Here is a 144,179-nt window from a genome sequence, read left to right on the forward strand (position 1 = left end):
AAAGAAAAGAAAAAAAATAAAGGAAAAATAAAATAAAGAAATTAAAGGGGAGAGAATATAAGACTAATTTTTTGTGTGGGAAAAATTTTGGGGATGTATGGGGTATTTATATGAGAGAGAGTTGTAGGGTAAGTAGGAATATTAGGCCTCATAAAAATAATGGGCCAATTAAGTAAGTCAAGTAAGTTTGGCTTTGTTTGTTTGGACATGAATTATAGAATGAAGGTACATATAATAATTTGTATCAAAATAATTTTCGACCCAAATTAAAAAAATTTGAAGCTTTTGAAATTAAATTCCGGAAAAATACCAATAAACATTATAAATGAAATAAAATTTCATTTATAAATTATTTAAAAATATGGGGGATTACAATCTACCCCTCTTAAAAGAAGTTTCGTCCCGAAACTTAGCACAAGATCCCTTAAATTGCAAAACTTTTGCATAAAACCATTTCAAAAGTATTAATATTATGTTGCTGGAACTCCAATTGTGTCATAATATTGACACTAATACCTTATCACCATCCCAATTTACATAATTCACTAGATACGTTAATATTAAAATAGCTATGAAAAGCATAAAACACCACAAAATAGCATAAAATAAGGCAAAAAGCGCAAAATTATACGCATTCTACCCCCCTTAAAGAACAAGAGTTACGCCCTCGTAACTCACCTCATTAAATAACTCAGGATATCTCTTTCTCATATAATCCTTGGCCTCCCAAGGGGCTCATGTGTTTCCTCACTTTTCGAGAATACCAACATACCATCAATAAAAACAACCACAAACTTATCTAAATACTCATGGAATTTTCGATTCATCAAGTCCATAAAGATTGCAGGTGCATTGGTCAACCCAAAAAGGCATAACTGTAAACTCATAGTGCCCACATCTAGTCTTAAAAGTAGTCTTAGGCATATCCTTATCAGTCACTCTTAATTGATGATACTCGAACGTAAATCAATCTTGGAAAACACACTAGCTCCCTTCAATTGATAAAACAAATCATCGGGTAGTGGATATTTATTCTTTATTTCAGATTATTCAACTCCCTATAATCAATGCACGACCTCATGCTTCCATCTTTCTTCTTCACAAAATACATCCAAAAACTCATTCACAATTGGCACATCTTCCACTTTCACCTTATTACTCATTTTCAAGTCTTGCACACAACAAAAGAATAAAGGATACTCCATACTTACAAGTTTTGACAACTTGATTGCAGAAATAATTCCAATACCTTTTGGTTTCCCAAAACGTCTGTAAGACACAGTCTCCCCCAAAGGACTCCTTAAATAAACCTTCTGTACTTCACCATCAATCTTAGCTTTATAAGTAGCCAACCAGTCTATTCCTAAGATAACAACAAGGTCACCCAATTCAAATTCTATAAGATCAGATGGAAAATCAGTCTCTTTAATCCTCAAAGGTAAACCCTTATGTATCTTATTGCACCTCACAACCTCACCAGTAGGCAAACTAATAGGCAAGTCAATCGAATTTGGTTCATCTAGTCCTAATTGTTTCACAGCAGAATTAGAAATAAAGAATAGGTGGCTCCAGAATCAAACAAAGCTTTAACAGAGATAGATTGAATAGAAAAGTTACCAGTGACAACATTAGCAGACCTTTCAGCTTCCTTCTTGCTCATTACATACAAACGACCTGGAGTGGCATTCTTTCCTTGATTTCCGGAATTGTTGTTGCCAACATTTTCATTCTTTGAATTCCCATTATGACCATTTGAATTCCCTCCTTGATTGCTTGTTGTTGTAAACTTGTTCCCATTCCCTTGTTGCTTTAGTTTGGAGAAACACTCAAACTCCCTATGGCCCTTCTTGTTATAGAATCTACACACAACCAAGTTCCCATCACAATACTTTCCAGGATGATCCTTGCCACATCTCTTGTAGTTGTAATGCCTCTCAGCTTGGCCATTAGGTCTAGATGATCCTCCATTATTTTGAACATTCCTATTCTGAAAATTCTCGTTCCTTGGCTTCTTGAAGTTACCTTGGTCACTTGAATTCCCAAAATCCTTACGTTTTTCTCCAAGACTTGAACTCTCAGGTGCAATCCTGACATTCAGATTGTACAGGTGCGCTGCTCTCCCATAAACCTTATCAAGAGTCTTAAATGTCTTTCCAGCCAAGTCCTTCTGCAACTGTTTGGTCAAACCTTGCTCAAATCTTTGAGCCTTCAACTCCTCAGTAGGCACTACTTCAGGAGCAAACCTCGACAAGTTCATAAACTTGTTATAGTACTCAGTAATCGATATATTGTGCATTTGTAGATTGATAAACCCTTGAGCCTTTTGTTTCCTTAAGAATGGTGGATAGAATTTCTCCCTAAGTTTGGTTTTGAAAGTCTCCCAACCAAAATTAGCCTCAGCACGAAGCACATTTCCATTATCCCTCCACCAAATATCTGCCTCTTCCTTCAAATACATGGCAGCTTGATCCACTCTCATATTCTCAGGGGAATTCAAAGCAGCAAAGATCTATTGTAATTATTTTAACCCAAAAAATTTTAATATCCACCTTAAATCTAATTTTGATTCGTCATAGAGACAATAATTATTGATCTATAACATGGTAGATTAGGAATCACAAATGCAAAATTGATAGAAATCAGCAACTTTATAACATTCACGTATATATAAACCAAAAAAAAAAAAAAAAAAAAAAAAAAAAAAAAAAAAAGAGAATCAAACTCAAATTTACCTCAAGGTTCAGTGACGAAGATGATGATAATGGAGAAGGCTATAATGGTGACGAATTAGAGAATATCCGAAATAGTAGGACAAAGATGTGTAAAGATTAAAGAAAATGAACTAATAAGGAAATGAGAAAAAGAGGGGAGAGAAAATTTTGAATGGAGAAGAAAACAGAGGCGAGAGAAATTAATAGAGGTAAGAAAGAAGGAGAGACGAGTAAAGATAAAAGGAATGGAAAAAAATGTATGTTCATTTTTTAAGTGTTATATATGTTCATATATATTTCTATTGCAGCTGGATTAGTTGTACTAGTGTGTAGCTAAGGATTTGCGAATTGTTATACTATATGGAGTAAGTTTTTTTTTTTAAGACAATTATTATATTATATATACTAGCTTAGGACCCGTGCCATGCACGGTAAATAACAAAAAAAAATTCAATTTTTTTTTAAATATAAAACTATGACCGACATAGCATAACTATAACATAGGTTTTGTTTAGGTTCTTCTTATTTTGCAAATATAAAATATAAAACATGGAATATAGCAAAGAACGATTAGACCATGAGTACATTAAAATTATGTATTACACACAATGGGTAGGAACAATAATCTTGTTTTTATGATATTTGGTCAATTTTTTTCCCTAACAAAATATAATAATATGAAAATATTTAAGGAAAAAAATTCAAAAAGTGCATACATGGATTAGAATTTATAATAATGATAATGTTACGCTATATTGTGTACTCTCTTCATCCCATTATGTTGTTCGTATATATTATAATTAGGTGAGAAACCAATTAAAATATTAAAAAAAATCCCATTTTATATTAAAAAAGAGATTCTAATCAAGATATTAAGAACATAAAAATTGCACCGGAACTTAAACTATAATGCAGTTAATAGTGGTGGACCTAGGAATTTGACGGTGGGGGGACAATTTAGATAATTAATTTATAAAAAAAAATCGGGTACACAATTTTAAAAAGTCGAGTACATATTCAATCCAAAAAACCATATTATAAATACAATTCAGGTACATACTACTAAAAAATCCTTCGGGTCTTCATTCTTTGAAATCGATCTATGACATCTTCATCAGGAACTTGTAAAAACACTTTTTTTCTCAATGAAAGTCACCAATCATTCATTAATTGATCACCCATACTAATTCACCCTAATAATTCAATTCACAAATCAATTCACTAACAATTCATTTCACAAACTAATTAACCAAAATTTCGGGACTCGTGGCCGCGTGGGTGGTGGTTCGTGCCTTCATGGTTGGGAAATAGGAATAAGGGAATAGTCGAGTGGTTTGGTTGAAATAAAACTCCCACAAAAAAAAAAAAAAAAAAAAAAAGTAGTAGTGTTACAAGGGGGATTCGAACCCTCTGTAGGTGAATTTCATATTGGGCCCCTTGTCATATCATTTCTAGCCCACTACCAACTTAGCTAAGGCAAACTTCTTATTTACTTGTTACACTCAATTGTATAACTATTTTCCCATTTTTTTTTCTTTTATGAAATTTTTTTCCCAAAGTGGGGGACAATCGTCCCCCGTTGTTCCTTTGTGGGTCCGCCCATGGCAATTAATACACTTTGTAATAGTGGAAAACATAAATAAGCTAAGTGATGTATTTAATAAATAGCTGTAAATTAAAAAAAAAATAGAATAATGTTATTTTTGTCCAAGAAATAAATTAACAATGTTTGTCCAAGAAATACTTCGTAAAGTAGGAAGATTTCAAATAATAATAATAATAATAATAATAATAATAATAATAATAATAATAATAACAACAAAATAATAACAATAACAATAATAAAGTAGTAGATTTGGAAAATATATTACTACAAATAAAAAAAAGTATGTGAATAAAAAACACCAAAATTATAAGATTTGGTGAATATTATGTGTATAAATATAATATGTAACATTGGGTAGATTAAAAAAAAAAGTTAAAAAGGGAAGGGGGTTTTGGAGGGAAAAAACAGTACCAGGATGTGACACGTGTCACTCCCGGTGTCTGTTTAGTATTAAGTTATTGATTATGAATTTATGAGTGACTATCTGTCTTCCAAATGGATTAAAGTAATGTATAATTTGATTAAATTTTTTACTATTAATTATTTGGATCTAATTAGCATTGCAATTAATGGTTATGTTTCTATAATCATTCTCATATTAGGTAGGTAATAAGATACATATATAAATATTTTAAAGAAATTTTTTATGTCGTGCAATGCAGGGAGCTAATCTATCTATGTATATACTAAAAGACACACCAACAATCACACATGTAATCCCCTGAGGTATCTTTAGTGTTTTTCTAAATAACGAAATTAGAGATACAAATGTTATAGACATATTATGATTATCTTTTCTAAAAATATACTTCCTATTCCCTTAAAAATGATATGATATATCTTTTTTACAATATTTGTTTTCTAAGAAAATATTCTATGTATATACAGAGTTATCTTCATAATTTATGTATATACAATATTATACTTTGTAATATTTTATTAGTAATCCCGACCTAAACTAGTAAACAATAATTATGATTTTCATTTATTTTAAAAATAAACCTCATATTTCATACATAAAATTTAGAAACCAAATGCCCCTAGGGCATAATTAACAACCTTGTGTTTTAATTTATTTTCTTTTCTTGTTTTTTATTGCAAAGTAATTAAAATAGAAAATCCAAAACTTTCAACCATAACGATGGAGATGGATGTTTTTTTTAATATTAAAATTTTAAATTTAATTCATTAATAAAAAGTCATACAATATTTACAAAGATAATCGAATTCAACAAATATATAATTTGAATCAAATAAAAATTTCCTTATCCCTCCATTTTTCAACAATAAAGATGGGGATAGATGTTTTATTGTTCAAAACTTTTGCATGCCCCCGCTTTACAATAATTTTATTGTATATCGAACATTTTGCGAAAAGTGACCCTTTTTTCTTACAAAAGTGACCTTTTTTTTTTACAAAACTGACCCATATTTTCATAAAAAGTGACCCCTTTTTTCACAAAAATAACCCTTTATTTTCACAAAAGTGACCGTTTTCATACATAAACGTTACCCTTTCTATCCAAAAACGTAACCCTTTCATACATAAACATTAGCCTTTTTTACCCACAAAAGTTATCCTTTTCATTCATAAAAGTCACCCTTTCTATCTACAAAAGGGTGAAGTTACTCTTTAATGCACAAAAGTGACCAACCCCATAAAATCACATAAGTTACCCTATAACATACAAATAATACTTGTAATTTTTTTTTTTTGAGTAAAACACTGAAAAATTAATGAAACTAATTAAAAATATACGAATAAAAAGATTTTAAAAAAAATCAAATCTAAAATAAATTCAAACAATATAAGTTCAATTTCGTCGTTTAGATTAGTAGAATTGTCTTCTTCTTCATAAGCTTAACATTTACCATTTTAATCTAAAACTGAAGAAAAAAAAAAAACTCAAATTTAGTTCTAGAAAAATGCAAAAAATTGATATAACAAATTTGATGGAAGAAAAAGATTGCTTGAATCACCAAAGAAAATGGAAGTAAGAAGTACAGTATAAAAAATGAGTTACTCACAAACCCACACTTGCTTTATATGGTCCGATTTACAATGAATTTATTGTAAACCTGCTTTTTTTTTAAAAGTTTATGTTTATTGTTTTGATTGCTTGTTATTATAATATTTTTTTTACGGGGTTATTATAACAATATTAAGTAGCTTAGTGTAGAAAAAAGTAAACTTGTTACAATTCTACAACCATCTCAATGTAATCAGTGGTCACATTTTTAATTACCATCTGACCATCTCCAATCCAAAAAATCATTATCCAATTCCCTCCATCCACAAACTAACAAATAAAATTGATGCGTATTTTTGATGGTTTTTATTTGATGGAAGGAATTGAGTGATTTTAATGGTGAAAATTTGAAGGATAGTCTTAGAAGGCAACGTCTTCTAAGTTTGATCTTAGGAACAACGATCCCAAAACCCTAGTTAACAACTAGTTTGAACCTTAACAAAGTTCTCTTCAAGCAAAAGTTCAATAAACTCAACTTTTTATTAAAAAATATCCTACCAAAATAATTGACATACAACTAGTATATATAGGAAAAATAAATCTATCCTACTTGCTCCGCAAGCAAACTAGATAAAATTCCTAATAGTTAAATTAATGAACCAAGATAGACCACTAACTAATTAACACAAGTTTGGAAGCCCAAGGCCCCATAACTACTACTAAGAAAATAATAAAAATATTATTAAAAACTCACTTGTAAAACCCCCACTTTAAGAGTAAGGTAAAACCAAGAGAGTACCTAAATAAAGCAATAAAGATAGTTATAAGAAAGGGGACTCGATTCACATCATTCCCTCCCTCTTAAAAAAAACTTGCCCTCAAGTTTCGTTAGGAAGACAAGGCACCAAGTCACTAGCCTTCATAGTAGCACAAATTCCTGCTCCAAGAAGTACTTGAAAAGTATCATAATTCTCCCTATGCACAATCTTGAAAGATCCTTCCTCTAATGGTTTATTCTTACCTCTAGAATTATTAAAGATTTTTTGAGCATTCAAAGATAAGAAAACATAGTCACCAATCTCAAAAGGATGTTGGTTTCTCAATGACAACATATTATCCTTTCTTTCCTTTTTGTTAAGTTTAGGCATAATCAACAACTCTCTAGCAGGAGCTTGAATAGGTGGCGCCTTAGGGGGTAAAGGATGTAATTGGACTCTCTTGTCCCCAACCTTTACTGAATAAACATTAGTAATACCATTAAATAACACCCCTCGATCATATTGTCAAGGACAACCCAAAAGTATAGAGCAAGCAGTCATAGGTAAAATATCACACCGCACACTATCAGAATATGAACCCATGGAAAAGTTCACCAATGCTTGCCTTTTAACTTGTAGTCCATCTCCATTATGTAACCAATTAAGCTTGTAAGGAGTAGGATGGTCCCTCGTAGAAAGATCCATTGTGTCAACCAACTTAGTAGATGCAACATTGGTGCACGATCCCGTATCTATGATCAACGAGCAACTTCTATCACCTACTTTGCATATAGTATGAAACAAATTTTCCCTTTGCTCATGTGTAGAAGGAGGAACAAAATCAATATGCAAAACTCTCCTTAAGATACCAATATGGTGATGTTCAGGTTCAGGAGTAATCTTTTCTTGACCCTCAAACTCTTCAAAATCAAACTCTTCCTCTGTGTTAAGCAAACATGCACTCTCCTTCTCTTTCTCTTCTTGGTCAAGATAAGCCAACAACATTCTATGTTCCTTCTTGGATACCGTCACTTTGTTGCCACAATCTCTAGCAATGTGTCCTACACCTTGGCACTTGAAACAAACTTTTTTCGCCAATGCAGCTTGTTCGGGAGTAACAACAATCATCTTTCCTTCATTGTTCGAATTGTTAGAGTTAAGAGCACTGTTGTGATTCGAACCCTCACTATTAAAGAATGACTTCCTCTCCTTGAAATAAGAAGTTTTCTTTTCTTTCTCCTGCTTCTCAAATCTCTCTGCCAACCTTAAGACATCATCAAAGAACACATAATTTGATGTTTCCACCTTGTGAGAAATCGAAGGTGTCAACCCTTTTATGTATCGTCCGATCTTCATCTCCTCTTTTTCCTGCAAATCACAAAGCATGCACAATTTCTCAAACTCTTTAGTGTATTCGGCAACACTAAGACTTTTTTGTTCAAGATAATTCAACTTCAAGAATTGATCTTGGATAAATTCCCGTGGTAGGAACCGTTTCCTTAATTGTCTCTTCAACTCACTTCAAGTATTAATTCGTGGCTCATCTTCTCTCAATCTCTTGGCACGTAAATTCTCAAACCATAGAAAAGCATATTTCGTCAGTTTTAGGTTTGCAACCTTGTAGGCTTTTTGCTCATCAAACCCTTTGTAGTCAAAGACCTTTTCCATCTGACGAACCCAATCTAAAAAGTCTTCAGTATCTCCATCACCTGTAAATTCCGGAAGTTCCAACAACTTCAAATCTCGATCATTGTCAATGGAAAAATTTCTCATGACTCCCCTAGGTTGTTCATTGTTGATTATTCTTCCTTCCCCAACCACTTGAGTTGATAAAGTTTCGACCCTTTGATTGGTTTGAGCAATTTCTTGCGTACTTTTCTCAATTTTCTCATTCATTCGTTCAAGACTCGCATTAAAATTTTTCATCATATCAACAAGCATATTATCTAGATCTTCCTTTGTTAAAGTACTCATGATGTCGAAATAATATCCAGAAAATTAACAAGTCCCAAGTTCTCTCGTTAACGATTAAAACCAGTGTCCACAAATATTATGCTACCAAATAATCCAACCGCACGTCAACAAGTAACAACAATTTTAGCAATTGTACGATATAATTAATTGAATTCCCAAAGAGTGCTTCTAGCTTCACAAACTTGAAGACACGTATATAACAATGTAGTGTAATCTTTTGCAGCAAGGTAAATCAATGGTGACAAAACTTTTAATAAAATTAATTCAATAGTTTGGCAACAATTCCACTAACTCACCATGCAAATTAAGAACACAAACCAACAAATAAAATATGAGTTACGAGTACCTTTTGCACAGATACCAACCGATTTCTGCAATTTATCCGAACAATTTTTTTTTCTTGTCGATCGTGTAAGTCGGGAGGAAATACAAACCTGGCTCTTGATACCAATTTGATGCGTATTTTTGATGGTTTTTATTTGATGGAAGGAATTGAGTGATTTTAATGGTGAAAATTTGAAGGATAGTCTTAGAAGGCAACGTCTTCTAAGTTTGATTTTAGGAACAACGATCCCAAAACCCTAGTTAACAACTAGTTTGAACCTTAACAAAGTTCTCTTCAAGCAAAAGTTCAATAAACTCAACTTTTTATTAAAAAATATCCTACCAAAATAATTGACATACAACTAGTATATATAGGAAAAATAAATCTATCCTACTTGCTCCGCAAGCAAACTAGATAAAATTCCTAATAATTAATTAATGAACCAAGATAGACCACTAACTAATTAACACAACTTTGAAAGCCCAAGGCTCCATAACTACTACTAAGAAAATAATAAAAATATTATTAAAAACTCACTTGTAAAACCCCCACTTTAAAAGTAAGGTAAAACCAAGAGAGTAGCTAAATAAAGCAATAAAAATAGTTATAAAAAAGGAGACTCGATTCACATTAAAAATTCAACAATAATAATTAATATGGACGACTTTAGCTAAGCTTGGAGTCTTATACACATAACACATGAATGGACATAGTGCTTGATGTTTGCCAATTGCCATGGTCCGGCCCGTGGTTTACGTTTGATATAAACATATTTTTCCTTTAAATCGACATGGCGAAAACCTTAGCTTGTTGAATTTTCATGACCTTGACTTTTAAAATTATATAGCTCAATAAAGTCTTAACCAAACCTTCATTATTTCTGGCCTATTGGAAAATGAAAGCATAATGTTCTTGTCTCATGTTTGCTTGACCTGGTTGACATACAATAGTAGTTCTTACAGTAACTACCACTATAATTAATTTTTATTATTTTGATTTTTTCTATTTATATATTATTATTGGTCAAACTTATTAAAAACAACGTGTTTTGTATGTGGCTGATCACACCATATGATCACATTTAAAAAAAAAAAAAAGTAACTCCTATAACATAACCGAGTAATTCCTAAAACACTAATCAAGTAACACGTATAACATTGACGAAATAAACCCTGTAACATTGACTGAGTAACTCCAATAACACTAACAAAGTAACCTCCATGATAGATGATCACACGGTGTGCACAATATGACAAGTCACATAAAAAAATCTATAATATTATTAAAACTCAATGGAACAACATGCTATTGCCATGTATCACCGTTCCTTCCACATGACTTGGCTCCACATAAGCAATATGTGTCACTTTATGTGTCATCATTTATTATCCTAAAACTCTTCATATGTATAACCTTTGCACTTAATTTCCCCATAGAATGTAACTTCTAAATAATTGTACACTAAGACATTAATCACATACTAATGGTTGTTGATTCCTAGGATGCTACTAATTTTCTACATATTCAATACCGGATACAAACTACTCAGTAATTTTTACATAAATTATTAATTTATTTTTATTATTATACTTTAATTTTATTCACTTATAAATATAAAGATTGTTGAACACTAACCTTTTAAATTTAGTTTTTATCAAAAATACAAATTTATAATGACTCGGGGCATCGCCTGAGCCAATAACTAGTTTGTGTATTAAAAATGATTTAATAAAAAAAAACATTTGTTTTTTCAGAATTTAATTTTCAAAATCTTAAAGTAAACCGTGACTCTGCCACTACTTGCACAGTTTCACCAATTGCACAATCCAGCAATTTCTTGTTGGCTTTTTTGACATGGAAATTATATCAGTGTGTTTGTGTCTTTGTAAGTATGACCGATCAACGGAGTAAGAGTTGGTTTTGTCTATAATTCTATAAAAGTGTGATGAGAAGAGTTTTCATTTTGCATCTATCACTCTAAAACACTTCTCCACTTTACTTACTAGTAAATAATAAAACTTTGCCATATAAGTCACCAAAAATAAAATATGATAAAAATGAATTGTTTTCTTACAATTCTGTTGTTTATGAAAACTTTAATATTGTGTAATTGTAGTGGGTACTACTCCAACAACAGCCAGTTGGTGAAGTTGGGGTGTATACCTTCTGAAAGGGAGGCACTGCTCTAATTCAAGGACAGTGTTACCTTCCTTAACAAACAAGTTTCGTCTTCGTGGGAAGGCGAGGATTGCTGCAGCTGGCGTAGGGTCAAGTGTGATCCTACTACCGGCCATGTCGTCAAACTTCATCTCCATGGCACTTTCTCTGAGGAAGATGATGGATTTGACTCCATTGAGTATTTGTTTGCAGCTAGAAAGATGGAGTCATCTTTGATTTATTTGGTAAAATTGAATCATCTTAATCATTTGGATGTAAGCATCAACGATTTCAGTTATAGCAAGATCCCGAAATTCCTTGGTTACATGAGCCAACTCAGGTACCTTAATCTCTCATACGATAACATTCATGGAAAAGTTCCCCCTGAGCTTGGTAATCTCACTAACTTGCAAGTCCTCGATCTATCAATTTATAATCCTTATTTGCTAGTTGTGAACAGATTTAAAGACCCTGATTTATTTGTGCAAAATTTGAAATGGGTTTCTAGTCTTGAGCAATTGAGTCTACTTGGTTTAAGTGGTGTGAATCTAAGTCAGGCACATGATTGGATAGGTTCACTTATGGGGCCACTTCCTTTTTTGACTGCTTTGGATTTGTCTGGGTGTAGCTTAACAAACAGTCATCAGATTCATATTCCACCTTTTATTCAAAACCTAACTTCTTTTAAATACCTTGACCTTTCATATAATCACTTTGATTCTAAAATCCCGCTTTGGCTAGGTGAAATTAAAAGTCTAGAAGGGTTGGAATTAGGATTTAACACTTTCACTGGTATTGAAGGAGGAGATATTTGGAACCTTGTACGCAATTTATGCAACTTGAAATATCTAGATGTGAGTTATAATAAACTACAAGTGAAGTTGTTGGAGTTTCGTGAAAATATATCCTCCATTTGCACCCATTTTAACTTAGAGTGGCTGGACTTGTCCGACAATTCATTCATTAGTGGTAGTATACCGACTTGGTTAGGAGAGGAGTTCCAAAGCCTAAAGTACCTTTCTCTTAGGAATAACAGCATCTCAGGTAAAATTCCAACTTCTCTAGGCATGTTATCAGCCTTGGAAGTTTTAAGCATTTCCTATAATTCATTGGAAGCAGCAGTTTTGTCTGAAACTCACTTTGCTAATCTTTCAAGCTTGACTTATTTGAGTATGTATGAAAGCTTCTTAACGTTAAAGTTGCCTTCTAGTTGGGTGCCTCCCTTCCAACTTACAGATTTCCTTGCCAGCACCTGCAAGATCAATAGTCAACTACCTCAATGGCTCAAAACACAAAAGCATCTCTACAACTTGGATTTGTCTAATGCTGGAATCCAAGGGGTATTGCCAAAATGGTTTCATAATTTGCAATCTCTTTCTGATGTGGATATCTCTAATAACAATATCACTGGTTGTCCTAACTTTCCCATTAACTTTAATAAGTTAACTCTCTCCCATAACTCATTATCTTGCCTATTTATGCCCAGTGCAAGCCATAGAAATAAGGTGTATTAATTATCACGCTGATGCAATTGATCTGTCTTATAATTCCTCTCAGGGCAACTTCCAGAACATTTGTATCATATAATGCCTAGTTTGACTTCACTCGTCCTATCCAATAACTTGATGAATGGTTCAATCCCAAAGTCTATATGCCATTTTGCATCCTGCACAGCATTAGATCTTCAAAAGAATAGGCTTTCTGGGAAAATTCCTGGTTGTTTGGGTAATTTACGCTCATATCCTTGTATGACGAAAAAGCAAATGAGGTCATACAAGGATATGAGCGTGAATATACAACTAACTTAGGGTTGTTAGTGAACATCGACCTTTCTTACAATAAATTGGTTGGTAGCATTCCAATCGAGATCACAAATCTCTCAGGCTTGTTGAGTCTTAATCTATCTTACAACCACTTATCAGGACAAATCCCCGAGGACATAGGTGGTTTGAATGGGTTGGAATCTCTTGATTTATCAAGAAACCAACTCTGTGGATCAATCCCAACAAGCTTAGGTTCAATATTTCGCTTGGCATCCTTGGACTTATCTTACAACAATCTTTCGGGTCAAATTCCATCTGGATACCAGTTGCAAACCCTCAACGATCCCTCGATTTACAAGGGAAATCCTTACCTTTGTGGAGACCCACTTCCCAAGAAATGCAAGGACTCCCCAAATAATGGTTCAGGAGGTAAAGGAAGCCAAGATGAAGATAGCGAGGACAAGCGTGAGACGATGTGGTTCTACCTGGTGGTGATGTCGGGATTTGCAACTGGATTTTGGGGAGTAGTAGGTACTTTATTTCTGAAAAAGAGTTGGAGGCATGCATTCTTTAGGCGTGTTGAAGATGTGCATGACTGGATGTATGTGGCTATTGCAGTTAGGATGGCTAAGTTAAGGAATGATTAAGACGGTTAGTGTCTCATGTTCACCATATATAAGTGGCTATAGCATGGTAATAGTAAGTCCAAGTTGGTACGACAAATGCATCAGATGTGTTGTTGTATCAACTTGTAAATAAGATGGTAGTAGGATCTTTTTAACCAACTTGGTTTTCCTTTGCGGCTATTGTACACCAAGTATGGTACCTTTGTATTTTTAAATTTCTCTATTAATATAATTTACGGGATGCAGCACTCCGACATAAATTAGCTGCCAACTCTTTTCTTCAAGACTATAAGTTACAATTTCTCTGTTAGTAACTTAGTATGACGCTAAACAGAGCTACTGTTATTTTTTCTGCAGTTGTCGAATGTCATTGTGCATGCTTCAATAGCTTCACAAAGTTGTACCATATTTAAGTTTGTACCAGGGCATTAGAAATGTAAGATCGATGAAATAGTTGGAAAAAAAATGAAAGGATAAAATTTCTCTTTTGCCTTTGACCTTGGTGGAATTACTTAAAAATGTAATTTTAATGTTCTTTTCCTCTCCTCTGCAAAGAAAATCTGTTTATCCAATCTCGAAATATGCAGGGATCATTTTCAGACAATGGAATTATATCTGATGACTGCTTATTTAAACTAGAAGTATATTTTACCGAACATTCTTTTTTTTTTTTTTTTTATTTTTTATTTTTTTAATAGTTCTTTTAGTGTGATTCTCTTCAATCTTCAACTCATCCAAACAATCTAAACAATGTAGGCATTAAGGGCACTGTCTACTATGTTTTAATTCAGTACCCTGTTTGATGACAAATGAACTTAGCAATGATCCTGGGAATTGAGATGTACAAGTTGCTGAACTGTTGCTTTTATTTTCCTTTTCCCTTTTTTTTTTTTTTTTTCTAGGAACATTATATATTGTATTTAATCATCAATATATAGCTGGTTAATCAACTTCTGATTAAAATCTGCAGCTCAAAACCTCTCGATTGAGGACCAGAGTAAGTAAACAGTCGACAGTTTAAATTGCCCGGATTTTCATGGCTCTAAGTGTAATTACAGAATTTGACAAAGGACTTCACTAGAAATTAATTGATTTCATTCATTAGTTTATTCAGTTCCTAAAATTAAGAATTCTATAGGAAAATTCTTGAAATCTATATTTCTATAATAATCTACCTTTAATGTTATACTTGAGATTGAATGAGACGATATAAAATACTACGAAATTGATGATGTTGAAAATAAATATGAATTTGAATTAACACTGTGGTGAATTTGAAATTTACATACCAAATCAAGTTCGAGAGCAACTAAGTATTCGCCTCCGCCGCCGATGACTGAGCTGCCGCTTGCCGGTGGCAGTTCTAAGTTTTTGAGGATCGGAAAAATAGATAAAACAAAAACGACCTCCAAATTCAGTCTAGTATACAGGAAATTAAACTGGGTTATTGTTTATTTGCGCCTGGGTTTTATGCTTTTAACGATGGGCCAGTGAGGTATTTTTTCTCATTTATTGTTCACCTTTAATAATTAGGAAAAATGGTAATAAATAATCTAACCTTTGTGTGAGAAAATTAGGAATGACATCATACTAGTAATGCTAATGAAGATGTTAAAAAAAATAAAATAAAACGGGGATTAGCTAGAAATCTTCTTATCAATTTAATTAAACAAAAAAAAAGCCGAATAAAAACACATCGTCATCAGATTAGAGGTTTATATCCCTATAATATGTTATTGTAACAAACCGTTGATCCAATATTTTATTGTAACCCTTTGACATGTTATTTTTATATTTCGTTGCTTTATTTTAAAGTAATATCCATTTTTAATAACAAAATGATGATTTTAGGTATCAGGAGTAAAAAATAAAGGTGGAATACAAAACTATAGTAAGACTAAAATTGTCCAACTATTCAACATCTTCGAAAATATATCGATATGTATGTCTTTAGAAAGAGCATTATAAAAGAATTTTATTGGTATTTTTATAATAATTTTTTAAATTGTATTTTTTAATAAAATTGTAATTTAAGTAACATTATCAAATGATATATTATTCAATTCTTTAAAAAAACCTTTCTCTTCATTTATGACTCCAACTTGGACATTATAACTTCTAGTAACAAAATTTGTTTATTTAGTGTCATAATATAATTATTTAGTAACACGATAGTGGGATTAGTTAGTATGCATTAAATGCATGTTTGGCGCCTAACTTATATATCCGCTGTATCCAGTGGCGGGTCCACGTTGACGCCTGGGGGGGCACATGCTACCCCCCACAAAAATAAATAAATAAATAAAATTTGAAAAAATTTACGTTGATATTTATATAAAGTATAATCTGAATATAGGTTAACTATCTTTAGCATTAGTTCAGTTGTTAGGGAGAAGATCGGTGAAATGTGTTTGTTCTCAAGGTCATGGGTTCAAGACCCCTTAGTGTCTTTTTTTTTTCCTTTTAACTCAAATGAATTTCCACTTTCCTCCACTTTCATCAACACAAGGATAAGCTATTACCTATTACTATCTTCCGAAGATAAATTTCTTTTTTTCCATTTTCACACCTTTTATAAACAATCCTTATATTATGAAATACATATTCGATGACATTCTTCTCATTTTCATTACATAATATTTATTGAAATTATTTGGCCACTATTATATCTTGTTTATATTAGTGTGAAAAATTACACTAAAATGAATATAAAAAAAATATCATACTCAATGATGTCTCCATTTGTGTTTAAGTAAATGAAATGCTTTGACTTTTTACACAAGTAATCTAGTTCACTTTGACAAATGTTTGTGATTTATACATCAGAATAAATATAGCATGTGAGTACTTGTTGGAATCGTCTCAACAAAAAATTTATTAATATTCAATTGTTATAATTTTTATTATTAAAGATATTTTCAGTCAAAGTTTTACATTAGTATACGTACACAAGGAAAAATTTATGCCAAAGTTTTCCGTATAAATTCATATGCAACTTTGACTTAAAAAAATAAATAGGTGGAAAATTTATCATAGTATAATCGATATATAGAATATTATTTGTAAAAAAAAATAACATACCTTCAAAAAAAAAAAAACAATAATAACCTTGTCAATAAAAATGTTTGAATTTGATTGTTAATTATTATACGGTTACACAACGCATTAAATCCAAATTTAATGTACTTTGTTTGGCTGATTATATTACGTTATGTTACAACGCTGTTATATTGTTTTTTTTAATTGTCTAGTGCTACCCGGCCCCTAGTTAGGATTTCCGGATCCGCCACTGATTGTACCTTGCTTTGTGGCGCCAAAACCCAAATAGTTTTCCCCCCTAATTTTCCTCTCTTTTTTTTTGGCTTGTAATGATGTGGCGATTTCTCATTGGAAGTTTATACATACCCCACATAAACCAAGTTTATGTGTAGCATCTCTCATACAATGAAAGTAATTAGACATATATATATATATATATATATATATATATATATATATATATATATATATATATATATATATATATATATATATATATATTAAAACAGGGTACACTAGCTCCAAAGCTGACACGTGTCCCTGTTTTAGTTTTTTTTTTGTTTTTTTGGTAGACTATATAATTGTCAAAGATCTTATTATTAATTGTTTTTTTAAAAAAAATCTTATTATTTTATTATACACCAAGATAATATTCTTGACTTCTTAATATTATTTCTCAATCAATATTATTCACGGATATTCTGTCAAAAAAAATATATATTATTCACAGATATTCAACATATATTTAGTCCATTTTAGTTGACTTTAGATTGCTTAATTCAAAAAGAGTATATGCTCTTATTTTGTAGAGTTTATTTTTGCTTTTCTTATTATGTTTATGCTATAGGCTTTTTTTTTTTTTTTTTTTTTTTTTTTTTTTTTTTTTTTGTAGACTGTACAATTGTCAAATATCTTATTATTAAATATACTCCAAGATAATATCCTTGACTTCTTAATATTATTTTTCAACCAATATTATTCACGGATATTCAGCATATAATCTGTCCATATTAATTGACTTTAGATTGCTTAAATTCAAAGAGAGTATATATTCTTATTTAGTAGATTATATTTTTGCTATTCTTATTAGCACACGTATAACTATGTACTACCCCTGTTTCATATTAGTTGCAACTTTGGGGTATTAGTTGTGAGATATAAAATATTCCAAAGTTGTAACTAACATGAAACGGAGATAGAATATGCTTTAAACCTTTTTTTTTTTTTTTTGGTGGTGGTAGACTGTATAATTGTTAAATATCTTATTATTAAATATACTCCAAGATAATATCCTTGACTTCTTAATATTATTTTTCAACCAATATTATTCACGGATATCCAGCATATATTTAGTCTATATTAGTTGACTTTAATTGCTTAATTCAAAGAGAGTATATGCTCTTACTTTATAGAGTATTTTTTTGCTATTTTTATTAGCACACGTACAACTATTGAATATGCTCTAGACATTATTATTATTATTATTATTATTATTATTATTATTATTATTATTGTTATTATTATTATTATTGTTATTGTTATTGTTATTCTAAATGAGGCAACAAATAACCAAGAAAAGGAAAAATCAAACAATCAAAAACAAGAAAACTAAAAGAAAACAGAAATCTAAACACCTAATTACGGAGGAATAAAACCCTTTTATGGTACTAGAGTAGGTTAAATTCCTTCAAACTAATTTTTTTCCCCTCCCCACATTATTTCTATGGCCGCCAACATCATTTCTTAGAGCATATCCATTGGTTGTCCTTTTTGTAGTGGGCATGAGGAGAAAGAAGATGAAATAATTTTTAAAAAATAAAATTTCATCCATTTTGAAGAGAGAAATGTCATGACTTGGTCATGGCCATGACCTTTGGCAAAAGGTGGGCAAAGAATTAGAGTCCGCCACTTGTCATGATATAATTGGCTCATAGTATTTACTTTTTATTTTCTTATTTATTTATTTAGTACAAGTATAATTAAGTAAATATTTATGACCAAAGCAAGTACTGGGCAACCAATGAGAGTATATGGGCATAAGTGAGTATGAGGATTGAGCATAAATGAAATGGAAGAGAGATATATGAATTAAATATTTGATGACCACTATTGGCTTTGACAACCAATGGCTTTGCTCTTATGATGTTGAACCTTTATTTATTTATTTTTTGAAACCATGATGTTAAACCTAATTGTGCTCTCATTGTTGTCAGCCTCGCTAATATTATCAAACTCAATTCAACCAATTATTTATCCAATAAAAAAAAAATATATGTTAATTGTAACATGTTATCAAATGTTTTTTATCCTCTTTGAGTGAAAGAAAAATATGAGAAATAATATTTATATACATAATAAAAATATCAAATGTTTATAAAAAGATATGACTTTTATTCATGTTATCTGGTAATATCAAAAATCCTATTTTTAGAATTTTCATATTAAATTTCAAGTGTATTTAAAGGCTATAGAATTTGTGATATACGAAGTACAATATTATATATACAACGATCATGTTGTTATTATAATAGTAAATTTTCCAAATATATATGGAATTCACAAAGTTTCATAAGTGGCTAACCACATTATGTGGTTGAGATTACTTGGTAAAGGATTACTCGATCGGTCAAGGGTTACTTGGTTAAGAATTACTCAGTTGATCAAGGGTTACTTGGTCAAGGTACTCGATCGGTCAAGGGTCACTTAGTTAGTCTGGGTTACTCGGTTGTCAGGGGTTACTCATGCTTTAGTGTGTGTCAGCCGGCCACACAAAAAAGCGCTATATTGAGTTAGTGGACAAAGTTTTTAAAATGAGGTGGCTAGTGACTCAAGTAGAAATGAGAAAAAAAATGACTTAATGTAGGTATTGATTATTAGTTCATTGAGTTGAATTATATTTTAAAACTTTACATTCAGTTTAAGAATAAAAAAGTTATTTTAAAGCACAAACTTTTATATGTGGCTGGCTGCGGCCAGGGTTACTCGAGTTACACGGTCAGGCACCACTTGAGGGGTTCGGTCAGGAGTTATTTGAGGGGTTTGGTCAGGGGTTACTCAGTCGGATGTTATATACTTGAGGGGTTACTCAGTCAGAGGTTACCTGAGGGGTTACTCGGTCAGGGGTTGCTTGAGGGGTTACTCGGTCCTACTGAGGGTTTTCTCGGTCAGGGGTTACTCGATCAGGGGTTAATCGGTCCTACATTGTGGCCTGACCGAGTAACTCGAGTAACCCAGGCCACACGGTGTGGCTAACCACACAGACTAATCCGCCATTTTAAAGTAGTATATCATTATTTGGAAAGGTGAAAAATGTATGATTAAAACACCTATGTAAGTAAATTCATTATTACTCATTTAATTGTTTTATCTTAAAATATTGTTAAATGAATACAAGTAATAAGGTTTGTAAGCCGTGCATCGCACGAGTGCTATGCTAGTTTATAGGTAAAAGAGACTCTCAATGAAGGCTTAAGCATAGAGAAGTATAATGAATATAAAAAAAAATCATACTCCATGATGTCTCCATCCGTGTTTAAGTAAATGAAATGTTTTGACTTTTTACACAAGTAATCTAGTTCACTTTGACAAAATGTTTGTGATTTATGCATCAGAATAAATATAGCATGTGAGTACTTATTGGAATCGTCTCAACGAATTTTTTTTTAATATTCAATTGTTATAATTTTTATTATTAAAGATATTTTCAGTCAAACTTTTACATTTGCATACGTACACAAGGAAAAAATTATGCAAAAGTTTTCCGTATAAATTCATATGCAACTTTGACTTAAAAAAATAAAAAAAAAAATAAATAGGTGAAAAATTTGTCACAGTATAATGATATATAAAATATTATTTGTAAAAAAAAAAAAAGCCTTCAAGAAAAAAAAAATAATAACCTTGTCAATAAAAATGTTTGAATTTGATTGTTAATTATTATATGGCTACACATGCATTAAATCCAAATTTAACGTACTTTGTTTGGCTGATTATATTACGTTATGTTACAACGCTGTTATATTGTTTTTTTAATTGTCTAGTGCTACCCGGCCCCTAGTTAGGATTCCCGGATCCGCCACTGTTTGTACCTTGCTTTGTGGCGCCAAAACCCAAATAGTTCCCCCCCTCTTCTAATTTTCCCCCTCTTTTTTTTTGGCTTGCAATGATGTGGCGATTTCTCATTGGAAGTTTATACATACTCCACAAAACCAAGTTTATATGTAGCATCTCTCATACAATGAAAATGAAAGTAATTAGACATTTATAGGTAAAAGAGACTCCCAATGAAGGCTTAAGCAAAGAGAAGTGAGCCATGCATAATTGCATATAATCCGTAAAAGAAGGATAATTGTGTAAGAAAATATTTCCCACATCCTGTCAAAAAAGATATGCCGGCAGAGCAAGCATTTACGCTTTGTTTGGATAGCAAAGAAGGAAGGAAAGGAAGGGGAGGGAAAAAGGAGGAAGGGAAGGGAAAAGAAAGGGAGGGGGAGGTAAGCTTCATTTTCCCTCCAAATCTCTCCAAATTTGGAGGGATTATGCTTATTAAAGAGAAAGGGAAAATGGATCCCTCCCTCTCCCTCTCCTTCCCCTTCCTTCTTCCAATCTTTTACACAAACAAGAGAAATTGTCTCCCTCCCTTTCTCTTCTTTTCCTTCCATTTCTTTCTATCCAAACAAAGTGTTAATAAGAATGTACTCATTCTCTCTCTCTCGGTTTTTCTTCATTTTTCATCAAATACGTACTCCCCAGTCCACGCTTTTGGTTCCTTACATAAATTGCTAAACAACGCTATTGAGTATGGTTATACACCTAAATACATAAGTGGGCCCCGCTATTGCTTTTGCTGGGAAAACAAACCCTAGCAATTTGTTGGGTTTAGCTTTACCCGTTAGGCTACTGCTCTGGAGAATGGAAATTCATCTTCTTGTCACATGACCTGGCTGACTTCATAATTCAAATAATGTCCGTTTTATTCTGCATTAATATCAATTATTTTTGGTTAAATTATTAAATTGTACATTTAATGTATGTGTAGACGTTGAATTGTGGACTTGTGGTGAATATTTTAGTGTATTCTTGTTTACTCCCTCTGTCCAATAATACATTATACAGTCAAACATTACACACATGTTAATGTATTAGGTTGACTTTATATTTATATAATTAAATATTAATGAAAATTATTTTATGAAAATTTATATTAAAACCTATCTAACAACATATTTTAAGATAAAATATATTTATATTAAGTTGGTAAAAAATTATGGTCAAACCTAATGTATGATTCGTATGAATAGTGAAAAAAAAAATCCAACGTCTCATGTATTATGAGATGGAGGGAGTACAATTTAAGGTACAGAATTAAGGGCCTGTTCACTTCAGCTTAATTTCAATTCAGTTCAGCTTTAATTAGTTCAGTTCAGTTTCTAATTTCCTTCTCTCATAAAATATTCATTTCAGCTCTATTCAGTTAAGTTCTGTTCAGCTCCAATCAGTTCAGTTTAGTTCACTTCAGCTCATTTCATTAAATGTGAACAGGCCTTAAGAAGAAGAAAAACACCCAATTCATTATGCAATTTTATTATACAACCTGTTATAGTTAGAGTTAGGGCCTGTTCTGATTTATGAATTGAGTTGAACTGAACTGAACTTATTGGAGCTGAACTGAACTGAATATTTTATGAGAGAAGGAAATTACGAAACTGAATTGAACTGAAAAATAAGATGAAGAGCATAGACCCTTAGAGAAGTTTCATAGTGAAGTTGTACCTGGTTAACATGAAGGTTGTTAGTAAGAGTGATGCTCTAAAAGCGGTTTAGGCAACCAAGCATCAATAGCTATATACTTCGTATGAAAAGGCATACCAGTAATGACACATGTCATCTTCTGGCGTGTCTTTAAAGATTGTATGATTTTTTTTCTTGTTTTTTTTTTTTAATTATGTAATAGAAGTTAATACAAGAATGAAAAGTTGATTGATCCTACTTGTCCCATGTGTGGTAATGAGGTAGAAAGTGTTCTGCATTTGCTAGTTTAGTGTGATGAGGCAAAGCGAATCTGGTACTTATCTCCCCTGAGTCAAAAGGTGGAAAGCTATGAGGGTGATACCTTTGGTGAGTGGTGCGTTTCTATCAGGAAATATCACAAAGACTCCCATTGGTGGAACTTATTTTGTAGCATTCTATGGGGTTGGCTGTGGAGAAATGCTTGGGTGTTTAAAGGGAGGAGAAAGGATATTAGCGAGATCAATCATAAGGCTGTGGGATTGGTGGGTTGTTATGAAAATGCGCAGGATGACTCCATCTCATCCTCTAATTCCCAATAGCTTGAGTCACGATGGAAGCCGCCCTTGGAAGGAGTGATAAAAATCAATTCAGATGCTGCAATCTTTAGCACAAATCATGTGGGGATGGGTGGTGTTATGCGTGACAAAGTGGGTGATGTTGTGGTCTCGACATGCCTTCGACTGAGAGGGAAGTTTGATGCTGAAGTTGCTGAAGCATTGGCTATGAGACATGCTTTAACTATCTCCATGGAGTCGGGTTTCAATAAAGTGTGCGTGGAAACGAACTGCTTGAAACTTCATCACCATCTGCAGAAAAGAAACGCTCCTGCCACTGCCTTCGGCCTGATTGTTAATGATATTTTGAAGCTTGCTCTTGGAATGCTCGTTCTCCTTTGTGAAGAGGAGTGGTAATCGAGTTACACACGAGTTAGCTAAACTTAGTTCTATTTTTACTGAGCTTAGAGTATGGATGGAAGAGGTCCCTTTGGGCATCTCTGATTTTGTAATTTTTGATTTAAACTCTCAGATTGATTAATAAAGCTCATCTCGGTTTCCGTAAAAAAAAAATGAAATGTGAATATCAAATCAACAAATGATACTATTAATTGTTATTTATTTCCTTGAATAATTTATGATTAGAATTTCAATCAATTAATACTCTGGATATTTCAATAATACTTGCTAAGAACGACACATGTTGATTATTCTTATTGTGACTTTTTTCTGTCATTTTTGTTGTTTTTCAATATTCAATTGGTATGAATATAACATACGAAAGTAAAAAAAAAAAATAACATAACGTTAATTTTAAAATTAGTTATTGAAAATTATCGTGTATGACACAGAACTTAACATATTGTAAAATTAAAATAATGCTCAAATCAAATTATTTTCAACTATTCCTCTTAAAAGTTCGCCTACGGAGAAATTAAACAAATAATAAAAAGACGGAGGGAGCATAGGTACACACTAAAGGTGGGCATCGTGCCGTGCCGGGCCGCCGCGGGTCATGCCTGGCCGTGCTTGGGGGTGGCTCGTGTCGGGCCGTGCCTGCTTCCTGGCGGGCTGTGCCGTGCCGTGCCATGCCAATTTTTGGCACACCCCAGCCCACGGCACGGCACGGTCCACGTGCCTGGGGGCCGTCCCAATTTTTTATTTTTTTATTTTTAATATATATTTTTAAAAAATCAATATAAACTTTAAAATTGAGTTTATATAAATAATTTAAGTAATTTATGTTTATGTTTTTGTATTATTATATTACTCCGTATTATTTAGCAAAAAGCAACAATGCATATAATTAAAAAAATTTACGAGTGCGATAAGCCGATAACACAAAAATTGATGAATAACTTATTTTATTATATGCCGGTACGATAAATCGACAATAGAATAATTTATAATGATAATTAAAAATCGTACAACAATTTGGGAAGTAATTTGGTAAAAACTAGTCGTTAATGGCTGTTGCAAAGTAGTCGTTTATAGCTGTTGGAAAACGGTTATTAAACGGCTACTTGCACGGGCCGTGCCTGACGGGTCGCGTGCCGTGCTAGGCCGTGCCTATTTTTAAAAAGTTTGTTCATGGCACGGCCCACGCCCACACCTGAGCCGCCATGCTGGGCCATGCCGCCGCCCGTGTGCTGGCACGGTCTATGCCGACCTTTAGTCCACACCTTTCAAATACCAAATCAAACTATTGTCCGAAAACACCAGTTTTTCAGTCCCACCACCTGCAATCAAATCCCCACAACTGGAAATTTGACAAAACAAATGAAAAACATGTGGTTGTAATCCTCCATTGTCGTCTTCTCGAATTCCCTGCTCCTTTCGAACTTCTTCACGACTGTTCTTTCTTTCTCATACTTGCACGCAAACTCTTCTTTCTATCTCTTTCTCCATAATTCTCAACTCAATCTCCATTTTTCATAAATCTTAGAGAAACTTCATCTTCCATTACAGCTTAAACAACCCCAAGAATGGCATTTTCTCTCTCTACCACAACACCCACTCCATCTTCAACTTCTCTCACTAAATTCTCCCCTCTCCCCTTTCTCTCTCCTCACCATCGCAAATCCCAGATCATTTCTTCTTCTAGAAGGTTCTCGAATTTTCCAGTATTACGTGTTACCGCTCCTTCAATCAGCTCTCCTGAAGAAAAGCAAGGAGAAGAAGAAGTACCCATTGATTTAGATGACGTCGTTTCACCTGGAGCTGAAGAAACAGAGCAATCCTCCAAATTTACATGGCGAGATCATTGGTACCCTGTCTCTCTTATTGAAGATCTCGATTCTCGCGTTCCTACCCCTTTTCAGCTACTTGGACGCGACGTTGTTTTGTGGTTTGATAAGTTGAATAATCAATGGGTTGCTTTCGATGACAAATGCCCACATCGTCTTGCTCCTCTATCTGTAAGAATTTCGACAATTTTTTATTAAATTCATGTTTTTTGTTTGATTTAATGAAGTGGGTTTCTTGTATTTTTGATTGATTTGATGAATTGGATCCTTTTAAACTCCTCAATTTGGTTGATTTTGGTGGTATTGATTTGACATTTATAAATTATGTTGTGATGATTTGGATGATTTGTTAGGAAGGGAGGATAGATGAAAATGGGGATTTGCAATGCTCGTATCATGGTTGGTCTTTTAATGGTTGTGGGTCGTGTACTCGGATCCCCCAAGCCCGATCGGAGGGACCGGAAGCTCGGGCCGTGAAGTCACCTAGAGCCTGTGCCACAAGGTTTCCAACTATGGTGTCTCAAGGCTTGCTCTTTGTTTGGCCTGATGAGAATGGATGGGAGAGAGCCAGTGTAACTCAACCTCCTAGGTAACTTATCCTAAATTCTTAGAAATGTGAATTAGTTTGTAATTAAATAATGATTATGCTTTGGCAGTTTGGCTTTCATGTATTTTATATTGAATATATAGTTAATTAGTACTTGGTAGTTAGGTGTAAGATAATTGTTTATTACGTAGTAGCTAGTTATTATATTCATTTTTATTTAATGTTTGTGGTGTGTTATAAGTAGGACATTGTTTGGAATATTAATTGCTGATTTGGGGTTGTGTTGTTTATTGGCTAGGTTGCCAGATGACTTTGATAAGCCTGAATTTGCCACAGTATCGATCCAGCGTGATTTGTTTTATGGCTACGATACTTTGATGGAGAATGTCTCGGATCCTTCTCACATAGACTTTGCTCATCACAAGGTCTACTTCAATCTTGGACCATTGCGTTTTTAGTTGACCTTAATATGTATGTCAGTATGTGTGATGTGGTTTAGAGTTTAGACTAAGGTTTAGAAGTTTTGGTTGCCATTTGATCAAAGCAATTTGCCACTAAGCTTCTTCTCTTCAGGTTAATTTGATTTTGAACTAAAATGAGATTCTAAAAGTAAAACGTCAAAAGTACATTTTGAAATCTTTAAAATTCGTTAGTTTAAAAATTATCTCAATAAGACTCGAGCTTCTAAATTTCACAAAGTGACAATAAGTATTCTTTTTTACATTAGCCCTGCCAAGTGTTAAATTACCAATATCACTCACTAGGACTTAAAGACATACCCTAACAGTTTCCGAGTCAAGTCATTTCTCAAAGCTTCAAAGCCTAATAAAAGGCATAATGGATTTTTTTTTTTTTTTTTGGTAGCTGGCCATTTGAATGCGGACATGCTAATTGGGTGACTAGTGTAAACACTAAACACTCATCGTATGCAAGTACTGCAACACCTGTCATAACCTAGTGAATCCCTTCTTTGAAATGAAACTCTATGGCAGCTTTTATCAGTTGGATTCAATATAACACTAAAATTGCTTCTACTTACTGCATACCTTCCATAACTTATTCACTCAATCCTCATATAATAGCATGGCGTGCTGGAAGTTGATTTATCTTTTGCTTTGATTATTGGAGACTCTGTAAGACGTGTTATATTCATAGGCAACGTAGGCATTGAAGTTTCTGTGTATAAGGAACCTCATTTTAAAGATTGTCCTTAAGAGCTGAATACTCTTTGCTGTAGCTGACTCCATCCCTATATGCTTTTTTACAAATCCAGGTTACAGGAAGGAGGGACAGGGCCAAGCCTTTGCCATTCAAGGTTGAATCCAGTGGTCCTTGGGGCTTTGCTGGAGCCAATGATGACAACCCAAAAATAAGTGCTGAATTTATTGCACCTTGTTACTATATGAATAAGTAAGTCCGAGATTGTCTGCTATGTTTAAGCTATTATGCATAATAGTTGGGGTTTGTCGTATTGGAATTGGTTTGACCAATTTTGTTATTGTACTTCAATCTAGGATGCATTACAGTCATAATGAAGGAATTGTCAGTATGCCTTGTCTAGAGCCTGGCAGAAAATCCATTTCTAATGTTTGAGTGGATAGTTTCTGTTATTTTGGTTCTGTTTTCATTACAAATTTATGGGATGTTTTACTGTCTTGTAGCATGCTTCAAAAAGGGCTTTATTCAATTCCCTCCTCCTAAAGAATGATAATTTTTGTTGGACTATAAGATGATGGTGGAGGAAGATTTATGTCGATGACTACACGGAATAATCAAATTTGGTTCATGTAGCCTACCCCACTTATGGGATTAAGGCTTTGATTGATTGATTGATATAAGATGATTTATTGAACTAGTTGTTTCCACAAATGTGATGATTTTCTTTTTCTTGGCTCAGGATAGAGATAGATGCAAAGCTTCCTATTGTAGGTGACCAGAAGTGGACAATATGGATATGTTCCTTCAACATACCAATGGCACCTGGCAAGACACGTTCAATTGTTTGCAGTGCTCGTAACTTTTTCCAGTTGACAGTGCCGGGTCCTTCTTGGTGGCAGGTGAGAGCTTGAAATTCGCACTATTGAAAAGATGATGCCATCCTCTGTCATATACTTGAAAATATGCAAATTTTGTGTGTTTCTTTTCTTACTCTGCGGAGATAGATTTTATTGTCTGAACTTCTTTCCCTCTCTTGCTGCAATATTTAGACACACGCTATAACGGTTTGTTTGGATAACAAAGTAGAAGAGAAAGGGAGGGGAGGGAAAAAGAAGGAATGAAAGAGAGAGGGGGGGGGGGGGGGGGGGGAAGGTAAGGTCACATTTTCTCTCCAAATCTTTCGAACATTGGAAGGATTTGTTTTATTAAAGATGGAGGGAAAATGGGGCCTTCCATTTCCCTTCCTTTCCCTCCTACCCCAAAGAAGGGAGGATGAATCCCTTCTTTTCCCTTCTCTTCCTTTCCCTCCAATTCTCTCAATCCAAAAATGTGCAAATGATTCAGGATAGAGAAGGAAGGGTGAAGACATAATATATGCTAATTTGGAAGTACATATTGTCTCAGGATATTCTTTTAATAATAATTAGCTTATCTTTTCACCTTTCCCTTCTGTACAATTTAATCATTAAGGTTTCTGTTTCTTTTTCTCTTCTCTTAATCTACTAACTGATATAACAAGCTTTTTAACACGTATGAGTCCTTTCAAAAAAAAAAAAAAAAAAAAAGCATATGAGTGATGGACTATCTGCAAGAATCTTAAGCACTATCCTCGTGAAGGACTGGAGCTCAAGGAACATCATTTGTGCTTTATAATACATCTGTTCTTATTTGTTGTTGCTTCTGATTGTTTCAGGTGGTTCCAAGATGGCATGAACATTGGACGTCAAACAAAGTGTATGATGGAGATATGATTGTGCTTCAGGGTCAAGAAAAATATTTTCATTCTAAAACAACAGATGATTCTGAAGATATTAATTCACAATACACAAAAATTACTTTCACACCAACACAGTCAGATCGGTTTGTTTTGGCGTTTCGTAACTGGCTGAGACGGCATGGTGATGGGCAACCTGAATGGTTTGGTGATGTAAAGCAACAGCCTTTACCGTCAACAGTTTTGTCCAAACGTCAGGTAAGCGTTGTGCTTTAGCCTGTGATACTAAGCAAGGGGATGCTTTTGACTCTTTTGAGATGCTTATTTTCTTATTTCTTCTTTCCACGAAACCTCCAGACATGCAAATAGCCAAATAGTAAAAATGACAAACCAATTATAAATAGAAACTTTTAAAACTTATGATTATTGTCTGTGCAATAATTATCCTGGGTATTTGCACTTGGGGGGATTTGTGCTGTAGAATAGAGTGTTGGGCTAATGATTAGTAATCGCACTATCAATCAAATCTACTAGCCTGTCTGCAACCTCTTGCTGATATCCTGGGGGAGGGGGGGGGGGGGGGGGTTTCCGTGTCTCAGATGTTCAGAACCTTTCAATGGTTCCCCCTGCACTTGCAAAATGTCAATTTCTGTATGTTCAAAATTAATACTACCTCCGTTTCATCGATTAGACATTTTTCCTCTCTACTTTATGTCAAATCGTTGCAAATAATATGAAACAGAGGTAGTAGTTACATGGAACTCATTTCCTCCGGATGTAAAAGTCACATCCATATACTATTAAAAAAATGTTTGGACTAAGTTGTCACTTTCTAAAAATGTAATGGATAATCAATATTTCAATACGAAGTAAATGATTGGGAGAGGAATATAGGGTATATCTGTTACATCATGTTTGAACTTTGATTGTGAAATCTTCAAACAATGTGCCAACTAGTTCTGGATAGATGGAGTAGTTCATTCTAATTCATAAAGATATAGATTCTGTCCCCAGTTATGTTATATTACAGTATGTGGTGGTCTTATTGAATGAACCCACTTACCATTATAATTTGTGCACTGCAGTACCTCCCTAATCACAGGGCATTTCCATAATCTAGCCTTTTATAATTCATAATGTTTCTTGTAGTAGTTGGTGTGCCTAAAAGAATCGATTATGCCAAATAAAACATCTTATGCTGTGTAATATCTATTGTATGCAGATGCTGGATAGATTTGAGCAGCACACCCTGAAGTGTTCGTCATGTAAAGGAGCCTACGAGGGTTTTCAGATGTGGCAGAAATTACTGATAGGTGCAACAGTCATTTTTGCTGCTACAGCCGGCATTCCATCAGCATTGCAGTTACGGTTAATCTTAAGCGGACTTTCGATTGTTAGTGCTGCAATTGCTTATGTATTGTATGACCTTCAGAAGAACTTTGTGTTTGTTGATTATGTACACGCTGACATTGAATAGTACTGTGAAACCAGGAGAGAGTCACATGTGTATAGCCAAAAAGTCACAGTTAGGTTTATCAAAATATTCTTTGACATAGTTTACAGAATGTCAGATAATTTTGCCATTGTTATACTGTTAAATTTGCTTGAGAGGTAGAAGTCTCAAAATTTTGTGCTGAATTTCATTGGAACTCAACATGAAACAAACCAATATCATAAAAATAAACATAACAAAACAATAAATAAACATTGGATTTCATTGCAATCAAAAGTTCACACGCAAAGTTCATACAGCTAATTTGTGCCACAAGTTAATTCTATGCTCATATAGCTGCTCCCATCCAACAACACTTGACTCACGAATCCGAAACCAGAAGTCCGCAATAGGGGGAATAGGATGGTCACTTTCAAGCTCCAAATGAATAAAATGTGAGCCACCTACGATAGCAATCACGAACTCTGATTTGGGCGCAGTTGCTGTGTTAGGGGCTCACAACGGTAACACTGTGCAGCATGGGTAGACGTCGTTTCGAGCAAACCCGATACCACAAAAAAATCACCATTGCGTTGAAAAACGTAGCTATAGGAAACAAATCCTGAATGACTACCATCCAGTGAATTTCCTCACACGACCCGCCGTTCCATCTGATGCGCCAGAGTTCATAATCCAACCCGCACGGCTTACAGTAAATCTTGCTATACAACCAGGAATAAGCTGCAATCTCATTGGCAATTGTTTGTCGAATTAGTCTCCATTGTTCTTGATCACCCATGAAGAAGTCGGCCACACATCGAAAACCGCAGTTTGCATCACTAATAACGTCTTTCCACCCAACTATGTAAGGCAAAATAATTCCCGGAAGCAAGTGGACATATCTACAATCATTGATGCTGAAAAAATTAGTATGTACCTTACCAATAATGGATTGTGCTACGTATTTGGCTGTGAACTCAGGCATGTCAACACATGTACTGATGCTAAGAGTCTTCCAAAATGGATGAATTTGGTCTAAGTAGTACTTTGCCTTTGTAACAATCAAAGTATATATTCGACAAGCACATGGTATCCCATGGGTAACCCGGAGTGAACAACCACAACGTTGATGCACCCCTCCATTCAACTCCCTCATCCTCACCGTCTCAGCATCCACAATGGATAAACAATGGCTGGAAACATTTCCATTAAGGTGTTGTAACGGCACATGGTGTTTGTATTTTGAGATCATACCCGATTCTAATCTACATGCATACAAACTAAAACGAATCCCTGAGATATGAGCTGTAATCTGCTTATGTACCTCAGTCCATATCGTATCCAAATCTCCAGTAGCCGAGTCAAGAAAGTACTTTAACGGCAAATGTTGGCTCTCAACCCTACAATTATTGACATAACCAAAGTGCAGTACTTGGTCTGTCCAACACTTGACGAATTTCTCTTTATGCACTAGCCAAGTGCCCTCAAATCAATCACTTTCGGCCATCTTCCCCAAGTAGTTTTCAGTCTTTGGAGGGCTTGCTCATACTCCGCTTCGGATGAAGCATCCATGACATGTTTCCATCTATCTTTCGTAAAATTAAATCCCATTAACATGTTTTTGAAAAATGCAGTCACGTAAGCCTCCACTTCCTTGTTAATATGCCATCGACAAAACAAATGTGTTGTGTTGGGAAATACACTCCTTAGCGACGCACATAAGCCAAGCTCACCGTCGCTTAAAAATACTGATGGCTCTCTTTCGTTACCGATCAACACTCTCAATTTCTCCAACACCCATCGATAGCTCTCTTCGGTCTCTGATCGCATAAACACATAACCAACAAGAAAGTTTCGATTTGTTGGTGTAACCCCAACAATCTCAAAAAATGGCATGTCATATTCATTGGCCTTGTAAGTAGAATCCATACCAATCACGTAAGGATATGAGCGTAACAACTTCATTGTGTCCAGGTGTGCCATGAATGTTTGCATCATAACATTTCAGCATCAGACATAACCCAGGTAACGTATTTGCTCTCTCTAGCCAAATGAAGGACCTGCTGAACAAACTCTCTCCCCTAAAATCGCTCCATTCTGATGTCACTCCTATAGTTGTATACGTGCCTGATGTTCAGATGATCATTAGGATATTTTTCCTTAAGAGTTGCCATGATCCTACGAGGCGGCACATGTGCCTTCGTCATATCACGCACCACCTGTTTCGCACCTGAGACCACTGATTTGACGATAACCCTCCGGATATACAACGAAAGGATGATTGTGTGTGCCAGTAATATCATTTTTACAAAAGATCTTCCAACCATTTGTGATTTTCTCATACTCAATCTTTATGTAAAAGGGGCAACTATTTGCCTTGCCTTTTGTATTCTTGCGTATCGCGCTCTCCAAATTTCTTTCCTTTCTCTTCTTCCCACGATCACAAGCCAAATATCAAATTGGACGACCATCATGGGAGCTTCTGTAAGATGATTTCGTGAATAGAAATCCAATTGGTCGTGCAATTCCATTCGCCCATTCAACAGCATCATCAAAACTCGAAAATATCGTGTTTGTTTGAAAATGTCCACTATAGTTCACACCATCGCCACTGTCCTCCGGCTCCAATTCCTTTATATCAAAACAAAACATACTATATAAGAACCGACATAACAACATAAACAATACTACTACTGAACAATTAAGTTAAAGCATATTCCACACTAATTAAACTCAACTTTCAGCTATACTCTGATCTTAAAATGAATGAAGTATCAATTATTTGAGATATATATTTTACTTACAAATTCCACACTAATTTCTTAAAACATCATTTAAATCTATATTAGTATTAGAAACTATTAAACCTATAGTAACGATTTCTAAACATATTATCAATTGTAACCATGTATTAACAATTGCTAAACAATATTAACAATCATCAATTAAATCCATAAATGTTATAAACAATTGTAAACATAATAACACTTATAATCATATTAACAATCAAATGCACATTTGCACCCAAAAAAAAAAAAAAAAAAAAAAAAAAAAAAAAAAAAAAAAAAAAAAACAGAGTTTGAACCGACTGAAAATCAAATTAGGTGAATTATACTTTCAAATTGTGATTCTTTTTAATCCGTACCTCACAAATTGTTAGTAAAACTAGTAATAATAATAGGTAGTAATGAACTAATGATTAACTTATTAACAATTGACAGCGAATTTAAGTGATTTAAATCAATAACTAGTTTGGTCCTTATTTTTAATAGAGTTTCCAAGCAACCTAGATATTATGAGTTAAAATAAGACCCTATCCACCTCACTTTAATTTCAATTCAGTTTAGTTCATCTCTTAATTTTCTTTTCTCTTATAATATTCATTTCACCTCTATTTAGTTCAATTCAAGTCCAATCAGTTCAGTTCACCTCACTTCAGTAAATGTAAACTGAATAGAACTGAAAGGAATATTAAATGACTTTTATACCTATATAATTACTTGTACGTGCACTAATGAGTTTGCTTTTTCATGCTTACAAAAAAATAAAATAAAAAATAAAGGTTTGTTTTTCAATGGAGATACGAAATTTATAGGCGTTTCATGCAATAGTAATGAATTAAATAGGTTTTCAAAAAAGTAATAAATCAAATATATAATTGCTGCACTTACTTGTACTGGGGCAGTGGTATTATTCCCTGACATTACTTCGGTGGCGGAGTCGGCAGTAAGTCGTCGGTGGTGGTTGTGGTGGTGAAAGATCTTCGCGGTTACCGTGCCGGGAAATGAAGCAAGTGTTGGAGAGAGACGGTGGTGGATCTTTGGCAGAAGTGGCGGAATTACGGCGGTGGTTGGTTTGCGTCAGGGGACCACGGTGGTGGATTTTGAGAAGAGAGAGAAAGTAAGAGAGGAAGGGTGGTGGGGTACGGTAGAGAGGGAAGGGGTTGGGGGTTTTGTATAAGGGTATGAAGGTCAAATGTGGACAAAGGGCGTTAGTTAGCAAATTGGCTTTAAAAATGAGTAAATTCGTTTTCAAATCGACTCAGTTCAATGATTTTAATCTGGATTCATTATGACCTGAACCGATTACAATCTGATGAATCAGAAACCACTCCTAATAAAAACTGCAAATAAAATAAAAACAAAGCAAATCGATTCGATAACTTTTTAAAACCGACCCGCTAGTCATTTGAATTGTTATAAAACGAAACCGATAAACCCAACCAGAAACAACATCACCCTTGAGTAGTTGGGTGTATATAATGTGTTGACCTTTTTTGAATTGACATCCTAGTAGACTTTGACTAGATAAAATTGACTTAGATGTCTCATACAAAATTGTATTTATTAAAAACTTTCAAAAGAAGTGTATTTATTTTCCTGTAAAAAAAAAGGTGTATTTATTTTTATGTTTATAAGTTCGTTTAAACTTGTTACACCATTGGTGTGATTTAAATACCCTTGTTGGATTTTAGCATTTCATGTTCATATGACCTTAAAGTGTTCTAGATCAGATAATCACAGTAGTCAATAATCAGTCATGTTCCTGAAATGCCCAAGCTATTAAATCTATGACATGGGCTTTTATATGTTGTTATCTTTTTAATTAGATCAAATTCCATCTGTTGAGTCTAATTATGTAGCTAATAACCTTTTTTTATCTCAAAAAGAAATTGAGGCAATAGGCTTAAAAGAACAATACTAGATGAAAAAATCACAAAAAGAAAGAGAGGCAATAGGCAATAAGCAAATAAACTGTATTTTTATTATTTATTATTATTCATTATTTATAAAACTCTCCTTTACAATCGATGAAACCATCTACGAATAGCTAGTTTCTTTAAAAGCCAAACCTTGAATTACAATCATTATCTATGTCATAGAAGGTTTTACAATCAACAAATTGACTTGCATCACGATTTAGGCAAAAGTAGAGCTCCAATATAAACCTTCCTCTCCAATCACAATGAATAAATGGTTCTTTAATGTGATCCATTCCACTAAAAGCTGCTCTTACGCTCCTCGCAGTTAAACGCCTATCCCCCGGGTGAATTCCTGAAGTTAATCACCAATGTATACGTTAAAGCATAATGTTATTACTTATTAGACAAATTATGTGACGATTAACTTTTGAGTATTGTATGTAAGATATAAAAAATTCAAAAGTTGCACCTATTATGTAACAGAGGTAGTAATTTGATGAAATAGAGAGTAGGAATTAAGCCTTAATATTGTTTGTCTGCTAGTGCTGCAGGGCAGCTTTTCTTATTCTGTCTTTTATTGCATGAGCTGTAAGAGTGCTAGTGGTTTGTCACTAGGGTTGTGTAGTAGTGTGTCATATATAAGGCACAGAAATTCTTGTAGCAGTCATTCAGAAAAATTTACACAAAAATGCTCAATGAAAAGATCCTGCTCTTATCACATTTGCTGCTGCTGCTGTTATTCTGTTTTTGCTAAAAATCGTGCCTTTATGTTTCTCATCATGGTATCAGAGCAGAGGTAAGTAAATTAACAGCATTCATATAGAAAAGTTTAAAGATTTGTTCTTTAATATTTAAAACTGTAGATCTGTAGGAGAAACATATAAAGGTGACATCTTTATTGTTAAAATCTTACTATACTCCTGCTGTATTGAAACATGTCGACTGTAATAGAGACTACCAGTCCCCTATATTTGCACCCCTCTGATGGAAGCAACTCTATCAGCATAGAAAAACTAGAAGGGTCAAGTAATTACAGGTCTTGGAAAAGATCAATGGAAATCAGTTTAGGATCCAAAAGAAAGTATGGATTTGTGACTAGAACAGTAGGAAGAGATCTGAGTGATCGAGTGAAACAAGAAGCATGGGATACTTGTAATAATATGATAATAGCATGGATATTAGGAAATGTGTCAGATTCCATTAAGAAGTCTATTATGTTTATTAGCAACTGCTCTCAGATTTGGAAACAGCTTGAGCAAAGATATGCTATTGCAAATGGTTCAAGGAAGTATCAATTGAACAAAGAAATATATGAAACAAAGCAGTCAGGCAAAAGTGTGACTGACTACTACACAGATTTAAAGATCTTGTGGGAGGAACTAGAGAGCATGACAAGTTTACCTCCCATTACTACTACTAATGCAGAAATTACTGCATTTCTCACTGCCTTGAATCAGCATCAGAATGAGCAGAAGCTGTTTCAGTTTCTGAATGGGTTGGATGAAAGTTACAGTCAACAACGAAGTCATTTGCTCATGCAAACACCTTTGCCTAGTGTAGATTCAGCATGTAACACTCTACATCAAGAGGAGAATCAGAGAACAGTGCTGAAAAATGTGAAGGAAGAAGCAGAACCCTTGGCAATGTTTAGCAAAGGGAGCAATGAAGTAATGACAGGAGAAGTGTTTTGTACTCACTGTGGTAAGATTGGTCATCTCAGGGAGAAGTGCTGGTATCTAAAGGGATTTCCAAATGGACATCCAAGAGCTCAAAGAGAACCTAGAGTGAGCAACAACAGAGGTGGCTTCACTGGTGGATTTAGAGGTGGAAGAGGAAATAGAGGAGGTAGAGTAGGAAGAGGTGGAAGAACTGCTGCAAATGTGCATACAGAAACAGGTAGTACAAGCAGTAACTCTTCTGCTCTGCCCTTTAATGCAAGTCAACTAGAGCAGCTGGTAAAAATGTGGCCAACTGTAGGGAAATCTGGTGGAACAGGACAGGAAGAAGAAGATGATCTTGACTTTACATATGCTGGAATGGTGAGCTGTCATTTTGCCAATGCAGCTAATACACCTTGGATCATTGATTCAGGAGCATCAGATCATATGACAGGGAACTTGGAAGTGCTTGAAAATGCTGAGAAGTGCAGAAGTGAAGCAAAAATAAATCTTCCAACAGGTCACACATCTGGAATTACTCATAAAGGATGTGTGAGCCTAGAGAATGGGATAAAACTCAGAGAAGTCTTATATGTTCCTGTCTTCAAGCATAATCTGTTATCTGTACAGAAGTTGGTGGAGAATGAGTCATGCAAAGTGGACTTTCATGCTCATTATTGTGTGATACAAGACAAGAAGACTGGAGAGATCAGAGGGATAGGCAAGGCTGAGAATGGTCTGTACTATCTCATAAATGAGTCAATGAAGAATGTGATTAAGAAACTTGGTGAATTGAAGAGACTTGGTGAGAAAGTGGCCTTGAATTCAACAGTGACTCTTCCAGGAACTGTGAGAAATGTGAACAAGCTGAGTGAACCAACTCTTTGGCACCAGAGGTTAGGTCATGCACCCATGATAAAAATTAGAAAAATTGAAGATCTGAAAGGGATTGAGAAGAAATGTGAGGATGTGTGCCTGACATGTCCTGTTGCCAAGTTCACAAAGTTGCCCTATACATTGAGCAACTCTAGAGCAAAACAAGCTTTTGAGCTGATTCACATAGATATCTGGGGAGCTTATAAAGTGCCAACTAGATACAATCAAAGATATTTTCTGACAATAGTGGATGATTTCTCCAGGGTTACATGGATAAAATTGCTGAAAGAAAAATCTCAAGAATTCAATGCTATAGAGGAATTTGTTCATATGAGCAAAACTCAATATGGAAAGAAAGTGAAAAACATAAGATCTGACAATGCACTTGAATTTGATGATGAGAGTTGCAAGAAGTTGTTCTGGAAATTGGGAATTGTGCATCAGACAAGTTGTGTGGACAGACCACAACAAAATGGAAGAGTTGAGAGAAAGCATAGGAATATCTTGGAGATGGCAAGAGCTCTAAGGATACAAGCTGAAATTCCATTGCAATACTGGGGTGACAGTGTGCAGACAGCTGTGTACATCATCAACAGACTGCCCACACCACTCTTGAACCATAAGAGTCCATATGAGGTACTTACTAAAACTAAACCTGTTTACAGTCATATGAAAGTATTTGGATGTTTGGCCATGGCTAGTAATCCAAGTAGAAATGTAGACAAGTTTAGCATGAGGGGTGTACCATGTGTGTTTTTAGGGTATCCTCTAAATCAAAAGGGATACAGGCTGTTAAATTTGGCAGAAAACAAAATATTTGTGAGTAGAGATGTAAAATTTCATGAATCCATTTGTCCTTACAAACTATTTCACTCTCATAGTAAAACTCAGTTTGAAATTTATAGACAATACAGGAATTTGTATTGACAATAAGGGAATAGTGGATGATGAGAGGACTGCAATGGAGGGAGATGAGGAAATAGATCATGTAGAGGATGAAGAAACTGAGGAAGACATTGTTCAACCTGATAATGATCAGAATAATGATGAGGAAGGAATGAGAAGAAGCACTAGACCACATGTGCCTCCCAAATGGCACAAAGACTATGTGATAGGAAAAACCTCAACCAATTTTTCTGTTAAAACTGTCCCAGAAAAAATACAAACCATTGCTAATATCCCAACCAGCAATACCTTTTCTGTGTTGATGTCTAAAGTCATAAAAACCTCTGAGCCAAAATCTTTCAAACAAGCTGTGAAAAAACAAGAGCGGGTTGATGCAATGAATGAGGAATTAGAAGCCTTGGAAAGTAATAATACTTGGGAAATAACTGATCTTCCCGAGGGAAAAAGGGCTATAGTTTGTAAATGACTGTACAAAACCAAATACAAGCCTAATGGAGAGAAAGAGAGAGACAAGTCAAGACTTGTCATTCTAGGAAACAAGCAAGTGTATGGTGTTGACTATGACCAAACATTTGCACCTGTGGCAAAAATGACCACTGTAAGGTCTTTGCTTGCTGTTGCTGCCCTAGAAGAGTGGATTGTGCATCAAATGGATATTAAAAATGCTTTTTTGCATGGTGAATTGCAGGAAGATGTGTATATGAAGTTACCTCAATGGTATACAGGAATTGGAAGCAGAGTGAGTGTTCATGGAGAGGGGGAGCAAGCTGACCAGAAAACTGACAAAGTCTGCAAACTGAACAAATCTCTATATGGGCTTAAGCAAGCTCCTAGACAGTGGTTTGCAAAGTTGAGTGGAGCCCTAAAAAGCAATATGTTCCTGCAGTCAAAATCAGATTACTCCTTGTTTTGTAAGAAAAAAGGGAAAAGTTTGACAGTGATCCTAGTCTATGTTGATGATTTGATAGTTGCTAGAAATGACATGAAGGAAATCAATGAGGCAAAATTGTTTCTTGCATCTCAATTTAACATGAAAGACATGGGTGAGTTGAGATACTTTCTTGGAATTGAAGTAGACAGGAGTGAACAAGGGATGTTCTTGTCTCAAAGAAAGTATGTATATTACAGATATACTGGAAGAATATGACATGATGAATGTGAGACCTCTCAAGCTTCCCATGGATCCACATCTAAAACTAAAAGCTGATGGTGGAAATGTCATGGCTGACCCTGAACCATATCAAAGGCTAATAGGCAAACTCATCTACCTTACTATCACAAGACCTGACATCTCCTTTACAGTACATGTGCTAAGCAAATTTATGCACAAACCAACTGATGTTCACTATCAGTGTGCTATAAGAGTTCTCAGATATTTGTCAGGGTCAACTCAACAAGGAATTCTTTTAGCCTCAAAAGGAAGTGCTGAGCTCAAAGCCTACTGTGACAGTGACTGGGCAGGGTGCCAGAGCACTAGAAGATCAACATCAGGATTTTGCATTCTCCTTGGGAGATCTCCAATCTCTTGGAAATCAAAGACACAGTCTACAGTTGCAAGAAGTACTGCAGAAGCAGAATACAAATCAATGGCATTGACAGTATGTGAAGTGATGTGGGTCAAGGAATTGCTAAAGGATCTGGGAATGACTAAGCTAGGGACAACATCTATATTCTGTGATAATCAAGCTGCATTAGCCATTGCTGCAAATCCTGTGCATCATGAGAAAACAAAACATGTTGACATTGACTGTCATTTTATTCGAGACAAGTCAAGTGAAGGGGTCATTGCTCCTACTTATGTTCACAACTCTCAGCAACTTGCAGATATGTTTACCAAGATTCTATCAGTTGAACAAATGAATCAATTAATGACCAAGCTTGGAGTTCAGTCTCAGCCTTCACTCTCAGCTTGAGGGGGAGTGATGAAATAGAGAGTAGGAATTAAGCCTTAATATTGTTTGTCTGCTAGTGCTGCAGGGCAGCTTTTCTTATTCTGTCTTTTATTGCATGAGCTGTAAGACTGCTAGTGGTTTGTCACTAGGGTTGTGTAGTAGTGTGTCATATATAAGGCACAGAAATTCTTGTAGCAGTCATTCAGAAAAATTTACACAAAAATGCTCAATGAAAAGATCCTGCTCTTATCATATTTGCTGCTGCTGTTGTTATTCTGTTTTTGCTAAAAATCGTGCCTTTATGTTTCTCATCATAATTTAATTTGTACATATTGTAACATATATAGTATATATGATGCGTATCATGAACTCGAGTTTTGTTATCTAACCTGCATTCCTTAGCATTCCTACGATATCAAGACCATTAATAATATCCGCAGTGATAGTGAAGTATTGTGTTTGGTTGAACATGGGCTCGGTACACGTTCCATGCTTATCCCATTCATGTTTCCAAAAGAGAAGTATGTAGTTGGATCCATAGTGGTAAGATCAGGCTAAAAATGCTTTAGAATGTTGTAACGTGGTGCGATGGCATTCGGGTCAAATTGTGGCATAGGACTACATTCTATTGGAGACGAGTGCCCTGGAAGTCTATGTGCCCCCGGTGGGAACGCCTTTTGCAGCCATAAGCCATGAACCATGAAATAGTTCGGGAGAACCACACCCGGTGGCCTAGTGCATCTGGTTGTACGGCAAAAGTTGGTAGGCCATGGCAATGCTAAAATGAAGTGGTCGATACTCTCCCTTGGGCTACTTGGCGGCTCCAAATCCCCCAATGATACAACTATTAAGTACATACCCATAACAAAGAAATATAACCAAATTACTAACTCTTAATTACAACCAATAGGTATTATTTGTAAGACATAAAATATTTCTTTGTATAAAAATTAATGGAGGTAATTATATTATTTTGTGTTATTGTACGCATGCATATTGAGTATTAAATTAAGATTTAGTGGGTTTTTGTAAAAAGTTTGAAAATTAACATTCTTATTTATACATTGATGTGTTCATGAGTAAAATATTTTGACCTAAGTAGAAAAATCTCAAATTTATTTTACATATCATAAAAAGGGATAGTTTTCAAATGGCTACAATAAAATTGTAGTCATTATATTAGATTAAATCTCAACCATTCATTAATTATTGACTAATCCAACCCTTTAATTGGATGACTTTGTAGTTTAAAAAAACAGAAAGTAGTTTGACAAAATAAAATTAAAATAAAAAACTACGACACGTTCTCTTAGTTTCTTTCTACTTTGTACTTTGCTTTACTCCTTCTTAGCAATTGCATCTTTTTTCAAGATTTTCCCAGGAAAAAGAAATTAAGGCTAAGATCTAGTTCGCTGGATTTATCATTACATTCATTTGCAATTACTATCTTATGACATTTGAATTCGATGACAATATATTGCAGTTACTACGACATGGATGATGGGAGTTGGGTGATGATGATGAATTTTTTATTTGGGTGGGAAAAAATCCAATTATGCCTTATTAATTCTTAATTACATAATCATCCGTGTATATGCATTTTGATAGAGATATCTTTTAGTTTGGAGGTAGAGAAACCATTAACGGCAGAAAACCATATTTTTGAGTAAGAAATACGAACGTTTTTTTTTTTTAGTTAATTTTTTTATGTCAAACAATTACATGGACGGACTAGATTGATCCTTAAATTTTTAAGAGTCAAGACTAAAAATGGTTACAATGACTACAATTTTGTTGTAGCCATTGAAAAGTCATCCCATAAAAAAGCCATGATGACAAAAAAAAAAAAAAAAAAAAAACAACAACCAAATTCTAGAGATTGAGCTATCGTTGCTATGGAATTTGCTTCTTAGATGAATGATGATTTATTAGGCATGTTTAAATGTTTAGCTGTTCTTTCAAAAAAAAAAATTGTTTAGTTGTTGACTAATTTAGTAGGATGGTTTAATCATGCAACTACATAAAAATTCTATGGTAATCATCCTAAAATAATTACTATTATTTAAAATTTTTATTCGTTGAATTTTTTTATTTATTTTTTATATCAAAATTAATTATAACTGTTTTTCTTTTCATATTTTAAAACTTATTTTAATTTTAGTTATTTTTTAAATATTTTTAATTAATTTATGAATTATTTTTTAATTTCAGTAATTAAAATTTTTTTTTTAAAAAAAAAACTAAACTTGGAAAATTAGAAAAAATTAATAGATTTCAAAATTAATAACTGAATTATAAAAATTAGATAAATTATTTATAATTAACTTTGACAGTAAAAAAATAAATCAAAATCATCCAATAAAAAAATTAGTATAATAGTAGTTATTTTCACGATGATTACCCTAGAGTCATCCAGTGTTTCATTACACTGATTGTTTGATTTAGCTAGTAGTTATACTTGTTTATATAAATATTTGGTAAATTAGTAAAACTTGGTCATAGCATATAAAAGATTTACCTGGTGAAACGATTATTAAGATGGTCACCAAACTTGCTATAAGATAATTGATCTTCTCCATGTTAATGTTGTAAAATCTAAGGAAAAAACACCAAGTCAATAATACAATAGATTACTTCATTAATAGGTGGAGAGTCACAACAAAATATATTTCTGTAATTTTTTTAATCTACTTGGAATATCTCTACTATCAACTAGAATAAATGACATCTTCGTGGAAATAATAATGTGACATGACATTGATGACAAGAAAATATAGCCAATCTTTGTTTGTATTTAATTCACCATTTTTGTTTTTATGTTAAATTATCGTGTCTTTTGACAATAAATTTCTACTACATTATTATTTATGTCACTTTATTATATTTGTCTCGTATAATAGTAAATAAATTTTTTGAAATATAAAAAATTAGAAAATTCAAAAAAAAAAAAAAAAAAAAAAAAAAAAAAAGGCATAAAGTATAGTTTAGAGATTTTGTAAAACAAACCAATTGCAAAAACTTTTCCATTTTATAAAACACACAGTAAACCTTAGAGACTTAGAGTACAACCAAGTGAACCAACAAATTGCCAAGCTACTTATGTACTCTATAGACCAAGAATGTGATTATTAATCTTAAATGAAAATATTAACATGTAAACATAGTAGAAGTGAACTGCATTAAAAATAAAAAATAAAAAATAAAAAATAATGTGTATGGAGAGTACCTCTAGCTTCAATTCTAGCTGTAGTATCCAATAATAATCTATCATTTATTAAAGCTTAAACAATTTATAATGAGATTAGTCAAATAATCTGTCAATGATATCTCTTTATTAAGAAATTATCTTGGGGATATATAATCTGTGTACATATCTAATATTGATTTTCAACAGAATCAAACTAAATACTTTCCAATTTGAACTTACATTTGTGGGAATATAATATTTCAAGGATTCAAGGATCATAAAATCCATATAGATATTGGATGCAAGACAAAGTCTTGTGTACAACAGCTATACGTTATTTTATTGTAAAACGGGTTAAATTTATGATAAAAGTACTTAAATTACCCTTTATACTGCAAAAGGTATTATTTTCTATTAATAAATTTTATCTTATAAAAAAACTTATAATGTATTAGATTAATCATATTAGTCTTTATACTATTTAATCATGTATTTATAAGAAATTACACATTAAAATAAAATTTAAACCAACGACAAATTAAAAATTACTCTTTAAGTGGTTAAAGTTACAATAAGAATAGTTAAAATTATGTTCAAACGAACCGTTTTACGTAAAATTAATGTACACCCGTTGTACACAAAACTTTCTCTAGATGATCAACGTGATCTTAAAAAGTTTTTTTAGATCTTAAAAAGTTTGGATTTATCTTGAAAAAGCAATTCTAGTAAGGCCCTGTTCACTTTACCTTAAAAAAAAATATTCTGTAAAATAAATTTTAGTTAAGCAAAAATAATTTCATTTCAGTAAATTAATTTCAGTTCAGTAAAAATAATTTAAATTCAGCAAAAATAATTTCAGTTCAGCGAAAATAAGGTGAAGTGAACGGCGGTTAAGTAGTAACACCAATATAAGGTCAATATATAATGTTGAAACTGTGAAAAAAGGAGAGTATTTTATTGCAATTGCAATTTTGGAGACGGCGCTGCAAGAAGAACTGGATACTTAAAGGCGATTGCTTGTCTAAGTTATTGTTCTTTAAGGTCAAAAGTCGTCAGAAGAAGAATGAGATTAGTTCCTTACTTGATGGCCACGGAGAGCATGGACAGTCGGATGTTCAGCGTGTTGTTGTGCAATCTCTTAAGAAAACCTTCAAATGTGATTGCATGTCTCCTTATGATCTGGAAATTGACATTGTCCTTCATAAATTAGATCTTCCTCGATTCAATTCCTCTCAACTTGCTAATTTGGAACGTCCCTTCTCGACCTCCGAGATTCGAATTGCTCGCTTTAGGGAACTATAAGTCTCTAGGCCCTTACGGAATTACAGTCGAATTTTTCAAGTCTAACTAAGACATTGTGAGAGAGTCAATTGTTTCAGGTATTCAAAGTTTCTTTCAAACCAGGTTTCTCCTAATAGAATGGAATCATTCTTTCCTTATTTAATAAAGAATTTGATCATGTATTTTTCATTGCGTCCTCTCATTAGATGACACTATACCATATATATTAACAATATCATATAATACTATTTTACCTCACAAATAACAATGAGCTATATATATGAAGGCATCCATGTTATTTAACTATTACCTTATTCATCTTACTTAGGCCCTGTTCACTTCACCTTAAAAAATTAATATTAAGTAAAAATAATTTCAGTTCAGTAAAAATAAATTCAGTTCAGTAAAATTCAGTTTTCTTAAAGAAGAATTATAATAGAAAATTAGTAAAAATAATTTCAGTTCAGCAAAAATAATTTCAATTCTATAAAATTAATTTAAGTTCACTAAAAATAATTTAAGTTCAGCAAATATAATTTTGTTTCTAGTAAAAATAATTTCAGTTCAGCAAAAATAAGGTGAAGTAAACGGGGCCTTACTTAAAATTTTTTATTAAAAAAAAAGTTAAAAAAGATAAGGTGGCTTGTCACAAAGCACAACATACCATATTAGAGTAGGACACTGTCCGATACATATCGTCTTGTGTCCAATGAGTGTCGGTGTCTAACATGGTGACCGACACGGACACGACAGTTGGGTGAAGTGTCCATGCATTCTAAGATATAATCGCCATTGTTAGAGAATTTTTTTTTTTTTTTTTTTTTTTTTTTTTTTTTTTTTACTATTGTGTTGTTTGGTGCAATGCATTTTAAATTTCCTCTTGACAGGATTAACACTAAGGTGTATTCTATTAACCTAATTTTCATATATCTAAACTAATCAGAACTTAACTGAACGTATTATAGTTATAATTAAAACATGAATAACCGCAATGTAAAAGAAGTGAAGTGGAAGAGATAGGCGGTGGTGGGTCGGAAGACCACGACGGTGGGTAGTGGCTGATTTTGGGAAGAAGGGTAGTTGAGTGGTGGAAGAGAGAGAAAGTAAGGAAGAGTGATGAGAGAGTGAAGGGGATGACGGTTATAAATATTTTTTTTTTGGGTATAAAAAAGGGTCAAGTTAAACTACTACATTCTCCGTCTCATAATATTTGTGATATCAGACTTTTTTTCACTATTCAAGTATTAGCTTTGATCATAATTTTTTTTTACTAACATAATAAAAACCTATATTATCATAAAATATGTTGTTAGATAAGGTATTAATATAAAGTTTCGTAATAATAATTTTAAAATAATTTTCATTAGGGGATTTCTCCTGTGTGGCAGACCACACCGTGTGACCGAGGTTATTCGAGCTACTCAATCAGGGGTTACTTGAGTTATTCTTGATCGAGTAACCCCTGACCGAACCCTTTAATTAACCCCTGACCGAGTAACTCGAGTAACCCCTAACCGAACCCCTTAAGTAGTCCCTAACCGAGTAACTCAGGTAGCCCCTTCGACACGGTGTGGCCAACCACATATAAAAATTTGTTTTTTTTATTAATATTTAAATTAATTATATTAAAATAAAGTCAAATTAGTATATTGACAAGTGTATTAATTGTGTCAGATGTTCTAGGATAAAGAAAGTAATAATGTTGGTGTTTTGAAAGTCGATTCTAGTATATTCTAAAATTGGGAGAAAAGATTTAACCAACGGAGCTAGTAAGTAAATTGCGGGTGTGTGTAGACAGTGTAGTTATCATTATTCATTAATGCGAGAGGAGGGTGTTAGTGAGTAAAATGCGGGTGTTGTTTAGCTTTATAAAACCGAAGATAAGGTCTCTTAACTTTCAAAAGGGATAGAAGCTGAGGAATAGGAGGCAGTGTGGAGTAGTGGTAGACTGGTGGTGGGAATAACAAAAAAGTTTGCAACAATGGCATCAACAACCTCAAGTGTTTCTCTGTCATGGAGCAATTCTTTCCAGAGTTTTGCAGGAGCCATTAACGAACCTCAGAAATTCCCAGAAAATGGAAGAGTGATTCTCCCAATTGTGGCACAAAAGAAAACCAAGAAGATTCGCAAGGTGATTGAACTTCTTTTTCTATATTTCCATTTCAATTATTAGTTTTTTTAGTTGAATATATCATAGTTTTGATTTATGCGTATAATTTTTTTGTAAAAATTGAAATTGGGTGTGGATAATTTTGATAAATATGACTTTATTTTATGCGGGGTTTTGGGTGTAGATAATTTTGAAGGAAGATATACCAGATTTGGGGAAAAAGGGGCAGCTTTTGGATGTAAGAGCTGGTTTTTACAGGAATTTCTTGCTGCCTTTGGGAAAAGCTCAGGTTGTCACCTCATCGCTGATTAAGTAAGTGTTTTTACTCTGAATTTCTTACCATTTGAATTACTGGCATTTTGCTTCATTTTACTCCATCATTTGGATAAAATAAAAAATAAAAAATAAAAAAAATCCATGCTACCAATATACTATGCTCAATATTTTGCACCAAAAAAAAAATATACTATGTTCAATATTTAGATGATTTTGTTGTGCTACTATTTCGGGCCTCGAATGATGAGGTGTTTTTATGCATAGGGAGAAATAGCTCATCCTTGTATGTGTTGTTGATGAATTCTGGGAGCATTGGGCAGCTTGTTATGGTTATTGGGTTTAAATGTTAGTGTAATGCTCCTTGGGATTTTATCATCCTCAGTAGCTCTACATCTTTGTGGCCTTAGTAATCTGGTTTACATTTTTGGTTCTGTGAAATCTATTCTGTATTATGGAGTACAATATAAAGAGATTTTCATTGAGTCTGCTAAATTCTTGTTTGGGAAAATGTGGTGGTTCTAAATCCATCCTGTATTTGGGAGTCTGGTGTTATACTCGTGAATTCGTGATAACATGTTTGTCTACCACCTCTAATTTTTTTCTATTAAGTTCATCAACATACAAGTGACTAGTTACTACGGAGTAGTAAAATACAAGTGTGGCAAAATTAAGGAGATGAAAAATGAACTATGCAGGTCTATGACTTAAATTGATGACTATAAATCTTAGGAAATCTGTTTTTTTAATGAATTCTATGAAATTCTATTAACTCTCATGTTTTCTTTCAGGCTTCTTTTTTTGGTCTCTTATTCTATTCAGTTCTGTAACCAATGAAAATCAGTACATAGGTTTGCGTAGCCTAGTAAATGTAGAATCGCACTCTCTTAAACCAATAGAGGGCACTAATTATTCCTAAGTATGAAAACTTGGTGAGAAAATTTGATGTTTCTTATAATGACAGTTGTCATATAGGACAAAGCGAGTCGTAAGTTGGGTGCAGTAAGGTAGTTCTTGCATTTTTTTTTTTTGCTTTCTTGTCAGTTATGCACTGAATAGTCCCCTCTGGGAGTGGGGAAGAGGTTGTTGTGGTGCTGGAATTCAATCCTTCTTGTACATGGGAATGTAACACTTAGTTTGAGAAGGGCGCAAGAAGGAAACTACTTTTGTTAACATCTTCTCCTATGTTTATGGAGATTTTTAAAACAGTAAATTTGGTGGGTTCTATGATCTAGAGGACAACGTGAAGGGAGATATTAGGATCTCTGCATCAGTACTACATAAATCTTGATGCTTTGAGGAATATTCAGCTACATTTTCTTTTTTCATTTTAACATGTTACTAAAACATTACTTTTAGCCTACGATGGAACATATTTATACTGTTTGCTTTTGTTGCTGAAGGGAGATGAAGATGGAGGAGGAGAGAATTGAAGCTGAGAAGAGAAGGGTGAGTATAATTGTTCTTAGTAACATGTGTTATTGTTGTTATCAACTGTCTGCATTATAACGTCTGTGTAACAGACCTCTTCGTATCTTCGTTGCTTTCGTTTAAGGTGTACCTGGATTGTTCATTTTGATAATTGATTATTTACCACCCATAGAAGAATAGATATCAATGTTAGTAGATACAAACGCAGCTTCACTGTTCAATGTTCATGGTACCCAAAATGCTTTATAATGGCTTGTATTTGTTTGCTATTTGGAACTAATTGGCTGGCATTTCTCTGTTTGGAGGTTTTTGTTTTGGTTGCTCATTTTTGCTTTTCAAGTATCTGTTCTTGTTCTTTTTTAAACGGTTTGCTGGACTTTAGTGGACTACTATGTGCTATATCATCTGAACAAAGAGGGGCATTTGCATTAAGGCTTGATTTAAAAATTGCCTCTTCATGACAATAATTCAATAGTCTTATTTGAAAATCTTTGCTAGGTAAAAGAAGAAGCACAGCAGCTAGCTCGTTTGTTTGAAACTGTTGGAGCTTTCAAGGTTAAACGCAAAGGTGGTAAAGGAAAACAAATATTTGGAAGGTAACAGGAACCACATATAATGTTCTTGCCTTGCCTTGCCTTCTTTGCTCTGATCTGTCACTTATTTACGAATCTGATTTTTCTGTGGTTCTGGCAGTGTGACTGCTCAAGATCTTGTTGACATTATTAAGGCACAGCTTCAAAGGTAACATTACTGTCATAATTACCGACATCCTCGTCACTAATAAATTCTGTGATAATGAATATTGAAGCCAAAATTTACACTAACTGTCTTAGCAGACCATTCTAATGAAGTGTTTTTAACCATTTTCAAAGTAAGTAAACATCTAACTAGGTTGGGTTAACAGAATGACTTATTGAAGTTTAAATTTCTTCAATGTTGATCAAGCTAATCCTTATGTTGGTTTTATACGTGTGTGTCTCAACATTTTATATAAGCTTGATTCCTTGATCGTATTGGAGGAGTTTAAATCCCGATAATAAACAGATATGGTTAATTGTCCCCCACCCCCACCAAAACAAAAGAAGAAAAAGAAGGGAAGTAGAGCCTCAAGCTTGTAGTCATCTCGTGTGTTGTTCTAACTAAATGATAACCTTATGCAAAGGCGCTACCTGCATAAGCTTAGCTAGTTTTGTTGCTGGTGTGAGAAACCCAGCTTATTCTAGCATGGAATTGTGGAGAATAATGGACTTGTGAATGGGAAGCCTGAGGGCAGAATCAGTGAGGCGGGGTTTCGGGGAGAAAATGTGATTTGCCATTTTGCCAATGCAGTCCCATTCCCTAATTTTTTTTCCTGATGAAGAGGCTATAAGTGGGCCTTTAATAGAATCCTGACTCTGGACCTTAATGATGAAATGTTTAATCCCTCTCATTGATGTATGCATTAGAGAGTTTATACGTTCTCAGGATCTCAAACACACCCCCCCCCCCCCCCCCCCCTCCCCTCATGTAAAATACTTCGTATTGTTTTGAGGGTATCAATGGGGGTATGCTTAAATTTGGAACCTGGTGGTCAATGTATCTCACATTCAGTATTTATAGTGGTATGACCAGAATATTATGAGGTTTGTAGGTTTACGAAAACATTTAATTTTTTTTTTTTTTTTTTTTTTTTTTTTTTTTTTTTTTTTCAGGGATGTGGATAAAAAAATTGTTTTCCTCCCTGAGATCAGAGAAACTGGGGAGTATATAGCAGAATTGAAGCTGCACCCAGAAGTTACTGCTCAGATCCGTGTGACTGTGTTTGCCAACTAACATAAAGTTGCCTGCGGAGTATTGTATCAGACAACCTTGCGTTTTGATTTCATTCCAAGGTAAGCAAACCATCTGGATTTCTTATGAAGAAAAGGTTACTATATTTTAGCTGTTTAAAGTTCAGATGACTGCTATAAAGTGTTCTGTTTAGCAAACTTGATAAAACAGCATAAGCTTCTTTTATACAAAAAGCTTAATCAAATTATGACTGTACAGCTCAATAGTCAAGATTACTATCTGGAAGTACAAAACCAAAAATTCATCTTGCTTTTGCTGTAAAAGGCTTTTTCACGGGTCTATACCCATGCAGTGTGTCGTCTTTACATGGTTTTCATGTTTATCTTCAGATCATTTGCTCACATATGAATGTTTATATTTTGTTTGGTCATTTGCAGGAGGGATACAGCTGTTGTTTCAAACTGTAGATGCTCATATAATGCACCAAGCATTGTAACTTGTATGTGTTTAGATCCTTTAGCATAGTCAATTCTGTTGTTCTGTTACTCCTCTTTTTCCATAATAATATATTTTTCTTTTTCTGTATGTTCATGCTCTTTACTTACCATTTGCTGCAAAATTTTACATTCTATTGGCTTTTCAAAGATAAATTTTTTGAAACATGACATGTATTATTAGCTACAATTCCTACAAATATTTCTATAGAGCTAGTAACCCACTTTTAGGCTGTATTCAGAAGTCTATGGTGAAAGTCTTTTATTTGTAAAAGGATAATGCAAATACTCCCTCCGTTTCAAGTTACTCGCAACAAACATAGTGATTGCGGACTCTTAGGCAAAAGATTGTAAGTGGATTAATTAAAGAAAGGGGTATGTAATTAAAGAGTGAGAAAGTGGAGGGAGAGTTTGTGGTTCCAATTATTTTGGTGGAAACATGTGATTATTTTTTTGGTGGGTCTTCTACAAATCTGATTCATACACCCCTATTCATTCATAACTAGTTTTTGGGAATAGGGGGGGGGGGGGGGGGGAATTCGAAATCCACCATTAGTTACAAACCACAACCATCAAGTAATTGTTCCAAAAATTACAAAAACCATCATCAACACTAATTATCCTAATTCCTAATTGCTGAGTTAGTTGCAGTAGCTATTCTTTGTACAGAATTAGGCTCTACTTAAAGCTTTCAAAAAAAACCAGGCACCTCCACTTCATCACCTACCACTAGATGTGTTAAAAAAAAAAAAGGGACTCATGGAAGAAATCTTTGATGATTTTTTCGATATCAACCAAGTGTTGATGGAGCAAGACAGAGATATGGCAGCACAGAACAACACACAATCAGGGTCAGATTCAAACGAATCTACTTATCAGCAAAACAATGAAGGCAGTGATGTTGGGGACTCATAATTAGAATCAGAAGAAGAAAATCATAATGCAATCCATGGCATGCAAAGCAGAGAACTTTACATTGAAGAAAAAAGGCAGATTACTGTTTAATATGGAAGGGGACTCATTTCCAAGAGGCCTACTAACCTCATTAGCAATCAAGCACCATGTACACAAATCATTCAAAGAAATTAAAAAACAAATTCAGTTGGGGAATGTGGTTGATGTAAGGAGCAAGAAATTAGGCAAGACAGGACCCAAGCCCGAGGAATACTTAGATGAGTGGCTTATGTATGTCCCACTGTACAAGAGAACCACAAATAGGAGTTATGCTGCAGCACTGAAGGTTCCTCATGTTGTCATACATAAGTTAAAAAAAAGGGGGAGACTTAGGGCAGTTACAGCAACAAATCACCCTGCACTAAGTGATAATCACAAAGTGGCGAGGCTGAAATGGGTGCTTAATCATGTTAACCCTCTTCTTAGTGAGGGTGACCTTACTTTTATGGATTTGCAGCATTATATCCACATTGAGGTGAAGTGGTTCTATTTGAACCTAGAAAGAAGGACTTTTTACCTCACACCAAATGAAGAAACACCATATAGAGCACAGCAATCAAAGAGGTTTAAACTAAAGGCTATGTTTATGAGAATGATTGGGAAGCCACTGAATGATGAGCATGGTACAATGATTCACTCAAGGAATGTGAAGTATGAGATGGCCAAGAAGAAAAGCAAAAACAAAGATGAAGGCACTATGGAAACAAAAGCAATTCAAAGTGTGAACAGAGAACTATTAGAGACATGATATTACAGCACATCATTCCAACAATACATGCACAATGGCCAGCACAATTGTCAAAGAACATAATCATATAATGAGACAATGCTAGGCCTCATCAAATTCCAAGGGATGAGGAATTTTTGGCTGCCTTTAATATCCAATTTGTATTTCAGCCTGCCTAATCCCCTAACCTGAATGTGTGGATCTTGGTCTATTCAGGGTAATATAGTCAATACAATATCAATCATTCCCAAAGAATTTGGATGAACTTTTGGAAAAAGTTGCTGAGGTATTTAAGGTTTTTGATCCAACACTGAATAAGTATTCATGGATCACTCAAAAGCCATGCATGATAAAAATATTGGAAAAAAAAAGGTGGGAATAATTTCAACCCACCACACATGACAAAAGAAAGATAAGACAGTGAAGGGACTCTCCAAGAGATACTTGAAGTGGACAGTGAACTCATCACACAGTCTGGAACTACCTTAACACCCTATTTATTCCTACAACAGGAATTCAAGAAGACATACAGGAGATGGATGTGGATGCAGATTGATGCTCCAGGTTTGATGTCAACATCCTTTTGAAGTTCAAAATGAAGATGAAGATGCAAGTTTTTGTAAAGGAGATGCAGAACAAATACTTTTGTTTATCAAGATGCAAAAACCAAATTCTACACAAGATCACCGAGTGCCACACATAACCAGTAACACTTAAAGTTTTTTTTTCTTGTTTTTTATTTCTTGTTTTTTATTGGTTATGTGTATTTTAGTAAATAGGATAGGAACATTAGTAAGGCAGTCATTGTAGTGTAGAGTACATGACATAAGACTTATGTAAAGTGACAATATTTTGAATATGAAACAAACCAATTAACACATATGCTTGTTGCAGTATCACAGTCAAATAGGGAGCAATATCCATCAGATGGGATTGTCTTAAACATGGCAAACTCCCTACACAGGTTACCTCAACAATAACCTCTAATTGAAGGTGTTGGAGTCATCCCTTGGTAGGGAGTGCTATCAGATGAGTCCCTTCATCATGTGGACAAAGAATTATGGTATGATGCATGTTAGAAGAGGGACTCAATGCACCAACACTAAATAACCACAAGATAGGAATCGGGGACTCAATGCACCAACACAAAGCAACCACAAGATAAGGGACTCCACATGAGTACTCTGTTGCTCATAACATACCAACAATGAACCTCAACATCCATCTATATTCACAGAAGTTCACAACCCAAAACTAATTCCTCGGGATAGTAATAGAACACCAAGGGACTCAATCAGTGAACTCAACAACAACAACCAGCACAATAACCAAGCCAAATGACCTAAATCAACAACTAGATCCAAAGCAACAACAACAACACCAAAACAAATCCAAACCAACATGAGATAACACAGCAAAACAATTCCACCACACAGAACCAACCCAGGGTATAATAAGCCAAAGCACAAACACATACAATATAATAACAGATCAAATCACCACCCATAATGAGTATTTTGAAAAAATACAAAATTGAAGGATTACCAAGTGAACATATTAAACACATCATAAGCATTTTCAAAAAAACATAGGATAAGATTATAAAAATAAAAAAGATGGAGATAGGAATCGTTACGCTGCAAGATTAGTTACTGGGAGGGAAGTCATGAGGGTATTTTTCCCTCAAAAAAGCCATATAATCAGGGTCCTAGTTGCTGCAGTCCTCCGTGAACACAGATCGAACCTTTTTCTTCCCTCTAGAAGACCCTACAGCAGCGGAAGCCTTCAGGAAGTCAGGGAAAACTTTGGCAACGGGGACAGGGACTCAAGGACGTCCACCACAGCAAGAACTGGCTCACTCCCTCCGTGCTCCATCGGATCTAACTCCTCAGAAGGGTTTTCCTTCTCAGGAACCACTTCAGTTGACCCTTCTGTCAAAGTCAAAGGACCACCAGCCCTAGATCTGGACCAGATTGAGCCTCAGCAACCTTAGTTTTTGGTGGATCTACGCTCACAACATCATCTTCGTCCTCACTTGAACTGTTGGGACCAATTTTAGCCCCAATTTTTCCTCGGACATACCTAGAGAACGCAACAGAGCAGCGACGCACTGATTTCATGATTCCAGTTCCTCGCTGCGCTTTGTACAGTGAGAAGGGAGGGTCATTGTCCTCATTTTTTCGATCAAGGGACTCTTTTTCATTTGGGTGGGAACTCATTTTGGTTTTGTTTAGGGTTTAACAGAGAGAATCAGGGAGAGATGAAAGAGTGTATAGCAGAGAGAAGAGGGAATACGAAGGTAGATCTAGGGTTTATAAAGGAATTCTGGAGAATTCTCCAGAAGTTGTTCAAACTAGGCAACATATTCAAGAGGAATTGAATGCAGATCAATGAATGAGGTAGTTAGGGAGATCACTCTGATCTCCCTGATGAAATAAGTAGGAGAGGTTAATTTTTGGTGGGAGTGGTTAGATTAAGGTTCAACTAATTGTGTTTAAAAATTGTTAAAACACATTTAAAAAAAAAGTAAGGGCAATATGGACATTTTACACTTAAAAACTTACTAGAAAAGGAAAAAAAAACTTGCTACAAGTAATGTGAAACGTCCATTTTTAGTAATTGTTGCGAGTAACTTGAAACGGAGAGAGTATAAACTTCAAGTACACCATTAGTATATTGACGTCTCCCGCCCGTAGGATCAAAGGGTTCTGTTGCACATATTGGTTTTTCCTTTATCAAAATATACAGTCCTTTCAAGTTTCTCAGCATTTCTCTTAAAGATGGATTCCTCAAATATTTGCCACGAGGGTGGTCAACCTGTCTTATTGGCTTAATCCCCAAAGCTTAGATGAATGAGAGCTCAAATGCAATGCCACAATATTACTTTTGTATGAGAACCTAAGAATAGAGAAGCATTGATCCCAGAAATCTAATTGTTAGATAATATAAACTCCTTAGCTTGGAGTCGATTCCATTGATCTCAATATATAGGGTTACAAGTGTGAGTCCTAATCACGTTAGGAAATCTCAAAAGATAATTACACAATATATACAAAATATATCCAACGATAACAGAATACCTAGAATATTAATCCTATATTCTATCACACCCCCGCAGTCATAGCGGGAGGAGGACGTACGCTAAGACTGGACCTGAAATCCATAAAGAGTTGTCGGGGTAGGCCTTTCGTGAAAATGTCTGCAAACTGATACCGAGACGGAACGTGTAATACCCGTACATGCCCCAACGCCACCTTTTCTCGAACGAAATGAATGTCCATTTCGACATGCTTGGTGCGTTGGTGCTGTACGGGATTGTGAGATAGATAGATTGCACTGACATTATCACAATAAACAAGAGTAGCCTGCCGGAGAGGGCAATGTAGCTCTAAAAGAAGGTTGCGGAGCCAACACGCCTCAGAAACAACATTTGCGACGCCCCTGTATTCTGCCTCTGCACTTGATTTAGAGAGAGTATGCTGACGCTTAGATGACCAAGAAATGAGATTGTCACCCAAGAAACAACAGTAACCGGAAGTGGAGCGACGAGTGTCTGGACACCCGCCCCAATCTGCGTCAGTATATGTAATCAAGTTCTTTGGAGCCGAAGGATATAAATGTAACCCATGATCAATGGTACCCTGAATGTATCGCAGAATTCGTTTCAATGCATCATAATGAGCCACTCTGGGATCATGCATAAATAAACAAACCTGCTGAACTGCATAAGCTATATCAGGGCGAGTAAAAGTGAGGTACTATAAAGCACCTGCAAGACTGCGATAAAGTGTTGGATCATGAAACTGAGGTCCGGCATCTGCACTGAGTTTGGATTGAGTATCCACTGGAGTCTGCGCAGGTTTACAACTGCTCATACCTGCACGTTCAAGAATTTCCCGTGCATAATTTTGCTGTGACAGAAACAAAAATGATGGTGTACGTGTAACAGCAATACCCAAAAAATAATTCAATGGACCTAAATCAGTCATCGGAAACCCGTTTCGTAAGTGAGAAATAATACTCTCACGCAGTTTATCTGAGGAAGTAACCAACACAATATCGTCAACATATAGCAACAAATATGCCATATCATTCCCATGTCGGAAGATGAATAAAGAATTATCCATTTTTGCAATGACAAACCCCATCTGCAAAAGATAGTTAGCAAAACGCTGGTACCAAGCCCTTGGAGCTTGTTTGAGGCCATATAGAGCCTTGCGAAGTCTGCAAACATAGCCTGGATATCTCTTGTCAACAAACCCAGGGGGTTGATGCATATAAACACACTCATTCAACTCACCATGCAAAAAGGCATTTTTTACATCAAGTTGGTGAATAGACCACTTACGAGCCATAGCCAAACTCAACACCGTTCGAATAGTGGCCGGCTTAACAACCGGACTAAACGTTTCATCACAGTCAACACCTTCAATCTGAGACCTGCCATCACAAACTAAACGAGCTTTGTGTCTTTCAAGATCACCATTAGCTTTTAATTTATGACGAAATAACCACATACAATTTACAATGTTCACCCCCGTAGGCTTTGGAACCAAATCCCATGTCCCCGTTTCAATTAAAGCACTATATTCATCATGCATCGCGGCATTCCAATTTGGGTCGGAAAGAGCTTGCTTGTGATTTTTTGGAAGAGGGGATTGAATGACGGCGGATAAGCCATACTTAGGATTAGGCTTGACTATTCCGTGCTTAGACCGGGTTTGCATTTGAGGTGATAAAGGCGGAGGAGTGGTCGGAATAATCGGTGTGTGGCCTCGAAGAGGAGGGGGGGTGTAAATTTGTGATGTGGGTGTGGAGCGGACTGGGTCAGGTGAGGAAATGGGAGTGTTGGGCTGACTGGAGTGTTGTGGGCTAGGTGAAGGAGATGTGGGTGAAGTGGGCTGAAGAGTGGAGTTAGTGGTTTGGGTCGGCTGGGCTTCTGGATGGCCTGCTGGGAAACCAGCGGCTATTGGGCCATGGGGAAGCAGAGGGGGCCGCAGCCCACTTGTGGCTTGTGGTGTAACGCCACAAGGCCCTTGTGGAGTGGGCTGTGTGTTGGGTTTTGAGGTATGGCGCACCAAATTTTGGTGTTGCAAAATAGGAGATGGATCATCCAAGGAAAGAAAATGATAATTATTAGATTGAAAATTGATGATATTTTTAAATGGAAGAGTAGTTTCATCAAAGACAACATGTCGGGAAATTATGATTTTATTAGTGTTTATGTCCATACACCTATATCCTCGGTGATCGGATGGGTAGCCTAGGAACACACATGGGGTTGAACGAGGGGCAAGCTTATGCGGCATGGTGGCCGATAGGTTTGGGAAACATAGACACCCAAAGACTCTAAGATGAGTATAAGACGGAACTATCCCAAATAAAGCTTGAGCCGGAGTGATTTGATTGATTGGTTTGGTAGGAAGAATATTTAATAAATAAGTTGCCGTTTCTATGGCATGATGCCAAAAAGACGGAGGAAGAGAGGCATGAAACAATAAAGTACGCTTAACATTGTTAATAGTACGAATCATGCGTTCGGCTTTGCCATTTTGTGAAGAAGTGTGTGGACAAGCAAAACGAAAAACCATTCCATTTTTGACACAAAATAATTTGAACGGGTCATTATCAAACTCACGACCATGATCACTTTGAAAGGATTTTATGGGACGTTCAAATTGAGTTAGAACATATTGTCGAAAATTAAGAAAGGTTTGATAGGCTTGAGACTTATACACAAGAGGAATGGTCCACACATAGTGAGTAAAATCGTCCAAAAGCACTAAATAATATTTGTGACCTTTTTCACTACGGATAGGAGAAGTCCACAAATCAGCATGAATTATATCAAAAGCAGAAGAAGTAGTGCTATTGGAATTATGAAAAGGCAAACGAGTATTTTTTCCTAATTGACAACCTACGCAAAGAGTGGAGTCAAGCTCCTTATTACAATCAATCAAATTTCTACTCCTAAGAAAATTAAAAGATGGTGCCCCGGGATGTCCTAAGCGGTTGTGCCATGTGGTTGGAGACAAAGCTGTGAGAGAGGTGGCTAGACAGGTTGATGGTGCTGTGGTCACTGGATAAAGGTCCCCGGTACTATTGCATCTGGTTATTAGTTTCCCCGTTCGAAGATCCTTCACAGAAAAACCATTGGGATCAAACTCTATAGAGACAGAATTATCAGAAGTAAATTTTCTAACAGAAATTAAGTTTTTGATAATTTGAGGAGCTAAATAAACATCACGTAAGGTAAGAGATTTATTTGCAATAGTAGAATGACCGTAACCCGTAATTGGAATGCGTTGACCATTACCCACTTGAATAAAATTATTAGTGCTTAAATTAAAAAGGGGTAAGAGATTACCGGCATTGTTAGTCATGTGAGAAGTGGCCCCGGAGTCCATGTACCAAGACGGATCATAGTTTTGAAGGCTCATTGTTGCAAAAGAATTTCCGAGCTCGGTTGGAGTCATTGTAGACCCGTACTCCGAACCTTGTGACTGATAGGGCTGCTGCTGCGAATATGGCCCAGAAAAATAGGCCTGATGGGGTCGGCTTTGCTGTTGGGCCACGAACCCAGGTCTTGAAGGTGCCCATTGCTGCTGTGGGTATGGGCTGGGTGCAAAGCCCCACTGTGAAGCTTGCTGTTGGGCCTGGTTATTACCAGCCCAAGGTGAATTACCCCAAGACGGAGCCCCCTGCTGCTGCTGCTGTGGTTGGGGTTGCTGCTGCTGTTGAGTCGTTCCCCGGCCACGGCCTCTGCCCCGGCCACGGCCGCGGCCCTTGCTCCGACCACCGGCGCCACTACCCCTGCCGGCCGTCGAGTTTTGCTGCTGGGCTGGGGTTGCGGTGTTAGTTCCTGAAGAAGCCGTGTTGGAGGTCTGAGTCACAAAAGATGAAGCTTGAGCAGTGGTGTCATTAGCACGTCTCGATTCCTCAAGTAACAAGCGAGAACGAGCAACTTCGAATGAAGGAAGAGGGTCAGTTTGCTGTATCATAGCAGCAACCGTATCAAAATCAGTGTTGACGAGTCCCGAGACCAATCGAATAACCAATTTTTGCTCCGACACCGGTTGATCAACATTGGCTAGTTGATCTTTTAAATTCTTCAATTCACGGCAATAAGAAGAAATATCTGAAAAATTTGAGAGATGTAAGGCATTGAACTGATTTTCAAGATAGACGGCTCTAGTAGTTTTATTGTCTTGAAAAATCGCCTTAAGCTTGTCCCAAATTTGTTGAGCCGTAGCTCCTTTTTCTATAACTGTTTCTAGCAAATCCTTGGAGATTGTGCTATAAATCCAGTTCTTGACAATGGAGTCAAGTCGTTTCCACATCTCATCCGATATATCCGTCGGTTTAGTTGTTTTAGGGTCAATATGATCAAGAACATTATAGGCATGTGTGTGACACTCAAATAATTCAACCCAATTGGAATATTGGACTTTCTCTCGATCAAGAATAAGTGGAAATACATTCTTGATGTTATTAACACCTAAAGCAGGATGATAATCAGAGGAAGAAGAGGAAGAGGGGATTTCGTCATCTTTGGCCATGGGATTAGTGGCAGGAAGTAGGCAGGCACACCAAACTTAAAACAAAAGAATATAACTGAGAAAAGGAATTAATTGTTAAATGGATCAATTAATGGCGGTGGAAAAGAGCCTGCAAAAGCACTAATGAATAACTTTCCGTGGAAAGAGGACAAAGATGGCTGCTAAAAAAAATAATAAAATTGCGGAAGCTAGATCGTAACCTAAAGCTCTGATACCATGTTAGATAATATAAACTCCTTAGCTTGGAGTCGATTCCATTGATCTCAATATATAGGGTTACAAGTGTGAGTCCTAATCACGTTAGGAAATCTCAAAAGATAATTACACAATATATACAAAATATATCCAACGATAACAGAATACCTAGAATATTAATCCTATATTCTATCACTAATCACTACTTATTCGTTACTACCTTCAGACTGTGCATCAAATGTTTCACCGGCACCCAACATGAATACATGATCCCAAATTCTTTTAAGCATACTAAGGCTATGTTAAATTCATCTAATATGAACTAATTTTTGTGATATGCTCTGATTTCATGATTTGAATAAATTTAAATTTTAAAATAACAATTGAGATGTTAAATTTGTATTAATGTGTACTTTCAAAATACATTTTTTTTTAAATAAGTTTATGTATTGCAAAATCTAAGATGTTAAGCGATAAATGAACATAAATACAACTATGTGGTTTGATCTGATATGATCATTTGTGAAATAAGCAATTTTTTTGGCTTAAATAAGTTTAAGTGAACATACGAAGTGTTAGTATACTGCTCCTCTCTGTAAATGTTGAGAATTCTGTAAAATCTTTCTGTAAATATATTACAGAGTGCTTTTCTTTTTCCTCTTAGCTATTCCAACTTTCTCAGGACTAGAGTTTATGGTTTACCTTTTTCTTTAGTTAATAATAATAATATTAATGATGATAATAATAATTATTATTTTGTTTTACTTACAAACTTTATTTAGTTTTAGTTGCACACTTACACATACCTTAAGCTTTAATGAAATTCCAAGCAACCGAAATATACGAAAAGGGTCATCATTGTTAAACTATGCCTACATTTTTTTTTAATCTGAGATAATGCTTGGCACTAGATTTTAAAGTAGAGAGATAAGTAGTTTAATTGGGTACAACCACTAATTTACCACCATTTTTTTGTGTTTGGTGGAGTGTTTAGGTACACCCTAGTGTTTTAACTAGTGTGTGTATGGAAAGCTAAATCAAAGTATGTCTTGACTCGAGTGGTTTGAGTTAGTAATTTTTAATTTTTATTCTCGATTAATAAATACTGAAAATAAATTTACTTATAAGAGCTACTTCAACCACTTGTTTAATCGAATATCATTTGTACGATTCACTAAAATCAAACTACTATTGCTATAGATTTTCGTAAAATGTATTATGTCAAAGATGAACATACATGGTTCCCTCTAGGTTTTCTCCTTGGGAGGGTTTTTTGGTCCCCTCTAGGGTTTCTCCCTTGGGAGGGTTTTTCTAGCCTCCATTGCTAGATTTTTCTTCTTTTTTTTGAAGGTTTTCCTTCAATCTTCTCCTTCTCTCTCTTTCTCTTCCATCTCTTTTCTTCTGATTTTAATTGTAAATTTTTGTAGGGGCTTCCATCGGTATTTTTACCGGTGGTAAGCCCCAAAAAACTTTTTAATTGCTTTCAATAAAAGATCACATCTTTATGATGGAGTTTGATCTACTATTAGGTTTAATTTATTTGTTTGTTCGTCTGTCAAAGTTTGAAGATTTAGGGTTTCACAATCTCCAAAAGTTTCTAGAAGGCCATATGAGTTTTTTCACCCAAACAACTATTCATATGTGGATCTCAAGCCGAATTAGTGCTAACTCACAGATTGTATTGCTTCAGATGAAGATTTTTATAAAGGCGATCGTTGATCAAATTTGCGATGTAACTAGTTCTAAGGTGAATTGTATTTGTATTGGAATTTTAGATTTCCTCGGAATTGTTTGTAAGTGCCGTTTGGCTATCTTTCATTAATGAAATCCTTTCTCTTCTTGTCAAAAAAAAAAAAAAAAGATGAACATACATACTTAAATTATGCTATTTTTTTCCCTATATATAGTAGGGGATGGAGGAGGAAGATTTTTGTCGCTGACTATGAAATAATTACTTTTGGTTCATATAGCTGACTCCACTTATGAAATTAAGGCTTTGATCGATTGATTGGTTGTAAGGGATTTATCATGCCTGACCCAATAAAAGAAATATGTAAATTTCATAAGCAGCCTTTTTCACTCTAGACCATGAAGTTCCTGAGAACACTAGAACACTTGAACACTAACAAAGCAAGCAAAAGTCATAACTAATATTATTATTTTTTTTGACAGATATTATATTTTGTTACTGTACCATCATGCAAAAGTATTTGTTTTCATATTTTAACCTTCCCATTGACAATTTTGATTAGGACTTGTACGTATTTATTATTATACACCCAAGTATGCACCTACTATTTGATAATTTTGATTATCCCAAAACAGATTTAAGCTCAGTCTCTTCTTAATTTGACAGAGCATTGAGCGTGCACCTTCGTATGTCATGTCACTCGTCTATATTATACATGTTGGACATGGATATGTGTTCAAGTGTCTGACTTGTCTAAATTGTGAAAAAAATTCATGATTTTAGTCCAAAATTAAGTGTCAGAGTGTCGAGATACAATATAGATAATTAAGAGGTAAAATGAAGAGTTTATGTAACATAGGTATGTATTACACACTTGTTAGCTCATTGCTAGTGTACAACACATTGTATAAAATTAAGGTATGCTATTCAAATTTGGGTTTCCATGTTAAACAACGTGTCCAAATGTTTGACTCGACTAGTTTGTGAAACTTTTTCCTATGTTCGAGTATTGAGGATTTGACACGAATATTTAAAGTGAAATGAAGAGTTTAAGTAGAGCATATTATTAAGGTCATAAGATGCACACTAAAATACATCACAAAATCAAACATAACGTCACCTGAGGCAGAGGGGGTAGCAAGGGATTTACTCATTGAGGAGGTAGTTCGCTTTTGTATGTATCGAAAGTTGATCACCTAATCGGCTAACCGTATACTTGAAAGCTAGGCTATCTAGTAGACACCCGCGTTCTACAAATGGCGGAGAATCCGGTTTACACGAGTGAAGATGAAAAAATTAGTTGATGAATGACTTGTGTTTTGAGTCTTTTCACAACCACCAAACTAACAAACAAACCCACCTCATATTTATGTACATTGTCGTTGGGGTATTTCAGGAACATATATGTCTTCATCCTTAAGTAGTTGACACTTTTTTGGAAGACTTTTTTTTTGGTGTTTTTGGCAAAATTTTGTTCATTTTTCAAAGAGGGAGTTGAGTCTAGCATTACACTTTTTCTTCACACTTAATCTGCTTCACTTCTCACCTTGAGCACCTTTTGAATGGAAAAACTAGTTATTGGTCGGGTCTTGGTGATGTAAGTCGTTGCGCATATATATATATATATATATATATATATATTATTAAGTTATATTTTGTATTTTTTTTTTTATAAAGAGTAAATTTTATTTTATAGTTCGACATTAAAATTATTTGCATTGGATGGCGTGTGAGATGCAAGTCAGAAGAACAACTTAATTTAGAGTGTATAAACATTACGAAGAAAGTTAACATTTTCTTTGTATTGACTTCTTATTAGATGGCTAATAGTTAGTAAAATAGCCTCGCTCTTGAATTAAGGTAAGACATGCCACCCTCATCAAGAAACTTGCTGTTTTTAGTAAGTTTACAAACAAGCTACAGCTGTGCTCTTCAGTTTAGATCGTAGATGTCATGCCATATTTTGTATGATGTCCATTGTACATTTGAAGTTTAAATTCTAAACAAAACAAATTTGAAACGTTTTTTAATTTTTAATTTTTAACTTTTATATTGTCAATAGCATTGAAACTTTTAAATTCAATAACGTAACTCATTTTTACCACATGACTGAATAATGGACGTTAAAAAATTAAAACACCTCATTTATTCTGTAGAATAATTGATTTACTTGTATTTTTCTAAGTTTAATCCGTTTTCTCAACTTAATTGAAATATTTAATACATTCATTGGTCGGCAGTTGGTGTGTTTCTAGACCAAAGAATTAAATTTTACTAAAATGAATTATTTAGCCCATTAAATTATTAGTTTAATTAGTAGCAGTAACAATATTCTTTCAGCATTAACTAAGGAGAGAGTATTGACTTAAGGCATGTTTAGTTTTTTTTTTACAAAAAACTTAAGGCATGTTTAGTTGTTTACTAATTCATTGAACTATTATGAAAGTGTCATATTGAGTATTGACTGAATATTTGTGCCTAGTGTTCAAAGTGACGAAATTGTGACAATTACTGAAAAGAAAAAACAACTCTATCTCTCGCCGTTGTTACATGTGTCTAACTAATTTTCTTTTAACTCTTTTCTCGATCATTACATAACCTTTTTAAATAGTGTATCGTGTTTTCTCTTATATTGCAATGATAAAAGAACGGAGAAAAAATCATTAACTAACAAGAATGTTATTTGCTGTGGTTTGAACTTCGAGTCTTAGACTCTTAAGTGAAAGGATGATTATTATGTGTTTCCTAATCATTACACACTACTTTTCTTGAGTAAAAATGATGCGTATTTCTTGCAATTAGTGATTTGGTTATACTACTAGAAAGCTCCACTAACTCAAACAAGATCTTGTGCTCTAAATTTTCAAGCTTGACTCAACTTGAGCATAAGAGCATGAGTCATGATTTGATCTCCAACCCTTTTTTTTAAGAGATACCATCATATTGAAAAGTACTTCCTACTGTTTTTCTTATTTCTATTTATTCTCATTAATCAAATCTCGTTTATTTTATTCAATCAATATATTATTCGAGGCAACTGAAGAGCTTTCGAATTTATCTCTAGTTCTCTACTCACATAACTCAATCAGCTTGTTTAAGTCTCACGATCATCAAGCCATGCTCAAATTATAGTAAAGCTTAGCTTGAAAGTGTACATATACTAGTTAGCTAGACTCATTATCACTCCTACAATTCACAATCATATCTCAAATGTTGTTAGCTAACTTTAGTCATTATTGAGTGTTTATTATTAAGTGATAGTGGAAACCCACTATCTTGCTAATATCATACAAGTACAAAATGAGCTAACAGTGAGACAATCTCAAAAAAATTAAATTGACTTGGTTAATACTACCTGTTATATGCTTATGAAGTGTTCCAAAGATTGTGCCTAGATCATGACTTCTATGTACAAGCCAAGTAAAAGGACAGATTCCAAGTCTCTTTTGCTTAATTGGGAGGCCATAAATTATACTTTGAAACAAATTAAAGCATCTTAAACAATTACCAATTCAATGATTAGAGGTATGATCGATGATCACTTCTTCACGACTTTTTTAATTAATTAAAATAATATTAAAATAATGAAACAAAAAAATAATAATAGTAACAAAAAGGGGCCTCTTTTTTTTCCAACTACTTTAATTGCATTGTAGTAATGTAAAGGGTATTAGTTATGATAAATGCTTAAATTGTCAATGGCCCGCCCATATTTGGACATCTCACGCAACAACGTGCCCACATGCTTTCTATACCTTGCCAGCATTCACTTGAAAACGTGCACATAACAAACACTTTTTGTGCTTCACCCTAGTGACTGTGTCACTCACTTAACTCCTCCCCTCTCCTCACTTGATTTCCTTCGCGTTTCAATTTCTCCCTGTACATTATATTCTCGGGTGTACCTCTTACAAAAATATTTTACAGAAAAATAAAATCTTATAAATCGCTATTTTTAGATACAATCAAGTGTATAATAGATCAGCTGGCTTGATGTGTGCATGTATTACTAGATGGTCGGACCAAGTTTCCTTGGCTTGGCTATTAATGAGATGCATGTGCAAAATTGTGGTGAGAGAACTAAGAAGTACGTACAATAGCGTGGTTTATGATAGATAAGAATATTTAACTAAAAATTTGATGATTGATTATTCCAAATTCCAAATAATTGGTTAATGCAATAATTAGTTTAGTGAGGTGATCAAGCCAAGTTGGATTGCGGGTTTAAATTCTTTAAAACCGGCCTCTATCTCATGACAACTAATATTTGTGGTGGGGAACATGGGAGATGCCCATTTGTTAGTACTAGTATATACTGCATGTCCTAAAATGATGTCACTGTATTTTTCTGTTATATTATTTATAGAGGTATTGCTAAGTTGAGGATAAGGACTTTGAGGCAGTTGCAACTTCATATTATAAAAATAATGAAAATTTTTAAAAAAATATAGAAAGTGAACAATGATATTTTGTTTTTGGATTTTCTTCTTTTTAATTTTGGATAAGAAATTAAATCTTATCTACAATATATGAAAAACTTTTAACTTGGCTATGTTGTTATCAAACAATTAAAATGAATTAGTCATTATTTACATACAGCTAATTGGGTATATAAAAGAGGTTTTCTCTCATACAAAAATATGTAAAGAAGTCGATCAACGAACAAATTAGATTGGTGTAACATAAAGAATCCTTGACAATTTCTTGGATTTATTACTTGATTGATATATTTATCTAAGCCAATCATAAGGAGATTAGTGTTATTAAGAAATTAGTGAAACTTAAAAGGAGCACTCTAACAAGTTGAATGCCGAGGGCTTTTAAAAAAGAGCACTCTATAGCAAGTAGATTGCCAAGGCTTTTAAAATCAACACTTTCTTGTCATCTTTTACACTGCTAGTTATTCCGTGCAAAATACATGTTCTTAATCATATAAGACTATCTCACAATAATAAAACTTACGTCGGTTGGCTAAAAATTCAAGTAAAATTGGGATTAAACATGTGGCTTACTAGCTAATTATTATTGATTCCCAAACAATTTTTTACTTAAATTTTAAGTCTTTCTCTTAATAATATTTATATGAGATATACATTTTCAACTTCCTACCACATCATGGAGTGCTACTACATGCAATTGCTTGATTGTACAAAACTATTAGAATTAACCCTTAATTAATTATATTGACTAAATTGTTAATTACATTCCATTCTTTAGTCTTCCCCTGGCCTACATATATAAATACTAATCAACTAGCTTAATGAGAAAATGGGGATAGATGGAATTTTTTTAATTTTTAATTTTTTTTTTTCATAGGGGCTTAAATTAATTAAGAAGAGAATTGAATGATAACTACGAAAAAATAATAGTTGTTATGGTATCTTGACATAAAAGAAGTATGTAAAGGCATGAAATTAAGTGGAAAGAAATACTTAATTAATCACTCAATCAATTAATTAATCTTAAAAGCAAGAATTAAAATAAGAAAGCGGTTACTCAAGTATCATAAAAGCGGTGTGAGTTAGTAGTAGACTTATAGTAGTAGTAGAAGTAGTGTATGTGTGTTAGTGTTAATGTGTGTGTGTTTTGGTGCGGCGTGCATGCATGTGGGAGGTCCATTATACCAACTCAGCTTTCCTATCCATTTATTCTGTCACTTACTTCGTTGATAGATGCTAACCAAACCAAACTTAACTTATGAATGAAAGAAAGAAAGAAAGACAGATAGAAAACCCTACTATTGGATTTTTTTAGCTTTTATTGCAATCAAAAACCAACAAAACAACCTAATCCACCACTTTCTGTTGTGGTTGTACGTCTATCTATCTTCCTAGCTGCCCTCCCCAATCCTTACTTTCACCCAACTATCACTTACTCTCACTCGATACCAACAAATAATGCTTCGTTCGTTATTTTATTTTACACTCTATATTGTCTTAATCAGTACTTTACTACTTCAATCAAATCATGCATCGATCTGATTGTGCACTCTGCTACACATATCCATTATCAACTACATCTGTCAACTGGTAAAAAAAAAAGTCAAACTTATCATATCTTATAAAATCAATTGTACCTAATTCCAGCTATGTAAGTAACTAAATTCTAGCTACATCTGTATATAAAGCAAATGTATGTAATGAGTCGAATTCATTTGAGCTAAACTAAAATTAAAATTGAGCTATATACAGTAAAAGCTACTATATATACACACTTGAGTAAAAACAAACAATGTCTAATTAACGGTATAAAAAGTTGATGCGAATTGAATGGATTAATCTTCAGAATTGATTCTGATACTGCGTACTTTACGCCAAGGCAAATAAAATTTTTAAGAAAAGAAAGGAATATATACGGAGTGTATGTACAACTTTACTCTTGAGTAAATAGAGGGGAGATAAATGGAGTAAACACCCAAAATTGGACAAGTGTGGAATACTAAAAATAAGGAAACCCAAAAAAATAATGAAATAAGATTAGTGAAAAAGAGGGAATAGAAAGTAAACTGATCCAAAAAGGAAAGATTAAGTAGATGCCCCCATCACCTCACTTTTCGTGAATGAAAGGCAACCACCAATACTAGCCACTTACTCAAAGGAAAGAATTCAAACTTGTCATCCAACCAAAAACTCTAATTATACTATTATTTTTTTTCATGTAATTTAACCAACTTCTAACCAAGTTAAGCAAACTCAATTAAACTCCAAAAAAAAAAAATTATTGACCCAAATCACAAAATAAATAATCATAATTTTCTTCAATATGTATTTATAAAAATAGTATATCAAATGATCAATAATTCACAGTAAAAGTCAATAACAATAAAGTATAATCAATTATATCAATTTGTTTGTATTTCTATATATTTTTTTTTCCTATTCATTTAGTAATGGCAATCCACCAAAGGAGTAGGCGTAGGAAGAACATGAACAAACTTGGTATCCATGTGATCAGCCACCTCAATATGTTGTTGTTCATCCTGATCATCCGGAGCTGGAAGATTTAGATCCAAGGATAGAATATTCCTTGGCCCACCCGTATCGATCACCGTCGTCGTCGTCGTTGCGGCTGCTGCTACTGCTGCTGCAGTAGTGGTACTTATTGGAGAAGTTGCTATCGTTGTCGTGGTGGCTGTTGTGGCTGCTGCTGCTCTATGTCTTCTCATATGACCTCCTAAGGCTTGTCCTGACGGAAACTCGGACCCACATATCGAACACTCGTGCACCCTGGCCTTACTGGCATCATTGTTATTATTTGATTGTACAAGAAAATATTTCTTACTAGTGAATTCCGCTACATCTAGATCATCAAGGCTACGATCGCGATCGTGGAGGACGGTGTCGATGGTGTCCGGGGATCGGGCTGGTGGGACGACAACGGTAGGAGTGGAGGGTTTGATCTTCTTGTGACTAGTACGGTGCCCGCCTAGTGCTTGAAAAGACGGGAATGTTTTATTACATGTCTTGCATTCGTATGTACTAATATTACTGGTACTTGTTGTACTAGTATTATTATTAGTATTATTGTTGTTGATTTTGGTCTTGGATTTGATAATATGGGAAACTTTTCTTTCAATCCCTTGAGCTAAAAGGATTAGACAATTAGCCATATCTTCTTCTTCGGTTTTTGTGACCTCACTCATGATGTCATGCTCATCGGACGGCGATGCGCCGGAGGAGGATGAACCATAACTGTTGTTATCTGAGCAATTATCACCACCTCGAGTGGAAGCAAGAACAACAACAGCACCACCATCGCCACCACCCCCACCGCGATAACTTGAGGAAGCGGTTGCTGCAAGGAGTGATCGTTGACGCTTTGTTCGCCTTCCTTTTGTTGTGAAACTTGAGAACTCTTCTTCTGTTGATTCCATAATGAGAGAAGAAATAAAAATAATATGCTTATTTATTTTTTGAGAGAATTGGAGTGAGTGAAGGAGAGTGAAAAAGAGGGTGTGTTTGTGTGCGTGTATATATATGCAAATAGAGAGGAAAAAAATAAAGTAGAAAGAATAGAGGGGGCTTGTGAGAGTCAAAAGTTGTCCTTTTTAAGAAGAGCCCACCCTTTTTTAATAAAAAAAATAATAAGTTTTTACGGTTATCGTACATTTTTTTTTAAAAGATCATCTCGATATTTATTTTTTTCTAAAGTGATTATGTAAATGAAAATTGATCTCAATCTCTCAAATATTTGATACGTCTTCTAAGACTTTAATCAACTAAATTAATTTGCCTTTATAATATCCTCAAATTTTATTATTGTAGACAGATCAGACACTACAAGATCGAAATCGTACCACCCACTACTTCACTAATTTTCTACTACATACAAATTAATGTTATAAATTCGAAGATCAAAGGTTACTTTAGACCTGTATAAATGAAAGGATCGGGGTTTATAGTACGTGTTAAATATGGGTCTGGGCCGCACCCACAAAGCAAGAGAAAGAATCCATTTCATAAATCCAAAGAAGGTTCCATCCCAAAATCAATCATATGGCAATAGGAAGAGTAGTCCCTTAACTTTATAAAGTGTTTGACTCTCTCTTTTTTAACCATTGTAAGACATTTACATGTAGTGATATTTGAGAGGTTTAGTTTTCAACAGTACGAAACGGACCGGATGATGAGCATAAATAAAAAAAATATAAAATAATAGAGGGGGTATAGTATAATTAAATGTGTGCGTTACCTTAACATAAAGAGGAAAGGGAGTGGGGGAGATTCTTAGTTAACTTAGGAGGGACACTTGGGTAAGTACAAAATTAAAAATGACGCACTTTGAGTGCGCGTGAAGATAGACGTGGTGAGTGATCGAATGGAATAGTGATCACACACGTAGTCGCCAAGGAAAGGAGTACTTCTACTACTTCTAACTTAAATTCTTTCTTTTTGCAACGTCATATATTATGACTTTGTCTTAATTAAAATCTTATTATTATTATTTTATTAACATTATTATTAATTAATAGTGTTATTCTTGCCTTTAACACTCAACTTAATTTAAAGAAGTAACCTTAAGTTAAGTACTTGTACTACTTGTTCATTCAACTCTTCTATCTATTTGTTGGTTTCTTTTAAACCAGAAACTCATGTTTCTAAGATTTTCATCTTTTTTTTTAATGCTTATTGGTCTTAAACTCAATTTATTATTTTGAGGTTAGTTTTATTCCTCGTGTTAATAGAGTATAATAAGTTCTATTCTCTTAACACCTTGTTAAAAGATTTGTTTTTATTACTATTGAATTGATTATTGAGTTTATTGAGAGGTGTAGAATATGTATGATAGTTAAAATGAGATTGAAGAAGTCAAATTCTACTCCGTAGACTGTAGTAGTTGGGCTAACTCTCATACTCCCGTCTCCGAGGGGTTTGCTCTAAGCTAGGTTTAAGCAACCTTGGTAGAAGTAGCTAGCTTGGTGTGTGTTGTGCTCTAGCCTCTAGGTTCGTTTATCTCTGTAGATTTTTATGAGATAGATGGAGTATAAATTTTGAAGTTTCAATGCAAATAGATCTTGTGTACATTACAAAAACAATACAAATACCAAATTACCAGGCCATTACGTAAAGATAGTGCCTTATAAGAAATAATAAAATATGATAAAATGATGACACATGTTTCTTTCTTTTCTTTTTTTTTTAATTTTTTTTTTTATAAAAACTATTTCATTGATGCAACATCATCTAATATTTAAAAAAAAAAAAAGCATTCTAGCTAGATCTATTAATTTAAAAAGGTAACAGATTTTAATTTGATTTAGAAGGGGGGAAAAAGTGCTAGAACAACGTACACCTCATTTAGCTTAGAACCAAGATATGGATTACCTTAGCTTATAAGAAGGATTTTCCAAACAAAGTACAAAAATAGGCTGCAAGTCAAACCAAATTAAAAAGTCAAAGAAAATTACAAATTCACTAATGATAGACTTCTTATGCATTCCACCACAATTTAACAATTCATTATCATAATTTAATCTTCTTATGCTTTACATCTGCACACAAAGTGCTGTTAGTGAGGTTGAGGTAGTGTAGCTGATTACCCTAATTAAGGTCGAATATTCATGTTGAAAATGAGCCGTAGCAAGGCTTTTTTTGTTTCAACTTGTTTTGTCTTATCACACCTTGTCTTGAATTAGAAATTAAATTCAAATAAGTTGAGTTTATAATTAATAAAAGTTTAAATAAGTTTAAAGAGAATTAAGTTTTTCATGGGTTAGACCCGTAATGGGCATTATATTGATAGCTAGAGGACATTTCAACTAATTTGTTTAGAATATTTTGAACTTAAAATGCTCATAAATACTAATAGAAGAAAAAATAATTTGGGGCCTTTATAACGGATTTAGAGGTTGTCGTTCAGAAGTTAAGAGAATTTTGGGGTCTTTGTAACGGATTCTAAGTTTTTCCTTTACAAGTTTAGAGCGCATAAAATGAGTAAACGATCTTACCTATAGATACAAGTAATGCAACTATGCAAGGAAAAAAAATTGCTTCTTGATCGTGGAAAAATGGGTTGTTCACTTGTCTGTAAAATGATGCAAAGAGTATGGGATTGGCCAAAGAAAAAAAAAAAAAATTCCATTGTGACGGTTTTGAGGAAGGCTTACTCAAGTGCTTCCTTTTTTAAGTTGAGCAAACTATCAATACAGAGTATAATTTATAATGCATGGCACCAATTTGTACTCGTATGCAGTGAATGAATACACACTCGTTTTACAAAAGATTTATTGATACAAATTCAACACTTGAGATTAATTAACCACATATTATTTCAAAATATTTATAAATTTACCAAAATTTGGTGCCTCTACCAACCTACCACTTTTTGCTTAGATAAAAGTAAGGGGGAAAAAAAAGCTAATTTGCAATAATCATAAGCTCTTCCTATAATGATAAAATTGAAATTCCGGCATATTGTAATAATAATAATAATAATAATAATAAATAAATAAATAATTAAAATAAAAAAAAAAAAACATTTTTAATGCACATAATATTTACCTATACAAGCATGATAAATATGATGAAGTACAAACACTAAAAGTCAACCCAAGAATATAACAGAAAGTATTCAACATTCACTAAATGTGCAAAATTTATAAATGTATCTCATTTTTGGGGATAAAATAGACGCACAAAAGAAAATGGGCAACCTTTCAAGTTTTATTAAGCTGCTACTTTAGAGTTTTGCCAATTATAACAACAAAAAAAAATAGTCAACTTATATCATTTTTAAGAAGAAGAAATATTCCAAACATGCAACCTTTCCAATTGATAGGGGGAAGTCTTAAATTGGAAAGGGTTTGTAATCATTCCTACGAAGTGTGGGGCTTCTAAATAACCATAACTACACAACAAGTTGCTACTCGAAAGTTTATTGAAGGTTTATCGATATTATCTATGCATTGGGCCGTTGGCATTGGGACCAAAACTCGTCTATACACATTTTAGGATACCCATAATCCAAATTTAATCAAGTTTAATGGAGTTATACATAATGACGAATCTAGAACAAATATTTAGTAGGATCAAAATAAAATGGTTAAGTGTGTTCAATTTTTTTTATTTATAACAAACAATTTAAAACAAATAATCTCAAATCTTAGAGAAAATCTCCCAAAATTTATTTGGAATTAATTGACACTACAGTTGCTAAGGTAGCTGTACTTCTAATTATGTAAATACTCCGTACGAAGTAAAGTATAAATGAAATCGTGTCTTTAATGGAGTATTTTATTAGTTTTAGGTTTTTTTCTTTAAATACATTTTCTAATGCATAGTTGGTCAAGTATCATTTTCAGACATGAGAGTGAAGGATAGCAAGTGGTTAGAGCTCATATCCCGATTTTTCACCCACCCTAGTGGCTCTCTAAACAGTAAACACCAAAAAAATCATTACCAGACATAGGTTTTTTTTTTATTTTTTTTTTTTGAAAAATAAAATTAATTTAATTTCATTTATTTTGATTCACTATACAAATTATATCGAATTATTGATTTTAATACTACATTTGTTTCATATTATTTGCAACGAAAAATGTCTAGTCGTTGCAAATAATATAAAACAGAGGTTATATACTAAAATAATAATTTTCCCTTTAAAAAAAATTAAGAAACTCCGCATTACATTGTTTCTTCCCACTTTGATCAAATTTGCCTTGCAAAAAGATTTTAAGTAAAATATAAAACGAGGGAGTGATACTTTTTATATTATTATATACTCCGTACATTTTTTTTTTCCAAATATTAATTGGTAGCACTCGGACTGAATTAGTGAAAGATTACTTAATACTTGGTAGTTAACACAAAAGTATGGAAAGTTTAAAGAATCTTAAGAACATGGGACAAAGTAGTCACGACAAATCCACACACTAATTTGATCACTTGACACTAAAAACAAACAAATTTGCAACAACATAGTAGTCTAATTGTATACCAGAGTGTAATAATAAAAAAATGTATGATAACGAAATATATATTGTTAGCAAGACCTTGATTACTGCAAGTATTAATTATAACAAAATAGTTGAAATTAGTCTAAAATAGTAAATCTTCAACAATCAAACAAACAAATGAAAAATAGTGCGAAGTAATTTATACCGTACACGAGTACTTCTCTTAAATATCTTTTGAATACTTTTCCACATTTCAAAACCTAGTGTAAGAGAATTTCATTTGCTTGTGCAATGGGAGGATGTAGATTGCTTTTTATGCTCAATAATTTTTGAAACACACTCACTTATAACAGCGACAAGTCTCCTAAGTTCTAGTTATTGGAAACAGAGGGCAAAATCAACGTGCACATACACACAAACATGTGCAAATGCATGCTCATAAAGAGGGAAGTTAGTGATGCAAATTGTCATCAACATTGCATCCCAACAAACTTATTATTATTTTTAGTGGTTCTGCAAAATCAGGAACCATCTTTAGCCTCAAGATACACAATCAATAGTACAGATAAAGATACATCTCCTAGATTTTAGTACGAGTAGCAAGCCAAGTAAGTTTATGGTTCACAGGGTACCAGCAATAGAATTCTTCAATACGGAGTACTCACGATTTTCAGAGAACAGTCCAAAGATAAATCATTAGATTACACTGGAGGAGTTAAGCCAACAACACCTGCATCAAGAAAACCATTTCAAATAAGTATATGGTGGTGATTTTCGATGCTTTACATTTTACCAGTAATATTTAAACAAATGAGTGACAACTAAACAAGAACAAAGTGGTATCTGGGGATATTTGCTTTAATCAGCTAAAAGGGTATAGTAAGTAAACAAAAAGCATAAAATAACTTCGATATATAAACATGTGTACATTATGAAGTATAAAAAATGAAAATTTTGTCTCAAAACAATATTAGGGTGTACATATTCTCAAATGAGTCAAATTCAAGCATATAGTAGATATTGCTATACCTGAGTGTTTGGATGTTCTGTACCACTAACAAGATTCCTATATTTGACAAACCTAACTGGATGCCGATACACTCTTATTGTCAAGCTATGCCTTTAAGAAATGGTCCATATATGTCACATTTATGAAGGGGGAATCATTTTCCTTTTCAATTTCATACTAACCTAACGAAATAGTCAAACGAAGTAAACTTATGTGCAGCACCTAAAATGAACATACAAGACTGATAAATAATCCTTACTAAACACTGTGAAAAGATTCTCAGTCAGCAATGAGCTTATATAATGATTTAATACACTTAAGCAAATCTGATATCTGATGTTTGCAATTGAGTGCTTTTTCTCTGCAGACATATTCTACTATATCTCAATCGTCCCCCATAATACCATCAAGCAAGATTCTTTAAGCATAATTTGGAAATAATTTGGCCATCTATCAAGTTTGGGTCATTATCTTCAGTCAAATTAATTAAAAAGCCTTTCAAAGAAATATATTTATAAATCATCCATTATAAAAGGTACTTACATATGTAAAAGTATCAACATGATGGAGTAAAGGTAAAATACAGTCCCTCAACTTTTGTATTTGTGCATTTTTAGTCCCTCTTAAGTTTTTTGTGCAAATTTAGTCCCTCATCCACCACACTTGGTGTTTTACACCCAAAAGTTGAGGGACTAAGCCTAGTCAGCAAAAGTTGAGGGACTATGACTCATTTATTTTTATTTTTTTTGTCAGAATTTTATTTAAGATTTCCCAAAACACCTCCATATTTTACACTTAAATCCCAAAATTTTGTCCAATTTCCTATTTTACCCTTAAATTTTGCCAAACAATTCGTGCTCCCCTTACTTTATTATTTTCCCTTGTTTTTTTTGCTGGCCACTCTCTGTCCCATCCGTTTGTTCAGAGCTCTTTCTTTCTCTTGTTTTTCAAAGAAAAACCTCATCCTCTATCTTCAATTTCTTCAACAATGAATCAATTTTTTGTTAAAAAAAAGTGAAGATCAACCATACGAGTAGAAGGAGTACCATTTTTACACAGTTTTCGACAATTTTTCCCAAAAAAATTGACTGTTTTCCCCAAGTTTTGTCAAATTTAGACTACTTCTTCGAAATTCCAATTATTTTGTCCAAAAAAAATCGACCATTTTCCCCAACGTTTAGACATTTTCATCCCCAGAAATCCGACTACATTGTTCCCAAAAATTCAGCATTGGCTGCTTTCAAAAAAAAAAAGAAAAAAAAATCGTGATTGGTGTTGCTACTGTAGAGCAACGAATTTTCAGAAAAGTGAAAATTTTTTAGGGCTTTAATTCATTATGTTTCTTGATATTTAATCTGATTTTTTGTTGTAAAAAAATTTATTTTGGCTAAAGATTTGAAGAGAAAAGGAGAAGAAATTAGGGTTCTAAGAGGGAAAGCGAAGAGAGGAGAAGGAAAAAACTAGATCTGAATATTGAGGGGAGAGAAAGATATTGGAGTAGCTTGGTCCCTAAACTGGCAAGTTCTAAAAAGTTTTTTTTTAATAAATTGTGACTAAAAAAAAGAAAAAAAAAGAGTCATTGTCCCTAAACTTTTGGCTGGAAAACACCAACCTTGGTGGCAGAGGGACTAAAAGTGCACAAAATAGTTTAGAGGGACTAAAAGTGCACAAATACAAAAGATTAGGGACTGTATTTTACCTTTACTCCAACATGATGTGGCATTCATTTATAAAAAAAAAAAAAAAAAAAAAAAAAAAAAAAAAAAAAAGGCCAAGATGAAAATTCCTGATTAGACGTCCTCTTTACTATATTTAAAACATTCCAAAATAAATGCCTACTCTAGTACTCTTAACATATGTGCACAATTCTCACCCTCTTCCTCACTCAAGGCCTCACTCCTTTGAAAATACACACCAATAGGTAGAACCGTAGAACCACATCCCATCCTCAAGGTTGCCCCTTTTCCGGTTTTCCCTTATACATAGTAGGACACTGGACAATAAGCATCATTCTAAGGGAGCTAAGACAGAATCAAGAATCAACGAAGTATTCTACCAAATAACACGTGGGCTTTTCAGATCAACTGGTTCATTGAGCCAACCATTTCTATCTTGGGTCAGTTTGCTTTAAAAGCTTGCTTCAGCCAGTTACAACTAGTAGGACTTGCAGAAATTATCCTTAACATTTTTCTTAATATAAACCTTCATCCACATCTTAGAACCAGCTCTATACTCCGCATGATACCCAGTCACCATATAGATATTACTGCATCATTTCAGACAATCTATACGCTGTGATGTCTTCATATTTGAACTCATAGACAGAATAAACATGAGTGATCAGCTGTAATAATCCTGACCATGAAAATGAATGAACAGCCTAAGCTATAGTGAGGTATATTTTAGGTTATTACATTCTTCAACTCAATGTTTTTTTCAGCTATTAACTGGATGAACTCCTTGATGCTTTATTTTTATTTTTATTCCGCTATTAAATGGAAAACCTCATAATCCTTTGTCAAAAGGTCAGGGAAAGATGTTTATATTAGGAATTGTAGCACTTCAAAACAAAGACTCATTCACTAGTCATACACAACAAAACAACTACTATACACTTATGCCTTGGCCAATAATCATTAATACAACTTCCAAAGTTACCAACTAACAATAAGCTGCAACATGCATGTAAGAGTTTGGGATTGACCAGATAAGCTCTCTTGATAACTAACACCATGGATTAGTTACCAATTTGGTTAAGGTAAGCATGGATGAGAAGAGATCATTTAGACTTGGACTCCATTAGATTGGTCGAACAAAAAATGGCTTTATATGGAAAATCTTTTCCAGGGAAAAATGCAATTGAAAATTAAACTTCCTTGGGCTCCTTGACAGAAAGGTTAGAGAGAAAAGAAAATTGGAACTGCAGGGAATGAAAAGGGAGGAGAAAATAAGAAAAGTATGATACAGAGTGAATGTGGCACTCCTTACAAAAGGAATGGTTTTCATGCTTCGGAAAACTATTTTCTACCCTTTACAGACCAAATAGAACCATTTTCCTGGAAAATGTAACTACAGAGTTAACACAACTTTTAACTACAGAATACTACATAAAGAAGTAATAAGAGAGGTGGATAGGTAGCGTCCAACATAAAAACTGAAAAAGACATTTAATTCTCTGCAGGACATTGTACTTGAAAAGAAAATATTGAAAAGAAAATTTTAATCTTCAATATTATCTCTAATCTTCAGTGGGATGGGCCTTTAAAATTTGACACTTCGTCACTTCTCAAGAATAGTAAGTAATTTAAAGGACAGGCTCAAAATATAATAAAGAAATAAGAATCAATAAAGCTTCATTTAACCTTGTAGGTTCTGTCAGGTGAAATGCCTATAAGTTAGCTGTTATACACAGCTTTGGCAACTACGCAGTAATCTACATCCAAAATAGTCTTCAAATTACCTAAGCATCTACACTAACCTTTTTTTTTTTATTTTTTTTTAATGAAAGGAAGTCTTGTCTTCAAATCAGTTACAGCTTTATCAGTAAGAGATAGAGATACTTCCATGGCATATCTTTTCACAAGCAATCCTCTCAAATCTTTACCCATCCACATACTGAGCACCTTAAAATACCTTCTGGGAGCACCTCATGTATCATGAAAGAGAATAAATTGATGACAAAGTTCGAAATTTATCCAATAGATCCATAGTCCTGGACTCCTGGCTTCAAGGGAGAGCCAATGAAAACTAACTCATGATATATCTCATTTTACCAAGCAACAATACATGCACTAAAACAACTTACGGACTGGATGTGGTATTCAAGAGGGTTTCATCAAAAGTATTCAACAAGGTAGATTTAGTAATTAAATGCAGTGAGATTCGCTGCAGGGTTTAAAGAATAATTATATCCTGCAAGAACATTATACTTGTATCTAGTACTCAACTAACACAGCTCTAGAACTCAATCCTTAAGCAAAACAATCATGCAAAGCAAGTACATTTGCACAGATGAAAACATAAAAGGCAAACGAGCTTACCACAAGCCAATCTTCCACCAGCATTCCCAGTGGTCAGACTAAGTTCATGTCCACCTGCAAGCAAACAAAGACTAAAGTTAGCAACACAGAACCAAACTATTGTATATACGAAAACACCAACAAATCAACCAAGTATAAGAGATAATATACCCTTTCCAAGGTCATCCTCTAGTTCATGTACCACAAGGGCTCTACCGACAACTGAATTTGGTCCAGCCAATGGAATCTGCAAAATAAGATGATGGAAAATTCAATAAGGCAGGAACTTAAAAAAAGGGTGAAGAACTCTAATATTACAACTATATAAATGTAGCATAAGCTCTTAAATCAAGACCTGATTATCAACAATGGTAGCCTCAGCCACTCCTGCAATTTTCAATTCGCCAAAAAGTTATAATCTCTATAGACAGTTGAAGCAGCAAGAATTTCCCAGCTTCAAGCTATTCAAGGATTCCGTAAATACAACCTCATTTAAAATCTCTTACCATCTGTGTTAGCAACAATGTTTCCCAGGTCACCCGCATGCCGGACTTTATCTTCCGGAGCACCATGTGTCATTTTATTAGGATTAAAATGTGGACCTACATCAACCAAATTCAGTAGGGGTAAGATACCAAGTAACAACCAGGGAAATGAACATCTAAACATTAATTTTGACATAAGAGACTTGAAATCTGAAATTAAGAACCTGTAGACATGCACCCATTTGTTGTATCTCCAAACTCATGCTACACCATTTGTCCAAAAATAAAGAACCACAAAAATGCAAGAATTAGATACAAAAACAAGCATTACAAAAAAAATAAAAAAAAAAAAATAAACCAGATCAAATTTAGAGAGAAAGAGATGAACCAAGTGAAATCCATGCTTCCCGGGAGTAAGTCCGGTAATACGAACATTGACTGTAGTTGGACCTGAAAAGTTCAATAACAATAACCAACTCAATCCATCATAATAAACTAAAAAAAAAAAATTAAAAATCTACAATATGCAAAATATATTCAAAGTGCCGTAAACGTCAATAGCACTAATCAATTCAAACGACAAACAATAATCTAGGATATACAAAATTTCAATTCAACTTCATTAAACATCAAAATCTGATAGTGCTAATCAATTCAACCACACAAAACAACAAAATGTAATCAAAATGCAGTAAACATCAAAAAAGAGAAGTAGTAACTTATTCAAACCACCAAAAAAAATCAACTACCTGCAAAATTTCAATCCAACTGCAGTAAAAATAAGAAACTGATACTATCAATCAATTCAAACCACAAAAAACATCTCAATCAACTTGCAGTAAACATCAAAAAGTAATAGCATTAATCAAATCAACCCCCAAAAAACATTCTACAATTTGCAAAATCGTTAACAAATTGCAATAAACATACAAAAACGGGTATACATTAATCAATTCAACCCACAAAAAAAATTCTACAATTTTCAAAATCGTAATCAAATTGCAGTAAACACACAAAAACAGGTAACATTAATCAATCAATTCAACCCACAAAAAACAATCTACAATTTGCAAAATTTAAATCAAACTGCAATAAACATCAAATAATGAATCAATTCGAGCAAAAACTGATAGTTATAGTATTATACCATCGTCTTCCTGGGTCAAAGTAACAACACCCTCAACATTGGATGTACCCTTAAGAACAGCAACAGCTTTTTTGGTAGCAGCAACAATGGTGAGAGGTTTGGAGGTGGCTGAAGCGGAAAGAGAGAGGGATTGACTGTGGGAAGAAAGCTTGAAAGAGACACCATTGAAGGAAGATGACTTAAGGGAAGATGAAAGGGTAGTAGTAGAAGAAGTAGTGGGTGTGGAAGAGAAAGGAGAGAGGAGAGAGAATGTGGGATGTGAAGGTGCAGATGCAAGGATGGTGTGTGCGGCCATGGCTGCCAATGCCGCTTGCATTCAAAATGATGGGAATTTGAGGCTATGGTTGTTGGAGACTACTATCCTTACCAAGTTACCAATGTAATGTTGTTGTATAGGAATTACAAAAGGCTTGTTTGTTTGTTTTTGAACGGGGGTTTGGTTTGGGTTGGTCTGATCTGGTCTGATTTGATTTGGTTTTATCTGATCGTCTAATCTGGTCAAATTTAGACTTTATGTGTACGATAATGTATAAGGAAAAAAAATACATAAGTAGGGTCTTGTTAGATTTGTAATAATGAGTACTTTATTAATATGTATTTTATCATAATTTTTTTTTCATTACGAAATTAAAAATATGTAACAATAAAAAAACCGCACATAAAATGATTTTCTGATCTAAACTTATTCTTCTGAAATAATTAAAATTTTATGTTGAACTAAATAAGGCTGAAGTGTGCTAAAAACGAATTATGTTGAATAAAATAGGCATTGATAGTTTAGTAATGTTAGCATTCCCCTCATGAGGACTTGAGGAAAGATAGACCACTGTTAGGTATGAGCTCATTTGGTCCATATCTAGGGGTAAAAATGTATTTTTAGGTAAATTCTTAGATAGTAAATCATTTGTTACTAAGGTGTAAAAAAAGGAAATTTTGACATTTGCTATCAGGGAAAACCCATCGCTTTACATTTGCTACCAGTTTTTTTTTTTATTATTTATTTATTTACTTTGCTACCACCTAAATCAGAGTTTGTTGAATATCACTACCACTTAACAGAATTAAAAAATTAAAAAAAAAAAAAACAAAACAAAACAAAACAAAAACCAGCCACCCTTAACTAAACCCCAGCCCCTCCCGTCAGCCACCCTCCCCCCTCCCCCTGCGGTGGTCGGCGCCGGCGACCCCACCAGAATTGAACCCCTCCCCTTCCCCCATCCAAAAACCGACACCTCTAACCCCTAAACCACTAGCCCAATACCACCCTAAATGGGTTTTAGGGTTTCGCTTATGGTGTTTTTGGGTGGCTAGGGAACTCCTTTGCGGGGCTGATTGGTGCTCTATTACGGTGAAGAGAGGTGCGAGTTGAAATTGCGGTGCTATGGTGGCTGATTGGTGGGCGTTTTACGGCTGATTTTGCGGACTCGTGTGCGGGTTGAAATTATTGACGGTGTTTCTAGCATGGTTGGGTGTCAGTTTGTGGGAAGGAGAGAATAAGGGTGGCTGATTAGTGGGCGTGAGGCTGTTGGGTGGTTCGGGTTGTCAGTTTAGTCATTTCCAGCATGGTTGGGTGTCGGTTTGGGGGAATGAAGGGGGGGTGGTGGATGTAGTGGCTGCCGGCAACCACGGGTGAGGACGGCGTTGGGCAGCGTTGATGGGGGGAAAGGGAGATGGCTGGAGGTAGCTGGGGACGGAGTGGTGGTTGGGCGCCACTAACGAAAATAGTAACGATGTAAGACATCATGTAGTGATTTTTTTAACAAACTCTGATTTAGGTGGTAGCAAAATAAAAAATAAAAAAATTAAATCGGTAGCAAATGTGAAGCGAGGTGTTTTCCCTGGTAGCAAATGTCAAAATTTCCTAAAACAAAAAGTACTCTCTCTTTCCTCTTTCTCCACCAGAATTCTCACTAGAAAACCCTTTTTTTTCCTTTTAGAAATCTCTCCTCTTTCCGTCTTAATTCGAAGATCTCAAAGGCGAGTTTAGTGGTATTCTTGCAAGTTAAAGGTGTTTTTGGGGTGGTCATAAAGTTTATAATTCAATTGGAATCTTTACCGGAAAATCAATTTGAAAATCTTTGAGTGAGAGGAGAGAGAAAATCACCATCACCATCATTGTCTACGTCTTCATCAAGTTCAGTGTATCAATGTGTTATCGCAACGTCCTTACCACCACCACTATCGAATGTGTAATAATAATAATAATAATAATAATAATAATATACAACCCTACAATAATAGTATGAAACCATAAGATAATAGTATACAAATCAACCATAATAGTATACAAATCAATAAAAACAATATAATCAAACCTACAAAATATCATATATCCAGAAAGTATATAAATTATAAATTAATGTCAAAATACAAGTAAAAAATAACAGTATGCAAATAAAAATAACAGTATACAAGAAAAACAACAATACACGTTAATAATAACTGAGCACCGACAAACAATTAATGTTGTCAACTTCAAGCCTCTCACATTCAAATTATTTCGAACTTCGACAATACCTAGCAAAGAACTCACTGTTTTCATGGCTGAAGCAGTAAATTTGCACTCCAATGGAGAATTCATCATCTCTCGTGACCAAAGTAACAAGATGTTTGAAGACCATGAAAATCCTTCGCTACCCTCTGACTATACTACCTTTCATCAATTAAAATCCAAATAACTTCTTTTGTTTAAATCAACCACATAATTTATTGCTTTGGTAGAATAACTCCTTATTATACACTATAGCCTCGCTGCTCTATTTTTTTTATTATGTTTCTTTTTTACCCATTTTTCCCTTTCAAATTTTATTTATATTAAAATTTTATCTGGAAAATAATATTATATTGTGGTATGTACAAGTCCATACCTAATAGTGGGTAATACTTGGCCTGCCCCACATCATCAACTAACCCTATGACCCATCGTAACTTCATTTCAATCGCCAAAGTGTGAATTATAAACATGTCGTTTAGGATAGTGATATACGGTTAACATCATTTTTGATGCAATTACCAAATTAACATGAAATGCTACTCCCTCCATTTCACAATGATGTTCACACTTTCTATTATGAATGTTTCGATCATCCTACTTTCAATTTTGATTTCTCACTTATTCTCATTATATTTCCCATACTACCTGTAGGGAATATTTCAAGCATCCCACACTTGAGCCCCACTGTGATCATACACTTAAGCATGGTGCCGTCTAAATGGAAGGAAGGTAGAGCAAAAGAGTTGCCAACAAGTTTTAGGAACTTGTAAACCGTTCACAGGGTGAAGGTTACACCCCTTCACGTTCCAAGAGATCGCTAACTCCATAGTGGTCCGGAACCATGACTGGATACTGGGGGATGAAAGTACAAATCCAACCTAAAAGAGAATGAACCTGCCCTAAATAGGCCTCTACTTTGTTCTTCTCATTTTCATGTGTTGTAACACCCCAATAATTCTCACTTTAAACCTGTGAGGACCCTGAACAATATTCAAGAGAATTACTGGCGTGCTACCGCCACGTGTTCAAACGTTAAGGCTATAACATAAAAAGTAGCGGAAAAGCTAAATCAGTTATAAATAAGTTTCAAAACCAATAACCAAAACCAAATTAAATCTTACAACTTGGAACCATTAAGGCCCTTATTCAAAACTCAAACCAGTAGAAGTAGTATGAAAGAAAAATTGAGTTTAGATAACTTCAGAAGTAATAACAATAAAAATAAGAAAAACAACCAACACTCCACTCAAGATCCCACCACCTAGATACGGATGCTGCATGTGAAAGAACATGTAGTTAATCTGCTCCCCAATATTACAAGTGTAAAAATTGGATCGTCACAAGGTCATTGAAAGGCGAAGGCTATGACCAAAGAAAGACACACAAAGCACGCAATCAGCAAAGCTGAGTACATACAAGCTGCGAAACATGATAAGAAATCCCTAGCATGCTACTAATAATCAATCATCACACATCATTAATTTGTAGACTCAACACATGACTCGATTATCAATTTACTAAGACTCCACTAGTTAAAAGTAGTTAACTCATCATTTTTATTCATTGGATTAAGCAATAGACAAGGTTGTCCAACCCTTACTCCATTTGGAACATCAATAAAAGAAAACCCCATGCCTCCTTTCGGAAACATCAATAAAACATCCAACGACCACGGGCCCGACTCCGTGACTGTAACTAGTATGAGATCTCATCTAACTCCTAGTTTTGAAAAGTATTTGAAATAAGAGACTCGTGGATCAGACGGCCTCGAGAAAAGTGCACGGCTAATACCTCGTGTACCCCAACCCCTGATTGTCATTACTCCAGATGTGCACAAATCCAGAGTTTTATTGCTCATCCATCTTGCACTTTACGTGATTTACAAGTTTATACTTGGTGATGACTCACTTGCAAACAACACAATCAATCCATTATCAATTCAATCAAGTAAAGCAAACTTTCAAATTTCAATTCTTGATTTATTAGTGACAAGAAACATTTATTATTTAATCCTTTAACTACCTCGGTGTGTAAACACCTTGAGTGCATAAGGCACCCCACAAACTTAACTTCGTCATATAAGACTTAAATTCTTCCTTTACTCATTCTGTTTCCATAATCATGAATGAGTAATAAATTAATCATTTCACCAATCACATACCTTTGCCTCTAAGCTCACCTTGCATAATTAGAGCATAAACAATACTTGCAATATAGAATAGTGCACATCATACGAAATCCACAATGTATAACCAAACAATTTAACCCAGTCATTGTGGTACCTGGTTTTTAGTGGACAAAGATTAGTCTATAAAAGGTTCTACTTAAGTGTCTAATAAGACTTATAATTAAAGACTTAGAGTCGCCACCTTATTTTTATCCGAATAAGGACGGATTTTAAAACAGTCAATAAAAAAAAATCAACTATTAACTCCATAAAAGAAATAAGGCACAAGGTTCGGGGTTTAGGTTAAGAGAATCGAACGTCTGGAACTCGTCTTCCCTTCCGTTCTAAGGAACGGGCTCTTACTATTGCGTTGTTAAGAATCAAGTTTTAAGACATGTAAACCACATTAAAAAAAAAAATTAATATAAGGTAGGTTTGAGCACCAAAGTTGCACTACGTACCGATCATAGCGAGATTTTGAATTCACTCACGGATCAAAACCTTCGTAGTTCAGACATATGCCACGTTTTAAATAACCAATTCCATTGGGTTTTTAATTTGGGTTATTGACATAAATGTCATTTTTGTAAGTGGAATTTTAGTGATCTTTGACGGATTCACTCATAAAAGTAAAATGAACCACCTTGGTTGTGGAAAATCACCCCGATTAGTGTTCACCAAAAATGTCTTTTGAATAAGACAATTCAACAAATGCATCCCGATTGACGACTTTTAAGTGGATCAAGGTATTTTTTGGAGTGAAAATGTAAGGGTTCACTATATAATCTCACTTTGAATTTAAAATCACTCAAGGGTAATTTTATAAGGTTTTAAGGGTTATGTGTTTAGGCTTAATGGAATTGACCAAGTAAAACACGACACCTGTCAAGGCCTTACTTCCAAATAAAAGGGACCAATAAACTACTTAATCATATCTGATTGCCAATTAATCCATCGGGTAATTATGACGGGATATAAGCTTATTTTTATGGAGATGGACAATTGTTGCAACCTTATACAACTAAACAATTAATCTTAACCTCATGTTTAGAAATAAGGCCATAACCTTATATTAACTATCATTAATTATTAGAAATAAACAAGCAAAGTTATGATTCATTCTTGGGTCACAAAAGGGTTTGAAATAAAAAGGTTCACGAAATTATAAAAGAAAATAATGTTTGTTAAAACTTTATTTCTGAAGTCATCTTAAAATAAAATAAAAGATTCTTAAAATAACACTTAGAATTAAGGTTGGTTAAAACTCTTATTTTTAAAGTCACTTTTTAAAATAAGATTAAAGACAGTTTAATTAAAACTCCATAAGTTAAGAAGTATGTATATAATATAGTGTAATTTAGGTTTCATACCACCATTAGTTCTTTAAAAATAAATTAATACAATTTTTAAAAAACAATTAAGAGAAAAACGTGCATATTTCATCTCTTTGATATCTTGAACTAAAAAAATCATTAAAAATCATAGAAAAATCGAAAAAATTATTGTGAGATATGGTTGGAAAGCTCTTGAAAAGTTCTAGCACTTGAGCTAAAGAAATGGAACTGATTTTGGTCTTAAGGGTTGTTTCACAGGCCATCTTTGGGTCGTGGTAAGTAATTCTTTACTCTTGAACAACCTTTGCTTAAACTCTTAATTCCTTAGGTCTTTAAGCTCACTTTAAGAAATAAATCATTCTTTAAAATATATATTAGGAAGTCACATGAATGTATTAACCTTTCATATTTAAAATTCATTATAAAGAGATGCAATGCAAAATGCAATTAACCCCCCTCTTTGTAACCTATCACCTCACCAATAGGCTTCACTTTCTAATGTGGAGTAATGAGAGATTTAAGGCTAATTTAGCACCTAATATCGTCATTACCCCTATTGGTAACATCACGTGAAAACAAACACATTAGTTAGCATAATAATAATAATTAAGGAAATTAAGAAAGGAATAAAGATAATACCTCGAACTAGATGTAGCAATTTTTTGGATAACCCTTCTTACTTATCAAGGATGAAAAGATGATCACTCCTTAATTAAAGTGCAATAAAAGAGACTAAATGATTTATTTTTTTTTTTGGAGTTTTGAGATATTAAAGGAAATTAATGCAAAAATAAAGCTAAAGAACTTTTTTTGATTTTTGATTAGAGAAAATAAACTTGAAAAATAAAGCTAAATCTTGAGAAACAAACCCCTTTTTTTTGTTTTTAATATAGACTTACCAATATTTTTTAATAAGGATAATAAAAAAAATAATGCTTGAACTTGAAATATTTTTGTGTTTTTTTTATAGGAATTAAAGATGATAACAACTCTTAAATAAAAATAACAATATCAACTTAATTATAAGATGCTTTTAATAAGCTAATAATTTAAGAATAAAGCTAAATTAGAGAGATTTTAACTAAAGCAAAGATTAGAGGAGAAAATTTTTTAGAGAGAGAATTTGTAGGAATTTTTGGTGTGTCTTAAACTTGAAAATTAGGGGGATATTTATAGGAAAATAAAGGGATTAATTTGTAAATAAAAAAAAGTAAATAAATTTAAAAAACAAGGATTATTTTGGTAAATATCAAGATTTTGGTAATAATGAGAATCTTGATATTAAATTCTTTCGTTTTATATGTAACAAACTTACTTAATCTGTTATGCAACACTTAAACTGATAAAATAAAGAAAACCGTAATAAAATCAACTCTAATATTCACATAATAAAAAGGCTCTAAAATGCCATGGTATTAAAATATATATATGATCAAGTTATGTCACAACTCAGTAATACTCACATGGTATACGATAGTAGAGTGCCTAAATTTATTTAGTGACTATTATACTTACCAAGGTATTAAAACAACACTTATAAAATAAATATCAGCTCTGAGATGTCAGCTCTGAAAGTTACACAAAGACATTAGGTTACAATATTAATAGGATTGGACAAAATATTTCAGAGCTTATATAAAAAAGTAAAAACAATAACCCCTTCCCTTATTAGACAGTACATATAATTTTACCCAAGAACATCTAAACATACGGCGAAACCTTAAAAGTACGAGCACTACAAATAATAACCCTTACTAAAAAGTATAAAGTAGGGTAAATCATATAAAATCATAAGATTGACATGGTCAAAGTGAAAATACACCATGTAAAATCATACAATATTAAGTCATGCGACATAAATTTCAGGTAATCAAGAGTAAACTATATTCCCTTGACCGAATGACCTTAAAAAAAAGGTGAACCCTTATCTTGCTTTACTCTACTAAAACACAAATTTATATTTATCATAGTCGTAAAAAAAAAAAAAGATAAAAAATACAAAACTAGATCAAAACAACAGGAAAACAAATAAAACAGAAGACCAAATTCACGTCGGCAACGTAAATTAACGTAACGGAAATTACTATTTGGAATAGTGTCAAATAGTGTTTGCATAGTGAAATGCAATATATGACGCGTATGAAATCCAACTGTCCCAATTAGCGTCAGATAAATATTGATACAATTGATCCAAATTGAAATTTATTGGATACAATATTAACCGCGGGGGATAAAAAAAAGGTAACGTTAATTCACTATTGACGATTGTACATCAAAAATTGACAGAAGAATACACTAACTAGACTGAATAAGCAAAACAGAATGATTGAAAAACAAAATAAAAAATAAAAAATAAAAAGAAAAAAAGGGAATGTCAGAGCCATTAAGTATGTGGAGAACGAACAGAGGTAAGATACAAAAAGTGAAGATAATCATGCAACATCATTCACAGAAACTCAATACACGATCCGAATTTTCAGCTATCTTTACTATTCATACATACTTCATTACTACGCGTTGTATTCACAAGTATTTCCCGTTTACTCTCGTCCATATAATACTCAATTATCCTTAGATAAATATTGATGGGTTTAGTCCGAACTTATATTTATCGGATCAAGTATTAACTGCGGGACAAAAAGACAAAGACATTATAACAAGCGTACATAAAAGGAGGTCCCTTTAGCACTACAACATATAGTACCCATTTAGGTGTGGGGATGTTTGTCATTTCCCTATATTGGTTGGGCATGAGTCTTTAGAGTAGTGGACTTTATAGCTTAGGTAAACTGGTCATATAATAGAGTAGTGCACAAATCGCAAAAATCACTAGATAAAATAAAAAGAATAAAACTTACTCTAGCAGTCTAAGTGAACATACGAATATACTTATTATACTCTAAAGGAGTAAACAACGCTTGTTTATAAAGAAAATGACATATTCCCCCGGCGAGACATAAAATATTGTACTTTATACTATACGATTATTATACATATATGTATAAGAATACGGTCTAAAATACTCACTTTTTACTATAAAAAGAAATTACCCTTATCCAAAATCTCCACTCACCACTTAATTTTTATCTTCTTCCATCTTCCTCCTTACCTGAAAAAACCAAACAAAAAAAAACACCATTAAACTCGGCCACATGTTTCAAGAAAATCAGGAAGATCAGCCTGTCTTCACCTTTGAGGAAGACATGAGGATGATAAGGGTGTACTTCATGTACATTGTGGGGCTAGTGGTCCTGCTAATGGCTGTATTAATTTACTTGTTAATCCACAAGTAAAGCCCGAAAATTACTTCGGTGGAGTAGGGTAAAAATACATGTAGTGTTAGCTGTACTTCTATATTTTGTAATTAAGTAGTTTAGAAGTACAAATTGTAACATGTATTTTGGAAATTATAAATAAAAATCATTATTATTACTTGTTTTCTTCGTTTTAACTAATAAAACAAACGTCATTAAGTTTATAAAATATATTTAGCAAAATAATAATAATTATTTGCAAAAAACGATAACTATAATAATAAAAGATAATTAACAGTGACAATTACAAAAGTAGGATCAAAATTTGGTGTTTACAGTCATCCCTATACATGATACTAAGTTCTCGATCTGTCCTTAAACATGCACCTAAAAGCAAGGTTTCGTAACTCATACGTTCCTTGTGTAAACAATTCGGTTGGCCACTTTAGGAACTAGAAGTCCCCTTCTACAAAGTTCTCTCCTAAACCAAACAACGAGAAATAAATCAATTCTCAAGCAAATAAATTTATATCAATACTAAATTACTTTAAAACCTCTTAAACCATCAAAATAAAGCTTTTAAATTGTTCCCATTAGTCAATAATTATAATCATTAGTCAATAATAATAATATAACATCCCAACTATAAGTTTATATGTTAAAATTATGAAAATATAGTGTATAACATGAAATTCCAGCAGCTTTAAAGTAAGTAAATAAATCTGAAATTTTAGTTTAAGTATATAAAATAACCCCATAAGCATAATTACTTGAAATTATCATTATATAGCAAGTTAGTATGTTAAAAACCCAAAAATATACCAATTCAATGCAATTAGAAGCTTCAAATTAAAAGTATACAAATCTGAAAATTTATACTTGAGGTTGTAATTTAAAGTTCAAAGCTTTTTAATCATAAAAATACCCACAATAATTATTTATAGGCTTAGAAGCATAAAAAACATGAAATTAGCATGACTTGCTCATAAAAATCAAAACTTTAATAATTTGAAAATTTATATATAGTCAAAATAATTACACTTTGATGTAATTTTAAAAATAGTATAATTAGATAACTTAGTTATAATGTTTTCAAGCCCTAAAACATAAAAATTCAATGTTTAAACCCTAAATTTTATACATACACAAATCTAAAAATTTATATAATAAATTAAACACGTCAAAACTCATAAATTTATAATCTTTTATAATCTAAACATATTATCAAACCATAATAATATAATTTAGAACAAAATTTTAATTAAAGATTGAAACTTTAAACAATATAAATAAACAAAGAGAAGTGAGGAAAGAGGGAGGAAGAAGAGGCGGCTGTACTAGGTGGCCGGAGGTGGCAACTGCTGCTGGGTGGCCGGAGGTGGCGCGACTGGCTGGGCAGCAGGGCGTCGGGGCAGCAGCTTAGCTTCAAGCTTGAGTTTTTTTTTTTCTTTCTCTGTTTCACGTAAAAGATGAGGAAGAGAGGTGACGGGGAAATAAGGGTTTTTGGGTTTTAAATATGCATATGGGCTTGGTCTTCAAAATAAGTGGGAGTAGGAATTTGTATTTGGGCTTGAATGGAAGTTTAAGTTTTCTTTATTCATATTTGGGCTACTAACACCATTGATAAAATATATTGGTGTGTAAAAAAAAATTTCAATTAGATTAGTACTTATTAATTTAATAAAGTTCAAATAAATTTTGCATATAATAATTTATTTAATGAAAACAATGTAAAGTATTTATTTAAATAATAAAGAAATATAATAATTTATTCTAAAAATATGGGGGATTACATGTGTGCTTTCTGACTAACATACAATCAATATATTAATCCTAAACCTGTTTAATCTATGTTGGTTGATTATTAATGTACAAATAAATCTATTATTTGAGATCACTTGAATTAAAATCATATTAGCCTAATTCAAATTATTAATTATCTTATTAAGCGTGATTTCAAGTACAAATTCCCTTTAAACCTGCAAGAGAGGGCGTGATCAATCAAGCAATAACAATAATATCAAGCAACATAATAATATTGATACAACAAATCATCATCATAACGATATTCTCATCAAAGCATAATAATATTAGCAAGATCCTAGTCATGATACTAACATGATTAATAACAAATCTTAACATGTCACTAAACATTAAAAATCAAAGCTTTATTCTTAACATGATACTAGCATGATAGAAGAAATAAAAAGCAACTTAAACATGATACTAGAAAGCAATAAATAACATCCTAACATGATACTAGGAATTAATAAAATCTAAGCATGATTTCTATATCAAAAGAATAATTAAGAAGTAATCTAATTACTTACTTTGATGCCTCATATCTCTTTCTATCAAAATAATACACACGTTAGTAAATTCAATAAAATATTAAATCAAACAATTAATTTAAAAATTGAAATAGGTATTTGGGACCAAACCCTCATAAATTATCAACCTTTCAAGTCTAGGGCGAAGACAACTTCGAGCTTGGCTAGGTATGTCTAAGTCTCGTGAATGAGGAATGTTGTATTTGAAAAGGCAAGACTTAGAAAGAGAAAGAAAGAATAAGCTTCTAGCTTTTAAAGAGAGAGAATAGATGATTGTTTATGATTGTTGTTTATTGTTGGTTATTGAAAACTGGGAAATACGACCCTATTTATAGAGAAAAACATCCGGAAAGGATCAGAAAAGATCGAATTCTAATCGGAATAAAACTGCTCCCATCGCGACGCGACAGGGCTATCGCGACGCGATGACGCTGTCGCAATGTGATAGGCCTATCGCGACGTGATGGACCTGTCGCAGCGCAATGGTGCTGCATGATAAAAATTACTGTACATAGTCCTTTTTCCAATATAATTGGATAATTAGAGTCCGTATTTTATCATTAAAATCAGACTAAATTTTTTTTAAAACACTTGTTTTATTTCAACTAAAATTCTTATCTATTCTAAATTATAATTATTAATCCTATTCTTTTTAGAACTTAAAATAACCTTTTAGATTATTCTAGAAAATTAAAGTAATTCCTAATGACTTTAGGAATAATAATTAATGGGCCCTCCACATGATCATTAGGCCGTATATAAAATTCGGTCTGGGCTCAGTTTAGTATTTTGGTCATAACTTCCTCATTATTTATCGGAATTAGGCTTATAATATATCGTTGGAAAGGTCTTTTCAAACCCCATCCAAATACACAATTATTAGACCCATATCATGGACCAAACTAAACTGGATTAGACATTTTTCATAAATAAGGTACGAAAAGAAAGATTTTCGAAAACAGAAAGGAATATTTTTATTAAAAACAGGGGAATCACGAGACTTTTTCACATTTCACTTCGTTCGATAATAAAAAAACGTGAAAATTACTCGTCATTGGGTTTGGTTTTTGGGGAGACACAATTTGGTGTCTACACCACCCCATTTTAATGGTCTCAATCCCAAAAAAAAGGGGAAATTCTCAATGGTGCTCATGAGTTTTTTATTTATCTCAATGGTAAACATAAAAAAAATCATATTATCCTTGGTAATTAGCTATTTGTGTTATTAATTCAGTGGTGATATTAATGAGTTTAATCTACAATTATAAGCATAATCATAGTTAGCTAAAGGTGAAATGACTAACATATCCTTGAATATAAGATTTTCCTTTATTTTTTTAACAATTAAATTATTTTAAAAAAAAAATTAAAAAAGACCACCAACCACATTTTTTCCCAGCCACCACAACCAGCAACCGCCAGTCACCACCTACGCCCAACCTCGATCCCCCTTCCCGATGTCGGTCGCACCCGGACCCTCTGGCGCCTGTGCCGCACAAACCACCAACCCCGTCCCTACCTCCAAGAAACTCTAAACCCTTTAAAAACCATCCCCAACCCTCGAAAAACCCAACCATCCCAACCGGAACTGTAACACTGTAACACCCCCAAATCTCCCGCTACGGAAATACTAGTATAATACGTATAATTATACCGTAGAGATAGACTTGGGCGTGTTACCGCCGCGTGATTACGCAAGGCTACTCATCTTACTAAGAATAACAATACTTTGCAGCGGAAACTTCAATACTCTTCTTTATTAATAATAACCATAAATAGTAACCAAAGTCATGAGTACTTAAAATAGATACAAGACCAAATTCCTAATTTAGTGAAAACCAATCCCGGGACTCCAATGCATCATTTATTGACTCCAACCTGTAAATAAGCAACACTGCTTACCATTACGGTAAACAGGGCGAACCAAAACAAATAAGAAGTACGGGTTAGCAAAATATGCTAAGTACGATAAGTGCAAGATAATTAAACTCAATTTATTCGCAAACATGCTTTAAAAACCAATTCCAATAAATAATCCAATAATTCAAAAACTCATGATTCAAAACCAATTCCAATGATTCAACATTCAAAATAATTGATAAACCAATTCCTTTAAAAATCCAATTCCTTTTTGAACCAATATCTTTAAATTCAATTCCTCACCCAAGTGTGCACACCCCCCAAGCTAGTCTCCTTATATTACAAGGCTATTCTTGAGGAAAGACTAGGTCATACAAAGTCCATAGTCTTATCAATAAACCAAATCCGCATAGTGGGATTACCAACATGCTTATAAAGCATTAATAATAATATTTCAATGGTTCAATAAATCCAATATAATTCAAACTCCTTTTTAATAATTCCACATACTTTCAAAATCAAAACCTCTTAAACAAATACTTGAGAATAAAATCTCATGTTAATAACATTTCAAAATCAATAACTCTTCCTTGAGAAACCTTTTATTTAATTCAATAAACTTTTCAAATCAATTCCTTTAAACATGATATGTAATTCGATCAAACCATTCAAAACATGATTTAAAAATCAATCATTCAAAATACCTCCAAACATAATTGATTTCAAAATCACAATTCAAATCAATTTAATTCAATCACCAATCAAATCATATAAAACATGTTATTCAATCCAATCACTTTCAAAGGTATCTAGCCACCTAACGTACCTTGATCCTTGCTTAGCAAACACGCCAAAAGAACTTCAAGAATCTTGATAGAACACACCCTACAAATAAATATATAACCTTAATCAATATAAGGTTAACAAATAATTAAAAACTCCCAACTATATGTACATGAACCTTTTAATTAATTTTTCATAAACATCATTAAAATATGATTAAAAATACTCATAATAATAATTTTATATTAATCTCCCATAATAATAATAAAAATAATTGAATAAAAGAAGAGAAGAAGAAAAGATAAGAAACCAAGGAAAAGGGAAGAATTGGAATTTCGTAGGAAATAATAGGCAGAACTTGCAGAGGCTATAACTCATTCGATATAACTCCGAATTGGGTGATTCTTGAGCCTAACCTCAAGGATTTTTCGAGAGGTGTGAAACGTCAATACCCCAAAAACTGACCAGAAGTGCCCGAAAATTGGCTTCAAAGATAAACGGGATGATTTGTGTAAAATTGAGAAGAAGAAAAGAAGAGAATTGGTGTGAAGAATGTGAGAGGTATGAAGGGGTATTTATAGGCTAGTATGAGCATGAATTATGGTAGGAAAATGTAGGAAGAATTATGGTAATTAGGGTTTAAGAGATAACTTGGAGAAGTGAATAAAGAATTAAGGAAAGTTTGGATATTAAGGTGATTGTGTATACTTGAATATGGAAGGTATGTATGTCATGAAAAATAATAAGGAAATTAGAATTACTTGGGGAATAATCATAAGGAACAAAAGGCAAGAGAATATGATGATTGAATACTAAAAAGATGGAGAATTAGAATTAAGGAAAATAGGAGATTCCCTTACTAGTATTTAGGAAGATTTTGCTCGGTTTAAGGAATAAAAATAATTGTGTAAATAATATAGAATAATTAAATAAATAATTAATTAATTAAAATACCAATTATTCACCAATAATTAACTAAGAAAATCATATTTTCTATACATAGAAAATCCAAATTTCCTAGCTAAATAAATGGGAATTTTCGGCCATAATAATTAATTCATAAAATATTATTTTCTTAAATTAAAATATCTGAAATATGTAAATAATCCGGTTTTTAAAATAAGATAAATGGATAATAAATCTTATCCAAAATAATGATTAGTTTTCAAAATGCTTTTGGCGCCAAAATTCAAATATTATTTTGGCTCCAAATAATAAATTTACTAAAATACCCTTTTAATAAAATAATTCTTAATTAATAATTAGGAAAATACGTATGAAAATACGTATGAAAATACGGGGTATTACAAACACCCCCAAATTACTCTTCAATAATAATAATCGTAATGCAACTTTAGGGAGTAACTTGGGGATATTACCGCCATGTGGTTACGTAAAGCTTAACAGAGACTTGCAGCGGAAGAAAAGTACTCATTATTTATTAATAGTAATAATAATAATAGTTCAAAACATTTCTGAAGTAACTAAAACACTGATAATATGTTTATTAAATTTAACTAGGTGATCATCATCGCCCATCGTCCCCAATGCAGTATTTAATTCACGTAGTCTAATCGCCATCACCTAGCTACTCATCATTATTAATAAGTAGGGTCAATCCAAAACAAAAGAGAAATACGTATTAGCCAAAATGCTAAGTATATACAAACGCTAGTGTAGGAAATATTTCAAGTATACCACACTTGAGCCCCACTGTGATTATACATTTAAGCATGGTGACGTCCACAGGGAAGGATGCTAGAGCAAAAGAGTCGCCAACAAGTTTTAGGAACTTGTAAACCGTTCACAGGGTAAAGGTTACATCCCTTCACGATCCATGAGATTGCTAACTCCATAGTGGTCTGGAACCAGGACTGGATATTCGGGGATGAAGGTACAAATCCAACCTAAAAAAGATTGAACTTGCCATAAATATAGGCCTCTACTTTATTCTTCTTATATACATGTGCGCTTTCTGACTAACATAAAATCAATATATTAATCATAAACCTGTTTAATCTATGTTGGTTGAATATTAATGCACAAACAAATCTATTATTGGCGATCACTTGAATTAAAATCACATTAGCCTAAATAAAATTATTAATTATCTTATTAAGAGTGATTTCAAGTACAAATTCCCTTTAAACCTTCAAGAGAGGACGTGATCAAGCAATAACAATAATATCAAGCAACATATAAATTATTAATACAACAAATCATCATCACCATAAAAAATCTCAATAAAGCATAATAATATTATTAGCAAGATCCTAGGCATGATACTAACAAGATTAATAACAAATGCTAGCATGTTACTAAACAATAAAGATCAAAGCTTTAACCCTAGCATGATATTAGCATGATAGAAGAAATAGAAAGCAACCTAAGCATGATACTTAGAAAGCAATAAATAACGTCCTAACATGACACTAGAAATTAAAATAATCTAAACATGTTTTCTACAAAATAAAACAATAAAATTACTTACTTTGATGCCTCGTATCTTATTCTATCAAAACAATACACACGTTAGTAACTTCAAGGAAAATATTAAATCAAACAATTAATTTAAATAATTGAAATAGAGATTTAGGACCAAACCCTTAGAAATTATCAACCTTTCATGCCTAGGGCGAAGGCAACTTTGAGGTTGGCTATATGTGTCTAAGTCTTGTGAATACGGTATGGTATTTTGAAAAGGCTAGACTTAGAAATCAAGAGAGAGAAGGAAAGAATAAGCTTTAGCTTAAAGAGAATAGAGAATTAGATGATTGTTGATGATTGTTGGTCATTGTTAGTGATTAAAACAGAGGAAATCGACCCTATTTATAGAGAAAACCGACCGTAAACGATTAGAAAAGAGTTAGAATTCGAATCAGAATAAAATTCCTTTTGACGCAGCAAGATAAGGACTATTGCGGCTCGATAGGACTATCGCGTCACGATCAGATTATCGCGTCGCGATAAAAATAGTTTTTTGCGGATTTTGTTTTTAATCATAACTTTTGATCCAAAAGTCCATTGAATAAGGCATATAATATGTCATTGGAAAGCTCTTGATGTCTAATTTCCACACTAATTAGAATCAGATTAAAATCTTTTGTAGAATAAAAAATATGATCGAAATAATGGTAGGGTGTCAGTTTTGGATAGAGTTTCGTATTTCTTTCATATCTTTTTCGTTATAGCTCGAAATTAATATTATAATATATCATTGAAAAGATAATTTCAAGATCTATCCAACCATCTAAGATTTGGATAAAATTTATGAGGCACGAAAATAATATTTGAACATAAAATAGAAGGAAAAGAAGATAATAGAAAAGGAGGGAGATAAATTTTCTCGTTTGGATAAAGGATTAGGGGAAGGAAAGGGAAGTTCTCTTTCTCTTTAATAAGCATAACCCCTCTATAATTAGAGAGATTTTGAGGGAAAATAGAGTTCACCTCCTCCTTCCTTTCTTTTCCTTTCCTTTCCTCCTTTTTCCCTACCTCCCTCCCCTTCCTTTCTTCCCCTTTTTATAGAAGATGGAACAACCATGGGATTATTAGTTTCCGTTATTTGTATGCTTTATTGTTTTAGAAGTATTTAGTATTTTATTTTAATTCAGGATTGATGGCGATATTCCTTCCTTCACGAGTGGTGCCATTCACACCAGGAATGTCGCATTTGGCTTGAGTGCACTACTCATTATAGGACTGTAGAGTATGGTGGTTGATAGTTCTTATTTTTGAGTTTCTTCTAGACATTTTTTATTATTTTGTGATCTCTTTCTTTTGATTAGATTTTGGTACTACTATTTGTAGAAAATCTTTTGATTAAATTTAGATACAACATTTATTTTGATATTTAGAAAATACAAAATACATATAGAAAAAGGAGGAAAGGAAAAGATGGATATCAACAAAATAAACTTGTTTAGAATAACAATCATATATATTCAGATAAATAAACTTGATTAAAATAATAAGCATGTATTTTCACATTTGTATGTATATAGCTTCACATGGCTCACTCCAATATTAAAATGAATAATGCCTCAACCTTCTTTCAAAAATAATTTCTATTTTTGATTATTCATGAATATCAACTTATATAGGTGTTTTCTTATAATATTTGAATTTTTGTATAAACAAATTATATGAAATTATTAATAAATAAACAAATTACGTATAATTACATAAATATTATATTGTACATAGTTAATGCATATAATTTTGTATATTGATATATTACTAAAAATTTGCATATTATTATTCTCATATTAAACAATTTTATGGTAAATAAATCATAATTTTTTCTTAACTTAAAAATAATGAAAGTCATTCAATATGAGATAAACAGTTAAAATTATTTATACTAGAATATATCATGAAAATGTAGTATTCATTAAAATCATTAATTTTGGTATCGACAAGAAGTGAATTATATATTATGATAAATAAAATCCAGAATCACAATCCCGTTTGGACACTCAATTTCTCACTTAATGACCTTTATATATACATTAATTAATCATTTTCCACACACCCTTAATACATTACATGAGATCACACTAAAAAAACAAACCCTTTAGTGACAACCCATCGATGACAGGCCTATATCCTATCCTTTTCGTGGTGAGTTTAATGACAGGATATGTTACCTGTCACAAAACTTATCCTACAAATTAATAACACAAAATAATAGGAACGACCATCTGGATTGCTTTCAGTCAAAAAAATTTTATTTTTTTCCTCATTTTTGTTCTTTCATCATTTTTGTCTCAGTCTAAACAATTCAGCGCCATTAAATATCAAGTAATCACCATTGTCGGAGTTTCAAATCAATATCAGAATCACATATCCAAGTAATAATCAGGTCTATAATCATTTTACACTTTATTATTTTTAATTTGTATCTATTTTACACTCTTCATTCTGAATTTTTTGCCAATTTTTGTGAAATCGTGATGAATTTCGAATTTTTTTGTGGTAATTGTGATGAAGTTCAAATTGTTTGCTCGAATTTTTATTTTGTTTGTCATAATTTATGTTTCCATTTAGTATGTTGTTTAAGTTAGGTTATTTGAAATTGATTGTTTGATTAGAGGAGTGATGGATTGATAATTGATTATGATGAATTGCTTTTTTTTTTTTAGAAAAAATACACTTTAATAATTCCAACTTTGGCCAATTTATTTTAAATAATCTCAACTTTCGATTACTCTGCAATAATCCCAACTTTCACTTGCGTTTTCTTTCTTCAATCCTGATTACCGGTAACCTGGAGAAAGGGTTAAATTTTTTATAAAAACATATAATTTCCACGTGTCGCTTGTTTATTGGTTAAAAAAATTTATTAAGTTTTTTAAATGAATTTTTTTTTAAAAAAAAATGAAAAAAAAATCAAATCCCAAGCCTGCCATGACCACCACCGGTGGCCACGGCATCCCCAGGCAAGCCCAAAATATGACCCCTTTTTGTTTTCCGGTGCCCACAACCAATTTTCGACACCTCCCTTGCGCTGCTTCCCTCGACCCCAATTAACCTAGCCTCGAAATCGCAAAAGTTGGGAAAGATTTCGAAGGTGGGGAAGGGAGGGGTCGTCGGTTTCTGGGCTGGGAAGGGATAAGGGGCCGGTTTCAATGCTAAGGGAAGGGAGGGGGGGCACCGGTTTTGGCTGTTTGGGAGAGGAGGTCCATTTAGGGCCCGATGTCGGGTGGTTTGGAGGCGGAAATTGGTGGGTTGTGGTGGCGATTTCTGGTGTTATGGGGTGGTTTGGGGTCGATTTCCGGTGGTATGGGAGGTTATAGGGAGATTTCTGGTGGTATAGGTGGTTTGGTGTAGGAAATCGGTGGTGGGGGGCTAGGAAGGGGTGGTTTAGGGATAGGCTCGGGTGAAGGGCCACCAATAGTGGCTGGGATGTTTCATATTTTTTTTTTGTTTTCTTTTTCTTTTTTTTTTATAATTTATAATTTTATTTTTAAACCAATCACGTGTAGACACGTATTAGGTAACCTAGAATAATGGGTTGTTGACTTTTGTTGACTGGTTTGGGATTGAAGAAAGAAAACGCTAGTAAAAGTCGGGATTATTGTAGAATAATCAAAAGTTGGGATTATTTAAAGTAAATTGACTAAAATTGGAATTATTAAAGTGTATTTTTTTTTAAAAGTTATTTAATTGAATTGATGTTTGATTTTACTTAAGTTTAGAAATAATTTCGAAATGCTCATAACATGTTCGATAAAATGCCAAGCTGAATTTAGACAGTTCTTTATGCTGACTCTCCTAAAGGTCAAAGTCTGGTGTTGTTTCTATCAACTATGGAAAGTTTAGACTTGTATGATATATTGGCACCTTAAATTGTGAAAGAGGGAAGAAAAGAAAGCATTTTAGCCACTACCAATGGATTGGTAATGGCATTGGGATTGGTGTAGCTAGGTCTCGGGCATGCCCCTCCACTTTAAATCTTGTTAAGCCGCATTGCTATCTCCTTCTCTATGTCAGCTATAAACGACTTTGACCTTTTCCTTGGAGAACCTCTCAAAACAAGTTCATATTTATATACTTTTGACTTCGCCAAATCTTCCTCACTAAAAACTGGGCAATCACATTCCACAATTCACTTGGCTTAATCTGCCACAATAATAGTAAAATTCCACCAATATCTCATACTTAATGCTCACCCATTAAGTCTTTTCTACCCTTAAGAACACATTTCCTAACCTTCTCACATACAAATTGATTGGAAAATAAAAAAAATTAGATTCCACTATTCGAATCATAATATTCTCCTTCGCTCTCCAAACAACGATTAGAATTTCTTCAATGCCTCGACATTGAAGAGTTTGTTTGTCAAAAGTTTCCCCAATAGGAATAGGGAAATCTGGTTTTTAGTGTCTTCGTCATCCACGTTCTGTAGTTCTACCTCTGTCAGTTTGAATTTTCAAGGTCCTTCGCTAATTCGTCTTCCATAATGAAACCTCTAAAATGAAAAGGGGAGACATCACAGGCTAATAATTGAGATGAAATTGATCGGAAATACCCCAATCAAAGGGACATGCTACTATTTTAACGAGGAACCCTAGTAGGACTTCTTCCTTCTGCGTTTCGTTGGAGTTTTTTTTTTCAATGCATTGAATAGTGACACGTGTACATGGTGGTATGAATTTTTGGATGAAATCCGTTAAATGATGGTAAATTTTTTTTCAAAACGCGTGGTCATGTCCATGGTGCACCTGGAAAGAAAATTAGGCATATTTTAAAGAACATGGGCGACAAATAAAACATTATAGACATTTTTAAATTAAAGAACATTAGCATAATATGTTTTTTTTTTCAGTTTGATCATTATTATACAATATGTTCTTTAATGTATGTATATAAAAAAAAAGGTTAAATTCAACCACCAAAATAACCATGAAAAAGAACATGTTATTTAATGTATTATCATGTTCTTTTTGTAAAGACTTTATGTTCTTTGTAATACCATTTTTTTTTTCAAACACACGTATATTCTTTTCAAACACTAGTATGTTTTTTCTGCCGTTTTTAGTTTATCGGGTGCACTATACTATTTTTTTTTTATTTTTTATTTTTTGTGGTGTTATAATAAATTTTTTGTTATTTATGGGGTTAAAAAACATTTTTGTGTTTTTTTTAAGGTGGTACTAAATGCATATTAAATTTTACGTGAATGCAGGACAACTTAAATTTAATTAAATTTTATAATTCCAAAGTTACCCCTATTTTAATAAATCTATAATCACTTAAATATCTAATAAGTTAAACATCTCCCGATGATATCTTTACCAGTCACCTTATATCTGGATCAATTCATGATACAACTATAAGGCCTACGAGTATATCAAATTGTCGTAATCAATAATTCAATTAGAGCTGTTCATGGATGAGAAGACCCTCTAAGCCCGCTCTATCCGGCCCCAAAATAGGTGGGTTTGGACAACAATTTTAGAAAAAATTGAATATTAGGACGGGCTAGGCCCGGTCCACTTATATAAATGGGCGGATATGGACAAAACAGTTTGTACTGCGAGCTAGCCCGCCTGGCTCGTTTAATAAAAAATAATTTAATAATTTTTTTTTTTAGTTAGTTAAATTATATACATATTTATTTATAGAAAAAAAATACAAAGAAAGTGTATTGGACTCTAAGTTTTTATCAGCTACAATAACTATTGTTTTTTTTTTTTTAAACATATTTTAGCATCGGAAACTTATTATTATATAAGTTCTTTCATAATTTTCACTAACATATGTTATGATTTCAATTTTTTCTATAATTTCTTTATCATTTGTGATCAAGAAATTTTTAAGACAATCATAACATAAATAAATGATAAAATGATTACTTAGTGTTTATAATAATTAAAACAAAGTCCTAAAAATAAAGGAAAAATTGCCAAAAAAAATACAACCTTTGGCCCATTCTTTTTTAATAATAAAACTTTTAGATTATTTTGTAATAATATAACCATTAGGGATGTTAATTTTAAGGAAAATTTTAAATTACCACTCGAAAAACACATCTTTTTTAAAATTACCACCCATTAAATTTTTTTATTTTATTTTATCACCCCTTAAATTAAAAAAGTACTTAGGTTCCCACATTTTTCAAAAATCAGGTGAACTATCCGTCACAAGGACCCACATAACGGCTATATTGAGCCTCCTTATTGTTTTACCCCCGATTCTTTGTATAAAATAGCCACCCAAACCGAATTAGCTGTTTCTTCTCCAATTTCTACCAAATTCTCACACATTTTGCTAAGTTTTATTTGAAGAAGAATCCCCCCAACGGCCCCAAGTGTAGAAACTCCATTTGCAATTAGGTACGATAAATTCTCTGTTAAAATTAGGGTCCTTCGCGCATTATAATTGAGGGGGAATTTGGGGATTTCATGAATTAGGGTTCTTCTCTACATTTGGGGATTTCATAAATTAGGGTTCGTCGCACATTATAATTGGGGAAAATTTGGGGATTTCATGAATTAGGGTTCTTCGCGCATTATAATTGGGGGAAATTTGGGGATTTCATGAATTAGGGTTCTTCGCGCATTATAATTGGGGGAAATTTGGGAATTTCATGAATAGGTTTTAGTTTAATAATTTTGAGGGTGGTTGACAATTGATAGAGAATTTATGAAGAAAGAGGAAGAAGATAGATGATTTTTCAATGAAGAAATTGAATGAAGGAAGGGTTTAGTTGAGTTCAATAGAATAGTGAGAGGGTGTAATTGAGAGAAAAAAAAAAGGAGGAAAATAAGTTAGGTTGGGCCCGTTGACGCACTATTTAAATGCTTTTTAAATTTAAGGGTGGTAAATAAAATAAAATAAAAAATTTAATGGGCGGTAATTTAAAATTTTTCCTAATTTTAAACAAGATAAAATTGACTTTTCGGTGGATTCGCTAAATTAAGCCTATTTCTAACCTCAAAATCCACCAAAAAGTCATTCTCAACCCTTTCCTAACCTCAAAATTCATCGAAAATTCGATTTTGTCTTATTTAAAATTAACACCCCTAAAGGTTATATTATTACAAAATAATCCAAAGGTTGTATGGTTAAAAAAGAATGAGCTGAATGTTGTTTATTTTTGCAATTTTTTCAAAATAATATAATAAGAACTAAGATTTTAAGCCCGTTAACCCGCGAACAAGCCCGACCTGTTTAATAGGATGGCTATAAACAAATTGTTAAGCCTGTATAAAATGGCTTGGGTTTGCTAGATTAAGGCAATTGGACAAAGTAAAAACTATAAGCCCGGCCAGTTTTTTTCTTAAGACCATAAATGATCACCTCTAAATTCACAATTTTTTTTTTTTTTTTTTTTTTTTTTTTTGAAACCAAGCTACGAATATCATTAAAGGAGATCAATTTCTGCCAAAGTAATCAAGCTTTGGGAAAAAGGACCGAGGAAAATAAGTTCATTACAACCTCTAGTATCCCATCTAGCAACATGATGTGGTAGAGTATTAACAAAAAATGATTAAAATAGGAAGCCAAACTAGAAATATCATCTTAAAGCAAGAAAATGAACCGCATTCACCAGCATCACAGCATGAAGCCCAATCTTCTGGCAAGTTGCAAGCCGAACCTACACGCAGCAGCTTCTGCAGCACTCAGCACCAACCTGACGCACAGCAGCAGCAAGAAGCGAGCCCTGCTCACTTCTAATAACCAGAACATGGCCAAAGCTACCGAATCCTGTGGCCAGTACTCGGCTTGGGCTGCCGGACAATGGAGAATAAGAGAAATCAGTGCATCCTTATCAGGTACTGTAATAAGAGGAAATAGATGTCAGGGGTAAGGAGGAAAATGTGAAATTCCTTCTTTTTTGAAGGAAAATGTTATTTACATTTATGAAAACTAAAAGTCATCTCCCAGACATGAATTATGAAATACTATCTCTGTCTTTCTCATTTCGTTTCTTGATTTAGTGGATCCAATTTTAGTGATTAATTTGAGTTATACCTTTATAAATACAATTTATTGGTTTTCACTTATTATTCATCTTTTTGATGTCCATGTCTATAAATTTTATTGTTAATAATTTAAGTCCTTCCATTCAAATTTTTTTTTCTGTTTGTCAATTTGGTTTTTTTCTAGGTTTGATAAAAATGTTAGCCTAAAGCTGCATTAAGTGCATCGAAAAAACTCGCTGGTTTTCAAGAAGTGGCAATCACAACTTTGGCTTATTGAAAATTTCTGTTGGAAGCTTGTTTGCACGTGGTTAGTCCGTTAGTGTGATCCCTGCCTTTCTATTAGGTAATGCTCCTGTCTAAATTTTATCAAAGGTTAGAGATTCAAGCTTTGTTCTTTGTTCCTGGTATGGGTTCAAGCTTCAAGTTGTTCTTATTTATCTTATGTGAAATCTGTTCAATCAGTTTTTAGATTAAGTGAGCTGGTGATACAAAATGGTTGAATTAGCTAACTGTAATTGCATAATCTGCATTTACTTTTTTTTTAAAAAAAATAATTGATGTTTTGAATTTTGCGCTTTTGCTTCTCTCTTTGTCTCTCCTAAGGTTTTTGCTTTGTATAGTTCTGTTGACTGTTGGTATTTGCTTGGTGCTTATTATTTATTTTTTTAAAAAATTATGACTTTAGTTACAATATGGATTTTGTTTTCACTGCAGTGATTTAAATTCAACGTTTTCAGTTTTTTTTTTTTTTTTTTTTTTTTAATTAATTTGTGGAGCATTGATATATTGATTTACAGAAGCTACAAAAAAAGTTGTGTTAGGGTATGAACACATACCTCTATTTGTTTTCCTCTTATGTAGCTTAAATTTTTGTAATTATTTTGGCCTCTTTTTATGGTGATGTACTTGAGGAATTGTAAAACTAAGAAATTTTAGCCTCAATTTCAGAAAGTAAGATATCATAATTCATAAACAATGTGCAAATGTCTACCAGCCTTTGGTTGTGCCAATGGTTGGAAAATTGGACCTAATCTCCGATGGATTAAATCCTGTTTTGAATCTATATTAGTGTCGGACTGATTAATTATAGTTTTATGAATGTAGTTTTCACTTTATCGTCTCCTATACTCTGTTATGCTTTCATCATGTTTAGTGCAATAATTATTCTCTATCAACGTATTTTAGTTCATGGATGTCTATCAATGCACTTCAGGTTATCTTGTGTGGCTCAAGGTTAAATTTATGTTTGAATCCGGTGAAGATGTTAACTGATGTTAATTGATATTGGTGGAAAACTAACCCTCCAAAATAAAGGAAAGATGGGAGGGGGGAATGGAGGGTGGATTTTTGTATACTTGGTAATGGTTGTGTAGATGATACTGTGAATATCATCTTAAAAGTTTTGCTAAGTATACCTTTATGAAAATGTTAGATGTTTAAGTGTTGATGCTGATGTTTATAAAAATGTGAATATCATTTTGATTTTGAGATTTCAAAATGCTTTTCACTTTTTTTTTTTAGGATTCAGAATAAAGACATCAAATTTATGCCGTGTACTTAAAAATTTAATACCTATATTTTTGCACCATTGCCTTCGTTGAGTGTCAGTTTCATTATAACAGTTCTCTTTTTTTTTTTTAATCATTCTCTTTAGGGTTCTTATTATCTTTTGTGTCCCACCACTATTACTTTTTCCTCTTCCTAATCTATTACTACTTTTATATATTTATTTAAAAATTATTTGTTTGGGTCTTTAGCTGATTAGATTTGGTAATGGTAAGGCTCAGGCATATGTTTAACCATTCTTCCCCTGCTTAGTCATTTAGTGATGATAAATCTGTTGTTTGTTTAACCCATTGCAAACTTAGAACTGAGACATGCAACACATGTTAGAAGACTTAGAGCCGAGACAGTATTTATTAACAGCGTTTTTTGTCAATTATAAACTGATGTTTTCTGTATTCTACACAAGATGAGCATCTGAACACTCCAGTGCTTTGATTTTTCTGAACGGGCTGCTCACAAGTGCTCTCTTTACATAGATGAGGGTAACTTGTCGTCGTTGTGCACTCGCATTTTTGTAGTTTACCGGGAAACATTAACGATATGGAGAGGGTAGAAGGATTGTATCTTGATGCCTTGGGATATCCTTACATGGAAATTGTTTATGAGAATAATGAATTTTTAGAACTTCACTCTTTATAACATCTGCATACATAAGAGACTCATTTTTCCTGTAATAAATGTTGCATGTCTTCAGAAATTGTCAAGTGGTTCTGAAGATTGAAACCATTATACTGGAGTTTGATGCGTTGTGACGAATGGTATCTTCTCTTGAATTGGGATCAAAATAATTATAATTTCTTAGCTTCATTTCATAGTTGCTTGTTTTTCTTTTAATTCTATGTTGGGGTTCTTATTTGAATTTGTTTCTTGCTAACTGAAAACACTGCAACAAAAGAAAGTATTCATCGGTTATGAGCAAATGCATTTCTATTTACTTTAGTGTATGACCTTGACTGTTGGCATGCTGTGCCTGTGATGAAATATATGTGCGTTTGTAGGTAGTCAAATAGAATTGCTTTAATTAGAGGTGAATGTGTAATTTAAAGGCTATTAGCTCAATTGGTAGAGCAGTGTGTTATACTACACAAGTGTGGGTTCGACTCCCACATAGCCCTGATCAAGTTTGTTTGATTTTTGTGATTTATGCTTAAGAAAAAATATAGCCAAATGAGATCTTGTTAGAATTGTGTCAATGTGTACTGATAATTAAAGATATTAGTGATTGAAGTTATGCGTTGATAAGTGTTACAAAAGAAACTCATCAACAAAAACAATGGAGGTAATATATTATAGATCTTGAAAGGTTATCAATATGGGTGTCTATGATTTCGAAAGATAATGAATGTTGGTAATAATATTTTTAAAAATTATTTAAAAAAACGCCATTGAAACATTAGTGTACGTTGTCTGCTTTGATTTGGTGGATAACTACTGAGTGGCAGCTTGCCATTCGTTGCGATATGCAGCCAGCTACCTTCCTGCTATTTAAAACTTGATCAAAACTTGTAGTTGTTAGTAGGTGACCTTCGTGTGGCCGCACATCCACACAAACTGACGGATAGTTTCTACCACCCCGTAGTATATACTACCCATGAGATGATTTCAGTCCCATGACATAGTATTTGGGAAAAATCTCATTTTAAATGGAAGTGTATCACAAGTAATGATGCTCTTATGCTATAAGGTCAAAGTTTTGTTTAAAATGATCAATTATATATCTTGATTCTTACTACAAGTTTTTTATGGTCAGTTTGTACAAAATGCTATGTATCACTAGGAACTGAAGTAATACGTTTACATGTCTTTGCTCAACTATAAACCATGCCCATAACCACACCACATTAGCTTCTGTAACACTTTTCTTTCTTGCGGAGTATACATGTAATTACTCATACAGTTGAAATTTCAAACTCAAATAGAGAAATAACATGGAAACTACTTTGACATTTCTAGACTCACGGATGAAGTCTTAAATATTGTCTAAAAAGGCGGCCGACATTTTTCTTGCTTTCCCACATTATTGTGGGAAGTATTTCTTAGTTAGCTTTCTTGATTTTCTCTTATTGTCTAAAAAGGCAGGCAAAAATGTTTCTATGCAGTATATCATTTTCTCTTGTTTGCACTATTTGAATCTTGCATACTCCTCAAGTCCACGCTGAAGCGTTACTGAAAATGGATCCTGCTACACTTCTAACACTATCACAAACAATACTGCAAGTGCTAGATTCTCACTTTGTGCAGGAAGTTGGGACTCTTCTAAGTTTCAAATCCCAAGTTGCTAAACTGAAGGACACCATGATCACTATCAATGCTGTGCTCCTTGATGCAGAAGAGCAAGAGAGACAGCAGATTCAAAGAAGCAATGTGGACTGTGATTGGCTTAACAAGCTTAGAGATGTTTTTTTTGAAGCAGATGATCTGTTCGATGAGATAGCCTACATTACTCAGCGCATCAACCTCATGCCCGATAATAAACTAAGCAAAGAGGTACGGGTTTTCTTCTCACGCTCCAATCAGTTGGCTTTTGCTTACAATATGTCCCGAAAAGTCAAGAGAATCAGGGAAAGATTAGATGACATTGCCAAGGATCGTCGGGACTTTGGCTCCACTGTAGGGGCAGGTAGTGTTGCAGCAAGAATTGTGATAAAGAGAAGGGAGGACAGTCACTCTTTTGTACATGCTGAGGATGTAATTGGACGGGACGAGGACAAGAAGTTTTTGATAGACATGTTATTGGATCCTAGTGTGCAAGAAAATGTTCATTTTGTAGCAATAGTTGGGATTGGGGGCTTGGGGAAAACCACCCTTGCTCAACTAATCTACAATGATGAGACAATTATGAGAGAGTTTCCATTGAGGTTGTGGGTTTGCGTTTCAAATGAATTCGATATCAAAATGCTGCTTTTCAATCTTTTGAAGCCCCTTCAAAGAAAAGAAAATCCTTTGAAGCGAACGACTAAAAAGAACAGTCTTCAAATGGATGATCTTCTAAGTGAATTTCAAAAAATGATTAGTGGGAAGAAGTACTTGCTTGTTTTGGATGATGTGTGGAATGAGGATCGTCATCAATGGCTTAAGTTAAGGGAATTGTTGATTTCAGGGGAAAGTGGAAGTAGAGTTGTGGTGACTACGCGCTCTAAGAGGGTGGCTAGTATCATAGGAGAATGTTCAACCTATGAACTAGAGGGTCTCTCTGAAAATGATTCGTGGCATTTGTTTGAGAAGATGGCTTTTGTGAATGAGGAGGAACGAATGGACCTTACCCTCATTGAGATTGGAAAACATATTCTTAAAAAATGTGCCAATGTTCCTCTTGCCATAAGGGTTGTTGGAAGCATTCTTTATGATCAGAGCAAAAGCACATGGCTATCATTTAAGAACAAAGATTTGGCAAGAATTAGCCCAGATGACGAAAATGGTATAATGCCTATATTGAAGCTTAGTTATCATCATCTTTCGTTGCCATTAAAGAGTTGTTTCAGTTATTGTGCCTTATTTCCTAAGGATTACAGCATAAAAAAGCCAATCTTGATCAGTCTATGGATGGCAAATGGTTTCATCACACCATTAGAAGGACAAAGGATTGAAGATGTCGGAGAGGAATACTTTATGAGTTTGCTGCAGAGGTGCTTCTTTCAAGATGTGGAAAGGGATGACATTGGTGAAATTGTGACATGCAAACTGCATGATCTTATGCATGATGTTGCTAAAGATATAGCAAGAACAGGCATGTTGGTGGAAATGGCTAATCCTGCTGTAAGACGGTCAAAGGAAAATGCTCGACACTTGTCTTTTCAGTTGGTTCGTCAAGAGCACTTGAGAAATATAAGCCTTGGAAATGGTAGAGAATTACCTTCAAAGGCAAGATACTTACGGGTTTTATGCTTGTGTGACTCAAAGTTGACCACCTTGCCGAGCACTATTGATGAACTGGTTCATTTGAGATACCTGGACCTGTCTTCAAATTATTTGTTGAAATCTCTTCCTGAAACTCTGAGCAAACTAATTAACTTGCAGACATTACGGCTTTCTGGGTGCTTCAGTTTATGGAAATTACCAAGAAACCTGAGCAAACTTGTGAATCTAAGGCACTTAGATAACTATGCTTGCAATAGATTGAGTGATATGCCTCCAAGAATGAGTAATTTGACATGCTTGGAGAGGTTATCACTATTTGTTGTGAATTATAACATGAAGAGGCAGGCACATCGTGGTGAGTTAGAAGACTTGGAAGCTCTTAAAAACCTTGGAGGCAGTCTTCATGTTAGAGTTAACAGATATTCAACTGACGATGTTGCAGGAGTGAAATGTGTTATAGGCCTTCAACATCTGAAAGATCTATATATATGGATAAAATGTCACGATGGATCAAAATTATTGCTCAAAAGTCTTCAGCCCCATCCTAATCTTAGTTGTTTGTATTTGAATGGGTATGAGGATGAGACGTTTTCCTGTTAGGAATCATCAAGGGACTTACAGACTTCGATTCCAAATCTTGTTAAATTCTCCCTATCTGTCAGTAGAAGTTTGCTGCATCTCCCTTTACTGAGTCGATTGCGTCACTTGAAAGTCCTTGAACTTAGGCGGCTGCATAATTTGGAATACGTAGAGAGTACTAGTGATGGTGGGGATGTTAGAAATACAGCTTTCTCTGCAAGTACATCGACTGGGTCTGCACATGTACAACCATCAGTAGTTTCATTTCCATCTCTTGAGAGCCTTCAACTACATGACTTGCCAAATTTGAAAGTGTGGCAGAAAACCTCATCAAGGGTTGTAGAGTCTGTTTTGAGACCAGTGCCATATCTATTTACTCGTCTCTCTAATTTGGAAGTTAGAAAATGCCCCAAGATGACCTCCATTCCTCTAATCCCACATTTAACAACATTGATTCTTTCGCACAAAAGCAGTGTCTGCTCTTCCCCCTTATTATTGACGTCTTGTAGCTTAACTAATTTCCGTGAGTTGACTATAGAATTTTCTTTCAACAACACTCTGAATAATTTGTCACCAGTCAAGAACTTGTTTACAAGCCATTGCTCCTCCTTATCTTCCCTTGTCATTCAGGGATGGCGTTGCCTAGAGATCAGCTTGTGTGGAGGGGGGATGGAGCATCTCACTGCCTTACAAGAGCTGCGACTACAGGACCTAGATGACTTGGAAGAATTTCAAGATTGCAGTCGCTATAATATGATGTGGAAATCTCTTAAAAATCTCCGGCATCTGCAGCTAAAAGAGCTCCCAAAACTAGTGAGTCTGCCCCAGGGAATTCAGTATTTAACTGCCCTACAATCCCTCCATATTGAAGAATGTCACCGTCTGAAAATCTTGCCAGAATGCATGAGTTGCCTTAAATCTCTCCGGTCTCTTCATATATGTAGATGTTATGAGTTAAAATCATTGCCAGAGGCAATGCATAACCTCACTTCCCTGGCTAGACTTGAAATAATTGGCAACTATTACCTCACTGAAAGATGCCAAAAACCATATGGGAAGGACTGGCCCAAGATTCAGCACATCCCCCATGTTTTCACCGGGTGAGCATATAGTATAAATAAGTTAATTGTATGATCAATTTTCATTTACCAGCTTTTTCTTTTTTATCATCTACTTGTTGCGTAAATGTTGCAACAGATGAAGTTAATTGTGCAATAAGCTAGAAATATTTCATGTGATGTTATTAAGAGGTCAGCAATCAACTATGATATATAGTTTGATTATGAAGTAGTTAACTGTTATTTTTTGCTGTGCTATGTAGGATGACGACACCTGAGAATGCTGACAATGTTCCGATTCGATAACTTTGAAAACTCAAGTGAAGGGGAAAGTCAAGAGGATAATAAGTAGACACAAGAACAGAATTATTTGTTAGCCATTAAGACTAAACAGAAAATGAAGAAGCATGACTATGTTTGCTTCAACTTTTTGATGCCATTTGGTCCTGTTGATTTTTGAGGATACTTTATAGTTTGAGAAGAGATCTTGAAATGGAGTAAGACGTCTAAATCCTGAACTCTTTCTTCTTCTTGGAACAGATTTTAATCTATAAATGGGCTTCAAGAAATGGTTATTTTTGTTTTCTGCAAAAAACTAATGAGTTTCATTATTTTAATGTTGATTCTGTAGCATGACATTGTATATTCTGAATTTTGCATTCCAGATTATTTGGATCAATTTAATGATAAAAGCTGGAAAATGATTAATGTACTAGTAAGCCTATTTAAGGGTATATCAGGAGAGTCCATCAGTTAGCACTTAGCAGTGTTCATAATTTTAAGCTAGCATAATTGGCATTAAGAAAACACTTAACTTAGATGGCCATGTATTTGACTCTACTGCTTACACAGACAAACTACTAGCTGAACTGAGGAAGGTAAGGTAGAAGAGCTATAGTTGAGAGCAAGTGCTGTACCATTTTTACGTGGATACAAGGGTGTTTGTGGATGCTAGAACAGGGTTTAAATTGATATATTACTATGCAAGGGTGTATTTTTGGTGCTTGAAGGAGATTGCCATGTTGTAAGCTCGTAGCTATAAACACAAATTCGACTTCACTCAAAGCAACCCCAGCATACCACATATTCACTGATCTTGTAAACATCCCAGGTTCAAGAAATAATGATTTTAGAAAAATTGACTATGATATGTTTGCATATGTATAGTTAGCTATTATTGAGATTTATACTTGCATTAGCCAAGAATTATAGGACCAAGTAGACATTATGTATGTAATTCGTAGTCACATTAGTGTAGCTATACCATACGCTTACCATTACTCTTCAGTAAACGCAATCAAGAAAAATTATACTTCACTATATATGTGGTATCAGGCCCTTGAGGCAGCAGCTCAGGTATAATGAATTAATCTAGGTAATACCTAGATTAATCCGACTTCTTTGTTTTTTCATCTACTACTTGTATATTAATCAGATCCACCATGTCTTGTGAGTCGTAAGGACTCTACCTAGATTAATCCGACGACTCCCTACTTCCTTGGTTCTAATGGTTGTTCAGGCAATGCACTTAGCTACAGTTGTGGTGTTGTCTCTTAAACTTGATTATGATTTGTGTGAGACCAAAAGCCATAGTTGAGGTGTAGCTCATTTACTGAATTCTTGTTTCTTTTTATAGAATTGCCAATATATGAACCATGTTTTGTTTTGGCATTATAGTGTAGTGCATTAAAGTATTAAACTAGTTTATTTATATAGACTATTAGTACTAGTATTTCTTTCAATCGAGTTGGCCTATAGTAAGTAACAATGATCTAATTTAATTTAATGGCTCATCTTTACCATCTATATCTAACTGTACTAGTATTTAAAAACTCAAACTGAAAAAGATATATGTTCTCATTATATTACACTTGCTTATATTCTTTTTAACCCAATATGCCACATGTCACCTTACATTTTTATATTTTTATTACTCTATCTTTCTTAACTCTTTCATTAAACAATTTATCTTCATCTCCTTTCTTCAATTCAATCTTTTCCTTTTTTCTCTTTAATTTTAGTCCATCCACTTTTTTTTTTCTCAAGCCTCATTTTAAAATTAAAGTCCCAAAATTTAATTTCTTTACTCATTTTTCGATTATACATTACACTGATTTATTTTGATATTTTCCCACTCATTTCTCAATGCAATTTTCTATAATAATAATAATATAATAATAATAATGTAATAATAATAATAATAATAATAATAATAATAATAATAATTTTCTACACATAGATTTAGGGCTTGTTCTATTCAGATTATTTTCAGTTCAGTTCAGCTCCAATAAGTTAAGTTAAGTTCAGTTCTTATCTTAATTTTCTTCTCTCATAAAATATTCAGTTCAGCTCCAATAAGTTCAGTTCAGTTCAATTCAGCTCAGTTCAGTTAATCAGAACATGCCTTAGTACTAGGTAATACTCGTGCAATGCACGACTTTTCAAATTATTACATGTAAAATTTAAAATTATTATCATCCAAAATTGAAAGAAAATATTATCACCCTAAAATGATTTTTTTTTTTTTACAGTAATATCTTTTGTTAATAAAGACATAAGTTATAAAACACTTAATAAAACACGCTACTAGCAAGGTTTTGTCGTATTTACTCGTTGACAATCTTACTATGATATAAATATGCACTAACCGTCTTTAAAAAAAATAAAAGGGAAATTCTACGTGGTAGCCTCAAAGTTTCAATTTTTCTACGTAGAAGACGAACTTTTTTCCAAATCTCTTAAGTGGCACCCAAATTTTGAAAAATCAAGCATAGTGGCCTTTTCTAGGTTTAATGGCTAACTTATTTAATTTTTGGTTAACCATAATTGATTTTTTTTAAAAAAAAAAAAATCAAAACCACCACTCAACCACCCACCTAGCCACCAGCGAACCCCACTGCTGCCTGTCGTCGGAGCTCCCATATCTCTTCCCCCAGCGCCACCTCAACCTCCCTCTCTTCCCCTTCCCCTTCCCCAACCACCATATCCCGACCCTAACTAGGCCAATCTCGTAACCCAAAGTCCCAACCTCCACCCTTCGAAAACCCCAAAATTTTTTTGGAAAAGTCTGACCGCCCCTCTCCCACACCTCGAAAAGGTCGACGCTATGGTTTCGTGTGTGTGGGGAGGGGCAACCGGAATTTTCCAGCTTCTTTTAGGGGTTTTCGATTAATGGGGGTTAGGATTACGAAATTGGTTAGAGAAAGGGAAGGGAGAGAGGTCGGGGTGGCACCGACGCCGAGGGAGAGGATTTTGGGTGCGCCGGCGCCGGGGGAGGGGGGTTATGGCACGTCGGGAGCAGTGGGTACGGCAAGTGCCAGCTACCGTGGGTTTTCTTTTTTTTTTTTTTTTTTTTAATTTTTAACTTTTTAATTTTTTTTTTTTTTTTTTTTTTTTTTTTTTTTTTTTTTTTTTTACACTTATAGTTAACCAAAAACTGTAAAAGTTGGACAAAATATCAAAAAATGGGCACAATGCTTAATTTTTAAAAACCTTGGTGCCACTTAAGAGAGTTGGAAAAAAGTTCGTCTTTCACGTAGAAAAATGGAATTCTTGAGGCCATCATATAGAATTTCCCAAAATAAAAACTTAAAAGTCAATCTAGTTATATATATATATATATATATATATATATATATATATATATATATATATATATATATATATATATATATATATATATATATATATATATATATATATATATATATATATTGAGATCATGTGAGAACCAAAGTGAATAATAGGAACTAGGAACCAATCTCAGCCTTTAATTTCCCTCCATCCAACGGCTCACATCTCACCCGCTTTCATTAATGGAATTTTCGTAATTTCGCGAATTTTTAAACTTTTTCCCAATTTTTCAACTTTTAAGGCAATTTCATTTACTTTATGGCTGATTTCATTTATTTTTACTAACTTTTCATCTACTTTTTAGAAATGAAACTGGAAATCACTTTGTAAAGTTGAAATATTACGAAAATGTCATTAATGACACGGGAAGCATGTTGACCGTCCGATTAACATGATCTAAGGGCCTAGATTAGTTCCTAGTTCTTATTATAGCCTTGGTTCTCATTATAAGTTGGTTATATATATATATATATATATATATATATATATATATATATATATATATATATATATATATATATATATATATATAGACTTGAACAAAATGTGAGGTTGAAAAAAGAAAAAAAAAAATACTCAAGTGTTTGTACATGTTTACATAGAAACTTAATTAAGAGTGATTAGAAACGCTACACAATACTAATTAGCTGTTGGTGTAATGGTGATTGAGACTACACTTGGTAGGGAGGACCCGTGTTCACTACCCGCAACAACAATTGAGAGGGGATTGAAACCTAACTACCCAAAACGGTTCCCTGAATTACGTAAAAATATTACGTAAGTAAGAGAAACACCGTGAGGTATCTAAATTAGTTACAATCAACCAAAAATCAATACATTCATGGCAATCCCATATGGCTCCAGTGATAGGATTGTTTTTTTTTTTCTATAGGATGACAATTGTATCAATTTGACCCAAATCTTAGCAACTTTAACCTCTTCTAAATCCCTGATTCCCTTGATTAAAATTTTATTATGTTTTGTAAGATCAGTTTAATTTCCTCATTAAATGAGACTTTAGTTGGCATTACAATTTGTGGATCCTCTTTACCTTCCTCAGATTTATTCCAAAAGGCTACTAATGAACTCAACTGATCTTTCACCATTTCAAGATTTCACCCTATGATTCATCAAATTTGTTACTATTATGAAATTTATCCCACAAATCTGGTATAAATGTTACTAATTGATGTGATGAATTCGGCCATTTGAAAACAACCCAAAACCAACATACGCATCTTGTAAGGAGGGGCGGATTTATGTTCAAGGTAAGTGATTTTAAATTATGATTAATATATCAATATCAATAATTTTATGTGTCAATAATGTGCAGTATAATATATAAATAGTTCATGTAATTTGTTAATTTATAAATAATTATAATATAATTTATTTAATTTTGATTTTATTTGAACTCATTTATATAAAATGCTAGATTTGTCACTATTTGTAAGTGACCATTTTGGTGTGACAAAGAGAAAAAGACAGAAGGAAGCCGAAGAGAGAGAAATACACCGAAGAGAGGAAGTGGAACCGAGTGGAATGTACATAGAGAGAGAAAGACATAGATAGAGAAATTGGAACTGAGTGGAATGCTCGAGAGAGAGGAATTGAACTGAGCAATGTAATTTGAAACTGTTTTTTTCGAAGAATTGAATTGAGTGGGACCCTTGATTTGTTAAGTTCCTAAAAAGAGTATGAATGGACTCTTTGATTGTAAATGGAAAAAAATAATTGGAGTAGTAAAGTTTTAGTATATCACTTAGTGCATGTGTAACTGAACATATATCTGTCATCTAAATTGTCTAATATAGTTACGTTGTACTTGTTTAATTACTACCTCCGTTTCAAGTTAGTTGTAACTTTGAGCTCGACATGGATTTCAAGACAAAATTTCATAATGGTTGATTAATGAATTAAAGAATAGTAAATTAAGACAAAATTTTTATAATGGTTTAAAGAATAGTAAATTAAGGATAAGAGAGACAAAGTGATGGTAATTAATAACTAAACCACCATCACATACAATACCCACCCCACCAATGCCGCCCAACTGTAGCCATCCTGAAACCACCTACTTTGAACTAAAACCACCCACACACCCCCAATAACCATAAAACCACCTCCTCTCAGGTCTAACAACCATAATACCACTCTTTCTCAGCCAGAACCACCCCAATATCACACTCTCTTAGTTCAAACCACCAAAACCCCCCACACTCACCCTAAATTGCCCCAAAACTACTCTTACTCACCCTAAATTGTTTCTCCCAGGGGTGCCTTGCTCAATCGACTCAATTAACCTAACTAGAAGCTCAATTTCATCATTGTTATCACTGTCAAAGATTGCGTCTACAAGTGGTTTAAAATTCACCAGTTTTTAGTTTGCAGATTTGAGATTTTATGAGGATAGATTAAGATTGGGGAAGAAGAGAGAAAGTGGGTTAATCAAAATTCACCATTTTTAGAGAGAGATAGAGAGAAAGTGCTTGAGGAAGAAGAACACCCAGATGAACAATGTTAATTTGGTGGTATCATTAATTTTGATGTTAGACTAATGTTTTAAGGTGGTTAGATTATGTTATGTAATTGAGGTTATAATTTTTTAAGTAAGGGTAAAGTAGTAATTTTATTTGAAAAAAATTTACCAAAAAAAGAAAGAAATAGAAAGTTCTAACCGGATCCCCAGACTCTTCGGCATTCGGCATATGATCTTTGCCGACCCTCTGACTCGGACCAGAATCTTCATGTGTATATTGTCTGGGGTTGCATTTGGTTGATAACTAGTTTGCTTTGTTCTCAACATGTTTGTTACTCTTACGTCTTACCCCAATATGGCCCACGTTTGTCCCGTATTGATTGAAACCATGACAAACTCTAGATTGTAAAATCTTCGCAGATGATACCAGACGCTAACAAGCTTAACGTCAAGTACCTAAGTAGTCAGTATGATCGGATGGTATACCAGGGTTTTCAGGTCTTAGAGCCCATTCTCAGTCTACTATAATCTTATGCCGATAAAGAGCCTGAGATTGCTTTTAAGCTGATAACGGCTGAAAAGGATCGAAAATTGTATCAGATAATGATGAAGTTATTCCCTCTATTTTGCCGATATCTTTACCAACAAAACACCTAATTAGGCGACGTCTGACATTACTAAGTGTATAGGTTGTTCTTCCCCAATACCCTTACCAGACATTTACTAGCTTAACAACGCTAAAATTACAAAATTAAACGCATGCAAAGATTAAAAAGTTAGGTGTTGAAAATACCTTTGTTTTTTTCACACCGTAATTGAACGCATTGATAACACACTAGTTTGGTTCGTTCCTAATTAATGACCTCCTTCACAACTCGCACACAACCGTTACAGTACTATAGATTGCCACAATCACAAATTTTTTAGAGAAATTTTATAGAACATTTTAGAGCAAAAAATTCTCAAAATGAGCTAGCCCTCATATAGAAATCGAAGGGCTAACATTTGGCAACGTTTCAAAGTTAAGGGCTAACACGTGTTTGTTGAGTAGTCAATTCTCCAGCCCATTTTTTGCCCTGACGTTTCATATTCAAGCCAGTCTAAACCTTTTCAACTGAGCATATCTACTATTTGCTTCCCAGCTACACTCACTTGGGGGGCAAATTGGAGATTTAACTAATTATTCCAACTGAGCATATCTGCTTCCCAAATACACTCAGTTGGGGAGAATCGAAGATTTTCAAGTCGACCTAAGCCTTTCCAACTGAGCATATATATCTACTTCCCAGATCCAATCACTTAGGGGGAAAATTAGAGAGTTTCAAATCGACCTAAGTCTTTCAACTAAGCAAATCTGCTTCCAAGATATGTTCACTTGGAGGGCAAATTAGAGATTTTCAAACCGGCCTAATTATTCCAAATGAGCATATCTGCTTATCGGATATATGCTCACTTAGGGGGCAAATTGGAGATTTTCAAGCTTGCCTAATTTTTCCAACTAAGCATATTTGCTTCCCAGATATGCTCACTTGGGGGCCAAATCGGAGTTTTTCAAGCTGACCTACTTGTTTTCTTTTAGTCGAAATGATTGACAACTTGTTCAACACATTACTCCCTCCGTGTTTTTTTTAAGTGACACACTTTCCTTAAACGGACGTTTTTTTTAAGTGACACACTTCCTCTTTTAGAAATTCCTTACATTCTAATAATATATCTTCACCCCACTATCTCTTACTTTATCATATCTCACTCTTTTCATGGTCCCCACTTCCTCTCACATTCTTTTACTTTATCATTTCTCACTCCTCCAACCTACCCTACTAACATCTTATTTTATTAAAGTCAATAAAATCTCCTAAAACTACTTATCGGTCAAACTATGTCACTTAAAAAAAACACGGAGGGAGTACTTTTTCTTCTCTTTTCTCAAGCGAGTACATTTGTTACAAAGTTATACTCACTTGGGGGGCTAGTTGTACGGGATAATACCGACATTGATTTGGAATAGATAGATTCGGGTGGATATTACCTTCTAGCTAGGTCAACTGTATATCGGCATCATACCCTATAGAGTTGCTTCCGGCTACGTAGGCACCCCAACATCCACTTGACAAGCTAGCCACGTGGGCCAACACGTGGCACCAGCTTGGTTATCTTCCTATAAATACCCAAATAATAAGTTATTTACAAGGTACAATGTCTCTTTCTAAAAAACACACACACACTATATATTCTCTCTCTTTCTCTCACTACTCATATCTCCTTTCTTACCCTTATCAATTTATTACCGACTTTATCTTTGGAGCGGTTATCCCCGGATAAACCCCCGAGCTAGCTAATCCTTGTTGACTGTGTGGGAATCCCCATAAACAATAAAACCTTTCTTGAACCCAAGCATGCAACAATTATTGGAGCTCATTCGGAATATTAAGCTAGCTTATTGGGGTAAAGGGGTAAATAGAAGTTGTGGGGTGTTTGGTTTTGGTATTTTTGCTCGATTTTTCCGATCAATTTCAACGAAAATAATGTTAGAAGAAATGGGTTGTCGAAAAAAGTGACAATAGTTGCTTTTGCTTCAAAGGGTACTTCAAAATTTATTGTAAACGAGTATGTTAATGGAGTTTTTAATGTTGAAAGTACTGATGATTTTGAAGACGAAGATAGCGATGGTGATCTTTCTTGTTTTAGGGGTTTAGTTCATGTGGGGTTTTGGAGTTCAGTGAGGCGTGGGTAAAGTGGTGGTGCGATGGTGGTTATGGTAGGGTTACCATTGAAGGGGTTGATTGGGGAGGTGGAGGTAAGAAGAGAGAGATTTTAGAAATAAAAAGAAAAATAAAAAAAATAAAAAATTAATTGAATAAGCAAGTTGTGGGTAAAAGGATTGTTTTGAGTAGATGGAGGTTGGAGATGATTATTCCCAAAATTTTCTAAGGTGGGATTACATTGAGAAGATGAGGCAAATATGGGATTATTAGTTTTAATTTTTCCTATTTTATTTAATATTTTGTTTTCTAAAATTATTAAATTTAATAAATTCACCTAAAATTATCATTTTCTTTCTAAATAAACTTATCTTATTTTCTTGTCAAAAAAAAAAAAAAAAAAAAAAAAAAACATCTTATTTGAACTTATATCATTTGAAATAAGACAAATTGTGCCTTAACCTTTTAATCGTCTATAACCCTATACTAAATTAGAGTTCTTTAAAGTAAATTTTCCTCTATTTTTTTTTGTTGAATCATTAATTTGCCTAGGAACTTTATTACTTACCTATTTACCTGTTCATTACTAATATTAACGGTTACGTTTCATTTCTCTTTAGATTTCAATCTATGTTTCAAATACTATTATTTTCAAAAATCGAGCAGGGCTTAAGAATTATCTAATTTTTATTTATTATGGAGTAGAATACCTTTAATTATTGTAATGAATTATTGTTTTTTTTAAGGAGGGGTATTTTTTAATAATTTCCCACCCTTAACAACAAAATTACAAAAAGTGAAAAAAAACCAAAGGTGTTTCATTTCATTGCATTACATAAGTAGATAAACCCCATAAATTCTACACAAACTTTCATATGTGGCTGGTCACATCATGTGGCCAACCATCAAAGAAGTTATTTCGTTGGTTTAATAGGGGTTACTCGGTCGGAGTTATTTTGTTAGTGCTGCAGGCCATAGTAATAGTGTATGTGCTAGTGTAATGTGCATAACTTATTTAACATCCCACCATATATTCAAACCCAATTCAATTCAAAAACAATTGAAGCATGGACAACAAACCAAACCCCAATTCAATGCGAGTCCTAATTCGTCCACCTCCAACTCCACAACCTTCTTCTTCATCACCATCTCCCTCCTCTCCTTCTCTGCCGCCACCTCCGCCGCCTCGCCCGCCTCTCTCCTCCGCAACTCCCGCCCAACCTCCGCCGCCGCAACTTCCCTCCGGCGTCGTCGTCGTCGGATTCATCGCCCGACGCAACTCCGACGTTTCTCAGCTCATCAATCGAATCCTCGACTCCAATGTCTTCGGCTCCGGTCGCTGCGATACTCCCCTTAGCATCGCTTCAGATGACAATGAGGAGGTTAGTGAAGAGGTTAAGCTTTGGTTTAGTAATCGTAGGATTAGTTATTATCATGATAAGCAGAAGAATTTGCTGTTTCTTCAAATGTGTTCGATCAAATGTCCTGCTATGTGTTCCGGTTCCGGTTCCGGTTCCGGTTTCGATTCCGGTGTTGAAGAACAAGAGTTTGGGGATATTCAGGGAATGCTCTTCATGTTCACTGTAAGCTCTTTTATTTTCTTTTCAATTTACTTAATTTTACTATGAGCTTTTTGATATTATTGATTGTTTGTAATTGGATTTTTAATGAAGGACATAATGTTATTTGCCCTATATTGTGATTAGAATTGCTGACTAGAGAAATGAAGGGGTAGATCATATGAATGAAGATATGAACAATATTCTATGTATAAAACTATGCATTGCAATTGATTATTGATAAGTGGTCTACATTTTTCAATAAATAGATAAGTGAACCTTGCTCGGGCTTTGGAACTCGTGTGCGACATGGGTATGTGTCTAAGTGTTTGATTCAGCTATTTTGTGACATATTTTCATGATTTTGATCATAGGATGAAATGAAGGGTCGAAGTGTCCAACACGGGTAAATTACATAAAATGAAGAGTCCAAGTAACATAGCGAGCTCTTTTTTAAGTACTACCATAGGTGGTTGGATAATTAATTTGTAGATTTACTTCATTAGTTAATGAGAGGAGGAAGGTGGGTGTAGTGTTTCAAGAACATGGTTTTGTAGACTACTTGGAGCGACTATGGCTAACTAGTTTTGCTATCTAGGTCGTGGTAGACCTTAAAAAATTGGAATACAGGCTAACTCTGATCTAGATTTCATGTTTTGAAACGTAATTATTGAGATTCAGTTTACTACATAGTGCGGTCATGTTCTTTCTAACATGTTTCCTTGTCAAAAGAATAAAATGAAAGCTTTTAGTGAAGCAATTGTGGTTTGACTCCTCCTTTTAAGCACCTTAAAATTCTATTCTTCATCTTCTGTGTTTGGTAAGTTTTGAATGGTTTCTGTAAATTACTGCCCTTTTTTTTCCTCCCTTGGTAAATGGTCTATTGATGTTAAGGAAAAATTTGGAACTCCCATGTTACTGCAGGTGTGCCATGTAATTGTTTACATCCAAGAGGGATCACGATTTGACACTCATCTTTTGAAAAATTTACGAATGCTGCAGTCTGCAAAACATGCTTTGATGCCTTTTTTAAAATCACATAGTATATTGCCCTCAATTACTAGGCCTTCATCATCATCTTCTCGTCCTCCTACCCTAGCAACATCCTCTAAAAGTCCTTCCCCACGAAGAGGTACTGGCATCTCAAATCGAAACAGTTCTATATCTGTCATGTCAACTTTAGGTTCATATACTGCACTATTTCCTGGGCAGTGTACTCCTGTTACGCTCTTTGCTTTTGTTGATGATTTCTCAGAATTGGTGAATTCCAGTGCTGTGGCTGAGGAGTCAAATGAATCTTCCTCTAACCAGTCAGGTTTGAGCAGCTTGGCTAGATCAGATTTGCCAGGGAAGGGTTCTAGTTCAGTTGTTGTGCTCTCTCGCCCAATAAATAAAACTGAAGGTAGTTTACTTAAGAAATTGCAATCCTCCACTGAAACTCAAATTCGATTTTTGATAAAAAAATGCCGGACTCTTACGGGGTCTGAAAGTAGTAGTCATGTAGGGTCCAGAAGTGGTTCAATAACTGGTTTAGCTCCATTATTAACCCTTGATGCATCAAGAGCTGTTGTGCTTTTAGACAGCTCTGGAATCTTGAGGGGCGAGTCTCTTGAATTCGCCACAGGACTTGTAGAAGATGTTCTGAGTGGAAAGGCAACTCCTGATGTTTTGTTGCTTGAAAGTCACAGTGAGAGTGGAAATAAGGATGACATCATGACTTTAAAGGAGTTTATTGTTAGGCAGGCTGACATATTAAGAGGAAAAGGGGGGATGGTTACAAATGCAAACAGTGGTTCAGCAGCAGGTGTTGGTATGGTTGCTGTTGCAGCTGCAGCAGCAGCTGCAGCATCTGCTTCTTCTGGAGGGGCAACTAGTGTTCCTGAGCTTCCCAGTTTAGAAATGTGGTTGTCTTCCAGCCAACTAATTTTAAAGGGAATTTTGTCTGCAAAACCCGGTTCTGTTGATGAAACTGATATAAATAGAAGGAAACTCCGGCAACGTAATGGTGTCCCTCCTCTTGTTGAAGGGATCGCTTCTAAAGGTGCTGATCCACCTAGCACTGCACTTTCTCTATTGGAGAGTGGGAAGGGGATCAATAGAAAATTTTCGGCTTTATGGTGCCAAAAAGCCCTACCGGCTGCTATGGAAGTCTATTTAAAAGACTTGCCTCCCTGTTACCCAACATCACAGCATGAAACTCAATTAAAAAAGGCTCTATATGCTTTTCACTCAATGGTAAAGGGTCCTTCTGTGAAGGAATTTAAAAAAAAATTGGAGGATGAATGCGTGTCAATCTGGAAGTCTGGAAGGCAACTATGTGATGCTATCAGTTTGACTGGAAAACCGTGCATGCACCAGAGACACGAAGTCAAAGATGATGGACTATCTTCAGATGCCACAAGCAAGGAACATAAGAGTGGATATGTATTTCTTCATGCTTGTGCTTGTGGCCGCTCTCGACAATTAAGAGCCGACCCTTTTGATTTTGAATCTGCTAATATCAAATTTAAAATATTTTCTGAGTGTGACAAGCTTCTTCCTATGCTGCAATTGCCAAAATTGAGTGACAAATGGCCTATTCAGCCTTCATCATGGACTGTGGTTCGGCTTGGAGGGGCACAGTACTATGATTCTTCTAAAGGTTTGCTTCAAGCTGGATTTCCGCATGATCAAAAGTTCCTTTTGAAATGGACTATTGTTCTTCAGAATGAGAAGCACTCAAATGTTTCCTTTGCTAATGCTCTGAGGCAAGGGTCCTTCCGCAGTAAGCCAGACTTTAAACTTGAATCAACTGCAGTCAAGGATGCCAAGAAGAGCACAACATTGCTGGTGGAGACAGGTGAAGAACTGAATGGAATGGAAGGCCACGGAAAAGTTATGAACGATTCAATACCTGACCATAGAAAGATCAGTTTTGGTAGAGGTCTTCCAATTACCACAATGAAGAAAGCTTTTTCTGAGGTTGTTGCTGGATCAACAACTTCTAATTCTGCATTTCCCCCTTTACAGCCAAAGGCACAGCTGGCATCTGGTCCAGGAAAAGGGGTTAAAAAAATTGCTGTAAGAGTTGCAAGCACAGAGCAAAGTCACCTTTCTACTACTGATGCTCAAAGATCTGAAAAATCTGAAGAGGTCTCTACTGCAGGAGCAGAGAACAAATCTGGGTTGAACAATGTTGGCCATGTTGATGGTAATCCTTTCTTGCATATAGGTAGCAATGTAATTCCGTTAAATGTTGATGATGGTAAAAATGCTTCTGAGAATAATAATGCTAATGGGGGAAAGACTATGTTTGATCCTTCTGTTAGGCATTTTGTAGTTTATGTTGGTTTTGAGCATGAATGCCCGCGTGGCCACCGCTTTATATTATCTTCAGAAATTTTGAATCAACTTGGGCAGCCATACTCGTTGCCTGAAGGATCTCAGGTTACTCGTCCTGTGGAACATGTTAATCGTAAGAATAGGGGTCCCTTGAAATCGGGTAAGAGTGATCTTCATGGTAAAGTGCATCGGTTGCCAAGCGGTAATGCTACAACACACAAATTTAGCAATTTGGATAAAGCAAATGAAGCTGTGGTTGACAGCAATCTTGCTGTGAATGGAATATCATTGTCTAAACCAGTGGAACATACACTTTTTGATTCATCAATTCCACCTAATTCCGTTACAGATCAACAGAGTCACCATTCTCTAAATATGGAGAATAATGGGCCTGCATTTTCATTGCTAAACAGAAATTTACCACTATACCTAAATTGCCCGCATTGCAGGGCATCAAAGAATAAGAAGGATGGGCAAAATTTGAAGTTTGCAGGCACAATATCTCAGTTACAGAGGATTTTTGTGGTATGAAAATCTTGTGCATCAGTCTCCTTAATGCTTATGTAGTTATATCAACCTTGTTTGTTTACTGATGAAACTTATTTATTTTCAGTGGTATCACTTGGTAGATTGACAGTTAACATCTTGAACTCTTCATCTTTGTGCTTCTCTCTTCTTTTTTCACAAATTTTACCATGTTGATATCTGCTATTGGATATCCATTCAGGGATTTCTAAGGAGGCATGTAAATTGCCTTATTTTTAATAATCTTATAGAAAATAAATTTCCGAATTGAATTAAACCTTTTACTTAACTATTCCTTTTTTCCCATATAAACTTCCCCTCTATACCCTTCATTCTCTCTTAAGTAGAACACTTGCAATTTTGGTCGATTTGTACTAGTTGCAACATATCCATTTTGGTTTGTGGACTCATTACCTCTCTCCTCACGAAATGGGGCCCTTTTCTTTATTTCTCTCTTTTCTTCGCCCGTATTGCTATCTTTTCTTCACCTTATTTGAGGTTTTCTCGTTTGAATTCTTTAGGTTCTCGCCTAGTCACCTGGTTTAGTTCTGTGCTGATTGGTCTGATTTATATAGTAGTAAGTAATAAGAATAAGGTGAAGAGAACAAAACCTATGTTAAATCCAATTGGAATGATTTTTTTTTTTTTAATTCCTAGGTAATTCTGCTACTTTGGGAAATTTATGCCTACTCATTTGAGTTGGCTTTCTTTTTCTCCATCATGTCAACTCTTTTCATCTCACAATTTCTACCCTCTCCTACTCCTCCTCCTCTCTACCTATGACTCTTGTTTCTATGTAAGTTTGGAAAAGATGAGTGTGTTTAGTAAAAAGGTTAATAAAGTTAAAGAGATAAGGTAAAAAGGTGGGTTTGTGTAAGAAAAAGGTGGATAAAGTAAGAAAGAGTGTAAAGGTGTAAATAGTGTGGGGTAAAAGGGGTTTGCCAAAATGCAATAATACTTAGGCTATATTAGACTCATCTGAGTGCTATGCATCTTAGAAATATAAACTTTAAGGAATATCAGCTAACCAGTAGCCATGTCAAAAGTTTTTAACACAAGTATACAAGCATACTTGCCTGTGAAGCCTTACTCTATCAAGCCTTGAATAAACGTCTGATAAGAACTAAATGTAGGCTGTGAGCTAGGGAAAAAAATAATATATTATAAAATGCCTAAGAAGTAAGAAGTTCATTTCGAAGATAATACTTCCTTCGTTTTTCTTTTATTGCACCATAAGAACTTTTCAAATGTCAATTTTTTATAAGTTTTACAAAAGTGTAATTGAAGATATTAATAGCTAAAGTAATGCAATGACAAGTGTGAAATCCCTCGTAGTGCAATAAAAAAAGAACAGAGGAAGTATGTAATATCATGAATCTATATAAATCTATTCTAAGTGCCAAAATGACCTTGTCTTAATGTAATAGTTTGAACAGCTTCATGGATTCCTGAAAATGAATCTCACTCCACTTCGTCTTTACATTTAATTAACCTGACATTAGTATGCTTGTTAGATCAAATGCATTTGAAATTGTCAAATTAATACTTGACTGTGCTTGATTGCTCTCCGGAACTATTGAATTCTTCAAATTGTCTTTTGTACATCAACTGGAAGATTGAATTAAGCTAATTGAACACAAAAATCAATGTTTGTGTCTTGTTTGTTTTTTCTTGATATGCTACATTTCTCTCTTCTGCAGCCAAATTGCCCAATTACCCTTTACAAGTTGACACTTAGCTTCTAGCCATCTTATAACCTTCTTGTTGGACTTGATGCCACCTGTGTACTATATATTGTTATGAGATACCTTTTAATTGTCAGGTTTTCTTTTCTTTTCTTTTTTTTTTTTTTTTTTTAAATAAAATAAAAATGGGAATGCTAAAGAAAGGCTAAGTTATGGTAACATTATGTAAACCTCCTCAATATCTGACATAGGAGAACTACAGAATGGATTGACTTACTTCAGAAGATTTCAGATTGCATCCCTGGATATTTTGGGATTCTGCTTAGAAGTCTTTTTCTAGTAGTTTACCATAAGATTCTGTGAATAATATATATGTAACTCCATTTCTTTTTTGTATTCTTTTTCTCCTCTTAACTTACTTTGTATCCTATGTATTAATACACCAACACTATGACAGTCATGACAGAATGACTTAAATTGCATTACATGATCCCCTTTTTGATGCCAGTTAAATATGCTTACTGTTTCTCTCCTAATACTGAGTCAAAGTGGTCTATTGCAAGTTTATGAGGCCATCATTTGTGAGCAGTTTAGATAATTGTCCGTTTCTTGGCTGCAGGTTACACCTCCTTTTCCTGTTGTATTAGCAACCAACCCTGTTGTACAGTTTGAGGTATTCACTGACCACTTTTCTTTTTTGACTTTGTTGCATATATATTTGTAATAATGAGTATGTAATTGGTAGTTTGGTTAGTTCGTGCTTGAACCTTGACCACAGGGTTGATAATTGATATTTTATCTTTTTGTTGACTGTCCATTATCTCTATGAATTTAATACCTGCCTTGCATCTGTGCAGGAGCCCCATCAACTGGAAGGTGTTTCAAGTCACGAACAGCAGCTGCAATTCAGCCTTGGATGTCAAGTTATATTGCCTCCGGAGAGTTTTGTCTCGATCAGACTCCCCTTTGTCTATGGCTTGGAGGTCAAAGATAAGGGATTAATTCCTCTTAATCCATTTGAACACCAACCTGAGTTGACTGCCCGAATCATGCAAGGCACAGCACTGCAGGCCATTTGGAAAGGAGGAAGTCCCGACTAGTAGCTTTGCAAATACATTTGATTATCTTGGGAAAAGCCATTGATCTGACTAAATCAGGATTCAGGAGCACACAAGGCTGAAGCTGTCACCAAACTTGTGTCTGTCCTACCAAGGTAATGCTGCCAATCTGTATTTTTCTATCTTGTTTATAGTTCAGTTATTGATGTACTTTTATAGTCAAAATTCTTACTGTGTAGTTATATATTGAAAAGAAGTTATTCTGTATTGGAAAATACAATAATTATGTTGCTTGCTGGTAAGTAATGATCCGTGTGGGATTTTGAAACATGATGCAATGGTCAAGATGTTGAATAATTAAAGAAGTCGAGATTGTTTTAGTTTTGTGAGCTATGCTATAGATTATTGTAGTATCATGAAGATTTATTAAGCTCCTCTTTTAAGGACGTGGAATTCTGCCTCTCTTCAACATATTGAGCAATATATTATGGAGTAAGAAAGTTGTGATTAGTGATAGTTACCCCAACTACTACCCCCAATGAATTGAACCATGCCATCGGCTGAAGTTCCATTATTACTCACATTACATCAAAATAATGTAAAATAGGTTTTTTCAAATTAATTTTTTAATTTCTACAAATGCCCTGAATGTAATGTCTCTGTAAATTCTTCTCTATTTTTGCTCAAAATACTAGCTTAGTCAATTATCTTTTGAAGCAAGGTTCTGATAAAATCATCTTCAGGCTAATAAAGCAAGCTGCATTGATCTTACCACCCCTATATTGTGGGGTGGAGGCTAATTAGAGTTTTGGAGATAGTAGTATGGTGGCTTTATGTCAGTTTTACTCTTTCCTTTATGGGTACTTGACACTTAGTCTGCTGGCTCTTCTATCATTGTTACTTGAAACTTCTCTTCTTATAATCAGTCAAAACGACTTTATTGCCACTGTGAAATAGTCCAAGGTACTGAGCCTTTAAAAGTCCACAATAGGATGGATCCGTGATACAAGTCTCTAACTGCAAACTTCATCTTGCCAATGTGAAACTTCAACTGTTATCTTTGATTATTACAAGCAAAACTTATACATCATGACGAATCTAACAAGATCACTAACTATTTTTAAATAAATCACCAAAGGTAGTTAATATAAAAAATATGAAGTACAAAAAAAAAAAACTTTTCTGTATTATTAATTGCAACACTTTGACTGGCATGGAGTTGTTATACGGTTGATTTAAATTTGTTAAAATATTATGTAAGTGGGGTTTGTTGGGGAATTAATAAATAATTAAAAAAAAAAGAAATAATAGTGAGTGAATAGTTTATGTAAAAGTAAGGGATGTGAGAGAAGGGAAATGTTAAGTGTTAACAAAGTGTGAGTGGGGTATGAATGAGGACCATTTGAGGAGGATTGAAAAAAAGAAGAAGAAGAAGTGATAGTGAGTGAATAGTTTATGTAAAAGTAAGGGATGTGAGAGAAGGGAAATGTTAAGTGTTAACAAAGTGTGAGTGGGGTATGAATGAGGACCATTTGAGGAAAGATAGAATAAAATAGTGAATAGTATTTTCAATTAAGGAAGTATTGCAATAGAAAAACGACCGTTTATAGGAAGTGTTGCAATTAAAAAAAAAAAAAAAAAAAAACGGAGGGAGTAGAAATGTTGCACCAAAGAAAAAAGATATAGTTTTTTTTTCTTCAACTTAGCAGATATTTCTATGTATTGTCATTAATCTTAGTTCATCTTTGAGAGAGATCTTGGAGAATTTTAGAGTAAGAAAATTTAGGATTAGCTCTTTATAATCTTTATTATTGAATGATACTCCCTCCGTGTTTTAATAAGTGTTACAATTTGACCAAATACGCATGGCGAGACACGACTTTGACCATTAATCCATCTTATTATATATTAGTAAAATTATAGGAAATTGGATACTATGAAAGTATACATTATAACGAATCCAACAATGTATTTTACAATAACATTTGTTTTTTATATATTGGCAAATTATTCAAGTCAAAGCCATTATGTGAACAGTGAAAAAAAGTTAAACTCTAACACTTATTAAAACACGGAGGGAGTGTCAGGTTTCTTATAACTATGTCGCATAATGGGTAATAACTTATTTGTTATGCAGAAACAGAAAAACTGGGAAATGATGAACTTTGTTATGACAGAATATTGTACAAATATCTATTGATGTTGAACTGGACTTAATGATGAACATTTAACCAGTTATTATGCTCCATAGATTGAGTTGACTAACTAGTTTGGATATTCACAGATAAATTTTTATATAGTTACTCTAAGTTTGTATTTTTTTTTATAGGTTTTGTATACATTTAAATTTTTTAATAAGTTTACCTTAACAAATTATTATAGTTGAGACACATTCATATAGAGAATCTCTATTGTTGTAGACCTTGTAGTTTGCTGATAGATTATGAATTTAAATTTGAGTTAGAATTTCTATTTTCAGTAGGAAATGAACATTTCATTTTATAGATTAATAAATGAAGATTCAAGGGAATATAAAACATTTTCTAATCTTAATATATAAATAAAACTTATTTAGTTTGGTGATTTTCTATTTGCAACAATAAATTTCAGTTGAATTGATTATGAAATTTAAAGGGTAATAAATCGCTAATTTATGTGATGTTATTTTTAATCTTTTCCTATTTACTTATATAGCAAAGAAAAAATATTTTATTTATTTAAAGTTGTACGTTATTGTTCTTTTTTTTTTGGGTTTTTTAGGTTGTAGATTTTTTTAAAAAAAAATAAAATACCTTATTATATTTTAAGGGGAAAAAAAAAGTTTTGGCGTGAAAATTTTATTTGTGGACTCGACACGTGTACTTATGGGATATTTCTTTAGTATAGACTATAGAGTATTGATGGGGAGCCATTAATCTTGCTAACATAGCCTGTTGCATAGTTGCTGGGTTTGCTGTTATTGAGCTTCTTCATTGCAGCAGCTGTAGCTTGTAGGACTAACTCCATTACTTGCCTTGGCAGAAATTAAGGCAGGGCATTTACATTTCAAATTTTTTAATGGATTAATTAATCTAATTGGTTGGTTTCCTATCTTAATATTTCAGGGCACATTCAAGCTTGTTTGAGTTTCTTGGTTTTTAAGAGGCAATTGAAGACCATAGGTTGTTGGTAAAACAGTTACCTGATTGATTACATCACAAGTCTCTTCATTTTGGCGGTGTTTAGTTGGTTGGTACTTAATACTTGTGGCCTAATGTGTAGGAACCTCAGGTATGCAATCAAGAATGTTTCTCCATATTTACTTCCTCCGTTTCACTAAAATTACAATGCGTTGACTTATGCACTATTCACATGCTCTATTGTGACTAACTTCTATTTCCTCGTTCATTTTACTTGCACATTTCTCATTTCATGTTTCCCAATACATTATTTTGTTCATTAATATATTAAATTACAAGAATTTGATATTATGAATGTATAAATTGAGACGAATCTAACAAGATCCCATATGACTACATTTATACTTAATTTTAAATTATTAGTTAAAGTGGAGTACATGAATAGTGCATAAGCAAAAGTATTGCAAGTAAAAAAATAATAAACGGATGACTTACTTTGTTCGTTCTCTTTTAATCGCAACGTTTGAAATTTTACACTATTCACACACTCTGTTAATCGCCTTTAGTGCTTGATGCGTTGAAGAAATATAGTCTGGTACACTAGTGGGGTCTTGTTAGATTCTTATCAAAGTTTTCTTTTAAATGGTACAGAGTGTGCATTGACAAGCTTAAAATTCCCCAACGTTGTGATTAAAAAAGAACGGAGGAAGTATGATTTATGGTCAAGGAAAAATATAGTCATGTTGGATCTTATTAGATACGTCTCTATTTTCAAAATATCAAAGGATATTATTGATTGATATAATGCATTGATAAACATAAAATGAGGAGTGTTGCAATTTTAGTGAAACGGAGGAAGTATTTATTTGTTTTATTATTATTATGAAAAGAAGAGGGGGGAGTCTTTTAGATTTTGAGAAGAAAAGTAAGTTAAATTTTAAAGTTTTGAGCCACAATTTAATCTGCAATTAAATTATACAGGAATGACCACCCAAAACCACTTCTAATAATTTAATCAAGGGATAGCCTAGGTCACCAACTGCCTTCCACATTGACCCTTACAAGCAAATCCCTCTTTCTTGCTTCACCCAAGTCAGTCATGCTGTTCCCCTTCATGTTCTGTTTTTCTCTCTATCAGTGCAACTGCTTTCTCCAATTCTCTTCCTCCTTTCTTCTTTTCATAAAGCTGATTTTACCCCAAATCTAAAAAGCTGAGCTACCCATAACAGGGTTGCAATATAGGATTAGTGGTAAGTGAAAAACAATGGGCTGACTATTGGCACTGAGGGAAGAAGACAGATGGAATTTAGCTCATTTAGGGGCAAATGGAGGGCAGTACGTGGAGTCTTTGAGATAAATTAGAAGATGAGGGTTAGAGGCCAAGAGGTGGAGATGCAGAGTGTTTGCATGCTCTGTGTTGTTCCCTCGTTTTTAGAGGTAAGGGGAATCTTCTCTCTAGGATAGGATATGTGTATTTTAGATTAAGGATAGGGTTAAATAGGTAAGAGTTTTCAACCAAACTACTGCTTTATGGTTTGTATTTGTCAACGCATTCATCTTATAGCCCTGAACCTATTTGTACCCCTGTGAGATTGACTTAAATAAACAACTTGGAGTTTCCCTCTCCCATCTATTTTTCCCCTCCCTTTCCACCTACTATGTAAAATCTATATTCTTAAATCCATGTCTCAAACTCACATAGGGATATCAATTCGAGCTTCTTTTCCAGCCTCATCAATATCTTTCTTATTTCTCTTCTTGCTTTGACCCCCTTGCCCTGTTGTTTTTCATTGCTATTTTCTCTGTTTTAAATGTGGTTTATGAAAATGTTAGAGGATTGAGATGGACCGTCAATACAAAGCTGTGTGTTGCAACCCTAAATTGTGTACACTTTTCCCTTGCTTAATCTGGAGGGCATATCAATAGACGGTTCTGCTAGATGATTTGAATAAAGTGGGTTTTGCAGTCAATAATATCTTTTGGGCAACTTGCCATTATCAATTACGTAGCATTTAAAAAATTTGACAGGCTTAGATAAGCATGTATACTGGTAAAATTTCTTGCTTTAATGTCAATTTGGGGAATTTTTTAGCTTTAATTGGACTGGAAATGTTCTGCTCAATTAAAGAGAAAATATATTTGAGAGTTGTGTTTGTTACCACCAAGCTCAGTAGGGAGGGAGGACTAAAGAAGAACCATTTGTGAGCTTTCAGTTAGAAACTCCCAAATTTCCTTTTCAATATTTTCATAGTGGGTTGTGAAAGATGATGTTGAGATTACGGAGAGGATTGCAATATAATACTTTTTTTTTTTTAATGCACCATTTTCCTTTCTAGGAAATTGCATATTAATTGCACCATTTCTTTTTTGGGGTATGCTTTCATACACTTTTTGTTTGTGTTCATTTGCCAAATACCCAAGCCTATCCCGACTCACATTTAACATTTACCCTTGTTACCTCACTTTTACTCTCTTTCCTTTGTAGTCACATGTGCATTTTTGTTGTTTAATTCCTTTCTTAATCTTTTTGCCCAAACCCAAATGGTGTAATAAAAAAAAACGGAGGAAGTATGTCATAAAGGAGACTGTGTAGCTAATATTTGAGACTATGAATTGTGTATTGTAATTTGTGCCTCATTATAGGCTTTGCTTAGTGAACCGAGTGGTCGGCCAATGCTTCATACAGTCTATGTATGTTCAGTCACAATTCATTTGTGTGCAAGAAGGGTCTTTTTTAGTTGACATGAGACGTGGGAAGACAAAAGGTATTTGTTGTTGTAAGTTGTATTTTTGGGTATGGAAGGAGAGTCTAAATGAGGGTATAAATAAGCAAGTTCTGAAGGGAGCAAAAATGGGTAAGAAAAAGCTGTTCAACTCTTGATTTGGTGGCCTCATTCAAAGTTCTGTCGTGTATAAATTCCATGTGGAAGGTGTAAGGGGCATAAGGCTCAGTGCTAGGCAGGTTTTGTTCTATTTTGTGGTTACTTTGGTTTAATACCTAAAGAATGACATTTTTTTTATGGTCACAACTTATTTTATTGGGTTTTTTAATTGGTCGAGCAGTGTGTAGTTTTTCTTTAGGCTTACACTTATTTGGTCAACCTATCATGTCTCATTTTCCGTGTTGGTTTATTTGAGGTTGGAGGTTGAGGTTTAAATTTATCCCTTAATATTGGTGGGAAAGGCCCCCCTTAGTGTAATTCTTCAGCTTTTCAATGGTGCTTGATTTTTTAGTTAAAAAAATGGAATGTAAATCAAGATGCTAACTTATCATTCACTAGGCCTCACAAAACTGACTAGTACTCATTTACCCAATCAAAATCCAAATAACTCGAAATTAGATAGCTAAATTCTGGCTTAAAACTGAAATTTAAATTAGCTGAACCCAACCATAATACATGACTATTAATTAATAATGATTGAATGTATGTAAAAAGAGAATTTTCATAAGCAATCTTATCCTTGACCACCATTGGCACAACTTCCAAGAACTTTTAGTTTACTTTTTATTGCTTACAACTAAAAATTTTGTTGAACGCATATTTTGTTAATATTTAGAGTAGATCCAGATAATAGTTCCAAACATGTCCAAAACTTATTATTGTGAATTAAAATCGAAACAGAATCAATTATCTCATCACCTGAAAAGAACTTGGACCAAATCAACCCGAACTGAAAGACCTATTTCCTGCCTCCATTCCCGACACCATATTAACTATGAATTATGTTTATTAATTATGCAGGGGCTAGCATTTGCTTGCATATTGCTGAAGTAGGATAAAATTGGGACACTGGTTATTGTTTAGAAGTATCTGATTAGCTTGATGGTTGGAGGATTGCAGTGGTTAATACAGCGAGCCACCTAGACTACAATTAAGTGAAGCACTCTGATATCGCGATGCCTACTCTACCAACTTGCAAGTGGAGCGGAGCCGGGAGTATAGCTTTAAGGTTTCGTCTGGATATTGGCCCTCATCTACAACAAATCTGATCACCCTGTAACATATTACAAAGAACACTCAATAAAAATGCTAATACTCCTTGGGGTATCACCGTATCATAATGTGCACCACTCTGTTTATATTGTCTGCAGAACCCACAGCAAAATTCCTGTAAGTAACTGTATTCCATGCTGCTATTATGTTTTTCTAATGAGGAACAACTTTAGTTAGGCAAAACTAATTTTTTTTTTCTCTGCATTGTGTTCATATTATTCTATTATGCAACCCGCTCCATCTGTGTACTCTTTCCATTTTTGCACACCTATACAATAATAGTTGCAAAATTGGAGCTGCCATCTTGAATTCCTCACCTGTCAGACATATGGAATGTTGTCGTCTGGTCGAGACCATCTAGATAGAATTTTAAAATGTAAATTTATAAGGTAGGATTAGAAATCTAAAAGATAATTTTGTTGATTATGAAGGTGAAAGCTTTCTTGTAAATGTGCATTGGTTTCCTCTGTACAAACTTAGGAAGACGGTTTGGGAAATGATTCTAGTCAAGCAGAGCTGGATACGCTAGAGGATTGAGATAGATATGACTATATGAGAAGGTGCTGTGAGTCAAGAGTAAACATGCATAGTGTTGTTTTCTAATTGTGTTTTAAAATCCATACCGAATTTGACGATTTGGGCAACCGACGAAATGAATTGTGAACATAATTGTTCTTGAATACGAAGCTCTTTTGTCAAATTTGTACAGAGAAGACTTTTATTAGAATGTGGAAGTGGCTCTCATCCAAAAAATGGTGTTTGAGGATCATCTGATTATACTGGTTTTTGGAATTAGTTGAATTTTGGATAATGAAGAGTAGCTTCTTTGCCTACTCCCTCCTTTTCAAAATACTTGCAACATTTTACATTCATTTAACTTTGGCGAGCTTGTAGAGTCGAGTTCAGATATCTGTACAAGCTTGGTTTGTGTAGGAGATTATTGTGTAGGTGGATAATTATTTTATTATTGAGTTGAGTTCATCAATGACTTTTTATAAACGAGTTTTGCACTTTTACTTTGAAAATTTAGAATAATAATGAATCACATTTATAAATGTGTTTGACTAGTTTGTTCATGGAATAAATATAAGATAATTAAATTAATAAGCTTGTTCATGAACATGAATAAATGAGTTCATGAACTAAAATAAATGAGTTGTCTAGCTATGAACCTATACAAAGGAGTATATATGGCTTTATTTTCATGCTCATTTATTAAAACTTTAAAATTACTCAAAAACATCGGCTCATTTATTAAATCATAAAAGAGCTTTACCTGTGCTAACTGCTTTAGTAAGGGTCATGTGTCGCGGTTGTATTTCACACCAATAAGGGGTGTCGAATAGGTCATTGGGCAAGAAGGCAACTTCATGGCCTAGGGGTTTCCATGGAATCCATGGATGGTTGGCAGCCCTCTTCCCTTAAAGAGCTTTAGTTTAATTTGTGCATTTCTAATACACCACCATATGACAGTTTCATAATGATGGGCCATTTGAAGGGTCAAATGGGCTTCAAATGTGCTCGAACTTGAGATCTAGCATATTTTGGGCTCAGGAACGTTAGGGTGGCGTCGTTGATCCAAGATGAGATAAGATCCGGAAATAAGGCGTGTGTACAACTTGTAGGTTAGTGTTGTTGGAAGGTTCTAGAATACTATGGAAGGCACTAAAAAGCTCTTGTAGCATGAAGATGTCTAGAACCCTCATGTGCATACTAAGCATAGAGGACTATGTAGTAGAATTATGTAGAAACCTTCACGTACGTATATTCCTTTAGATTTGGGATCAAGCTGAAAAGGTTGTAACTAGAACCAACCTTAGGGGCTAGCTAGAATAAATGCTTATGAATAGGCACCAAGATTCATTTATACAACCAACCAACACAACCAAACTCATTTTACACTTTTAACTAAACAATCTAAGCAATTTTGAAAACCTTCTTTGCATACTTGCTACTTAGCCATTTCATATCACACTTTGTCTTGCATACATTATACTGAGAGCCTTTACTAGATGTCTAACAGACAAGCAAAGGGTTAAGGGAACAGTCATCACGTGATACTTGTCTGTTGTCTCACTTCTTCCCTTTCTCGAGGATTGACATGCTAAGCTGGATTGAGTTAAAAATAACTGTGTGAGAGGTTATAGTATAGTACTCTAGTAGGTTGTCAATAATCATATTATAGATTTTACATGGCATGAACAATTCTTTTATGTGAGTTTATAGTATAACTAGGTTAAGTTCCGTATCATGCAGGATTATAGTTAAACTTTACAACAAAAATTATAAAGAATGGTTTTTTTTTTTTTTTTTTATTTTTTTTTTATTTTGAGGGGAATAAAGAATGGTTGTTAATTTAACAATATTTTATCACAAAAAAAAATATTTTTGATAAAATAACTTGAATTTTAATTAATGTCAAATGCGTAAAGGTTATTATTTTGAATTTTATAAAAAAATTATTTAGTAATAGAAATTTAGAAGCTATTAGGTTTTATATAAGAAAATGAAAATATAAGTTTAGGTTAGTACCCGTATATGTCTTCAAAAAAAAAAAAAAAGGTTAGTACCCGTATACGAACTCATATACATATATTTGTCCTTATATTTTTGTTGACAAACTTTGACCGGCATTAAATGAAAATTTTGTTGATTTTATATTACATTAGGATAATTAGTATTCCGTAATCAACTTTTTAAAATATATTTATAGTGAGTAGTAGCAGTTTTTATTTTAATTTTAATAATCACATTGCATAAAATGTGTAGAGTAATTAGATTGAAGTTTTCAATATATGTTATATTTTACACTATTCATGTGTCATCATTTACTTAATTTATTTTACCAATATATAATATAAATATGATCATATATTATGTTGTTGGATTTGTCATATTGTCGGCTTTTATATATAAAAAAAATCATATTTTTTAATAATCTCTAATTAAAGATGTTGATAATTAAAGTTGTGTCTCGGCAAATGTGCAAATCCAACTCTAGCCTATAAAACGGAGGGTGTATAATATAATAAAATAATTTTGTTCTGTTGTTTGTATAAACGTTATGTATAATTTTAAGATTCATACAAATTACGCCACCAAAATGATTTTTCTATTTTTAATTAAAATAAATTTTATTGTCAAATGATTAATGTTGGAGGAAAAAATTAATACTCCTTATTAATATTATAATAATCTTGGACAATGATATATTTCAATACCTTGTTTTTAATCTATGTTAGTATATTTGTAACTAAAAGATTAATAGTATATAGAATATATGTTAAAAAAAATTGAGTATGATTGGATTAGATATGTTGTCAAAATAGAAATAAGTATTATTGTAGCTTATAAAATGGAAGTCATTAAAATTTGGCAAAAAAAAAAGGAGTGAAAATTATTAATGACATCGTGACAAGTGTCATTTTAGATTCACTTTTAGTATAGGTTAATTGATTGATTGATTGATTAATTGATTAATTGATATAGAACTACCTTCCACATAATTCCTTTCATGAATCATCCAAGAAAATTTTAATCTATTAAATCAATATCCTTCCTCTTTCAAAAATACTATATATACTCTCTCATTTTTATTTATCTTTTTTAAAGTGCAACAATTTGCCGATTTTTAGGCATTTTATTTGACTTTGTTACAATAAAAATGGTAGAATTATTTATTTAGAAAATGTCAACGTAGGAAAAAGAAATAAAAAGTTTACAAAACATAAGTTGGACCACAAGTGCAGAGATAAATAAGGTTGCCTTAGAGGGAGTATTTTGTAAAATTTATAGCTATTAAAAGTAAAAAGTTTTGGCATCGAAACTCAAATTATAAAAAGAAAGTGAATTCTATCATAACATGAGTTTATTGATTCAAAAAACCCGCTTTATAGTATAATTTATTAGAATATCTTATTTGGCTTAAAAGAAGGTGTATAAATGATTTTGTGATTCTTTTCGTTGAATTAATTCAATTTTAAGGCATAACAAAAATATTCAAAATATTTTTATTGGATTAAAACAAGGTGTATATATAAATATGCTTGTAATCGTCTTTGTAAAATTCATTCAAAAATTTATAAACAATTATGCTTTTCTATTTTCTCTAAATTCTCTCTATGTTTCTCTTAATACTTAGGCCTCCTTCACTTTACTTTATTTATGCTTAACTGAAATTATTTTTGTTGAACTAAAATTAATTAAACTAAACTGAAATTATTTTTACTGAGCTGAAACTATTTTTACTGATTTTCTATTATATTTCTTCTTTATAGTTACTGAATTTTACTGAAATGAAATTAATTTTACTGAACTGAGCTTATCTTTACTGAACTGAAACTATTTTTACTGAACTGAAATTATTTATACTTAATATTATTTTGTTAAGGTGAAGTGAACATGACTTTAGTAGTAATTTTGATCTTGATTACTAAGGGCTTGTTCACTTCGGCTTAATTTCAGTTCAGTTTAGTTTAGTTTAGCTCCAATCAGTTCAGTTCAGTTCAGCTCTTAATTTCATTCTCTTATAAAATGTTCATTTCAACTCTATTCAGCTCAGTTCAGTTTAGCTCCAATCAGTTCAGTTCAGTTCAGCTCTAATCAGTTCAATTCAGTTCAGCTCAGTTCAATAAATGTGAACATGCCCTAAGAATCACTAGAATATGTATCGTCAAATACTCAGTAATTTAACTTTAGTTTGTGCAAAATTAATACAGTAACAATTAAATGAAGCTACGTATTCATCTTTAATAAATGAGCAAAAAATAATGGTGATTATTTTACTAAATAAATAAGCATCACAATAATATTGAAGATTATTAACAACGAAAAAGAAAAAAGAAAGGGGGGTGCATAAAAATAAATCAAAATAGAATATTCTCATCATGTAAGAAAATGGTAAATGATGTTTGAAATTAAAGTGAAACTGAGAATAAAAATAATAAATTTAAAGAGTGAAATAGGAGAGAATTCTGAATTAAAAGAGAGGATTTGAATCTTATAAATTTAGAGAGTTTGCGAATTTAAACACAAGATAGGAATCTTATGAATGTGGAGATCGAGAGAATCGGATATAACAAGACATATTAACTCATTTAAAGAGGGAAAAAATTTGCTTATTTCTTTTAAATGAGCCGAAAAAGTATGTGCTCATTTCGTTAAAAAAATTGTTCATTTTGTGCAAATGATTGAAAATCCGTGCAAATAAGCTTATATGATTATATCATATCTGGTTATATAGTACAATCGAATTTATGATAAAAAATTTCCTTCATACGTAGATGGGGTAATTGATGAGTTATCAGTTCGACTAGAGGTCTCCGCCAAGGAGACCCAATCTCACCGTTCCTCCTCTTAATTTGTGCTGAGGGGTGCTCTGCCCTTCTCCGTAATGCAGAAGCTAAGAAGTTCATCCATGGAGTCAAGCTAGGAAGAAATGTGCCTGCTATCTCACATCTATTTTTTTGCAGACGATAGTCTCTTGTTTACAAGAGCTAGTGAATCTGATGCGGAGGCGATTATTGATATCTTGTCCACCTATGAGCTAGCTCCGGGTCAAAAAATAAACCTTGAAAAATCGGAAGTATCCTTCAGTCGTAATGTTAGTGTTAATTCGCAGGAAACTCTTCAATTGAAGTTGAACTTTACGAGAGTTGAAGGACACGAGAAGTACCTTGGTCTCCCCACTTACCTTGGGAGATCCAAGAAAACAGTTTTTCAGGCTATTCAAGACCGTGTATGCAGGGGCGGATCTATTAAGGTGCACAGTGAGTCACGTGACTCACCAGCACAAAAAAAAAAAAAAAAAAAATTCTAAGAGACCCCCTATTACAGATAGGCGGTCTCTTTGCTGCTTCTATTTGAGATTAGCCACTGTCAGTTTTTTACATATCAAAGAGACCGCCTATTAAAATAACAGATAGGTGGTCTCTTTGTTGTGCCATTGCCACCACGTCATTAGAGACCTGTTATCTAGATAACAGGTCTCTTTTTGTCAGCAGAATAATTTTTGCATTATATTTAATAACCAGTCTCTTAAGTTATCTAACATTTTTTTTTAATAATTCTTGTTTTTAAGTAAAAAATCATAAAGTTAGTTTAATGTAATAGTTTTATAGTATGTATTTTTATATCCTATTGTTGGATTGAAATAATTTTGGTGAAATATAATTTTTTTATATAATTTTTGGATTGAAATAAGTGATCAATTATTGATGGTGACTCATAAGTTCGAAAATCCTGGATCCGCCACTGCGTGTATGGAAGAAGGTGAAAGGGTGGAAAGAGAGATACTTATCCAGAGCTGGTAGAGAGGTGCTGCTAAAATCCATAGCACAAGCCATTCCCACATATGCCATGCAGTGTTTCAAGCTTCCGAAATCTGTCCTTGCAAACATCACTTCATTATGTAGGAATTTCTGGTGGGGTCAGAAAGGCAGTGAGCGAAAATTGGCCCTGATATCTCGGGAGAAACTCTGTAAGTCCAAGAAGGAAGGTGGGATTGGATTTAGGGACCTGAGAGCTTTTAATAGTGCCCTTCTTGCTAAACAATTCTGGAGAATTGCTACGAATCCAGACTCTCTTGTAGCACGAGTTCTGAAAGGGAAATACTTTCCACGCTCAACCTTATGCGATGCAAAGATATCACCAAACGCAAGCTACACATGGCGATCTATTGTCTCTGCAAGGGATCTGATTGTTGAAGGTTCAAGATGGCTTATTGGTAATCGAGGCTTACAAGTGGATAGGATTTGCTCCCGCTGTGGGGGTGCAAATGAGACAACACTCCACTTGTTTCTTGAGTGTGAAGAGAGCAATTTAATGTGGCGTATATCACCTGCAAGAATTGACATGAGCCTTTTTCAGTTCTCAAATTTTTATGACTGGTGTACTGCCATGATTGATAGGTGTAAAGTGGCTCATAGTTGGGAAACGGTGATGATTCAAGTATGATTCACGATTTGTCAAAAAAAAAGAAAAAAAAAAGTATGATTCACGAGTAGTATTTTATTGAGTTAATTTTAGTTGACTTAATTTACGGTAAGTTTATGCCATATATAATCATATATCTTATTATCTTATGAATGGGTAATATGTTTAAAACTTTGTTAAGTCATTTAAGAATAAGTGACCATCTTTAGATAATAACTAGTATAGCACCCGTGCGATGCACGCCTTACAAATCTTGATACTCATATTCATTTCACAAAATTTTGAAATAAAATGATTTCACGAGTAATAATGAATTTACTTATAAATATGTCGGAAAATTTAACACGAATAATCCAACCTTTCGTCGGTTCTCCCAAAATAATCC

At 33.8% G+C, this 144,179-nt stretch overlaps 8 protein-coding genes across 8 annotated transcripts; 5 read left to right on the forward strand and 3 right to left on the reverse strand.

Moving 5' to 3' along the window:
- Positions 1-11,722: 11,722 nt before the first annotated feature.
- Positions 11,723-13,911, forward strand: LOC145588560 (receptor-like protein EIX1). The gene is made up of 3 exons (XM_081645196.1): positions 11,723-12,911; positions 13,059-13,226; positions 13,310-13,911. Exons 1-3 carry the CDS (start codon positions 11,723-11,725, stop codon positions 13,909-13,911), a joined length of 1,959 nt encoding a protein of 652 aa, XP_081501322.1.
- Positions 13,912-24,950: 11,039 nt separating this feature from the next.
- LOC145587485 (pheophorbide a oxygenase, chloroplastic-like) lies at positions 24,951-30,514 on the forward strand. The gene is made up of 7 exons (XM_081644220.1): positions 24,951-25,630; positions 25,813-26,048; positions 26,305-26,431; positions 27,280-27,416; positions 27,904-28,063; positions 28,858-29,136; positions 30,101-30,514. Exons 1-7 carry the CDS (start codon positions 25,199-25,201, stop codon positions 30,353-30,355), a joined length of 1,626 nt encoding a protein of 541 aa, XP_081500346.1. The 5' UTR covers positions 24,951-25,198; the 3' UTR covers positions 30,356-30,514.
- A 304-nt stretch (positions 30,515-30,818) lies between these two features.
- LOC145588561 (uncharacterized) lies at positions 30,819-32,293 on the reverse strand. Its single transcript, XM_081645197.1, has 2 exons — positions 31,860-32,293; positions 30,819-31,710 (listed from the first exon to the last, which is right to left on the reverse strand). Exons 1-2 carry the CDS (start codon positions 32,291-32,293, stop codon positions 30,819-30,821), a joined length of 1,326 nt encoding a protein of 441 aa, XP_081501323.1.
- A 14,421-nt stretch (positions 32,294-46,714) lies between these two features.
- On the forward strand, positions 46,715-50,981 carry LOC145589434 (large ribosomal subunit protein bL9c). Its single transcript, XM_081645998.1, has 7 exons — positions 46,715-46,943; positions 47,107-47,234; positions 48,599-48,644; positions 49,125-49,222; positions 49,320-49,367; positions 50,318-50,497; positions 50,834-50,981. Exons 1-6 carry the CDS (start codon positions 46,794-46,796, stop codon positions 50,436-50,438), a joined length of 591 nt encoding a protein of 196 aa, XP_081502124.1. The 5' UTR covers positions 46,715-46,793; the 3' UTR covers positions 50,439-50,497; positions 50,834-50,981.
- A 17,846-nt stretch (positions 50,982-68,827) lies between these two features.
- Positions 68,828-70,127, reverse strand: LOC145587486 (zinc finger protein ZAT5-like). Its single transcript, XM_081644221.1, has one exon. The coding sequence runs from the start codon at positions 69,886-69,888 to the stop codon at positions 68,899-68,901; it is 990 nt and encodes a 329-aa protein (XP_081500347.1). The 5' UTR covers positions 69,889-70,127; the 3' UTR covers positions 68,828-68,898.
- A 4,721-nt stretch (positions 70,128-74,848) lies between these two features.
- Positions 74,849-81,454, reverse strand: LOC145589435 (superoxide dismutase [Cu-Zn], chloroplastic-like). The gene is made up of 8 exons (XM_081645999.1): positions 81,070-81,454; positions 80,311-80,372; positions 80,147-80,186; positions 79,944-80,039; positions 79,793-79,824; positions 79,609-79,684; positions 79,459-79,512; positions 74,849-75,139 (listed from the first exon to the last, which is right to left on the reverse strand). Exons 1-8 carry the CDS (start codon positions 81,383-81,385, stop codon positions 75,111-75,113), a joined length of 705 nt encoding a protein of 234 aa, XP_081502125.1. The 5' UTR covers positions 81,386-81,454; the 3' UTR covers positions 74,849-75,110.
- Positions 81,455-109,462: 28,008 nt separating this feature from the next.
- Positions 109,463-112,446, forward strand: LOC145588564 (putative disease resistance protein RGA1). Its single transcript, XM_081645199.1, has 3 exons — positions 109,463-111,601; positions 111,749-112,250; positions 112,358-112,446. Exons 1-3 carry the CDS (start codon positions 109,463-109,465, stop codon positions 112,444-112,446), a joined length of 2,730 nt encoding a protein of 909 aa, XP_081501325.1.
- Positions 112,447-122,629: 10,183 nt separating this feature from the next.
- Positions 122,630-137,059, forward strand: LOC145587487 (uncharacterized). Its single transcript, XM_081644222.1, has 7 exons — positions 122,630-123,182; positions 124,083-127,004; positions 129,309-129,362; positions 129,547-129,804; positions 129,848-129,902; positions 132,852-133,017; positions 136,610-137,059. Exons 1-4 carry the CDS (start codon positions 122,667-122,669, stop codon positions 129,787-129,789), a joined length of 3,735 nt encoding a protein of 1,244 aa, XP_081500348.1. The 5' UTR covers positions 122,630-122,666; the 3' UTR covers positions 129,790-129,804; positions 129,848-129,902; positions 132,852-133,017; positions 136,610-137,059.
- The last annotated feature ends 7,120 nt before the right edge of the window (positions 137,060-144,179 follow it).

The sequence above is a fragment of the Chenopodium album genome, chromosome 17, assembly GCF_948465745.1.
Source record: "Chenopodium album chromosome 17, dcCheAlbu1.1, whole genome shotgun sequence".
Lineage (NCBI taxonomy): Eukaryota > Viridiplantae > Streptophyta > Magnoliopsida > Caryophyllales > Amaranthaceae > Chenopodium > Chenopodium album.

Bases quoted from the DNA above. Each gene is read 5' to 3' on its own strand.
- LOC145589434 (XM_081645998.1), top strand. From the start codon at position 46,794: ATGGCATCAACAACCTCAAGTGTTTCTCTGTCATGGAGCAATTCTTTC. The intron at 47,235-48,598 runs GTAAGTGTTTTT...TTGTTGCTGAAG, and splicing joins GTCACCTCATCGCTGATTAA to GGAGATGAAGATGGAGGAGG. The intron at 49,223-49,319 runs GTAACAGGAACC...TGGTTCTGGCAG, and splicing joins GGAAAACAAATATTTGGAAG to TGTGACTGCTCAAGATCTTG.
- LOC145588560 (XM_081645196.1), top strand. From the start codon at position 11,723: ATGGAGTCATCTTTGATTTATTTGGTAAAATTGAATCATCTTAATCAT. The intron at 12,912-13,058 runs GTTGTCCTAACT...AATTCCTCTCAG, and splicing joins CTCTAATAACAATATCACTG to GGCAACTTCCAGAACATTTG. The intron at 13,227-13,309 runs GTAATTTACGCT...CAACTAACTTAG, and splicing joins GAAAATTCCTGGTTGTTTGG to GGTTGTTAGTGAACATCGAC.
- LOC145588564 (XM_081645199.1), top strand. From the start codon at position 109,463: ATGGATCCTGCTACACTTCTAACACTATCACAAACAATACTGCAAGTG. The intron at 111,602-111,748 runs GTTATAGGCCTT...TTTTCCTGTTAG, and splicing joins ATGTTGCAGGAGTGAAATGT to GAATCATCAAGGGACTTACA. The intron at 112,251-112,357 runs GTGAGTTGACTA...CTTGTCATTCAG, and splicing joins TTGTAGCTTAACTAATTTCC to GGATGGCGTTGCCTAGAGAT.
- LOC145587485 (XM_081644220.1), top strand. From the start codon at position 25,199: ATGGCATTTTCTCTCTCTACCACAACACCCACTCCATCTTCAACTTCT. The intron at 26,432-27,279 runs GTCTACTTCAAT...TTACAAATCCAG, and splicing joins TAGACTTTGCTCATCACAAG to GTTACAGGAAGGAGGGACAG. The intron at 29,137-30,100 runs GTAAGCGTTGTG...TATTGTATGCAG, and splicing joins CAGTTTTGTCCAAACGTCAG to ATGCTGGATAGATTTGAGCA.
- LOC145587486 (XM_081644221.1), bottom strand. From the start codon at position 69,888: ATGGAATCAACAGAAGAAGAGTTCTCAAGTTTCACAACAAAAGGAAGG.
- LOC145587487 (XM_081644222.1), top strand. From the start codon at position 122,667: ATGGACAACAAACCAAACCCCAATTCAATGCGAGTCCTAATTCGTCCA. The intron at 123,183-124,082 runs GTAAGCTCTTTT...ATGTTACTGCAG, and splicing joins GAATGCTCTTCATGTTCACT to GTGTGCCATGTAATTGTTTA. The intron at 127,005-129,308 runs GTATGAAAATCT...TCTTGGCTGCAG, and splicing joins AGTTACAGAGGATTTTTGTG to GTTACACCTCCTTTTCCTGT.
- LOC145588561 (XM_081645197.1), bottom strand. From the start codon at position 32,293: ATGGCACACCTGGACACAATGAAGTTGTTACGCTCATATCCTTACGTG. The intron at 31,711-31,859 runs GTATGAGCAAGC...CAATAATTGTAG, and splicing joins GATGCTTCATCCGAAGCGGA to GGTTGAGAGCCAACATTTGC.
- LOC145589435 (XM_081645999.1), bottom strand. From the start codon at position 81,385: ATGCAAGCGGCATTGGCAGCCATGGCCGCACACACCATCCTTGCATCT. The intron at 79,685-79,792 runs GTCTTGATTTAA...CTTATTTTGCAG, and splicing joins CTACCATTGTTGATAATCAG to ATTCCATTGGCTGGACCAAA. The intron at 79,513-79,608 runs GTATATTATCTC...GTTTGCTTGCAG, and splicing joins AGAGGATGACCTTGGAAAGG to GTGGACATGAACTTAGTCTG.